Source organism: Puccinia triticina, chromosome 12A (assembly GCF_026914185.1).
Source record: "Puccinia triticina chromosome 12A, complete sequence".
NCBI lineage: Eukaryota > Fungi > Basidiomycota > Pucciniomycetes > Pucciniales > Pucciniaceae > Puccinia > Puccinia triticina.
In genome coordinates, this window is record NC_070569.1 from 4,230,716 (window position 1) to 4,370,746 (window position 140,031).

The following is a 140,031-nucleotide window of genomic DNA, read 5'->3' on the forward strand; positions in this document are numbered from 1 at the left end:
ACAATCTTCTTCGGACCTCTTCAATCAAATCAAAGATCAATTTCAACCGCCGCCGACTCTAAGCACTCAGGAGGAGCTAGATCTAGTCTCGGGGCAGGTAGTTACTTCATGTTCTTATCAAATTTATCAAAGATTGTCTATATTAATTTTTCTTTTAATTGTTACTTCAGACTAGTTTGTCGTGATAATTCCGTGTGTTTGTTGCCCTCGCCCGTTGTCCTTGTTCAAGATTTGTATTTGCACTGGTTCTTTCTTTGAGGTATTTTCTTTTATTTTATTTTAAACTATCATTCAACATTCAAAGAGATCTAACCATTGTTTTCAATTCTCAAAGTGTATTTACTTTTATTGAGTTCTCAATAAAATACTGTTTCAATAAAGTACTTGTCTACCATTTTTACAGCTGCAACAGCGGCAGACAATCAACTTCCAATAGCATATGTAAACAGAGCAATACATACTAGCTATTGATTTATTTTTTAAAAAAGAGCAGCTTCATACCTCTGCATAAGTAATGTCGATGAAAAACATGAATGTTACAAACTTGCAATCATTTCCCTGTATAGACGTTGTCTTTGGGTAAATTAATGCCTAAGTTGTAACAGAAACAACTTGGGCACTCTCAGGATTGATTTTATCATCAATTGGCTTGATTTTGCTGGAGTGTTTTAATTGACTCTTGAAAAATTTCTTTACTTTGCTTCCGCTCCCGATGGACTTCTCCTTTTCCAGTTCTTCCAGGACATGCTTAGCCAGCTTTTCTGGCATTCTTCCGTACACGATCCTTCTAGCTTGATCGTTCCTGATCTTGTTGTACGCTTTTGAGGGAGCTCTCATATAATCCAAAAAGGTTTTCTTCTTCACTCCAGCTAATTCCGCGGGTTTCACAATACCTCCTTCCCCCTTTGAAGTAGTAGTACCGGTAGCGAGAGCGTTTTTATCCTCCAAGGCACCGGAGCTCTTTGCAGCCATGGAAGCCTCCTCAGAATGACCGGCTGCTTCTGAGGTGCCGGGGGAAACCTTTGAGCTCTTGATGGACAGTTTTTCCAGAGCCCACCGACCAAATCTGTTCCAAATACGATTGGCGATTGCGTCTGCTATTTTTTTCTGCGTTTCCAGCGAAAGTGATGCCCGATCGTTCTCGTAAAGGTGTTTAACCGCCATGCTTGCTCTCCTGTTAATCAACCATTTCCAGCTAGCCTTCGCACCCTTCCGCGCTAGGCTTCTAAAGTAAGCAAACCCGTCGCCAGAAATTTTCCTCAACTGTGTCAATCGACTTGTCTCCGAACCTTTGGGGGTCTTAGCATCGGTGGGCTTGGTTTTTGGCGGATCGGCGAGTTTGTTTTCTACAGTATTGGTTTCCGCAGTATTGGTTTCCGGAATAGGAGGTTTAGTTTCTGGCGGATCGGTTGGTTTAGTTAGCGGCGGGTGCGGGTGTTCGAGTGTCTTTGCTGAATCAGGATTCCGGAGTTCTGCCAGTATATTATCAGATGAACCGTGAGTCGTGACAAGTTCAACGTCCTTTGCAGGGGTCATATGTGCGTTACTTGCGACTTCGAGCATTGAATGAGCTGCTTTTCCACCCTCCAAGCCTCCGCTAATGTGGGCACTTGCCCCAACCAATGACTGCATAGGTAAACTGAGAATATGGCTGGCAAGTAAAATAAAGCCGAAGATTGCAAAACGATTGAATCGATGAATGTTCATCCTCCACGCCAATCACCTGGAATTGACCAAGTATGCTGCAGCTGAGAGGCGTCACAAAATTGAGAATTGGTCAGTCACTGGGTGTCATGTCAAGCACTCATCTCAACCTAAAGACAAACCTTCGTCGCTTCTCAAGTAGTGTGATTTATGCGTGTGCCTTTTTGGAAATCAACGCTCTGTTGAAAATGATGACCTCTAGGTATTCGTGTTGTGAGTAAAAGGAGAGACAGTTATCGGTCCGTGAACTTGATAAAAGAATGAGAGTTCCTGAAAAGTGGAGTATAAACGATAGACAGTGGATAGCTATGGACAAAAGCCAAAGCTTATCTGAGCCAAGACAAAGAGAGATAAAGTCTTTAATAACTCAATGTTTTTCAATGAAAGACGGATCGGAAAGGAGGGTGAAGGAAATAGAATTTTCGAAGATTCTTGGTTGATGATTCACCCAAGCAGTTTGATTGGTTTGCTTGCTTAACGAGGCACAAGGTTGTACTTCAGCAGTCCTCAATCTCATCGGATGCTGCTGAAACTCACTTGACTTGTTCGTTCCCTTGAGGACTGATCCGTGTCCTCGAGTGTCGAGGGCGATTTGACTGCTAGTCTACCGTTCTTGGTCGGACTCGGGAAGTAAATCCTGATGTTCCTCCCTGATTTTAGGCACTAGAGTCATGTTTGATCCTGAACAACCATCTCTCGAACCTAGCCCGGGTGCATCCGCGGACGAAGTTCCTTCGAGCGCTCGCCTCCGAGCTCGACTTCTTCAACGAGACGCCGACGTCGACGAGCGGGGTCGGGATCCCGACGCTCGGGACGAGTCCGGTGCGGGGGCTCCACAGCCTGAACCTGATGGACGACGACCCCTTCGACGACGAGCCCTCCCACCACCACCATCATGATCATCTCGACGACGACGACCACGTCCCCCATTCGCCGCTCGATCGGCTTCTTTAAGGGAGGCCAACATGCATGGGGTAGCGGGCCACTCCCGCGGTAAATCCCAACTGGATGAGCTGCAACTCTGTTGATGACCTGAAATAAAGCCAGTCAACGATCCCATAGAGCTCCAAGCAGAGGCGGGTGGCATGGTTGGTATCTGGAATGTTTGTGTTGCAGAGGAACATCTAGAAGGTGATTTTCTCCAAAGCTGGACATTCAGGGCAAAGGGGAGCTGGAGTGTATGGGAAAGCCAAATACCAAGTACTGATGGCCAAGGAGTGGAGACCACTTGAATCCAAGCCAAGGGGGCCATCACACCCAACTGTCAGAGGGAGAGGGGTTGCTAGATAGGCGGATTGTTGGGGTTGTTTGACACCAGATTGGTGTTTGGGCGGGCTGGAAGAACTTTGATCTCATCCAGGTTGCTATTAGTATCCTCAGATGGAGGTTGACTGAAGCCAACCATGACAGAGGTGGAGGAGATCAAAGAACAGAACAATGTGACATGCTTCACGGATTTCCCAACTGCCAGTGCCAGTGTGGACTTGGAACCCCTCTTGCTTGGGGGGGTTATGTTCTTCCTTGGATTGAGAGCGCCTGAGGGGTGTTTTTGCGGAGATTTGATGTTTGATTGTCAGACAGAAAGATCCAAAGTTGGGGGGTGGTCATAGTCAACCCCCGCTTGGTTATTGACAATGGCCTGAGCCCTTGCCCACAACTTCTTGAATGGCAGGAGCATTAGGGGGTTTCAAACCACCTCCAGGAAGTCGTCCAGGTTGCACTTTCCAGGAAACAAACACCTCCTGGAACGTCTCCTGCGGACCTGGATTCCTGACCGGCAAGACCCTCCAGGAGGTCCACGAAATCAGGAAAAACCAGTCCAAAACAAAGAAACAAAACCAGCTTTGACCTTGCCCCAAACAGAACTGAACCCCCGGGATTACATTGCAGGTCTGTGAATCAAACTGTACCAAGTTATATTGTCAAGGGTGTTTGCTTTTCCCATGAACTTTGCCAAGTTCCCCTTGTTTCCACAGAGATTGCCTGGTTTGGAAGAGGTGCCAGGATAACGGATCTCCAAGGGGCCAAGAGTGGCCTTCCGGCCACCTTCATCAATTGTCTGTCTGGTTGGGCAATGTTTCAACCCTAGCTGGTTGGTGGCGGTTGATAGATGATGTTCTCAATGTAAAGCACATAGTTGATGTGGATGGGGGTAACTTGGCCATGGGGGCAGGGCCTCTTGCGTCTTGGGAATCAACTCACAGCTGGGGTTGTTGAGCATCAACATTGTTTCAGGGTCAGGAAGGTCTCCTGGGTGATGATTGAACAAAAAATCAGCTACAGGTGCAGGAGAATGAGAAAAAGGCTGCAAAATGCTTTACCCATAGTTCTCTGATTGCTGAATTGGCCAGCCAATGGTGGGAGGGGGTGGCACAAACCTGATGGGGGGAGAAAACACCAACCTTGATCTCAATATCAAAGTTGTGTGTGGGGAAGAGCTGGTCCAGAATCAGCTGGCTGGGGTGATGGTGGTGGTGCCATTGAAGAGACCCACATGTTGGGTATTGGTTGGGTTGTGGGGCCTGGCCTAGGCTTGTGGTGATGGAGGCTTCAAGAAATTTTGTTCATTGTGTGACTAGTGGAGGACTTGCTGTCAATCTGGAAAGTCAGATCTGAGCCACCAGATATCAAACTTTGCAGGGAAATCTGGGTCCCCAAAGATCCCCGAAGTGATCCAGAGTTCCAGATTCCAGATTTCCCTGCGAAATCTGAAATTCCAGATCTGTTCAAAAGTGACAGGAAGTCCTCCAGTGTACGTATGTACCATCCAAAGAAGCCAAGCATTTTTGGATGTGCTGTACATTTTGTTGCAGGTAGGATATTCAATCCTGCAAATTATCAGAAAAGCCAAAAATGGATCTTCAGAGCAATGGAATATCCTTGAGGATTCCTTTGACCTTCAGAACAGATTCCTTCAAGTTCAATCAGTTTTGAAGATTTAGCCTCAAGAATCAGGTGAGGGTGCCCATGATCAGTACCACCAAGAAAATTTTCTATTAAGATTTGTTTCTAGATATTTTGCTGATTTTTTAAATTTTGGCTTTGTGTTTTTGGGATTGAAAATCATTAGCTTGCAGATATTGTTCACAAGCATCTCCTGGACCCTCCGCTCAAGAGGCTTTTAAGCTATGTAGCATGACATCCCTGCTGCCAAATGGGGCCTTAGATCTGATGGGCATCTCCACTTTGGAAACAAGCTTTTCTGGGTTGTGTACATACATAGATTAGGGGCCGGTTCAATTGTTGAAAATCCTTTTTTTTATACAGGGCCCAAACCCGAGTTCTGGTAATAGCCAATAGAAGTGAATTTTGAAATTTCGAATTGTCGTATTGGACTGGATGGTGCATGTTCAAACGAGCCAGTGCTCTGGTGTGATGATTTGATTTTTGGGGTGATGTGGCTGTGGGCCTGGTTGCGGCGTGGGCTGTGCCTGTTCCCACCCTCCTCGAACTGGCCCACGCCACTCTTGCCCACCAACGACCATCCACACGCATCTCCCCCCACAGTCCTTTCGAGAAACCACCACACCTCACCCGACAGCCACACACAACCACCATGCCCACGCTCGAACAGGCCGCCCTCTCTGGAACATTGACTTCGAGCAGACTCCCCCTCGAGCGAGACCCAGACGGACGGGAACCCGATCGAGAGCCCGAAGAGGCCTGCATGCTCGAAGACCTCCTGGCGAGCCACGACGAGGACGAGTATGGCGACTTCGATGTCCATCCGCGCAGCCGAGTCGCCGATCCCGACCGGCACGGCTTCCTGCACCCCGGCCAGCAGCCCAGCAGCCAGTCGACCAGTCCTGCCGGATCCCAGTCCATGTCCAGGGGCTGGAGTGGCAACACCGGGCCCAAGGGCGTCCTCCTCGACTTCAAGGCCAGTCACGGTAAGAGCGGGGCCATCCTCGGCGGCGGGGAAAGCCTCCGGGCCAACTACCCCCGCCAGATATCCATGTCCTCCGCACTCGCTTCCAAGCGCTCGGCCTCCAACAGCAACAACACCCACCGAGCCTCCAGCCCAGCCATGAGCGACTCGGACTCCTCGGACTCCAGCGATCGCGACCACCACATCCGTACCAACACCGCCCTCTGCAACTCTACCAAGACCACCACAAGACTCATCTTCTCCGACAACCGTCATCCCCATCAACACCACCCCCGCCGATTCGCTTCCTCCTCCTCATCCACCTCCGCCCTCGTCAACAACCCGCGACTCGACGCCAGGGGCAAGAAGCTGTTTGGCCATCTCCGTGAGGTCGGCGTCGAGAACTTCATCCAGGCCGTCGAGGCCGAGAAGGACGACAAAGAAACCGTCGTCCTGGTCCACCTCTACGACCCCGTTAGTGTTCTCTACTTCTGTGGGGCCACACTCCAGAGCAGCGAGTCCTGATGTTCCTCCCTGATTTTAGGCACTAGAGTCATGTTTGATCCTGAACAACCATCTCTCGAACCTAGCCCGGGTGCATCCGCGGACGAAGTTCCTTCGAGCGCTCGCCTCCGAGCTCGACTTCTTCAACGAGACGCCGACGTCGACGAGCGGGATCGGGATCCCGACGCTCGGGACGAGTCCGGTGCGGGGGCTCCACAGCCTGAACCTGATGGACGACGACCCCTTCGACGACGAGCCCTCCCACCACCACCATCATGATCATCTCGACGACGACGACCACGTCCCCCATTCGCCGCTCGAAGCTCGGACCTGTAAGGCCACCGATAGCGACATCCTCCCCACTCTCATCTGGTATCGCTCCGGCGAATATGTCCAGTCTTTACCTGCACTCGAACGCGAACTTCCCCTCGGCGGGATCGTCAGAGGCGAACAAGGCTGCAGAGACTTGCAACGTTTGCTACGAAAGTTCGTCCTCCCCCGCCGCTCTCTCTCTCTCTTTTGACCCCACTAACTTGCGCGCTTGCTTGGATCAGGAACGGGATCATCAACGATCCTGAATCAGTGCCTTTGTAATCAGCTATCGGTCCTGGCTTGCTACATCCGCCAAGAACGAGCACCTCTCTCTGCGATGTTTCTTCTCCCCTTTCCCCGCCGATGGCTCCAGGTACCGCCACCCTTCTCCAGTCGTTTCCTTCAACCGCACCGGTTTTCGCGTATATAGATAAACTCTTTTTTTTAATTGCGTCAGAAGTACTGCAACAATCTCGTTCTCCGTAACGCCTTGTAGATCCTCCCTCTTACTGTTTTCTATTTCGCCTGTCCTTCAGCTCTTACACACATGAATGTGTTGGACACAGGATGATTATCACATGACTCCCATAGTTACAAGTATAAAGACATACATACTGTACATACATTCTTCCCTCCTTCCCTTTTCGTGTATATATTGATTACTTTCCGGCTATATATATTGACCTGATCCCTTCAAATGAATGGTAAATTAATCTAAATACATACAACAGTCTATCTTCCATCTCTCTCCATCATCAAAGTTGTGAAGAAACTATTAGAAAACAAATAAATACAGATCAAGTAAGATGAAAGCTGCACACTCTGTTCTCTCCTCTTTTCTGTCTGCTCGCTGATTTAAATCACATAAATATGTACCCCTTTATCTCTCCTTTATTTTACGTGTGCACACAACAGTTATATAATTTTTCAGGCACATGCACCAGCTTGAAGAACGTGTGTTGGATGTGATGATCACTTTGTGTGGACATTTCCTGCTGGCTTGGCAAGAGACAGCTGCACCGTATCCGAGATTTTTTTGTCTCCAGACTATTTATTTATACACCAGGGTTGGTTTTCTTTCGTGGATCTTGTGAGTCCACACACATCACTCAAGCAGGGTTGCGGCCCCAGACAGCCAAACTCTCTGGGAAGGAGGGAATTTGTAGCCCCGAGCCAGATCTGCAGCCTCTGCCACTGGGCCTGGTCTTGGGTGGAAAGAGAAGCATGTTTGTGCGCAACCTGGAAGGCTGGGAGGTTAAGGCTGGCACCCGAAAAGTACCACCCGGGTGGACCCCCCGGGTGGAGCCACCCGGGTGCGGGTGGTCGGGATGAGGCCAACACCCCGCCCGAACACCCGGGTGGTTTGGCAGTACATGATGGGCGGGCTTTCAAGGTCATTTGGACGGGCCTGAGCCTTGGGAAAGTCCAATGACCGGGCCTGGGAGGCCAATTGGACGGGCTTGGGAGGCTGCTTGACGGGCTTGGGAGGTTAAGTTAGGTTTCTTTGACCTCATTTCTCTGATAGGGCAAGCACATCCCCATTATGGGTCATCTGGATGGTGTCAAGGACCAATGTATTGAAGATTTCAGCCCAGAGGCGCAGTAAAAAAAATAATTGTGACCACCCGGGTGGACCCCGTTCCACCCGGGTGGTTTCGGATCTCGGGTTCGGGAAAAGGCTGACCCCCCGCCCGAACACCCGGGTGCCAGCCTTATGGGAGGTCAGAAATCGGTTGTGGACAGATCCAGATTCCAGAAGTCTCTAAACCTTGTTTGCGGGCGACGGTCCAGATAAGGTTTATGGTAAACTGCCATTTCTAGTAGACTACATTTCGATTTCTAGATTTCCAGGCTCTATGTAATCGGGGCTATTACAGATTGCAGGGCCAGCGCTAATCCTGATGAGCTTGCGACGAGGTTCTTGTGGGAAGTAGGGGCGGCTGTTTTGGGGGGGATGGACGGTGAAACGAGTGTGGGGGGATCCATGCACATCCCCCCACTTCCCAACAAAAAAAAAACAAAAAACCAGCAACATCCACCCAGAACCAACCATGGCCGGCCCACCCCGCCCCCAGCAGACCGCACCCCGAGCAGGCGTGGCCCAGTCGATCGTCAAGCTCGTCCTGCTCAGCTCCTCCGCATTCCCGCTCTTCGGCTCGCCCATCACCCCCACCACCCTGCCCAGCCCGCGCTCGTCGATCTTCCAGGGCTCCTACCTCGATGGCCTCGTCGTCCCCCTCAGCCGCCTCGACCGCTCCTCCCCCCAGTTCTGGTGGATGATGACCGTCATCGTCTTCCTCGTCCTCCTCGGCGGCTGCTTCGCCGGCCTCACCCTCGGTCCGTCTCCACCCATCCAGCTGCATCCAACCCATCTAACACCCCTGACCTCTCCATTCTCGCTGCTCTCTCGATGTAGGTCTCATGGGGCTCGATATCTTGAACTTAAGGGTCCTGAGCACCAGCGGAAGCGAGACTGAACAAGTCCAGGCGCAGAAAGTCCTCAAGCTGCTCGAGCGCGGCCGCCACTGGGTCTTGGTCGTCCTGCTCCTCAGCAACGTCGTCGTCAATGAAACCTTGCCCATCTTCCTGTCAGTCCACTCCCCTACACACCCAGATCTCGCGGGCCTCCTCGCTGACAGTCCTCCCATTTTTTCAGTGATTCCGTCTTGGGCGGCGGAGCAGCTGCCATCCTCATATCCACCGCACTAATCGTCGTGTATGTCCCAGGAGACCCTAGACCACCCCCGTGTCAAGACCTATGTATACTGATCTCCATCCGCCGACGGCACACACACACACACTAGATTCGGCGAGATCATCCCCCAATCGATATGTGTCCGATACGGCCTCTCGATCGGCGCAAAGTCCGCCCCCTTCGTCCTCGCCCTCATGTACCTCGAGTTCCCTATCGCCTACCCCATCGCCCTGCTGCTCGACTACATCCTCGGCCATGACGAGGGAACGACGTACCGGAAAGCCGAGCTCAAAACATTCGTCGGCTTACATCGTCGTCAGTCTCCTCTCCCCTTCCTCAAACCACGAATCTTTCTCTGATTTCGCTCGCTGGTTTGTCCAGATATCGGAACGGACGGATTGAACGAAGACGAAGTGACGATCATCTCAGCCGTGCTAGATCTCTCCGGAAAAAGTAAGCGGCCTATGCCCGAAACATCCCCAAAACAAGCCCAGCTCATCCCTGAATCACCCTTTTTTTTATGATAGCTATTGTGGATATCATGACGCCGATTGAGGAGACTTTTACCCTAGGAGAGGACTCGATCCTGGACGAATCGACGGTCACCGAGCTGGTCAGCCAAGGATATTCGCGCGTGCCAATCCACCAAGCCGGCCATGACCGGAACTTTATCGGCATGCTCCTGTGAGAGCTTTCACCGTCCCGCCATTCTGAGCATCATCGAATCCCAAACTGATCATCACTTGCTTCCTCCTCCTCCGGTAAACAGTGTCAAACATCTAATCAGTTATGATCCTGAGGACGCCAAACCTGTTCGCGATTTCCAATTGAGTAACTTACCGGAAGGATCGCCGGACATGACCTGTCTAGAAGCGTGAGTCCCTCTGCCATCTTCCGCAGGCCAGGCTCGTTGTTAAACCCGTCTTTTCCGCGCGAATGCAGCTTGAATTTCTTCCAACAAGGCCGCTCCCACATGTTGCTAGTCTCCTCTCAGCCTGGCGAACACGGGGGTGCATTGGGCGTCGTCAGTCTGGAAGACGTGATTGAAGAGATGATCGGCGAAGAGATCATCGACGAGACCGACCAGTACGTCGATGTCGCCCACAAGATCAAGGTCGTCCGTAAGCCGCCGGTCACAAACCGCACCTCCACCCGTGGCTTGGCCCCGCTCATCAAAGGTCCGTCTCCCTCCCCCCGCAAAAACAATGTTTGTTTTTTCATAAGGATACTGATCGTGTGCCTTTTTTTATGACACAAAGGTGTGATTGAGAAGCGGCGACAGGGAGAGCCGCGGATCAGTCGGTCGGAGTTTGGCGAGGGCGAGGACTACATGAGTGGGGAAGGGCAGACCGGCTCGGTACCGTCGACGCATCCCAAGCTTGCGCATCTGCCGGCGCCGGCAGGGACGACGGGGATAGCGGGGGGCGTCGCGAGCAGCAACCGGAGCTCGGTGGACATGCAGTCGTGGCGCTCGCCGGTGCTCGACAAGGTCAAAGTGAAGGGGGGAGAGACGCGCGCCCAGCGGGCCGAGTCCGAGTCCAGACGGCGCAAGCTGGCCGCCAAGAGCTCCTTCCAGGAGGCCCATAGCGCCATCGACGAGGACCGCTCCTCCAGCGTGCACGAGGACAGCGGGACCGAGAACACGCCCTTGCTCGACTGATCCGCTCGCCCTCTCTTGGCCCCCCCCCCCCCGCCTGAATCTCCTCGCTCTCCTCATCTCCAATCCTCCCGCTTTGGCCCCCGCACGCCCTCCTCTGGCCGCCCGCGACGAACAATCACTCCTAATTATTACCACTCCCCTCTCGGCTTCATCCTCTCCACCACCAACAAAATGCCCTTTCAAGGGGGAGGCGTGGCCGGCATGGCTGGCCCTCTCCCCCTCCTCTCCATCGCCACCCCATCATCACTCCCTCCCCTGCCCGCTCTTCTCTTGTCGTTTGTTTCTCCGTTGGTGCGCGGTGGAGCGGAAGCGGCGGCGCGATCCGCGTGCGCAGCACCCCTGGCCGCGGGTGGTTGGTCTTGGTCACTGATTTATTGATATAACTTACACAATCATTCAAAACGCCCCCATCCCGTAATTTAATTTTTATTAGTTTATAAAGTATAGAGTATGTTAGTCACAGATGCACATATGCACGTGTGGTGCTTCGATTATTCCGCGATCTCTTTCATCATCCTTTCGCCTCTGAGTAGTGTTTTAGTATCTGTGGTACCCCCTCTTATCGGCCCTTTGGGTCATTCGTAGACCGTGCTCCTTCTGTGTGTCTCTTTTTCCTTCGACCTGGTTTATGTCGTATATGTATGATTAGTCTCCCACTTTCCAAAGATAATTTATCGAGATTGTCTTCCTTGGCTGGACTGGTCGGTCTTACTGCAACCTTCAATGTCCTCTTGGTCCTTGATCAAGTTAAAACCTCTGGGACAAATCACGTTGGCAGCAGGAAGTTGAACTATTGCAAAACTCACACAGCAAGTTTCAACCTTGCTAATGAAAAAATAGCCTCTTCGTAGTGCTGAAGCGCCGCGTACATTGACTTCATTTCACATAAAAACATGGCTAAAGCAGTGGCACAGACAAAAGAAACTGAAGAGGCTGGACTATTTTAGTTATTTGAGCTTGAACTATCCACCACTGTGAGCATATACTTATTTACACCCACATCATCGGTTAAAGACTTTCTTCTTTTTATAAATTCAAACATGTTTACCGTTGATGTCGGCAAGTTGACATAACTCATTATTGTTGATGACTCTTAACACGCCAGGCGCCGCCGCGTTGCCGGTGATCTTGGCCTTGGCGATGTCCATCGTTTGGGACATTTTGCTCTTCGCGCTCCACTGTCCAAGAGAGCCAGCGGTCAGTCGCAACTCAAAGTGATGGAAGGACCGCCCGTCTCTTAAACTCACATAGCGTATCTCGGTCGGCTTCACTTGGATTGCCGCGACTCTCGGATCGTCGTAATCACCGGTGTGCTTGCCATCGCCTAAGTTGCCGAACCAAGCACTCAGAGAGGAGTTCCAAATCTTCTTGATTTCCTCGTGATCCTCGATGATTTTCGCTTGACCTGATCATGTATCATCCACCCACATTCAACCAACCGCAAATCAGTTCAACTTTCCTTTTCCCCTTCTTCGGTAAGCAGACAAATGAGGATAGGTCAGATTTGCCAACCTGAAACTGATACCCAATCCGTGCTTGAGGGGTCGTAGAAAGACACGTTACAAGAGGGGTCATTCTGGAGGTCTTCGAATTTTTCTGTCCCAAACCATCCAAATAAATTACCAGTCAGGTATTGACGGATCGCCATTTGGTCTCATTCATAAGACCCCCTCCGGGGAGGGGGAAAGCCCTGAGCTCTGAGATATTTACCAGAATGATTGTTGGCAACAAATTCGAACATCAAGCCTTTTTTGGACGCCGGTGCCATTGCACGCGAGTTCAACGCACCGCCGTTGTGTCGAGTAGTGAGCATGGCAGCTAGTAAACACAGACACACGCACACACGAAATAACCAAGCAATCATTGAGCAAACCGGCATCTGCAACTTTCGGTCATCATAATATGGCCTCACTTTTGACGTGCTCGACGATATTTCCGACTAGAAAACAAAACAGAGATGGGTTGTTCAGTTATGTGGATCATCAATACATCTGATCTCTTCTCGCAATGCGCGACTGGAGAGAGAGTGACAGAGGGGATAGATAAATACCTTCTTCGGCTTTCTGTTGGGTCGGGGCATCCTGCGATGCTTTCTGGACATAAGGGTCTGCCTCCATGTTTTAAACTGTTGACTAAATCTACACAAAAGGCAAGCGTTCCTCTCAACTTGCAGCGCAAACCAAGCAAATTAAATCATCGAAGTCTCAACGGGGGACGAACAGAGACTTAGCTGGGGACGGATCTGAGGGAAACGCAGGTTTGGGAAACGGTCAACGGGAGGGAGATGTAGGTTTTTGAGGGCGAGAGAGAAACGGGGAGGCGTTCCAGGGACAGGCGGGAGCGATAGCCACGCTGGAGAGGAGACCTGCTCCACTGCCTCCAGAGATCACGGGATGCGTGAAAGGCTTGATCGAGATAAATTGCCCCACTTCGGGCGGCTTTGAAAGCCAGCATCAACCGCTAAATGAAACCTTCTGGGCACATCGTTCGATCAGCTTGATCGGGAAACCCACAAGAACCACCTCGGCCCAGCAATCATTCGCACTCCGCGCCCGCGACCGGATCGCGCTCAGGCTTGCAAGTCCTGTGAAGTCCCAAGCCAGCATCCCAAAACCCTAAAGGTAAATATGTAAAGAAAAAAACGACAGGGCTTCCCGGCGAGGGATGGATTTAAGCCCTTCTTTAATGCAAAATTTTTAGATTCCAATCATATAAATATAATCAAGCAATTCAGCATCTTGTGGCATCCAAACTTGCGGCTTGGGGTCGAAGTCCCCCCTCCCCCTTTGGCCATGATCAGGGACTTAATTCGCCCGAACTGACCTTTGCAAGCTGTGTTATACACTGCTGTGGCTTGGTTGTAGGCCCCTTTTGGATCGGCTCTGTTCCGTTCCAAGTGTCATGGGTTGCTCCATTATAGACAACTAAGGTAACCAGGGCTCTATGAAAGAGTCCCAAGAGAACCAGGCAAATATCCTTGTATGAAACAGCAGAGTGCCCTTGGAAGAGGATTACGGGTTGCAACTGTGGTCAGCAGAGGAGACTGAAGAGAGGAATCACGCATGAGAGGTGATGAAATATGGGCTTACATTAATAACATTTATGGTGTTCAAAGTTGGTTTGCATAGTTTTATACATGCATAAATCATAACATCATAAAATATTTTTTGCAGGGGATATGACTGTCTGATTATGTAATACAAAATTTCCTCACCAAAATATTTTTATGATTTTATGAATAAAATTATGCAAACCAACTTTGAACACCATAATTGTCAATAATTGGTAAGCTGTCCAAGTTGAGTGTTTCTGAGCAATCAGACCCATGCAGCTTCTTTTTTTTTTAAAAAAAAGTGGTTGATAGACACCTTGAAATGGGCTCTAAAGTCTTGTCAATTCATATTGTGAACCACCCTATACATCCAAATGCAATGTGGAAAAACTCAAGCTAACCTTAAATTCCAAATTCCAAATGATGGAAAAGAAGAAAAGCACTGTCTATCTCTGCCTCTCTGAAATCTAATCAGGACCAGTTGAGGCGTCTCAACAACATATATACTGGTCTCTTCAGCCCATCATACTGGACGTCTTCAGAGGTCTCCAACCTGGTGCTATAGAAGGCTCAGTAGATATGTAGTAGACACTTGAAGGATCAGGATTGGATTGTGAAAGCGCACAGAGATCATAGAAGAGCGGTCCATAATGAATTATGCCAGGAGACGAAGAAAATGTTGGAATGTGTTAAGTCACACCCACGCTAGATCAATTAAAATAACATGAATAATATATAGACATACTTGTTATTCTATAACTGAATTATGAATTATTGTGATATACCCTAATCTGTTGGTTATTTTGAAGGATATAAAGTATTGGCCAAGGCCATTGCTGCCATTAAAAATGTGAATGTGGGCATTCTAGGATTGTTATTTTCTGGAGGTGTGGTCTGCAAGTTGCTATTGAAGAATGAAGAGGTGGAAAGCGCGCGAACGCTTCAAAAGAACAAACAAAACAAAAAACGGACAAATGAAATGGGAGGGATGAGGTGTAATTATGTTTGTGACAGGGGGTACTATGCGGATGATTGATGTCCTTGAGGTTTCGAATATGTAGTTTTGTGGATAGATACAATCTTTGGTACAACGACTCTTCACAGAAAAGACCGGAACTAGAACATGAATCACGTCAAGATGAGTCTAACTTTGTTCGGTGGAGAATGAAAGATTCAACAAGAAAGAGAAAAGGGGAATGCGGGATTGGGGGATATGAACCGATTCTTGAATGGAACCGCGACTGCCAGCCTCAACGGAATTCTTCCAGAAACTCTGACTGCCACAAGTCGTTGGCCTCGGCTCCGGTGAAGTCCAGGAGAGGTTTTAAGGTCTGGTCGTTTCCATTTTTTTCCGATTTAGTATGCTTCTCTTGACCAGTCTCGTTTTGACCAGGCTCCTTGTGTCCGTGATGTCTTTTTGGAACCGGTGTTGCACCCGAACCTTCGACTGTGGGTGGCCAAAGAAGATACGGAACAAGACGGTCAGTCAGTTTCTCCCTTGGAAGAAGGATCAGAAATAGGAAATAGGCAGAGTAGCGATGACTTACACAAGCCGTGACAGATGATCAGAGTGAGGAAAATCGTGGAAAGTTTCATGTTGAGTGTTCAGATTCTCACTTCAACCCTCCGCGTGGGATATCCGGTAGATAACCCGGGATATCTGTCGAGGGGCGCGGATCAAGCCAGATATCTGAAACCCGAGGTTCCGAAACCTGCGGATACCGATTTCTGGATCTGAAGCGGGGCTCTTCAGGATGGAGAGGCTCAGCGGAATAGACACGCGCACAAGATGAGAGGAAACTGGCGAATGGCCTGAATATGAAAAGGAACTGGGGGGAAAACCCTCTCCAAGAGAGAGGATGCCTTGTAAGGACAAACAACCCCAGGTTGCAGACAAACAAGCCCTGGTTGCAGACAAGCAACTACAGCCGTCAAGGCCGTGGCGCGACGACCGCTTCTTCAGCCCCCAAGACGCCACATGGACCCCGATTCGCGCCACCATGCGTACAGGTGACCCATGGCGATGTGGCGCCCCCACCGTGGCCCCCTGGGCACCACTGACTTGTTTATCACAAGTCCCTCGCTGCGGAGTGCCCGGGTACAGCCTGGGCTGGCGCGGAGCGCCCTCGCGCGAAGCGCGACCTCCGAAGGAGTGACTTGCAGGTCCACGTGGGTTTCACCCGCTTGAAACTCAGCTGTAAGTACATTTTTCGGAAGTAAGCTGTGTAGTGCTCATCTTCCTAGAGTGGCCCGAGCCCCTTCGAGGGGGATCCAGGCCACTAGATGTGTGGGGCGACTGCGTGAGGAGACTCTCTCAACTGGGGAAAGTTTTAAATTTTGTCCAGCGCGCTAGCGCGTGTAGAGCGCCTGGGCGCTGAGAGGGTTCTCCTCCGCGAGACAGCTTCAGGGCGCTAGCAGGAGGCTTCGGGGGAGCCTAATGTGACTCCTCTCTCCGTCGTCTCTACTCTCGCCCAAGAAGGGAGGGCGAGAGGTCGGAAAGTTATGTCTGGTAGATTCGTGCTTGTGCTGAAGGAATGAAGAGGGATACGGATGGATTAGCAAACCCTTGACGGACCAGTGGCTTAAATACCCGTCGAGTTCGCCTGTGGTGCTCACCAGGCTTGCGTGAGGATCGTTCCTTTGGGTTTGTCCCTTGCCTTAGGTCCAAACTGTTTGTCCTCGCTTCCCGTATCACCGAGCCAACCGTGAACGCGCGTATCTACAAATGTAGCTCTTCTCTTCTGGTGGAGTTTGGTCCTAGAGGTCGCCTCAAGGGGACCTCCTCGGCCCATTGTGGGTCTTAGCCATGGACCTTAGCCACCTTTGCTGCGCTTTGGTAACTCCCAATAAACGCAAAAGTTTGGCTTGAGAGCTTTCAGCGTTTTTGGTGGCAGTTTTTCCCCGCTGCCCTTTCTGGTGTCTTCCCCCCCTCAATATTATACACCTGTGGAACCAGGAGAAAGCCCTGCTCTGGGCGCATCTTTTGGTGTGCATCATGTGAAGATTTGTGCTCCCCACTCCCCCTTCTTTCCCATATGAAAATCAGGATTGTTGCATCCAGGCACTCTGACGGACGGAACATCTTCTGACGGATTCCATGCCGGCTTATTGCGCCTTTAAACATAACACATGCACATTAAGTGTACATCCATATCTTTTTCACAGTGGTCCAGCAACTCACAGATTATCAACTTGTGAATTATAAAGTGGCTGGTGATGTATTCACTACAGCTCCGTCAACCAAATCCCAATTAGTGATCCATGATTTCTGAGGAAGGGGAACACCTCAGCTGCTAGGCAAGCGCAAGGTTTCCCCTCTGGTGTAATTTATATATTTTGTAGAGTACAGTGGGTCATCTAATGTTTTTGGCACCACATTTTTGAATGCAGAAGCTCAGGCCACAGCCGTTAAGTCATGAGATTGGATAGAGGATTGGAAAATAAGTTCCTAAGAATGATTATGAAATAAAAAAAAGTAAAAATGAAAAAATGAAAAATGTGGAATTTTTTCAATTTCTTGCAAATTTCTCAGAATGTTCATTACTGTTCAAACCAAGGGGGGGAAATTAGAGAGCAAAGTATGGCATACAACAAGAATGATAAAAAATGAATCTTTTTGAAACCATTGCCAATGATTTTTATTGGATAAAATAAATTGAGTCAAATTAGTGGTACCTGATTTGGGCCACAGTCCCTGAGTTCAAATGAAATTGGTTGATAACCCATCCACCCAAAAAATCATTGAAAATGGTTTCAAAAATTTTCATTTTTTATCATTCTTGTTGTATGCCATACTTTGCTCTCTAATTTCCCCCCCTTGGTTTGAACAGTAATGAACATTCTGAGAAATTTGCAAGAAATTGAAAAAATTCCACATTTTTCATTTTTTTATTTTTCCTTTTGTCATTTCATAATCATTCTTAGGAACTTATTTTCCACCCCTGTAGCCAATCTAATGACTTGACGGCTGGGGCCTGAGCTTCTGCATTCAAAAATGGGGTGCCAAAAACATTAGATGACCCACTGTACATTGAATCTGAGATACTTAGCTATCCTCTGCACTTCAGCTTGCTGACTCACAATGAGTTTGCACTGTGTAATGTCAATTTGATTCAAAAAGTGGGCCAAAAGCCACAATTTTCCTGAAGCTCTCACGCTGAAAAAAGACAATAACTCATTAGCCCCCCATTGGGTCTGCACCCCTGGTCCCGGGAGGCTTATTGAAGTCAGGGGTTCCACGGTCCTCAGGGCGGCCCCAAGGCCAAAGCAAGACCCTTGAGTGACCTGGCGTCCAAGGGCTGGGCCAGGGTTGGCCCCCAGGCACCCATTGTGACCACCACATAGCAATGGTGGCAAGGCCTTGTAAGGTTAGATGCGCCCCTTGGCCACCTCTATGAAGCCCTTGGGACTAACACCTTGGGCTTCCAACAAACATCTCAAAAGGCTCCATCCCATCTGAGAGCCCGGGAAAATTACTGGGTATTTTTTTCTTTTTTGGGTGTGAAATATTCATTCTGCAAGAACATTGATCACACAGGCAAACAGGTGACATTCCAGTACGCAGCATCACCTTTGCAGTTACTGCGGCCACCAAAATTAGGTGACGCTGCATGCGGGAGCAACAGGTGTCTGCCTGTAGTGTGATTGTATATTTACCCCAACACGGACAGCCCTTTATTGATGCAGCTGTCAGAGAGCTCAACGGGTGTTGAGTACAAGGGTTGATTTCAAACCCCACTTGTGGAGTTCTTTTTGTGGGTGCCGGTGGCTGCGCCCTCCAAATATGTTATGTGACATTCAATCCGCAGTGACTTTTCCTCTGTCTGCCAAATGAATGTCATGTAACAGCTTTAGGACCATGCAACCTGATTACGTGAAATGAACCATTTTTGAACGTGGTGAGGGACACCGTGTGGAAGCTCTGATGGCAGCTGGAGCCCATGTGGATGCATCCAATGGCACCGGTAGATAGTGTAGAGGTAGTATATGTTGGTACACCTCACACCTGTGGATATAGCTCAACGGTAGAGCAACCCAGCATGCATCGGGGAGATGCGGGTTTGATTCCCCCTGTCCGCACTATTCCTTTTACTCGCTCTACAGGTTATGAGCCCAGCACTATAGGCAGCTGTGTACCTGGGATGAGCCTCTGGGAGGATTAGTGGGCTCTGTCACCGGTGTAGGTGTACAGGGGGTGTGTAGAGGTAGTATATGTTGGTACACCTCACACCTGTGGATATAGCTCAACGGTAGAGCAACCCAGCATGCATCGGGGAGATGCGGGTTCAATTCCCCCTGTCCGCACTATTCATTTTACTCGCTCTACAGATAGTGTAAGCCCTCTGCTAGTCCAGACAGTGCAGAGTGCGGACAGGGAGCGGCAGATGCTGCTCCTCCTCTGGTGTGGTAATTATTCCTGTTTTTCTATGCAGAGAAATATAAAAATTTCCTTTTCTTCTTTATACATGAGAGGTAAAGCTAACCAGGGAAATGGAATCTTCACAAAAACTAACCTACAGTCACCCATTGGAATGACCCCTCTATCTCCACTGGTTTAGGAGTTACACGGATTTCAACCTGTCATGGGGAATGTTTCTCTTGCTTATTTGTCTTCAAGCTAATTTTGCATTACATATGCATAATGAATATGCATACTTTTGCTTGTATTTATAATACCCTGCGGGGTTGTACCCTTTATGCTGTAGTTAGCACCCTGTTTCTTTAGGGTAGGTCCCTTTGAGGCTGTGCTCCTGTTAAAATATATGTTATAGGGATGTACCCCATTAGCTATTTAGCCCACCAAAGCCTGTTCCCTTGGAGCTAAAATCCCTTCAACCACAGGTATAAAAGGAGACCTCTCTCCAGCCATTTGCTCCCCATCCTGTCAATTCCCCCCACATTACACCAAATTACATACTACCTACAATTTCATATTATTACCGGCCTTAGAGCAACTCCACCGTGGGTGCTATCTGTCATTTAGCTCCAAGAATGACAAATTTGAGGGCCACCTGGGTTGCTATACAGGGTGTTAGGAGCCTTGGGAGCTCAGGTGGTGCCAAATGGGGATGGCCACTTGCACCTGGGTAACTGCCGCGGGTGTGGATGCTACCCTGAAATTTCACTCAAGTCAGATACCCGCACCCGCTGTGATGGTAAATCCTGGTTGGGGACCCAAATTTTCCGCACAGGCTTGTGGAGTTTGTGGGCTGAAGATTCCGCAAGGCTGGCGCGGAGCGGCACAGTCCGGAGGATTTCCACAAGGCGGTGCACGGGGATATGTACACGGCGCGGCGGCGGCGGAGCTGGACTTGACTTATGCAGGCCGGCGCGGACTGGCTAGTATAGGCTGTGACCGGGGGAAGCCGTGGCAGCCAAAGCGGGCTATGTCAGCCGGTGGAGGCGGCATGTGGGATCCCGGCATTAAAGGCTAGACAGAGGCGAGAGGAGTCCGACGGTGGGCAATGATGTGCGGCAATGTTGAGAGAGGAATGGACAGATGAAGTTTGTGGTTGTGGGAATGTGGTTTGGCGGATAGCGTGCATGAGAGGCGGCCAGAGGAGGATTTCTTTTATTTCTCATGCTGTTTTTTCCTTTTGTACAGAGGGGGGAGGGAGTTCCCCCCCCCCCCCCCGAGGATCTGATTATTATGTTTTAGGATTTTACTTCATGGTTGTTACTCTGGCACGGATTATTTACAGTGGAGATGTTACTTACTTGCAGAGGAGTTATTTTGACTTGCGGAGTTTTATCTTTTTGTACTTCCTGGGGATTATACGGTGTTTGCGGCTTTTCTACATGTTTTGCAGATATATTATACATTATTTTACTTGCTCTGAAATTATTGCGCCCCATACTTACGTGCAGAGCGGAGCAGAGTTTCCCCAGATCACCCAACTTTTCCCGTGAATTATCTTGGAGCGGCGGTGGTCCTGAGATTTCTATGCAGGGACCTCTTTTGCTCACCACACGGCACCCGCACCCGCCAAGGCAGGTACCCGGGTGCCAAGTGCCGGGTACCTGGGTGCAGGCGGCGGGTACCCACTGTTTTCCGCTTTTTTCATCAGAGAAACAGCTTGTCTAAGTATTAATTACAAGCTATCTACCTCATAAAAATCTTTATTCTTCCCACTTTCCTGGGGATCTGGTAAGCTTGCCAAGGGGACTCCTCCCAGGGAGCTGGATACATTTATATCCAGCTTGCCAAGAAGAATCCTCCCATGGAGCTGGATACATTTGTATCATGGTGAAAAAAACTCAAGAAACTTCTGCCACTTGACATACAATATTACAAAGGCGCCTTTGTGATATTGCATGTCAACTGGAAAGCAGTTTGTTGAGTTTTTTTCAGAATGTATCCAGCTTGCCAAGATAAATCCTCCAAGTCCCAGCAAGCTGAATCTGTCAAGCTTGCTGGGAGAACTCCCTTGCCAAGCTGGATTCACTCCTCCTGGGGTTCTGGATACATATGTATCTAGCTCACTGTAAAAAGGGGTACCCTCCAAAAGTATTGCCAGTACCCGCCAAGCAGTGCCGGGTGCAGTGTGAGGTGCTGGTTTTGGCAAAAAAAAAAACTCTGTAGCAGGTAGCCAAGTTTCAAATGCTATCTCTAAAATAGTGTGCCTTTTGGCACAACACTCCTATTACAGAGTGTGATTTGGTGCACTCCTATTACGTAGTGTGCTTTGGCACACTCCTATTACGTAGTATGCTTTGGTGCACTCCTATTACATAGTGTGCTTTGGGATAAAGGGTATCCAGTATTTCTTACTGGATATCCCACTCAGGATATATGGTAGTGGTCAAAGTGTCTTGATCCAGGGGATTGTAATGGTCATGTTCATAAGGCTTGGGGGTACCGATTAAGTACAAGCTTGCACATTAGTTTTTGGGAGAGATTACAGGGGGCAATCATGGGTGTCCGACTGATTGCAGATAGGGTTGAGAATTGGGCCGGCCCAAACCAGCCCACTTGGTTTTTGTTTGGCCCAACAAGGGTCCAAACACAATTGGATGGGCCAAGATCTGTGGGACTCTTGGAATGACCCAACTCAAAGCGGGTTGGGTTGGGCCGGGTTACTGATTTCATTGGGTCGGACTCGGGTCCGACCCACAAACAAGCACTTGTGTCAGTGACAGTGTGTGAGCTCAGCAAAGATCCAAGATTCCGACTTCGACTCCAGCCACACTGAAATTCAATGGGTGTCCACAGGCTGCCCAACACCCGCTATCCAAACTCAGGTGCCCATTGGGCAAGCCCATTTAGCTGTGGGACCTAAAAATCACAACCCGCACCAACCCAAGAGCGCTGGCGCGGGTTGCTCATGGGCTAACCCGGCCCAATTCTCAACCCTAATTGCAGATTTGGATGGACCCCTGAGTGAGGATGCAGGCCATGACGACTGTTAATGCTGAATGGGATAGTCCTGTGAGAAGTGTATGGGCCTGAACTGACTGCCAACCAGGGTTTATGAAGTTAGGTTCGCCCTGCTGGCAAGGGTGTAACCGCTGCGCTGCGCTGAAAAAAGCGGTACTTTCAGCGCAGCGCAGCGGTTTAGCGCTGACATCAAAGCCCAATCAGCGTTAGCGCAGCGCCGGAAAGAGCGCTAACGCTGACAATTAGCGCAGCGCAGCGGAAAAACCGCTGAATCGCCGCTGATGGCCGCTGACCGCTTTTTTGGTGTCAGCACCCTGATTTTGCTGCGCCCCAGTAGCAGCGCTGACTGTTGCCGGAGCGGTAGCAGGGAGGGACACGTCAACCAAACCCTCTGCCTCCCATTTGACCTCAAATTGCCTTTATCACCATGTTGGGGTGCAGCAAAATCTTTGCGCTGACGCTGAAAAAGCGGTATTTCCGCTGCGCCGCCGCTGATTTCAGCGCTTTGACGCTGATTAGCCGCTGATTTAGCGCGCTAAAATGCAAGTTTTTTTTGCCATTGAGATGAAAAAGCGTTAGCGCAGCAACCCAACCGCTGATTATCAGCGCAGCGAAGCGGCCCCAAAAACCGCTGCGCTGCGCTCTTTGCAGCGCAGCGGTTACATCCTTGCCGGCGCTGGGCTCAGAGTCGTAACGACCAAGTATATATATAGGTGGCGCTGGTTTGCAGACGACTGCTGTGAGTTACACATAACGGCCCTTGCAGCGGACCCGGTGGGCTGGACGGTGCAGGGCTCCAGGGCTGGGGTTGTGTGCGTGGCTGGCGGGAGGCGCAATGGTTGGTATTTGAGCCGTTGCCGGGCAGATTGATGGTCATAAGGGTTGCCTAGAGTAGTGAGGGTGGGGGCGGTGTAGCTTGAGGCTTGCCGCGTCCCGCAACGGTGGAGAGTGGTGGAGGGAAGGACGACATGGCAATGAATTTTTCTGAGGGTAGAATGCTTGCTTTTGGAAGGTGTTGGACGGAATCCCGTGTTGCCAGGAAATAAATACAATGTGCTCATAAAGCTGTTCATTAAGCTTTGTATATTTTTCTATACATAGTAGTGGCACAAAGACGACCAGAAGCAGCTGTGACCGCGCCTCGCAAGGGTTCAACATGCCATGGAGCCTGAAGAGCCCAACTTTGCTCCTTTTCCTGGCTTAACAATGTCCCACCCTCCCATCCGCTGAATGGTAAAACGCTGGTCGCGTTGTGCCGACCGGAGCTGTCCCGCAGGGATTGCCCCTCCTCCAAACATAGAGGGACTTGGTCACTTGGTTAGGTTACGTAGATCCACTTCCCGCCGTCTGCGCTCTGTAGCAATCATCGATAAGATTGACATGAATAATTGTGCAATCGACGGCTGCAAGCGGCGTTGGCCGTGTCTCGATGGGCATCCGGTCGAGTGGCTTGTTTCGGAAGGTGAAACCGTTACTACGGAAGCAAGGACCATGGACTGCATTGCCATGCATTGGATCCGGTCCTTTCCTCTGTGCAACGTTTGATTTTCAATCTATTGCTACAACTTATCAACATACATTGATACATAATAGAATTGGAGAGGCAGATGTAAGAAGCATTAAGCAGAGCGGCCTCAAACGCGTCAAGGATACCGCAGCCTCGGTAAGAAGCTATCCGATAATAGCCCCTCCCAGCCGGGAAGGACATCGATGCATGTGGCCCGGAATCTTGAAAAAAATCGTCTTCGGGTTGTTCATCAAACCCTTATGTAACTAAGTTTGTCCCGCGGCCCGATCAATGAACTTGAGCTACCCCCATAAGCAGATGGTTTCGAGCCCAGGGGATTGCCGGGAACGGGCTGTATGATCCGAGTGAGTTACGGACTCCATTCTGTTACAGTTTTACTTATTTATGTAGATAGTGGCTTCGAATCGGATACAATGATGCGGTGCCGCGCAGTGTGTATGGTGTTACATGCTCACAGCCGAGGGGCCGAGCTGGCCGAGACGAGCAAGAGAAGATCACCCACCGGGGGAAAGTGTGGCGGAGACCGAGGCTGGTCAGCTGTCTGTCTCTCGGTTACATACTCAGAGTTTTCCACCCCGGGGAGTTGATTCTTCGTCTTGATATCTTGATCCAAACACTCGAGAGAGCCCGAGAGACAACGCATCGCGATAACGATTTCAGAGTAGGAAGCATTGTGAGCACTTCAACAAAATGGATTTCGGACTACATTGACTGACTTTTGCGTAGGGATCAGATTGGAAATCATGGCAGACGACTGGCCGTTCCTACATCTCAACATCGTCTCACCTCCTATCGACCGCATGGGGGCTAACGAAGAGCAGGAACTGTCACTCCTACCGTTCGATTCCTCCCATCTCGAAGCCTGGACCAACATCAACTTCCAATTCGACGAGTCACCCGTCGTCCGATTCGATAACACCAACCAATCAACCAACAACTTCAGCCTCGATCCCCTTTCAAACTCATCGACAATCGACACAAGCATACCATCCTCCTCTTCCCGAACTCATTCCGAGAAGAACTTTGACAGCAATCTAGCTATCTCCAACCCATTCAGAGCCTCTAGCAAGCTCTCATTTCCGCTACCAAACGAACACAGTATCCCTCCGTTCCTGGACGATCCAAGCGTTCTGGCCAATTCCCATGAGCTTGCCTACCTCTCCCAGGCACCTCCCCTTTCAACCTCAGACCAGTCAATCGGTAATCTGACCTCAAACAACCGTCAGGCCATCATCGAGCCGACTTCTATCGACAACCACAACGGCAAACCAGCAGTCTCCCCAAACGCATCGAAATTCGCCACTCATGACCAGCACTCTTCACCACAAAAACATGACACTTCTTCCCCTGCCAACAACAATGACAGTAACGGCAGTAACATCAGCAGCAGCAATAACAACCAGAGCGCCAACGATGATGATGACGCCAACCGAGTAGCTTATGATGAGGATAAACGTCGAAGGAACACTTTAGCCTCAGGTGTGGCATCATCTCTTATCTAGATAATCTTTTTTTAAATATCCTTCAAATGACAAGGAGAGTGTACGTACCCCTTTCCAGCTAGATTCAGAATGAAGAAGAAAATGAAAGAACAGGAAATCGAGCGGACTGCGAGAGAGATGCGAGAGCGGGTCTCTGATCTTGAGAAGCAAGTTGATAGTCTTAAGCAAGAAAATAAATGTCAGCCAATAACCCTTCTTTCCTTTTAGCAGCATTTTTCTTTTTCTTTCGTCTCTCACCGACCCACCCATCTCCGCAATAGTAATGAAAATGTAGTCGCAATTCGAAGCTGATGCATTTTCTCTCTCTTTAACTTACAGGGTTGAGAGGCTTAATTGTTGATTCAACCGCTTCCAAATTAGTCTCTGCACAAGTGCAAGAGACGGCGGAACTGAGCCAACTTGACTCGACCTCTGGGAAACGACCGAGGCCGACGCTTAGCCCGACGAGCGACTCGATTAATGTGCCTGTCAATTACCAAAAGCGATCGAGGCTCAACTCCTCTTCGACGTCTGCGACTACTAACAGCAAAAGTGGTACCTCATTCTAAATTGTACCATTGCATAAAGGAAGGAAATCAATCGGTGTCAAACCACATTTGCTACAATACCTCCACTCACAGGTCTGTCATAGCCGAAGAACTTCATGCTCTTGACTCTATTTCAACCTTGTTTGTACCCGCTTCGACCTTCTTCTCCATCTGCTCCTTCGCCTCCGACTTGCAAGTCAAGGTTTGATCCAGTCTCAAGGAAAGCCTCCCGCCCAAGCATTTTTTCTCACCCATCTTATATTACTCATCTGTTATATAACCCTATCATCGGTGAATTTCAACACACGTCAGAAAAGCAAGGAAAAAATGCCGGTCTATATCATACAAATCAGTGGGAAACTCGGTCCATAGACAACTGAGTGTCCCCATATATGTCCCATTAATCCTCGTGTTATTATCCTTACACCAGCAGTCCATTTAACTTCAACAAACCAAACCAAACCAAAAAAAAAAAAAACTTGCTCTTGAAAACCCCTTTCAACAATCCCTTGTATTTGTTAACATCCCTCCTATATTATTACATATCTCGTATACGTATAGGTCTCAAATCCTGATAATTGTTGTCAATTGTCTTTTAGTTGACATCCAGCAAGGATTCTCTTACTTTTTTTTCTTTTGTTCTCCAACAGGAAGTGGAGGAGGAAGAGGGACAAGAGATTGTTTCTTTGTCGCTGTTTCCCCCTCCCGACCCTGTCGCGGGCACTCCTCATACAGGCTGTGTCCGGTCAGCTCCGCGCCCCGCTTCTAAACAGCGTGGAGTGGGACCGGTCGGACACAGGCCGTCCAGTGTCCGACGGACCAGGTTGTCCGGACGATCATTTTGGCGCTGGCGTTAAGTACTTGATTACTGGCTGGCTGGCTTCTCATGTCTGTTTTTTTTTTCTTCCTCTTTTTTTACCCCTGTAAGCCAAGTGTCTCCCATTGTTTTCTGAATCACGAGTAGCACACCGCCTCCTCGCCCTCCAAAAAAAAAAAAAAAAACCTGAGATATGCTTCATTAACAACTGTGGGCCTTTTCCAGGCTGATACTACTTATAAGCTGTGTTGTGAACGTAGATTGAATAGGAATCAATAAGAAGATATCAACATTGAGTTTGATAAAGCTGCTTGGATAAGCTCCATACTTCCTGTCACCTGAAGTCTAATGGGCGCGGCAATTCAATCTAAATCGCTGGGTGCACTAGGGTGCGCTAAGGCTGGGCTCCCTTGGTGGGGACAACTAAGGATAACAAGGAGGTAGTAGAAAAATGCAATAATTTACCGGGAGCTGATGATTCTGTTGTTGTTGAGGGAAATATGATGATAAATAAGAGTTATGATGATGAAAGAGTGTGTATTGCTGACCGCAAGGAATCAAGGTCAATGGCCTGCCAGTCAGCAATAAAATCTTTTACCGGCAGGCCCGGTCAACAAGTGTATTGCTGACCGGGAGGAATCAGAGTCCCAGGAGCTACAAGACCGCAGGCGGGGCGGCGTGCCATTCAGCCCTCCAAAGCGCACCAAGTCAGTATTTGTTTTTCAATTATAGTATGATTATTTAGGCGCTCAAGGAGAGCCCATAATAATCACATAATTCTTTGAGAGGGCAACATGAATACTGGTAGCTTGGTGTTGTTAATAGGTATCCAAGGAATCACTCAGCTTGGGTTTGTGCTTTTACCTAAAAAAAGTTAAAGGTAATCAAGAGTGGATATCATTCCTGAACTAAAAGATGGGTGAGAATGCAAAAATTGTTTAACTATAGTACAGGTTAAACTTTGCAGTAATAGTATTCTGAGGGATAAACAGTTCATGGGTGTGTGTTTATATATTGGGGAATGAGCAAGAGGGGGAATATGAGCACTCAAGAACCTGGGGGAGCTGAGGGCTCTAAGAGAAGGGTAGATACTCTGAGGGACCATCATTTGCAATGATCTGAGTAGTGCAATTGTCAACCTTAGAGAGTGTCCAAAAGGTTCCACACAGCTGTAAATAGATAAAATTCAACACAATTGGTAAGAGTATGCCAATGGTGGGCTGCTAAGCTAAACTACACTCAAAAGCCCCTGTGTGATAGTGTAGTGGCTTTTAGCTTTGACCTCTGTGTCCATAGTGTTAGCCAACTGTTAGCAGTGCTATGCTAACACTACACTACAATATTCTGCTTTTAGTGAAAAAACAGCTATAAAGCAGCATAACACAGTGTAACAGCTTTAGTTGTTGTCCACTGGTGGTTGGCACTCACTAGCTTGAATTTGCTAACATCTAACAGGGAGCCCTGTTGGTTTTAGCTGAAATCTACGCTATGCTGAGCTATTGCTCATGATAGCATAGCTGACACATTTTTATCTCCACCAAATATTTCTGCTGAACTCAGGTTTGATTACACCACAGGTGGACTTCTGGAGTTTGAATCCAGTAAAAATACTGGACAGTGGCAAAGACCAAAAGCCAATTGGAATGTGTCTGGTATGGTTGAAAAAACAAAAGCCAATCAGAATTAGGCATGGCAATTGGGTGGGTTGGCCGGCGGGCCGCCCGAGCCCGGCCGGGTTCAGGCCGGGCTTGGGTTGGCTTATTGGGGAAATTTGTGAAGTTGGCCCGACCCAACAGACTGGCGACTGAAGCCGGGCGGGTTCAGGAAGCCCGCCGGGCACCCGTTGGGCCAATCCCTGGTCAGCCCCGGCAGCCCCCGCTCAGCGTTCAGCCATGAGGGGCTGATTTTTTGACCCTGTAGCACCCTCTGGCATCCTCATTCTGAATTCAATCTCTTTGGGGGCCTGTGGACAGGACACATTCCAATGCCGGGGATATTGGCATTGGTATTAATCCTCAGATATCTGAGTTTATAGGTCATTTGGCTGCAACCCGCGGGCCGCCCGTGGGCAAATTGGGTTCAGAGGCCCGCAGGCTGCCCGCGTGTCGCCCACGGGCTGCCCGCGAGCTAAACCGGTTTGGGGCGGGCAGCAATTTGAGACAAATTGACCCAGCCCAACCCGCCCGTTTATTCTGCGGCCCAAACCCGCCTAATCGGAATGCTTCTGGTATGGTTGAAGGACCAGATTCATTCAGATTGCACTTTGGGTTAAACCCAAACCCCAAAAAAAAGGCTTTGCATTGGAACAAAGTTGAAAAGGTTTTGACTGCATTGCAGGAAATACAGACTGAAATCTCATCCCGGTGTTTTGCCTGGATTTTTCCTGGATCATTTTTGTATATGACTGATCAAACCTTGCAGATGCAGGCTCATATACACAAACTATATTATGGCTTGTCTAGCATAGTGGTCAAGGAGCTCCAGTGGGTCTGGCTTAGCAAAATGGTGCTGGTTTGAGCCAACGGTGGGTAGTTCAGCTACATTGCGTTATCCGCACTATTTGCGTAACGTAAATACCTCTGTTATCCACCGCGCCCCGTTACGTTACAAGTAACGGGCCTTTTAAGCGCCATATGGTTAGCGTAACGGGTCTTTTTCCGACGCCGTTACGCTACATTATTGCTTGGATAACACGATAACAAGCCCTTAAGGGCTGTTTTGGCGCTGAAATCAGCGCATTATCTGGCGCGCCGCGGGCCCCGATAACGTAACAAGCAGAAAAAAATGGTGCAAGCAGTGGCGCAACAACGTAGCGCACCACTGTTATGAGTAACTGTAACAATAACAGCTTAAAAACCGTTACGTTACCGTTACATTACCATTATTGGTAACGTAACTACCCACCGCTGTTTGAGCCCCCTGTTTGTCTGGGTGATTTGCTTGGTCCTCATTTTGAGCCAATCACCACCTGCCACAGCCCAGAACCATTCCAAATGTGAAGAGACTGCTACACATAGTTTTCTCTATCATTAGTTTGCCACAATAATAAAATAAATTTGTTTTGATGGCTCTTTTGTAGTATCATATATAGAGGGGCATGTCTTTCAAAACACCCATAACAGTCGTACAAGCTTCATATATACTTGACATATTATAACTGCTATTTCACCCTACACATCCCAAGGAGTTCTCACAATTCTTCTCCAGTATGTATGGATTGGTATTTGAATACAACATCAATCCAATTTATTGGGCACAAAAATCAAGCCAATACCAAGAAATGCCAATAATTATTAGAGATGGCAATTGGTACCTGGGTACCCGCCGCGTGTCTGGGTACTGCCTGCTCTTTTGGCCCAAAACAGATACCTGTACTGGTACTTGGCACCCGCGGCGGTGGTACCCGGGTCTTTCTGGCGGGTACCACCTGTACCTGCCAAGTTGTATTTTGTGGGTATGTGCCTTCCTGCCAAGAGGGATGTCTCTTGGGCCTTGTGTTGAAATGTTGTAGTCCTCAGTGGTCAAAATCAACACAGCGGGTACCCGTTTGCTATCTCTACAATAATTGTATTGAATTGGGTGCGCCATTTCCTGCATTGTCCAACAAGTGCCCCTTTATCTGAACAGTGTTCCCAGAGACCAAAATAAAGTTGCTCAGAGGTCATTCAACTAGAGATTTTTCTTTCTTTTGAAAAACAAGTTATGGGCATGGGTGTCCAAAACCCTGGAATCTCGGGTGGGTACCTGATTTTTGCATGGCATCTCTACTTTGAATCTCCCTAATACAAGACAAGTACAGAGAAGGACATGAGTGGCATTGACCCAAGAGAAATTCACTCAATAAAAAGCTCAAGCTTGACTTGATTCAGTCAAGGAGGACATGTGACAGTGTGCAGGACTGGGATCATGTTTTCCTTCCTTCTTTTCAATCTACATAGTTGTAAACCAGCTTTTTGGATGAGATTAATAAAACAAAGACCATCAAATGTCAGAGGGCCACTGTAACACCAAAGAACTTAAAACTTGACAATTCCAAAAGGGATGAGAAAGTGTGCTGTTTGTTGAATGTTGAGAAGGTGTTCTGTGTGATGAGAAACAGAAAGAAGAAATAAATCAAGGTAGAAGAATGAAAAGGCAACCCTAGAGGCAAGAGACAAAGGAAAAAGGCAATTTGAGACTGCACGCTTTTGAACAAACAAGTTTGAAGAAGAAACACCCAAAAATATTTCCAAAAGAGTGAAGCTATATACATCAAGTTAGGTTTACATCCTTGTCTATCTCACTCAGCTTGTGCTGGAGCCTGAGGCTGTGAGAACCCAGAATTTTCCAAGCATTAGTTTTAGATTTCAGACTATGGTAATCAAGTCTTCATTGGCAGCTGAGTATGCAGCTTGAAGTTACAAAAATTCATCTTTTTGGTTGGAGAGAAGTGACCAGGGAAGAATTCAGCCCGTTTTTCATCACTTTCTTTCTTTGAGGAATAGAGTTAGGAGCAATGCTTACAATAAGGTTGAGCCGGTGGGCGAGAATCGTTATTGATGGCACTGGCAGCCAAATCATCAGCCGGTTCAGTCCAGGAAGGTATTGGGGTCGGGGAGATCAGCACCTGGCTATGCTCTTTGATCGGATCGAAGGGATTGATGACGGCTTGATAAGGTGAACATTCCACACAGTAAGATGGATCGTATCCCCTGGCGGTGTCGCATGGAACCCATATTTCTAGGCCGGGCCATTCCGCACAGTTCTTGCACTTGAAATGAATTCCTAGTTGGGTGTTCTTACAATTATGTTTCTGACATTCTCTGAGAGCCGGACAGAGTCTGTCCTTGTAGGCTGGCTTGATATATTGGGTTGAGCGACAATTACCGCAGGAAGGTTTGGTTAACACTCGCTTTGAACCATGCAAGTCCTTGTAAACGAAGGTGGTAGAGCAAGAGTGGAAGGATTGTAAGAGTAGTAAGGCGAGGATCGGCTTGATGATGACCATGATCCAAGTATACAAATATATCTTCCTTAAGTATCACTTGACGAGTAATGAATTTTATTCAGATCCAGAGGCAAGTGCAAGGCGGGATGAGTTTCTATGGATGCTAATTTTATAAGGTGAAGAATTGATGGGAGAGACAGCCAGTATTAATCCAGAGTTTTATGAGAAGTCCGCAATTTGGGGGGTTCTTTTGATCCAGTTCGACCGAAGTTCGATCGCGTTTGTACAAGTTCATCCGTGCTTCAGTATTCTAAAACAGCAGTCGGCCCAGGAGATCGCCAGTGCAGACAGGTTGAGCGCAGTCGAAGGTCGTGATTGAGGGGTTAAAGGTTATATCCTTCGAGCTTATTTGGATATTTCGTTTCACCCACTTCATTACAGTTTCTATTTGAGTGTCAAAGCAAGACTTGTCGGAGATCGGATGAGTGTACTGTACCGTGGATTTGGGTGGAGACGATCTGGTGCTGCCTGCTGACTGCTGAAGCCTGAGGCCCAAGCTAACTTATGTTGTAACACCAGTCCCCCACTTTGGAGGGGCCTGGGGCCTGGTACAGCCTGGGCTGGCGCGAAGCGCGACCTTTCGCTCCTCCGAAGAGGAAAGTCCCGCCCTCCTTGGAGTAAACCACTGGTCTCTAGTGTGCCGACCCCCTGCGGGAGTACCGCGCCCCTCAAAAAACAGAGTGACTTTGCTAAGCTATCTCCGGTGTGTAAACAGGTCGAGACCATACGATATCTATCTTGCGATGTATAGTTATCCTTGTCTTTGTGCATGCCTTAATTTCCCTTTTCCCTCATCTTGAGTCTTGGCTTTGGCTCAGTGGTGATCCACTGTTGGAGATTTGAAGTGTGGACACTGGAGGGGGTGGTTATGTAAGCCTGGGTTGACGTCATTTAAGTATGTACTCACTCTTCTGAAGTTTCGATGAGGGAACGGTCAACAGCAAGCCACTCGCAACGATGAGCAGCAGCAGTCTGGCCGCACTCCTCCTCCAGGGAACACCCTCGGACTCATGCAGCAGCACCAGCAACCCACTCAGCTCGCTCAGCAAGACCATCCAGCAGAAACACCAACTAGCAGAACACAGAAAACCATACAGTAGCAGCCACAGACAACAGCCGAACCTACTCCTGCACCAGGAACTGGCCAACGAGCAGCAGCAGCAGCAGCAGCAGCAACAACAACAACACAATAACTGGTCATCTGCATTCCTACGAACAGTCCCAGTCCAATCCAGTGAGCACATAAAACATCAACAGAAGAGAGGAGCGATACTCACACCATCTCATCCAGTCCTACAGCAGTCAAACCCCCGCTGGGAATCCGAATTCACTCACCACCTTGACCAGCAGAAACCCATCCACCCTCAAACTATCATCCCAGCAACACCCCTGCCCGCCTTCACTCAACTACCACGGCTCACTCCGCACCACCACCTAAGCCACCACCACCCATATCATCCCCTCCAATCAACTCATCCGATCACCCAAGAACCTTCCATCCAGCGCTCAGCAACAGCTCCAGGTATGTAAGAAGTCTCTGCTGATACTACCATCCAAGAAGGAGCAAGATATCTTGCTGACGAAGGAGCAGTTTTAGACTGGGATTCCGCCTTTCTGAGCTATGATCACGCTACAACCGTTGCTGGGCCCATGCAAGCTCAACCAGATGAACAAAATCAAGAGTCCGCCTATCTTGCCAGGTCCCATTCTCCGATCAACTCCTCATCGCCCGATGCACTGGCCCAAACCGCCGCCTCTCTCATTGCCACCGTGGAGAGTGGACAGCAGGCCCACCACTCGATCAAGACCTCCGATCAACCGGGACTCTCATCAATTGATGGGAATTCGACCGCAGATAAATTCACCCAGAGTAGCTTCATGGAGTTCATGAGACAGCTACGCGACGGTGAAGTGAAGGTCGAGGGCGATAAAGTCGTCCAGCAAATAGCACCCGTCAGAGGAGCTAGTTCAACAATCGACCATGGCACCCAGATGAATTCGCACTCACAAACCCCTGGCCTGTCGATAAACAGCCATCCACAAAACCTAAAATCATTTGGCATCTCAGGAAACCAACCAGCAACTCAAACAACTAGTCAACTAGATAGCTCTGTAAGCCAGCTCCCTTCTGCCGATCAGGCCTTGGCAGCCTATAGAAGAAATCTGGAAAGCGGGATGCAAGAAATCAATGCATTGATGGAAGAGACTGATGCGGAACTTGAACGTGCACAGCATCAAGCTATGATGAATAGCTTCCAGGGTGATGGAGGTGGGATCTCGGAGTCGGACGACATCTTGAGTGCAGAGTTGGACGACCTCTTGAATGCAGCTAGCGAGGTGGGTCGCCCAGAGAAACAGACCTGGACGAATACCGCGACTCACGTGCCCGGAGCCACAGAATCATGGACCGAAGACTTCGATCAACACCAGACCGCCTCGAGAACCGCCCCCGCTGTAGCTGGAGACGAAGAAGATGCAGAGTTCGATGTGATGGGCATGTTTGGCCGTCCGATCCACGCCCGAGAGTTCGAGCTGGAGCGGCTCAAGCGTCTCCAACACGTGCCCTCAGCTCAGCAGCAAGAATGGGAACGGCTCCAAACCGACTGGGACACGATGGCGAGCGATCTCGCAGGTCTGTCCGTCGAAGATCCTGCGACCACCACCACCACCAGTAGCACAAGCGCGATCTCCCCCGCCACGTTCTTGGAGCGGATCCAGGCGCTCCGAGCGGAGACTGGGTACACTTTCCAACAAGCCAACCCGCAGCTCTTCCTGCGCTCAGACCACAGATCGATGCACCATTCGAGCCACCACCAGACATGGGAAGAATCGGTTTCCCCGCTCGAGTCGGTGCTCCAGAAGGAGAAGGAGGTGCTCAGTGAGCCCGAGTCGGCGAGTGCATGGTACGAACTCGGGGTCAAGCAGCAGGAGAACGAGCGCGAGGAGATGGCCATCCAGGCCCTCCAACACGCCATCCACCTCGACCCCATGCTCTCAGACGCCATCCTTGCACTCGCCATCAGCTACTCCAACGAGAACCGGAGGGCGGATGCGTTGGCGGAGATCGAGCGATGGATCGGGGTGGAGACGGGGCGGGTAGCGAAGTACCGCCAAGCTGCAGCACCCCGTCCCTCGGATCAGCTGCCGAACGATGAGGACAGGGCGGGAATGGACGAGCCGTCGAAGCTGCGAGAAAAGCATGCCGAGCTGACGAGTAGACTGATCGAGATCGCTCGTCTGGGGGGCAGGGTCCCTGACAAAGCGTCGGTCGACCCGGACGTACAGATCGCGCTCGGTGTGCTCTTCAACGCCAACGACGAGTTCGAGAAAGCTTGTGACTGCTTCGCAACCGCGCTCGCCGTCCGCCCGCTCGACCCTCTCCTATTCAATCGGCTCGGCGCGACGCTTGCGAATTCGGGCAAGCCGGACGAAGCGGTCGAGTTCAGTCCCCGCCCGCTCTTCATGACTAGCTACCTGCTAACTATGTGCGTGGTATGATGATAGGTACTATAATCGGGCGATCGAGCTGCTGCCGAGCTACATCAGGGCGCGATACAACCTCTCGATCTCGTTGATCAACATGGGCAAGTACCGGGAGTCGCTGCAGAACCTGTTCGACGCGCTGGTGATCCAGGACCAAGCCTCCTCCGCCTCCTCCTCGCTCGCCTTCCCGCCGCAAGCCACCGAGGCCGCCCATGGCCCGCTCCATCGCCTCTCGGGCAGCCAGGGCGAGCGCAGCGGAGTGACGTCGGACGTGTTATGGGAGACGCTCGGAATCAACTGCTCGTTGTCAGTCTTGTTTCCTCTCGTTGCTCGCTGATCGGACGCGCGTCGAACGCTGACGCTTTCCGGTCATCCGTCGCTTCCGACAGGTTGAAGGGCCAGGTCGGCCTCTCCCAAGCCGAGCTGGAGAGCTGTGTCTCGCGCAAAGACCTCGACCAACTCAAGCAAATCCTGCCCCACTTCCTATAACCGTCTCCCTTTCCCCCCTCTCTCGCTGCATTTTATGAATCAATATCGATCCTCCACAAAACAAAAGGAAATTAGTTTGATAGTGGAGTATGGTTGGAAAGAAGACGGGCTGCTTCGGGTTTCCCTGACCATCAGCTATGAACTCAGATATGTTGTAATGTTGTTACGCAACCCCCACTTTCCTGACACTGTTTGTAGTAGTACACTTTCCTCTCGGCCTTCTGTTCCCTCATCCTCATCCTCCTTCACCACGCACACGATGAACAACAGAATGTATGTATCGATCTCCTTACTCAGCGGGACAAGTCCCGCACAACAGATTGCAGGTGGTGAGGCGAGATGGTGAGTCGAGGTGGTGAGTTGAAGGGGAGGGGCTCCGACCGCGAGGTCAACATTGTTGGTCGGCGCATCGAGTTGTCTGGACTCAAGTGCCGGCGTGTGGGCTGGTTGAGGCTCTTGGGAGGACGGGTAGCTTGGCCAGTCATGGTTTCCAATGATTGGGCCCTGACGGCAATTGTGCCAACCAAAACACAAACTTATATTTTAAACCAAGCCCCTCCGCTGTCGATGTGTGGCTTGCCAAGCAAGCCTCCGACAGCCCTCGACAGGAGAGACTTGCGCTCTAAATTGCCCCCTTTTCGAGCCAGTCACACCATTGGCCCTACAGACTCGAGAATTTCTGGCAAACAAACACATATTTTCTTTTCAAAATGTTTTTAAAAATGTAGTTTTTAGTTTAAAAGAAATATGAGTAGACAGACTTGTAGCCTGCAATCTCAGCTTCCATTTCACAGTTTTTGTACCTAGCTGATACACATAATTACTAGCCCACTCCACCTACTGTGAAGTGGTTCTGGAGTGGTGATCCAGCAGTTTTTGGGCTCAGAATTTGAAATTCCCTGAGCGCTTGCGGGCTCAAAAAGGGGGATTGGGTACAGAAATCCACCATGTAACAACATTTACAGGACGTTTCTTACCAGGGGGGATGGGCACAGGGGAGTTTGAAGTGGGGGAAAATAAGCTAAGAAGCTGGTGATTGTAATTAGGGCTGGCCCCCATTCCCGGCCTCTCCGGGTATACCTGAGGTCTGCCCCGCGGGTATAGGGCTCCAAGACGCCTCTTTGCCTGGACCGTACCCGGCCTACCTGGCGGGTACGGTCCACGGGCAGCCTCCGAAATACCCGCAGGTATATTGGGTGGAAGGTCATGTCCAGGTGAGCTACGGCTACCAATCTGCACCCGCGTGGAGGAAGTGAGGAAGAAAAATGCACATATCAAAAGTACAAAGGTCCCTCAGCTTGGACTGGGGCCCTCATGGCTCATGGGCGCAAAGTGGGTGCAGTAGCTCTGGGCCTTACCCGCGGGAATCGGGAGCGGGTTGCAGGTATGACTGCGGGCTGGCGGGGATACCCATGGCCCAGCCGCCCTGCGGGTACCCTGTTCCTGTTCCCAATACCTGCGGGTAAGGCTTGGGCTGCTTGATTTTGGTACCCAAGTGACAGGTATACCCGCGGGACGGGTGCCAGGCTAGCTCAAAGCGGCCGGGTACCCTGCGGGATCCAGCCCTGATTGTAATGGTGCCAAAGGCAAGAAGAGAATCAGAAGTCTACAGGGTGATATTGGGGAAAATGGGGGAGCGTGGCATCCTCCCTGCCATTTGTATCAATCCTGTAGGGCCAGACATGCAACTTTAGAGGCAAGTCCCTCCTTCAGAGGTCGCTATGCTCCCCTGAGGAGGGTACGCTTGTGTTAAGTTTGCCCCCTTTTGCGGGGCCAAGATTCAGTGGCTTGGTTTTGAATCTCTACAGCTCCTTTCCCTCTTAACATAAGCTTAGCTGGTAGGCATGCATTTTCCCCCTTCCAGCCTTTAGAATTTGATGTGATGCATAAAAATCCTGCTGCCCACAGAAATTCCACAACAATTGGGCCTAACCCACTGGATTCTAAGACGTGGTTGATTTGACTGGTAGTTTGTGTACACAATATGCTGACAGAGGCTTGCTTTGAAAGTTCAGCCTACCCCCTGGGGGCCCAAAGTCTCAAGTTCAACCAGACCCATAAATCATGCCACTCTGTGTACACACACACATGTTTTCAGGACAGCAGGTTTTATCTCCAGGCCCTGGCAGGAAACCTCTAATAAGACAGGAGGCTGCCGGCAGCTGGAAACCATAACTGGGATGGTGGATGAGCAGGATGTGGCAAATCTGTGTGGAATTTGACTGTAAGTTTTGCAAACTTCTTGGCTGGTGAAGCTCCCCACCTGATTCCCCTGCAAAAGATCAGGTTTTATGGCTGTCAATCAACACCTGCAGGGGGTGTAGATTTGAGAGGAAGTCCTCTAACATAGCTATTATGAAACCATGCTCCAATATTCCAAAAAACATTTATGCACTATTTTAGAAATGTAGCTCAGTTTGAAGTGTTTGGGTGGTACATTTTTTTTGAATGGGAAGTTTATGATTTCATGGTGTAATTTTTTATGTGAGTCAACTTTGAACACCCTAATTAAACAATTATGGTGTTCAAAGTTGGTTTGCATAAATCATAAAATCATCAAAATATTTTGGTGAGGAAATTTTGCATTACATGATCAGACATTCATATCCCCTGCAAAAAAGATTTCATGATTTTATGATTTATGCATGCATAAAATTATGCAAACCAACTTTGAACACCATAAATTTATGATTTTAAATATCAAGAAATGCTTGGCTACAAAGCTTCCATGCGATGATCAATGTTGTACTTCTGGTAAAGATCTAAAGGCCCTGTATAACCAGGTCTGCAGCCTCTGAGACTCACAAAGATTGAGTAGTCTTGGGGCAGATTTGACAGGAAGTCCAAAGTTATTAGCCTTGTCAATACATTAGTCAGCTTGGCAAGCTACATATGCAAAATGCAGCCAGGAGTTCCTGAAAGTCTCTGTTATTCCTTATTTCAACTTGATTGGGGGGCACTGAGCTAGGATGGATAAGTTGCATTGATTGTAGATCACTGTTAAATATCAAACTGAAGAATTGCAATTATATCAGACAAAAAGGAAAAAGAAAGACAAAAAAGAACAAAAAGATAAAAGAAAGTACCTGAAGGCAAACACAACAAGGAGAAGAGCACGACAAAAATAGATTTGAGGAGAGAAAGACAGAAGAGCAGACTAAAAAGAAAAAGTTCAACAGGAGAGCTCAGAAGCAAAGAAAAGGGTTTTGGAACATACGACCGAGAGATGTGTTTGAGGGAGAGGTGAAGAATCTTGAGGCTTTGGCAAGTTTTGAAGACGAATGTGTGAAGGTCTTTGGGAGGAACAAACAGTCCGGACGGCAAAGTGAATAAGGCAGTTGACACTGTGAAGTGATGAATCAAAAGATAAGTTGAGTGAGTTCCCCGAGAGAAGGAAGCAAGGTGAGGGAGAAGTCAAGTTTAAATATTCAGGAGTTGTTGGAGCTTGCGGGTGAGAAGAGTTGAGTGAATCGAGTGGTCGAGATGAGCGGTTGTGTAGTTGATGATTAGCATTTGTTGGTTTGGGCGTAGGAGGCAAGCTTGGGAGTCTGAGAGACTGGAGGAATAAGAGATGATTATGTAATGGTTGAGTGGCGTCCGCGAGACCAGAGAAAAGCTTAAGCTGACGTGAGAGCTTGACTCTCAACAATCACAACCAAACACCACATGAATCAATGAGCAATGAATCCTTTGATGAAACTACTGGAGGACTTGCTGTCAGTTCAGAAAGCTGCCTATTTTCTATTTCTATTTTCTATCTTGTGGCATAGAAAAGTGCCTTTTCTCCCCTTTGAAAATAGAAAATAGCATTTCCCTAGTCTTCTAAACTGGTGGGAAGTCCTCCACTGGCACATTTCTCTCATATGGTCTATCCCACCAATGCTATGAATCTGCAAAGAGTGGCAAACCCAAGCAGGAATGTGGAGGGAAATTGTTCCTCTGCTAAGAGCATTCACATTTGTTGGGTTAAGTTGTCAATTTTGGGGAACTTAACCCAACCAGCAATCATAGTTGGTCCAGGCTTAATCCCAGGTCAACAAACCTCAGGCCTGATTTCAGGTTTAGGCTCACTGAATCTAGGTAGCCTAAACCTGAAATTGAGGCTCAGGCTAGGGCATTTCTGATGTCAGTTAGCTTGAAGCTGATCCGATAAATGTGTTTGTCCACTCAAAACAGCCTTGGTCAGCTAACCTGCCCACAAACCCGGGCTTACTTGACCTGGAAATCAAGCATACAAATGTGAATCCTCTCAGTGATGAAAAGCAACAAAAAGTTTATTTATAAACCAGGTACTCCAGTTGTATCCTCTCCCACTCGGACCAGCTGACGGCGACATATAACGTCCCTCCTGCTCTCGTCCCTTCCCTCCTCGGCTTCCCCATCCGTTCTGTGGAGTAGATGAATTCTGGGTGGCTGCGGCTTGCGCTCGCTGTTGGCCAAAGTGGGCCGCTTGAAGGCCTGCAGTCAGACCAGGATTGTTGATGAGCACTAGTCAGGGAGCGTTGAGTCCGTGTGGACGAGTGCGCCATTCTTTAATCGTTTGTAGAAGTTGCTGATTAGTGCATCTATGAATCCATCATACAACATCAAGTCGCCAGAGAAATACTCCTTTATTTTCTTGAGTCGACAACAGCGGCTTGCTTGACCGCCAAAGTGATCAGGCAGACGTTGATCCCTGTCAAATATTGAAAGATACGCCCCTTAAATGTCGCAGACACGTAGCTTCTGAAGGCCAGAGGCTCCAGAAGTTTCTATGGAAAGATTGAAACAGTGGCTAAGTTGATGATTGAGACAAGCTTACCTTGCTACAGAGTTTTAGAGACTCCTGCTGTCCAGTCGACTGCTGCAGCTCTCATTCTTTCTCCAGCTTTTCGGCCCCAAGAGCTTCAGCTTTGGCCAATCTGGCCATGGATGGGTGAACTTGGCCGGATTCCCCTTTGATTTTTCAAATGTACTTTTACTGTTACTAAACAGAAGTTCTCGCGAAATATAACCCTTCAGCCATGGCCCCTTCGTACGCAGTTTGAATTTCTCCGATTTCACGCATCTGAAGCGATCAAAGCGGTAAGCGAATCACAGTGGCTCATTCCAAGGAGTCCGGTAGATGCTAACCAGGATGGTGGTTCAGTTGTTCCCTTCGGCTTTGCTAGACGTTTTTGGGCTGCACGGATACGCCCATCACATTCTTCAACGAGACCAAGGATATTGTTTTCATATGATATCTCTCTGAGGTCCGATAATCGGCGGGCTTACATAACCCTGACGCGAGACTTGTGTCACGTCCGGCAGGGCCGTTGCTACCCACCTTCAACTGCACCCAATCCCATCCATCTCGACATCATCAGACATGACAAGTTACGCCTCACGCTTCGCAGATGGCGAAGAGTATGGCGGTGGAGGCGGGTTCATGCAAGGTAGACGGCAAAACAGTTCCAGATTTACGCGTGCATCTTCAAATTAACTTGATACTTGAATCGGCATGGATATAGGCTCCCAAAATAATAACAACACGCCGGGTGGCACGCGACGAGTCGAACAAGCTTTGCGGCCAGTTACGATCAAACAAGTGCTGGATGCTGAAGCATCAAACACCGACTCGTCAATTTCGATCCAAGATATCGATGTGACCAATGTGCGTCCTGGCTTTCCTCTAATCATCCGCCTTGTCATCCTTCTTGGATACTTGATCGCCCGTTTTCGAATGAAACCCTAATCAAATTCCCCCACCGCCAGGTTTCGTTTTGTGGGGTGGTTCGTGACATTGTTAGACACGCAACCAATGTCGTCTTGCAGGTGGAAGATGGAACTGGTGGGATCGAGGTCCGAAAGTGGATCGATTCCAGTGATGGAGAGAGCGAGGGGTTCGAGGCTGAGACGGGCATTCAGTTTCGTGAATCCGAAAGCTCCAAATACACTCCCCTTTGTTCTGATCGATGTTCTTTCTTTTTTGCTTTATTTATCTCATCAATTACTCGATAACCAAACGGTAGAATTCGTGATTGGGTACGAGTCATCGGATCAGCAAAGCTCTTCAATAATAAAAAGAGCATCGCCGGACTTCGCCTAGAGAAAATCACCGACTTCAACGAAATCAACTATCGTCTTCTGGATGCAGTCCGAGTCACGCTGGCTTACGAGCGTGGATCGACAGTGTGTATCTTCTCACTCTCCCGCTCGAGCCATCCATCGAACCTGACCTTTCTCCGTCCCCGCCACCGACCACACCCTTGCTACTACTACCCCACAGGGCGCTGGCGATAAAATGAACATCGACCAATCAACTAACCACGTCAGCCATGGGAAGATTGTCCAGCCTAAAAACCCCAACAGGACTGCCAAACAGAACAAGATCATGGAGTTCTTCGCACGCACTCAACCTCCGGATGAGGGCATCAACATCCATGAGATTGCTAGGGAGTGCCATCTTGACGTGAAAGATGTGATGTAAGTACTCGGAAGATGGCGCTCTTTTTTTTGTTGGGTATGCTGACCCTAATTAAATTGCCTGTATCTTCTGGGGCGGAATAGTGACGAAACGGCCCAGCTGATCCATGAAGGCGAGTTATTTACGACAGTGGACGATGAGCAGTTCGTGCATTTGTTTACATGTATCACTCTTATTATCCTCTTTGGATGGATCTATTCACAGCTGATAAAACAAACTGCCTAACTTTCTTTGCTGTTCTGTTTCATTTCCAAGTCTCATGACTACAACCTCGTAAAACATTCAGCTTCAAAAAAAAAACATGCATGCAGTCAACTCCCTCGGTGGACCCATTTTACTATGGGTTAACAGGGTCATGGGTAAAGGTCCAAAGTCTGTATTAACCCATGTTTATATGGGTCAATACTGACACCCTATTAACCCATGGATTTGATGGGTAAATGAGACTTGCCTCTCTTAATCTGCATGGGATAAAATATAACTTTTCCATTTTTATGAGTGCACTGATGGATAAGACGCCATTTCATATGGCTCCAGTCCACCTAGGGCTTGAAAACGTGTTTATTACTACAAATGGAGTGTCAGACACATCTTTTAAACCAGAAAACAAATAAAATAAGAAACAATATGTATTCATTTGGAATTGAAAGGTTGGAAGAATGTTGTGATTGTTGTTTGTTGTTTGTTGTTTGTGGAGCGGTTGCAGTCACAACAGGACCCTGGCAAACCCCTATAAATGGGCGGCATGAAAATGTATGAATTATTTGGCAAAATCACAAAATGGTACACATGAAAATGGTATGAATGCCTTTTTTTGCCATTAAGGGTAGGCACCTCAAATGTATGAGATTTTCCTCAGGGAAGGGAGGGTAGTAATGAAAAATGTATGAGACCAGCTAGGAGCAACCAAGTGCTCCCTCTTGACCCCCCCCCCCCCCCCCTTGGCAGCACCTATCAGGATGGTCAGAAAATGTATGGGACCAGCCGGGAGTCACCAAGTGCTCCCTCTCAACCCCCCCCCCTCCCCCCTTGGCAGCACCTGTGCATCTCCACCACTTGTTTCCAATCAGTAGCGGGTTCAACATTACTGATGTTGGGGGGAAATGTGTATCCATCCCTGGAAAATTGCAGCCACTTCTTCTTGCCACGTCTCAACCTTCATTCTTGGAACACTGGGAAAAAGAGTTCTTACATATGAAAGCTCTTGCAAAGAAAAGCTTGATTGTATTCATTCAACATTAGTACAGTAATCCAAGACATTTTCTTTCTTATTTTGTGGTTTTTTCATGTGCACTGGCGCCCTTGAAGCTAGGAAAAATGGATTGTAGCTTCAAAAAACAGGCTTGCGCCCCCTCCTGCGGAAAAAAAATGGTAGGCATGAAATAGGTATGAAATTTTTTGAAATCCTCTGAGGGTAAACATGAAACATGTATGAATGGGCTGTGAAAATGTATGAATTTTGGAAAAATTGAGGATTTTACATGCCACCCATTTATAGGGGGTTGCCAGGGTCCTGTCACAACCTGTTTCAAGCAGTTTTCCATTGATTGATTGAGTTCATTGGCAGCTTCATTGGTACTGCTCTCAATGTAGTTGTGATGTGGGGTGAACCAACTCCACATTTGGAGTGCTGAGAGTTCAAGAGGTGCCTGGGGCAGAGCAACACAGACTCAGGTTTTTTTTTCCTTTTTACTCTCAACAGATTAAGAGTACAACAGCTCTACCAACAGACAACATGTGAAGCCCCGCGCTCCTCTTGGGTTTCACAAGGTTACACTAGACTTTCCTTTGATTATATAAGCTCTCAACTATATAGTCCACACTTCCCCACTCCCCACCTAGCTCAGTAGAGACCCCGGACTGATCCCTCTCTCACTGAGCTAGGTAAGCTTCTCATTTCCTTTTCTCCTCCTTCCTCTATGATCCATCTTGTATGTAGAGAGACCCCGGACTGATCCCTCTCTCACTGAGCTAGCTCTATGAAATAAAGCCCCCCAAGATTGTTTCTAGAACCGCTCCAAGGCCTCACTGCCTTGCCCCTCCGCCTCCAAACAGTGAAGGGTCTCCCAACCCTTACACAACACCAGCAAAAACAACATTGTTTCATGGTTAACACCCATAGGGCAAAGGATCCATCACTTGGTCTACTTCCCTCTCCTCAGCAACACCCTAGAAAGGGACCAACTCTAAATGAAAGATGAAAGCTTCAGAAATATTTTGCCTTGACTAAGCTTCCCCTGTTACCTCCTTCTCCACCACCAACACCACCCCAGATCTCACATTCTCTGGCAAATCACATTCCATAGACTGTCAAACTAAAACATTCAATTGGCAACCTCCATATTCAAGATCCACAAGAACCCAAAGAGATCAATTGGCCTTCTTTGTTGTTTATCTCCCAGATCTCTTACATATTCTCAGAGTCACAATTTCTTATCCAGAATATCAGCTCACTTCCCCCAAATCAATATTCAATGACATCCAGCACACCAACCAACAGCAAATCTACCCCAAGCAAAGGTAAAACTGATGCAATACAATGCAGTATCACCCATTTATTGGCATCACCCCCAGGAAAAGAGATAGTCACTTGCTGACAAGTGACTTGATGCAGCTTTGGTTTCTGCTTGAGCTCTTCTCCAAATCTGCTCCACCAGTACATGTAGAGCTTGCAGCAACAATGTGAAGTTACTGAAATCTGGTGATATGAAATGTATTTTTTTAAAAAAAAGATTATAATACAAGTATGCCAAATTATCCTTCAAAAGTTGTTTGATGATATTGGAAACCATTTTTTGACTTGAGAATGGATAACATATTTTTAAATCCTGATTTTGTGAGCAAATTTCAGTTACTGATAGCTAAGAATCAGGAATTAAAGAAACATGTCCCATTTTAAAGTCAAAAAATGGTGTTGGATATCATGAACCAACTTTCAAAGGATAATTTGGCATTTTTAAAAAATTCTTACATGAGATCATGTCAACAGATGAAAGTTGAGCCACTTCTCAGTAACTTCCCATTGTGGCTTGCAGGACTGCACCAGAGAGCGCATCAGCTAGGAAAAGGCTGGTACAACACTTAAAATCAGCTGGGCCAAGACCTTTCCAAAGCTGATCATCAACTGATCATCAGCTGAGCCAACACTGTTCCAAATCTAAGCATTAGCTGAGCCAATGCTGTTCCAAAGCCAAGCATTTGATCCACTGTTCCAAGCCTATTTCAAATATGAGTATCAGCTGATCCAAGGCTTGTCCAAAGCTGAGCATCAGCTGGTACAGGAGTCGTTTGAAGCTGAAAATCAGCTGGGCCAAGATTGATCCAAAGCGGAACATCAGCTGGACAAATTCTGGTCCAAAGCTGAGAATTTGAGGGGCCAATACTAGTAAACATCTCAGGCTAAGCTGGTTTCAGACCTAGAGTCAGCATAGTTGACCTAAATTCTGCATTTATCAGTTATTTCTACATTGATTGTCTTATAAATTTCTTAAGCTCAAGATTTAACCTTTTTTTGAATTCATATTCTTTTTTCTCATTCATGCTTGACCCTTGTGCTCACTGGTCACTTTTCAAATTCACACTTGACCCTTGTGCTCACTGGTTTTTCAACAGATCCTCCATAGAGTTTGCTGTTTCTCAAATTGCACATACCCCTGCTACGCAGATGAAACAGAGCACACCAACCACATGTACATATCTAATTATGTGAGCCAACTGTGAATTTTTCTGAATTCAGGATCCCCCATGCAGCTGGAAGATACACAGACTTCAGACCACCAGACCTGCACCCCCAGATAACCCAGGATCACCAACCAAAGGCCACTATACTCCTCTTTCACAGGTGCCAAAGATAATGACAGTAACATAGTAACCTTTTTCACTGAACCTAGTTTATCTCAGAGTGCAACTCTGTGTCTCTCCCTTCTCTTCTTTTTCTCTCAACTCTCGGATCATCAGTTCAGGATAGAGAATGTCAACCAGTACCAGTGCCCGGCCCCTGTGGTACAAGGTACCTGTTTTTTTGCTGGAAAAGCGGTGTGGTACCTGGGTACTGCCCCAACTACTGCTTTCCCCCACCAGGGGAAGTGGCTAACCTTGATGACTGACAACAGGTCATCAAGGACAGTCCTAGTGCAATCATTTAGAGGAGTCAAAACTCCTCTTGATGAACAGTGTGTCCTGGTTGTTGAGGGGATTACCCTTGATGACCATGGCTGACCTTTTGATGACCAGAAAAGGTTGGCAATTGCTGTTCTGCTCATTGAGAGCTCCTCCCCCCAATGGCCAATCTGTTCCAGTCATCAAGGGGAGGAACTCTTGATTGCTTATCTATCCTGGTCATCAAGGCCACCTCTTGATGACCTGATTGATGAAACAAGCCAGTGGTACCCGCAAAGCGGTGCCGGGTGCGGTACCAGGTACCAACTTTGGCTGAAAAAACAGGGGGGTACCTGGGTCTACTTTGACATTCTCTAGTTAAGGACCTCAGTCTATTTCTACCAAGGATCAGATTAACCTACCACCCCTTCTTTTCCTGTGGTTTTTGTAAGAACAAAAAACCACATAGGTACCTTTCCCTCTAAAGAACATTGACAAGCATCTACATGGTCTAAAAAACAGGGCTGATTTTACATTCTTTATATCTTGGAATATAATCAGAGTTCACCTATTTTCCTTGTGTCCTGTTGTCACGCAAGAGACTCAGGCTCACAGCTGGTACAAGACTGCTTAGAATCAGCTGGGCCAGGACTGGTTTGTGTGGGGCAAAGATAAGACCAGAGCACTATACGAAAAAGTCTAGAAACTGCTAGCAGTTGACATGCAGGATACTCCAGTGTAACTACCATTGTAACCCCACACAATGGCACCATGCCCTTTCATGCACAGTCACTGTGCAATGTGCACAGCAACTGTTGAAATAGCCTTTGAGAAAGGCTTGAGTATCACCTCAAGCTTCCTTTGAGCTTCTTTTTTTGAAGTGAAGAAAGCAGAACAAACACAACAGGGAGAAGAGACAAGACGAAACAAAGCAGGGAAGGGTGCGGGGTTTTTTTTAGTAGCACAACAGGGTGCGCTCGACGCCTGCGAAGTCTTTGAGGACGCGGACGTGCGAGAGCTCGGCGGGCAAGGCGTGGAGGAGGAGGGCTTTGAGGGGCGCGGCCTGGCCGTGGCCGACTTCGAAGACGAGCTTGGGCAGGCGGGGCGTCCCGGCTGGTGGACCTGCGCGGTGGTGGAAGGAGGCATGGTCGGGTTTGAGGAGGCCAGCAGAGGCGACGAGGAGGAGGATGTGGCGGTAGAAGTCGAGTCCGTCGTGGGGGTCGCTCGAGGGGCTTATCGGCGGGCTGGCGTCGGGTCCCACCGGGTGGGGCTCGGGCAGGCTGAGGGCGGAGCGGTAGCTGGTGAAGAAGCCGTAGTCGCCGCTGGGCGTGTTCCTCCTCGACAGGAGGCGGTCGGGGGCGGCGGCGAGGCCGGGATGGCTGCGCTGGCCGACGAGCGCGAGTCTGCTCTCCCAGCCGGTGACGGAGCGGGGCAGGGCGTGGTAGTGGGCGAGGGGGATGTAGGGCGGGTTGGAGAGGAGCATGTCGAAGCCGGCCAGGCTCTGGGAGGCCTGCTTGAGGTTGGCGACGAAGGTGGGGGAGAAGAGGTCGAGGTTGAAGAACGAGGCGCGGCCCCTCCCCCGCTGGGCCGGGCCCGTCGGCTGGCTGTGGAGCGTCCGGTGCTGCGCCCCGTTCTCCCGCGCCAGTCCTACCGCCGCCTGGTCCACATCCACCCCCACCACATGCACTTCCGGATGGTGGTAGGCCAGGTAGTTCGAGATGCAGCCGCTGCCGGTGCCGATGTCCAGCACCTTGAACGCACACGGCCGGCCCGGCTTGTCGGCCACCGAGGCGCGCGCCGCTCGTGCTGCTTGGAAGTACGTACTCATCGTGCGCGAGAGCTCGGTGACCCATTGCTCCGTCTCCGGCCGCGGGATCAGAACGGGCGGCCGGATGGTGAAGGTGAGGTCGCCGAATGGGACGTCGCCTGCCAACAGGGTTTGTCAATGAGCCCGGCGGTTGGTGGTGGTCAGGAGAGCGCGAAGGAGGCCTACCAAGGATGTAAGCCAGCGGCTTCTTGTGGGACACATGCTGTTCGACCCACTCGGCGAGCAGCTGGTCGACGAGACGCTGGGTGAGGCTGGCCGGAGGATGTGATTGCGGAGCGCGACGGAGGATGTGCTTGCGAGCGCCGGTCCTGAGCCAGCCGAGTTCGGTGTGGCTGCGTGTCCAGTGGTCGGGCGTCGGCACGCTGAGGCCCTCCTCCTCGAGATACATCTCGACCAGCCGGCGCTGGAGCCCATCCTCAAACGCGCCGCTTGCGGGCGCCGGGAGACGCGGGGGACGCGGTGGCGCTGGGCGGGGCGTGGCGAGCTGCGGGCGCGCGGTGTGGGCGCTTCGAGGGGCCGGAGAATCGCCGGCAAGGGTCGGCCTGCCTGATCAAATCCCCATAGTTATTTTCCAGTCAAAAAGCGACGTGGCAGGAATCCGGTCCGACCGGAGAGCTCTTTCGTTTTCCCGATCCACAAAAAGACAGATCGGGTGGGTATCGGACCAGACCTTCAGTCTGTTTTTGTGGATTGGGCCAACGATCAAGAAGGGAGTTCTCCGGGCCGATCGGGTTCCTGTAGCATTGCAGCGAGTGAGGGTGGGAAGGGAACAGGGGATGTATTTACCTGGCGGGTTGGCTGTGCTGTGGGTGAGTTGTGAAGTAGTTCGTCTCCAGCCGGCGCTGGCGGTGTGCTTGGAGGGTGCGCGGAGTGTTTAGGGTCTGGAGGATGATGATGATGATGGCCGTTAGTAGTGGTCGGTCAGGGGGTTCAGTGTTCGACTGACCAGGGTGCTAGGCTTGGTCAATGGTTTGGACCACATCGTGGGGGTGAGGTTGCTGGAAGATGTGGGGGAAAGTTCCAAGTTAACCAAGGCCCTCGCTGCTGCGGGCGGGTGTCTCCGACAGCCCCCGGCCGGAGGGACTTGCGCAGCATCTCCAACGGTCCGGGGGGCAGTTGGCCCAAGTTTCCCGGCCCGCAACCGGATGACTTCCCGTCTCTTCCCGTGGGCTAAAAAGCCAGATCTGTCAGGCCAGGTTAAACCTTCCTGGCTGGTGAGAACTTAATCTCAATCACTTTTCACCAGCCAGTAAGGTTTAGATCTGTGAAATTTTAGTCTGTACGGGGGGCGTAGATCCTACAGGAAGTCTTCCAGTGGACCGGCAGGTAAGTTAAAGCCACAATCCAACCAAGCTCTGCATCGCCTCTGAAGATTCAAAGCAACCTCAACACCACTCAACACAAAATATACTCAAATGGATGGACAATGAAGACAATGTCCTTGCCTCCCAGCAATCAGTACTCAGCTTAATGATCAAGACAAAAGAGAAAAAAAAAACACGGCGGTTCAACACCCGGAAGAATAGAAATCAACCGGAATCAACTTCAAGGACACCAACAGCTATATGATGATTACTTCACCAAGAACCCTGCTTATCCTCTTGAAGTCTTCCGCTGTTGATTTCAAAGGCAAAGGAGCCTTTTCCTACAAATCATTGCCGATGTTGAAAAAGCCAACAATTACTTTGTACAGAAATGTGACGCAGCTGGAAGATTGGGCTTTTCACCTCTTCAGAAGGCCACTGCTGTGATACAGATGTAGTGCAGACTCTGTTGACAAGTATCTTTGTATGAGTGAGTGAAACTGTCATTATCTTTGCAATCTTATATCAAAAATCTAACCATGTATCTGAAAGGCAAAACAACTGCAATCAAAAGCTTGGAGCAGTTTTGACAGACCATTGTCAAGGTCTATGGTGAAGAATACTTGAGAAAACCAAACAAAAAAAATGCCGCTAGGCTCCTGGAAGTTGCAGAGGAGCGAGGTTTTCCCGGGATGATGGGATCAATTGATTGTATGCACTGGTGCTGGAAGAATTGTTCAGTGGCTGATCAGGGCACATATAGCGGCAAGGAGAAAGAGCCAACCATGGTCCTTAAAGCAGTGGCCTTGTACAACACTTGGATTTGCTTTGGACAGCCCAGTACCCTCAATGATATCAACATACTCAATTGATCACCAATCTTTGACCAAATTAAAGAAGGTGAAGGACTTTCAGTTTCATATAAAGTCAACAGAAATCAATACGGTCTTGGTTACTACCTTGCAGACAGCATTTATCCACCATGTGCCACATTGATCCAGACAATCTCTCAAACGCAAGGAGCAAATAAGAAACACTTTGCAAAAATGCAAGAAGCCTGTTGGAAGGGCATTGAGCAAGCTTTTGCCGCCCTGCAATCTTGATATGCAATTGTGTGATTCCCCGGTTGATTTTGGAAACATGAAGTCCTCTCCGATATCCTGTTAGCTGCGATCATTCTTCATAACATGGCTGTTGAAGATGGATCAGGAAGTGAACTCAAAGGAAACATTGAATACAAGCAAACACCACCCACTAAAGCAGAGATAACCCCCAACAGACCAAACAACTCAACATTTGAACAATTCATGTTACAATGCCAGGCTATTAGAGACCACAGATCACACACGACTCTTCAGAATGATCTCATTGATCATTTGTGGAACAAGCATGGCTCCAATGAAGCCAGCACTCATATTTAGCTTGTTATTCTCATTGGTCCTTTCTCTCTTATTTCTTGCTTTGTTTTCTTTCTTATTTCTCACTCTTGCTTGTTTTCTTTCTCTAGATCTCTTTGCAATTAACTTCTGACTCAAAAAAAAAAAAAAGTTGAAGTAATTTGACTGGACAAAGAGAAAAAAAAACAAATTATTACTCTGTATCTTTGTTGTCCTCATCTTCTTCCTCGGACTCCTCCATTCCGGCTTCTTCCATCTCTTTTTTCTCCTTTTCCTACTTTGCTTTTTTTCTCTTTTTCTCCTTCTCTTCTTGTAGTTTGTGATCCATAATCGACTTTAGCTTCTTTGCATAATAAGCCCGCCTTGTGTTGTCCGTTATGAAATCAAGATCTTGAGACATGATTGTCTCCTCAAACGCCATTTGAGTTGCCGCCTTCATTAAATTTAGACGGTCGCGCGCAATGGTAACCAGCTCTTGTTGCATGGTCATCATCTTTCCAAGTGAGATATCCTTGGCCCGTTTTTGTTTAGCCGCTTTTGAACCCTGGTCAAGTTATTCCCTCATCTTTCCGGCAAGGTACTCCATCTCAAGATGGCTCTTTGTGGGACCCAAAAGGCAAGCCGCTGTTGGTGCAAACACTTCAAGGGCCCCTTACACAGCTGGGGTTTCAAATGCAACAAGGTAGAAGAATTTCTCTATTGCTACAAAAAGAAAGATTCCGTTATCATAGTATGAATCCACGTCGACGATGGCATTGTCTTTGGCAATCATCAAGAGGATATCAAACTATTACAAGAGAATATGGAAGCGAGCCTGAGAGTGAAGTGAGACTCCCGACCCAACCAACTGGTTGGCATCCGTTTAGAATACAAAGATGATTCCATTCTATCAAGTCAACATCTATTAATCACCCAACTTGTCAGCAAGTACATGAATGAAGTTAATCCAAACTTAGTTCCGATACACAATCCTCTACCCAACAAGAATCTCACAACTTCATGGGGGGAGCCGGTATCAGCAACCCTTTACCAATCACTCATCGGCTCAATCAATGACTTGGCGCTGGGAACACGACCTGACCTCAGCTTTGCGGTGAATTATTTGGCACAGTTCAGCTCAAACCCAAACAAATCCCATTGGAATTCTTCATCTCACCTAGTCCAATATATACCTACAACTTGATTGAAGCGCCTTTGTCTACAACAAATTGGTCACCTGGACAGATGCAAACTGGGGGGGGGGGGGGATTCCAACAGTCTACCTCAGGTTTCATCATCACACTTTTTGGTAGTCCAGTGGTGTGGGGATCACACCGACAGAAGTTGGTTGCGATGTTGACTTGTGCGGCCGAATTCATATCACTTGGATCATCAGTTGATTTCCTTCTCTTCTTAATTCCTATTATCAAATCCCTTGACGTTAAGCCCAAACTCAAGATTGAATGCAACAACCGTGCGGCGGCTTTAATATCCGACAACAACGCTTCCAAGGGGCGCATGAAGAGCTTAGAGCGGAATTTCTTTTTCTTCAATGACGCTGTGCAATTTCTCTAGATTTGGTGGCAACATCAGAAATTAACTTGGCGGACTTCTTTGCCAAAACTCTCAGAGCAAATCTTGACGCGGCGTCAATGGATAAAGTCTTGGTGTATAAGTTTCTTTTGGTTCTCTTTTATCTCAGATACTTCCCACATATCCCCTCAATTTTCTTTAATGTGTTTTCTTCTTTCCCTATTTTCATTTTGTCTTCTTTATTTTCTTTGAGAATTTATTTTCTTCTGTGGAGATTGAGGGGAGGTGTAGTGGAGTGGAGCGAACTGCACATTTGGAGTATCTAGGAGTCAAGAGGCGGGCAGGGAGGAGCAATGAACCTTAAGGCATTTCCGACTACAACCCTCAGCACCTCAGTCCTACAGTTCTGTCTACAATAGAACGCAGAGGGGATCAATGGAGAGAGAATGATTTCTGCTCTTTTCTCCAGCATCTTCTGCTGAGCTTGAACGAGTCACATGGGGGTGGTGAGCTATTGAAGAAATGAAGAAAGTATTCTGGCCACGCAAGCAGCTAGGCTCGCTGCGAGTTCAGAGGCTGGGTGCGGCGCAGTCTGGGCTGGGCAGTTGAGCGAGGACCCGCGGCGTGGCTGACTCAGGCGCAGGGGCAGGATGGCGACGATCGACGAACTCAAGCAGCTGCTCAGGGAAACCCACACATCCACCACCATCAAAAAAAAAAAAAAAAAAAAAGAACAACAACAACAACAACAACAACAACAACAACAACAACAACAAGAAGAAGAAGATGAAATTCGCAAACGGACGAACGAACTGCTCCGGGCAGCAGGAAAACCAGAAACACAACCACCCACCATCGAACTGCTCGCCACCCTCAACCAGCTCATCAGACACAAACACCCCCTCACCCAACAACCAGACCACCACCACCACCACCACCCAGAACTAGGCACCCTCGACACACAGGCCATCCAGCACACCGCACTCCACATCACCCAGCACACCCCAGACAGACGCACCATACTCACTCTCGCACGCATCGTCCTGCCCGACGACCTCGCCACCCCGCCCAGCGCACTCCACCCCAGATTCGCCCTCCACCAGGCCCTCTTCCCCGCCCTGCTGGCCCCGCTCACCGCCCGCCTCATCAGCCACCCCGCAGAAGACCAGCCACTGCTCCACCGCCTCCTGGACTTGTAAGCCGCCCTCTTCCTCCCCACGCACAAAAAGCATGCTGAGCAGAAACCACCACAGCGCCTCGCCCAAGCTCGTCTTCGCAACACTCCTGCCGCTCGTCTCCCCGAAGGACGACGCCTCGGGCCGGGCACAGACGGTCTCCCGGGTCCTGTCGACCCGCTTGCTGCGGCCGTCGGGCCTCCGAGGCCTGCTGCAAGCGGTCATCAGCGAGGACTACGACGACGAGGACGAGGGCACGGGGAGCAGCACGATCACCTCCGCAACCCTCAAGCGCTTCCACTCGCTCTACCACATCCTCTCCCACCCCTCCGCAGCCATCCCCCCCACAGACTACTGGGCCACCATCCTCACCAACCTCATCCGCCTCATCCTCCCCCCCTTCTTCGACCAGTCCGCCCCCGCCAGAGAGCCCGTCAAGCCCCCAGACACCATCCGCAGGGCCGCCTGCTTCATCCTCAGCCAGATCGCCATCCGCCAGCCGGACGTCTTCAAGGCCCACCTCTCGCCCCTGCTCCATGCCGCCTTCCGGCCCACACCACCACCCTCAAACTCAGAAGACCACCAGACGCTCGTCTCGCCCGTCCAGATCGACCACGCCCTCGACCTGCTCCACCAACTCGTCCTGAACTCCGAGCCCTCGCCCATCTTCGTCGACCGACTACTCGCCCCGATCCTCCCCCAGCTGCTCTCGCTGATCGTCTTTCTTCTGCGCACGCGGGCCGAACCAGGCGTGCGCCGGGCGGCCGAGGGGCTGGTGGATGTGTGGATGGGCGTGCATCCGCCGGAGACGGTGGCACGCTGGCTCGGCCGGGCAGTCCGCGAACTCGAGGCCGGCCGCGAGCTCGCTCCTCCCCGGCCCACACTCGCCCTCGCTGCCTCTTCCTCGGGATGCGCTGCCAGCCAGTGGGCCCGAGACCCCGCGGGCAGACCATGCATCAAGGCCCGCCCCGAAGCACAGCCCGACTCGCTCGACTTCGCCCTCGACCCCGACGCGCTCGTCGGCTGGCTCAAGAGCCTCAAGTCGCCCCTCTTCCTCGGCCACCTCCTCGCGGCCTGGCTCGAGGAAGTCGTCCTCCTGCGCGCCCGGCCCGGCTTCGTCGAGGCCAAGATGTGAGCCATCCACGTTTTTTCTTATAGAGAGAGAGAGAGGGACTAAACAGTAACCCTCCGGCGCTGTGTGCAGGACCTTGTTCCGCATCCAGCTATCGCTCAAGGTGCTCGACGCCTTCGAGATCCCCCAGATCGTCGCCCAGCCGGCCCACTTCTTCCCCTTCATCCTGCACGCCCTCCGGCTTCCCCTGGCGTCGCCCGTCCCCGCTCCGCCGTCACCCAAGCCTCCAACGAAGAAGAAGGAGCAACGGGCGGATGGGCCGTTGACGCTGGACTCGCTGAAGTTCTTGGACCTCGATCGGGAGTCTCCCGTCGAGCCGGAGCGCCAACAGGGTCTGCTGGAGGAGGAGGAGGACGATGGGGACTTGGACCATGGGATCATCGTCGCGGGGCTGTCGCTCTTACTTGCGCTTCTCGAAGGTCAGCCATCCCTGCTCCTCCCTCTCCACACCTGCTCACACGTGGTTTTTTTGCTGGGCCAGGGCATCCCGAGATGGCCGAAGACAACACGCCGGGCCTGGGCGAGATCTCGGGGTTGCTGGACGGCCTGCTGTTGAGCCCGACGGTGTCGGCGGAGGTGTACGAGTTGGGGATCAAGAGTCGGCTGCTTCTGTCGGTGCGGCGGGCGCTATCGCTTGTGGACGGGGGAGAGCGCGAGGCGACGGAGGAGTCGCGGGCGGCAGCGGAGGAGCAGGAGCGGCTGGAGCGGCAGTACCGGGCGGGGCTGGGGCTCCTGAACGACGAGTGTCTGCCCCTGCGGGCGCAGGGCATCGTCCAACTGAAGACGGTCCTTCTGACGGCCCCGCGCAGTGGTCGGGCGGCGAGGATGGTGGAGGGGTGGGCGCCGGGGGTGGTGGAGCTGCTGCTCCGGGCCGTCGAGGAGGCCGACAGCTTCGTCTATCTCGCCGCCATCAACGCCCTCGCCGCCCTCGCCCACCGCTTCCAGCCCCTCGTCGGCCCCGCCCTCGCCGCCGCCTTCGCCCGCCCCGTCCACGCTCCGTCCGCGCACCCGGCTCAGGAGGAGGCCGCGATCCGCGACTTCGACCGCGCCGTCAGGGTCGCCGAGGCCATGGTCCAAGTCATCCAACGCGCCGGCACAGCACTGTCTCTGTACAGTTAAGTCCCCCCCTCCCCTTCCAGCGGAAGAATGGGCTTCTTAGTGGGCTGACACGGACACTGTGCCTCAGTCGACAGCCTCCTGCCCGCCCTCCTGCGAGTCCTCCACCACTCCCACCCCGCCGCTGTCCCGCTCAAGCCCTCAGCCTGGACGGTCCTAGCCACCTGCGTCGAACACGCTCCCACCGCGCTCGCGCCTTCCCTGTCGGGCCTCGTCCAGGCCTGTGTCTCCATCCTGAGCCTCACCGACCCCTCCGAGCCACCCTCCTCCGACGACGAGCCGCCCTCCTCCTCGGAGGAGGAGGAAGAGCAAGACCCGCCCCCCATCACCGCGCCGATCCATGCCGGCCACCACCGCACCTCGCTCCACCGGGCGGCCCTACTCTTCGTCCAAAGCCTGCTGGCCCAGACCCTGGCGCTCTGCCAGACGGCCGCGGCCTCCGGCGCCCCCGCCGCCCGTGCCCGCGTCCGCGCCCTCCGCCCCGCCCTCCTTCCCCACCTCGCCGCCCTCCACCGCGTCCTCGCCTACCGTCTCCTCCCCCAACACTCCCCGCCCAACGTCCAGCCGCTCGAGCCCCGTCGTCAGGACCCCCTCGTCGCGGCGTCGTTGACCCAGAACGCACTCGACTCGCTCGCCCTCCTCCGCTCCGTGCTGGCCTACTACTAACAGCAAGCACGGGCCAGGGCCACCTTTGTGCATGTTTTTTTTCTGAAAGCGGCGCGCGTAGCAGATGTGCCGGCGCTCGGCTCCCCCGAAATACACTGATCTCTCCCCGCGCCGTGTGGTTGTGTGTCGCGACCGGATCGCGGGCCGGGCCGCGTGGTCCACCCTTAGCCCAGCCGCCGCCGGGGCCCTCATGTGGGCCTCGCGGAGCCGGGGAAGTCTGGGCCTGGCCGACCAGTGTAAGATGAAACAAAATGCTCAGATTATTGAGCGTAGATTGTCTGCGCAGTTGCAGCGTACCACAATGCCAATGTTAAATACACTTAGTTTGCAACCTCTCACATATTATGTGTGTCATCACCTCAAACTCATTTCCATGCAATGTGTACTTAGCTCACACTACAGGCATGTAGCTGTCTCTGCAGGATGCAGCATCACCCTGTTGTTGCAAGCCCGTGTGACTGCGCAAGTAGGCGCAGTCACGGCGGCTGCAACCCCAAATGCAACATCAGGTGACGCTGCGGGCTGCAACAACAGCTATTTGTCCGTAGTGTCAATGGTTAGAGCATCACTCACACTGCGGGCATCTCGATGTCACTGTGGACCGCAGCAACATCTGACAATTCAGTGGGGATTCAAACCCCGTGCAACAAGTATTGCAGCCACACTTGGCCGGCTGTCCATCAGCCGGCCACCAGGGTATGTACACACAACGCACCTCTCGATGGCCGGCACAACAACCGGTCACCGAGAGGAGTACGCACTCCTCTCAATGGCTGGCCCAAGGACCGGCCATCAGGAGGAGTCCTTGTGCCGGCCATTGCGAGTTGTCCACACTCCTCTCAATGACCAGCATAACGACTGGTCATTGGGAGGAGGAGTCCACACTCCTCTCAATGACCAGCACAAGGACTGGTCATCGGGAGGAGGAATCCATACTCCCCTCAATGCCAACACAGGCCAGCGTTGAGAGGAGTACATGCACCTCGATGCCCGGTCTGTGCCGTCCATCAAGGGAAGTGTGTATGTACTCCTCCCAATGACCGGGCCTTGGGCCAGCCATTGAGAGGAGTGCGTACTCCTCTCAGTTACCGGTTGTTGTGCCGGCCATCAAGAGGTGTCTTTACTCCTCTTGACGCCGGTGTGTGCTGGCATCAAGAGGAGTGTGGACTCCTCCCAATGACTGGTCCATGAGCTGGTCACCAAGAGGAGTGAGAGGAGTGTGTAATCCTCTTGATGGCCGGCACAAGGACCGGTCATCAAGAGGTTGTTATGTATGTACTGCGGTGGCCGGCTGTCCAAAGGCAAATCAGCCATCCAGATGTCTCTGCAGCTGACACTGCATTCTGATATGCAGTGTCATGATGTCGCTGCGGCCCGCAGTGACAGCGAGATGCCCGCAGTGTCATGAATGCTGAGTATGTGAGTTCAACTCTCACAGTACATGAGGTTGTGGGTTCAACACCCACTTCACTTGGACCTCTCTTTTCACTTGTTCAATACAGTTGGCCTCAAACTAATCAAGTAAACTGTTTGAAGGACCACAAACACCTTGAACAATTGGCCCGGCCAGCCAGTACTCATCAGAACAGTATGGTCCAACATGACAATGGCATCAAACAACAAGTCCAATCCCATGTTGAACCACAGCTTCTCCAACGTGGCATTGGACTATTTTGTCCGGTGTTGGACGAGTCAACCAGATAGCTTTTTTTTGTGTGGTGGAGCTGAGTGATGAACAAAAGATAAACAATGATCCTGACAAAATAGAATAAAACATAGATTCTGCATACCTGCACCACACCAACAATGTAAACACTGCGCTATGTTGAAAAAAGATGCCTTTTTAGTGCAGCGCGGCGGTCAAACTGCTACGTCCTCACACCGAAGTATTGCAAACAAAGAGCATGTTGTTCACATTATGTGCAACCCTGCCTCGCTGATGATTGCCTTGGATTGTAAAAGGGGTATGAGATACCCAGGAATGAAAATAAAGTGTTATAGAAACTTGCGAGCGCTGGTTTTGATCCGGAGGTCCAGCTGGGGACTTGTGATCCTTGAATTGATCTCATAGAAAGGTGACAATTGGTGCTGTTGGACCGCGTAATCACGGGAGGGCAAGTGATGCCCGGGTGGGCCCGGGGCACATTATGCAAAGCCTTGGGTCAGTACGGACGCGCTAAGTCCTGGGAAGATAAAAGTGAGGGCGGGGGACGGGAGGACTAGACTTGACACTACTCAACTCGGACAAAGGACTCCCAGGCCTCGAGGAAAAACATCTTAATCCCGTCATCGTTGTTCTTGATCTCATGGAGCAAGACGAACCTCATCCCTAACCCAAAGTCATCAAGAAGACGGCCGCAAGTTTCTGGGAAAGGAAAAAGCGCGTACCACCGGGGGGAATCCAAGCTGAGACGGACCATTCGTGGAAGCGATCGATTTGTTTCAAGTGCCTGAGATTCGACAGAGGCGGGAAGAAAGACAGCAAAGTCGGGCCAGAGAGAAAAAATCTTGATGAGATAAGGAGAGAGCACGGTGGGGAATGAGAGGATTGCCAGACTGACATCGATTTCTCGGACCAGATGAGGGCGTCGATAGTGTCGAGTGCGGCGTGGCTGACGAGCTGAACGACGTGTCTGCCTCTCTCGGAGTCTTTGCGGGCGTAGCTGATGACCGACTGGTCCTCCTGGCTCGGCCCTTCCTTCTCCTTTTCCACCTTCTCATCCCCTACGACTCCACCCACACTCGTCGGTAATGGCCCGCTGAGCTCTTGCAATAACGAGTATGACGGATGTGCTGATAGCGGCGCTGGTGGGACCGACGATGACGCGGATGTCTTGGAGGTCGTTAGATGTGCCTCATATATCGGCTTTCGGAATATATAAAAAACCCGCAAACTGTTAGCCTTTTTGCCATTTTCATCTTGCTGTTCCCTCTTCAGCAGAATAGATTCCTCTGTGACTCAACATTATCCAAGACTCCAACGATCACCTAGCGACCCAGGTAAAGGCATGCGTTAAAAACATCCCGACGTGAGATCAGTTCTGTGCTCAATCAGTTAGTCTGAGAAGAGATGAAGAAGATGAGAGAATCGAACTTAAAACAAAGTAGTATGACATTCTGCCTTTGACCCGGTTGACCACCACCAGCCAGCTGTCACGCTGTGGGAGTTTATGATCAGGGCCGGCGGCAACGTGTGACAGGTATCTCTCCCCACCCGCGACATCGGGGCGCGAGGGGCCCGCGAAGACACAACAGGACCTTGCAGGCTGGCCCGGATGACTTCCCTTCGATTCTGGGAGCCTCCCAGATCTAAATTTACACACTCAAACTCAAACTTTTATTAAAAAGGAAAAAGAAATCCAAAGTCTGTACTTCATTGCTTCAATGTGCGCTGTTTGCTGTTTTGGTAGGTGTTTTAATTTAGGAGTGGAGTTTGAGCCCAAGGGGCAGCTATACTGTTTTTTGGGGGCTTAGGGGAGGTTATATTTTTTTTGGTGGCTTGGTTTGGGAATATCCGTGCCGGCTGTCTTTTTAGTTTAATTGGCAAAACTGTCTTGTTTTTGTAAGTATTGTTGATTGGGGTTGTTTTTGTGTTTTTGGCCATTATTTGCATGGGGGGAACCCCTGATCTTTGTTGTGACACAAATGCAATTTTAAACTGGCATGAAATATTGGAGATTGGTTTATCAAATTGCAGTGGCACAGCCGCTGATAGTGATGAAACACACAATAACTTCATGAATTTAAAGATATAGATGCAAAAGAGATCCTGTTTTTCAATAAGATGAGCTTCCTGCACAGCAGGAAATATCAATGATCACTTGTCTACAAGTGGCATCACAAACTAAAAAGGCACCTTTGCAACTTGCTATTTCACTTTCAGATAAGTGATTATTTATTTCCATAGTTGGCCTTTCTAGACACCAGTCTCCTCATCAGCTGTTCGACCTGTTTCAAGGATTACCACTCCAATTGTTGGACCCTTGCCACCTTCCTTGGTAAACCTACCACTCGTCAAGATGGTTGAATGTCAATTTCTATTTATCTGTTCATATCAAAGTCATTTGAGTTACCTGGTTCCCACATTTAGCGGTTGGACGTGCTAAATCTGATGCAGCAGCACTTCAACGGTACCAGCATCTGTCAGTTTGGGAACAAAGTAAACCAGTCAAAGACGACTTGCAGAATCCAAGCAGTTTCCCAAAAACAGGCATGCACAGCTCCTGGCATCCAACATCAAGTTAAAAACAAAGGCCCCGGTTGTTGAGCAAGCATGACAAACATTCTGAGTGCAGTGAGACCCCCGTTTTTGCGGTGAAGATTTTTAGTACATGTGACAAAAAATGCATTAATTATCACACTCTACTGTGAACGCGACAACGGGGCGGAAAAAGCTCACTACATACTTGATGTGGCATGTCAGTGGCCAGACCACATTGATTCATATAAGCATCTATCATCCTGCGGAGACCCGTCACCTTTTCTGATGAGCGTCTCTGATATGCCCGCCATGACCAGCTCCCACCCAAAGCCCCCAACGTCGTTCCAAAACAAAGCCCCCCAAACCCCAGCGTGCCCACCTAGTTATTCAGCTTGTGCTGATTGATTGTTTTTTGTTTATTGTGTTTTCATTTCAATTGTATGGAAGAAAGTAAGACAAAGCCGCAAAACCCCCCCTCACACTCAGACAATAAATCAAAGCAAGATAAATAGCAAACAAGAGGAAGGGGAAAGCGGGCGATTCTGGAGTGGTTGTCAGTGTGTGTGTGTGTGGGGTGTTTTTGGGTTACTGCTATATGTATGCATGCATGAGAAACTATAGAAAACTTCAACAACAGCAACGTCGGTTTCATTTTGTATTTTTCTTTTTTGGTTGAGTACGACGCATACACACGGAGGGGAAGACGAGAGACGGTTGGATAAGAGATATGCGCGGGTTTGAATACATGGATCATTTCTGTGTAAGTTCTGAAGTGCCCCAAGCCACCGAAAGCCGATCCTCTGGCCGGTGCGTTTTTTGAGTGTGTATCGTGATAATAAAAAGAGCCCAGGTTCTCGAAGCAACAACATAGAAGTAAGTAATAGAAATAAACTTTTCTTTTTGGGGGTGGGAGATAATCCAACGGTTCGAATGACCTTTCTTTTGATAAAAAAAAGAGACTGCTGGATGGCGAGAACGACAAAGGCCATGAGTATCCTTAATGGAAGGGAGGCATAAGTGAGACGGCTTACTCCACTACGATCATCACATATCACGCGGCGATCTCTTTGTCGGTGGCAGAATTTTCAACAGCCGGTGGCTCAGGAGTATCGGTGCAATCCATCTGTTCATCCTCATCATTGAGCTCGGAAGCGGCGGCTTTGGCAGCCGGTTGGGGCTCAACGGTTGTCGAGGCCATCTCGACATCCTGCTCGGCTTGTTCGGTCGGCTTGCTAGCCTCGTCCTCCTCCATCGGTGAAGCGTGGTCGCCGTTGACTGGTTTGGGCTCTTCGCTGACTGGTTTGGGCTCTTCGCTGACTGCTTCGGGTTCGGCGCTGGCGACGGCTTCGGGTTTATCGTCGGTTTCTTCGGTTTTCTCGTTTGCCGCTTCGGGTTCACCGTTGACAACTGGTGCTTCATCTTTGACAGCTTCGGCTTCACCGTTAACCGCTGAACCTTCGTCTTGGGCAGCTTCGTCTTCGGCAGCGGGAGCTTCATCTTGCACCGCGGGAGCTTCTTCATCTTGGACAACGGGAGCTTCATCTGGGACAGCGGGAGCTTCGTCTTGGACAGCTGAAGCTTCATCTTGGACAGCTGAAGCTTCATCTTGGACAGCTGAAGCTTCATCTTGGACAGCTGAAGCTTCATCTTGGGCAGCGGGAGCCTCATCTTGGACAGCGGGAGCTTCATCTGGGACAGCGGGAGCTTCGTCTTGGACAGCTGAAGCTTCATCTTCGTCAGCGGGAGCTTCATCTTTGGCGGGTTCGGCTTCGCCGTTGACAGCTTCGGGTTGGGTGTCGACGGCTTCGGGCCCAGCCTCGACTGGCTCGGAGTGACCGTTGACAGCGGTGTGATTGCCATTAGCTTGAGGGGGAGATGCTTCAGGGGCCTCGGATTCAGGCTCGGAGATTTTGGCTTCTTCGACTGGAGCAGGCTCGACAGCTGTGTTCGTCTCCTCATCAACTTCGGCAACCTTGACGGGCGTAGGATCGTCCTCATCCATCTTCATGTCCTCCGGATCGGACGGCTTCGTCGCTTCCTTGCCGTTGACCATCGCTTCCTCAACCTTCTTCGTGCCAGTTGGATCTGTGTTCTCTTTGCCATTGCCATTGTCGACTGAAGCATTCGCCTTGGCCGCATCGTTTCCATCGACAGTCTTCGATCGATGAGTCGGCTCCTCCCCTAATCCGAGTTGACTTCTCCATTTCTCCTGGAGAGCGCGCGCTCTTGCTCTGATGCTGTATTGAGCCTCCAATGGAATTTGCCGTTCTTCGAGGATCCCAACTCGTTTCAGGACCTTGCCCAACTTGCTCGACTGAAGTAGCAAACATATCAAAAAAGGATGTAAAAGGCGCTAGGATATGATGAAGCGACCTACAGTGAGCCACTCAGTTTTCATCTCGAACTGTTCAATGTCAGTGAAGACACCGTCAATCTCGGGCATCATCTGTGTGAACAACAAACGAAGCGGACAACAATCAGCGGCCCCACTTGCAGAATCAAGAAAGCTGTAGAGGGAGGTTACCTTTTCGGTGAGCACAGTTTTACTTAAGAACAACCGTTGCAGTCGATGACGCCATTCTCTGACGACGGACTCTCCATCAACAGGTACTACCGGTTCCTCTTTCTTCTTGCCTCGCTAAGACAACGAAGAGGTGATAAGTAAGGGTCAGTGGAACAGTTTTAGATGCGTCTGGATGGACAAATTGGGCACACCTTCTTAGCTGCTGGAGCAGCTGCAGGAGGCTCTGGAGTGGCACTAGCTTGGGCAGGGACGTTGGTGGCACGAGCGTCGACAGATTTCCGCTTCTTGGTAGACACAGCTGGCGATTTAGTTTCGGAAGGTCGCTTCCGTTTTTGTTTTGATTGTGCTGAGGTAGCTTTCTCGGCACCCTCAGCATCAACAGTCTCTAGTTCGTCGATTTCTAGGGCGTTGTAATCCTCGACATCAGCCGCGAGACGGGCTTCGAGCTCGGCTTCCCAAGCTTGGGGTGCCAGTGCAATCTGGTAGGCTGCCTTGAGGTCGGCACCTTTTTTGTTGGGGTTGTTGATGAAGGCCTGGGAAAGAAACAAATGAAGAGAGAGGAACAGATATGTGAGCGAGCTGTTCGTCGAACGGAGAAGTGAGCTGAACTAACCTGAATCTCGGTGGGTTCCAAAATACTCATTTCTTTGGCGTTCATCCAGGCACTGCAAGACATCACGACAATCAACGGCCGCAATGCTTCGACAGGTCGAAGAGAAGCTTACTAATCAGCAGTTTTGAAGAATTTGACGAGGTACGAGTTTTTCTGAGCAATCTTGCGCTCATCTCTCAAGTTCAAAGGTGAGACATAAGGGTCGACGATCTGTGCGGAGAATCGTCACCAAGGATGGTCAGCTGGACGGCAGATGGGACGCTAGTTGAGAGAGGGGGGAGGCTGGAGACTGACGCGAGCGGGCCATGCGGGGTGTCCTTTGACTTTGGCCAAGACGATATCCCCGAACGCATCTGGAAAATGCAAGATGTAGAAGACAAGAGGCGAGCGATTAGAAAGAAGCGTTTTAACAGATATATGTATGTATAATAACAGCACATGCTAGTCGGAGACCAGCGAGAGCCGAGAGAGACGAATACACGATGTAAATCGAGATGCGAGAGAAAGGTGTTCTGAGACAAGGGATGGACACGGACATGTAGGCAAGTTGGGCGTGGCCACTCCGGGAAGCGAGGCGCCGCTCTGTCTGGGAGTTTTGGGGGGCATATCGAGTGGCGCGGTAGATGGCGATGACTAGTCCGTCGAGCCGGGAAGAAATCTGTCGATTGGAGACAGATCAGCTCAGCCGCCTGGAAAAAAAGACGCGTCTCTGGGGCCCCGGAATGGTCCTCGCGGCGATTTGCCATGTATGATGGACATGCAGAGCATCCTGTTTGCAGAATTTCGAGAGAAAAAGGGGGGGATTGACGAACCCAGAGAGCAGCCGAGCCGATCGCTTGGAAACGAGGAGTGCCTGCGTGGGAGGGATGCGAGAGTCAGTAAGCAGTGTGCAGAGCAGCTGGTGTGGGTGGTGTGAAAGACTTACGGACGATCGAGGCGACTGGGCGAGCAGTGCGTTTTGAACGAGGAGAGGGGAGAGAGAAACGGCAGGTCAGGATGGATGGGATGCGAGGGGAGGGGGGGGGGATGGGATGAGGGGGGGGGAGTATACATACTGCGCGGCTAAGGGGTGTTGTTTCAGAGTCGGCTGGTGTTGGGTGGTGGTGGGTTGTGTTTGAGGGTGGGGGGGAAGGAGGAGTGGGTTTATATATCCAGTGGCTGGCTCAGTATGGTGTATGTATGTATGCATCGTGTCTGTCCGTCCAAATGGTTCCAGCAAGGTTCCAAAACACTTAACTCCATAGATATGGAAATACATAACCCTCATTCGTCTCTTGTTTGGTCTGGCTGATATCACGGATGATTATCACATCATATCATCCCATCTCCAAGCGTAGATGCCCTCAGTCTGAGCAATCCACTCTTCTTCTGTACACGCTTAATGCTCTCACATCCCAGCCCACTTCCTCAATCCGAGCTTCCGTCTGGCCGTGCTCGTCCAGGCCCCGGTGAGTGAGAGGAGCAGCCCCCAGGCCTTGTTCTTCTTCTTCCTCGTCTCCTTCCTCAGTCGTCCATGGCCGGCGGCTTTCTTCCATGTATCCGGGCGAGTCGGTTGAGTGGTGGGAGATAGAGGGGATGAGCAGAGTGGTGATATTCCTCCAATCGACCACCGGGCCCAGTTCAGTTGGCTTGGGGTCCACTGCCCGTAAGTCCATATTACTCACTTACCATAACAGCCCTATGTAAGCCTGTCTCACCACCGATCGGCTCTCTGGCTGGTGTCGGCCGGCGTTGTCTGATGGTTCAACGCCCCGCGAGTCACCGACATCTCTCCACAACCGAACGGCTCATGCTCAACGGCTTCACGAACACGGGCCAACGGGCTTCCTTGCGATAGATTGCTCGATCTAGAATGAACATGATGGAGCTCGTGTATTGACCCTGATGATGATCCTTAGGCACAAGATTGGGGGTGAAACTCAGAACCATGAAAATAATCACAGATAAAAAAAATGAATTTAAAAAAAAAAGAGTTTTCATTGCCCAGTGTATGATAGATCTACTAGATGGATGCAACACTCATCTGGCTGTCTACGCCCACACAAGTCTAGTCGAAGATATCTTTTTCGCTCTTTTTAGATCCCTCCCCTTGCTCTTCTTTCTGTTTATGATGTGTAATCCTACTACTTGAGTGCGGCCAATAATCTGTTGAGACGATCGATAATCAAAAGCAATCAATCAATCAATCGCTCTCGGAATACAAAGTGCACACTCAGGCAAGACTTACGATTCAAAGACTTCTACCTCAATGGCTGCCTCGGCCTTTTGGGCCTCAGTCCCAGCATTCAAGGCTCGTTGGGCTTCCTGGAGACCAGACCTAGCAGCCTAACAAACAGACAGATTTCGTGTTGAGTACATGATGAGCCACCCACTGTGTCTGGGCATATCGACTTACCTCTGGTGAGAAAGCGTCCAGAGGGTAGGCCTCGACGGCGTTGATGGTCAGGAGGTTGTTAGGATGGACGTTTGCGAAGCCACCAGAAACTGCAAACACAGAATAAAAACAAAGCAAAAGATCAGCAGCTAATCCGGACAGATGATAAGACACGGACAGACGCAAGACGCCATACCAAACCATTTCTTAGATTCTCCTTGACCCTCGATCACCTCGACCACCCCCGGCTTCAGGCTCTCGATGCTGGCCACGTGGTTCGCCAAGACTCCCATGTCTCCAGACTCGGCGGCGATGTTGACCTGGGTGACTCCACTGGATTGATAGATCGTCTAGAAAATACAAATGCCATCCAGTGAACCGACCATTAGGACGTGTTCCACCCAGTCGCATGGTTAGATAACGGTCCATTTGATGTAGATCGATATTGTTTTTGTTTTTAGTTTGGTTTTTGATTTGTGGTTTATTAGATAGGGTGAGGGAATGTAAAATGGAAAGATAGGCGGTCAGGTAAAGCGTCTCTCGCAGGTAAGCGATTTCCAATTAGGACACAGAGGAGAGAAGAGAGGGTGACAGGGATGACGAACCTCGTGTGGTAAGACCAAGGACAGCTGGAGCTTGCCATCTGCGCCAGGAGCAGCCTCAGTGGCGTAGGCCCTTGCGGCGCGGGCGCTGGTAGGCAAACGGGGCGCTTGGGCAGCAGCACGAGGGAGGCCGGCCCGAGAGAGGATTGATCGTGCAGAGGCGAACATTGTGTTTTGCTTGGTTTTTCCTTCCGGCGTGACTGGTCCTGGGGTCTTGTTCGGTCCGATTTCTATTCAAATCGATGCGCAATCGGGCGTTGTCTCGGTTGATGCACGCTTGGGTTGTACAAGTTCGATTATCAGTCAGAGGTCTGATGATGATATCTTTGGATGATATCTGTCCGGGTCTGGCCACTTTCCAGCTGGGGCTAAAAAAACACACTCGGCTCGGCCCGCTTCGGAAGGACGTCGACTGCACCACACATCGTCCATACAGGATACGAGATGTAAATACATATTTATGCATTTACGCGGCCTCATGGACTGCTTCTGAAAGCTTTCTTATAAATACACAAGGGGAAGCCCCCAAATTTGGGGTTCCAGGGGGTGTTAAAGTCATAGGGGTTTGTAAATTACAGCAAGGCATAGCCCCCAAATTTGGGGTTACAGGGGGTGTGAAAGTCACAGGATGTGAAAGGCCCAAAAGGGAATGGGACAGAGCAAAGGAAATGACATAAAATTTTCAAACCTTTGATGATGCAATTTCAGGGTGACTATGCATTCAGTCAAAGGAGAAACCAAATTTCAACTGAAAAATAGGCCGAAAAACAAAATTTCAAGTGAAAACTGGGTGAAATAAGGGCATTTTATTTTGGGAAAAGACACAAAATTTGTTACTGAAAAAGTAAATATTTGGAAAAATGGTGATGAGAGATACTCAAAAACTCTGAAAATGTGAGAGAAATTCCTTTTAAACAATTTTTGAAGTTTATTATGAAGGCTGGCCACTTTCAGGCTGTGGAATCACAACCTTAGTAGTTTGGCTTGACTTGCTTCTTGACAATGCAAAACACAGGTTCATGAAGTACAATACCAAAATTACCAATTTTCTGACCTTGTGATTGAAAGAATGCAAAGAACTAAGAGCAGGAATAGACCCGCTCTCTACTGGGTTAAGAAGAAGTATAGAAAACAGAAAAGATCCTGAGTTGGATCTAGGTGACGGGAAGAGACAGATTGTGTCATCAGCACTTTGTCCCAGTTTAGGTTCTCTCTTCTTTTCCTTTTTTAGTTTGTAGAGTCTTACTCGCTACGGTCTTTTGACCTGGGATAATCCTCACTTGGCGTTGGCGGAACGGCGAAGCAGTTGAGCAACGTTATCTGTTTCCAGGTACAGTTGCATCAGCTGTTGCCCTTAGTTTTGCTTGCCCTTATAACACAACACACTTACCAATAGGTCTTCCAGCTCTTAGAGTGGTATTGGTGCGGACGGTCTGGTTGTCTTTGACCATTACAAGACAGAGCGTTAGCATCTGTCTGACCAACTTCTTTTAAGAACTCAGCCACTTACCTTTGGCGCTGGCTGAGATTCTTTTGAGGAGTGGTTTTTGGCCGGGATTTTCCACGTGGCTAATCTTGCTGGCAAGTGTCAGATCTGCTTACATCAACAAGATGAATTCAGTTTCACGACACTGCTGCACAGGCTTTGGACTGCGGAAAAGGTTCACATTTGCTTACCAGATTCCGCAGCTGAAGTAGCTCCCGACATCTCACTCAATTTATGAGTTCAACACCGCTTGCCTAGACTGGAATTCTCACAGTGATTTATTGATTGTGAGGGAGGAGGCCAGATTGACAGGAAATTTCTTGTGTATGAGCTTAAAAGGCAGTCCAGACAGCTCCAGACTTATCTGGGTCAGATTGAAAGGAATTTGACTCTGAGGGATGGGTACAGAATCATTAACTCTGTTACCTGATACAACTCTTGTGTAAATCACATTTGGGCCCAACCTGGTTCCATTACAAAGTCCCATTGTCCAATCAAGGTTCCTGAGCATTATCATTGAGCAATTTGGTCACCTGTTGGGAGTTTGTAAACTCTTTGATCCACATTTTTAGCATTATCAGTAAGCCTTATTGAGTGATTTGGATTTATTTCAGATGGAACAAATTCAAACTGTTGCATGAGAGTATATTAATGGTGAAGGATTGTTTAGATTCTTTGCATAAGTCCTGGAAGTAGATCTTGACCATGAACTCTGTGGTTTTCGAACTCATTTTCTGTGTCATATATGTCCAGCTGTAAGAATTTGGGGAATTCCTGTGAAAGTGGAAGCAAACTTCCAATGTTATGGTGAATTGTACCCTTCACCTTGAATGTATGGATACCTTCACCTTGATTGTTGAGTGCATCTCTGGTTGAGGCATTGACTCCAAGAGATGTAAATGTGAAGTTGCTATTTATCAAGTGGATGGATAGAATGAGTTGATTTCCCTCAGGTATATTGGGTTGATATGTAATTTTGAAGATCTAAAGCAATTCAGGGGGTGGGGGTGGTTTTTATAAAGTGATCCTGCCTTGGTGGCAGCAAAGTTAGGTTGCTTATCCTGTGAAGATTATGGCTTGACACTTCACACAACATCTCACTGCCCTCAAAGTTTCTGGCCTGAACCCAGGAGGCTCAGTCCAACACCATGCATTTGGTCTGTTTACATGATTCTTGGAATATTTCCGAAGGAATGGTTACCTGTGAAATCATGTTCAACCAAATTTCCAGCAGGAGGATCATTTAAAAATCCTGCTCTTGAGATAAACTTGAATCAATTTGTTCCTGAATAAGGCCCAGATCAATTTCAGGTGGGTCATTCCAGTTTGCGGGTATTTGCACAGGGGATAGATTTGAAGAATATTCATAAGTTTGAAATGGACTCTGCATATTTCTTGGTGAAGCACTCTGGGAGTTGAGCAAGTTAAAAATAGACAACCTGGAGGTGTGGTTGCCATGATTGTTATTTCCATGCTGGGATGGAGATTTGTGTGAGTTGTGTTCAGATTGGTTTTGTGGTTGAGGATTGAAATTGTAAGAAGATTGGAGGACTTCCTGTCAATCTGGAAAGTCAGATCTGAGCCGCCAGATTTCAGATTTCGCAGGGAAATCTAGGTCCCCGAAGATCCCCAAAGCAATCCAGAGTCCCAAATTCCAGATTTCCCTGCAAAATCAGAAATTCCAGATTTATTCAAAAATGATGGGAAGTCCTCCATTCATGATTTAGATGATACTGTGTTTAGATTGGTTTTGTGTTTGACAATTGAAATTGTCAGGAGATTCATGATTTTGATGATACTGTGTATGCGGGGGTCTGTTGTCAATGTTGATGGAAATTTGGGGATGAAGGCCACTCATGATTTGGATTATTTGATTGTTGAGTATGAGGAAAATCTTGAGGCTGATAAATAGAATGTTGGTGCTCCTGCCACAGAGAAAAAGAACATGGGAATGTGAATATTGCTGGTAATGATGGGAGGTCAAGAATTGATGATAATGGGATTGTTGAGAATGAAGAGAGTGTGAAGGTTGATGATGATGGGATTGTCGAGCATATATGATGAGGGGAATTATGTAGGTGTTATGATTACTGAATTCATGCAGATCAATTATCAGTTTAACATTGCTTGAATGGAAATGGTGTCTGTAAGAGTCCGTTTGAGCAATCTGCTTGAACGGGCTGGATTATTGATGTGTGATAAGAGTCCATTCAAGCAATATGGTTGAGCCGACTTGGTGAAATTTGATCACCAAGTCCGCTTGATGAGTCTTCTTGAACAGACTTGACAACATGACTCTGGAGTCTGCTTCAATGGAGTCGCTGGTCTGTTCAAGCAGAAGAGCAAACTCTCTTACCAAATCCTTTCAGAGAGTCGCACCAGGAGTCCATTCAAGCGGAGTCAATTCAGAGGGAATGGACTCTGCAAGACTCTGCATTGAACGGACGCGGTTAATACAAAAAAGTATTGACGCCGGCGTTACTTGCATACCAACGCCGGCGTTACTCGCATGACAGGTATTTGTACTGGTTTGTTTGGCCCCCAGAGGCCATTTCTTTAGTTATATGTAGATGAGTACCAGAGGCCGCAGCGGCTTTGCCAAACTTAACAAAGTCCCTTGAGACTTTGGGGCTGAACTCGCAAAGCAAGCCTCTGTCAGGAGGGACTTGACCCTAGCGCCTCAAGCTCGCGTAGCAAGAATGGAATTTTGGCGTACTTTCTTGATTTTTTCTATAGCTCACCTATCACACCCACTCCCATGTGATTAGCTCAAGGTCATCAGAAGATGATGGAGAAAAGAGTAGAAGTTATTCTACCCCCATTGATCCCCTCTACATTTTATTGTGGACAAAACTGTGGAACTGAGGTGCTTGAGCACAGACCTTTTCCATGTAAAATCCACAGATCCAGTGTTCTTGATGTTTTTTTTTTTGGAGTGGAGGGAATGGATTGAGATGCCTCAAATTCTCCAGGTTGGATGGGCAGAATCCAGTCTTCAATCTCAGCAAATTTAATCTCAAGAAGGTTTTGGCAGCAAGGAATTATACACTGTTGAAAATTCCTCCCACCAAAATCTAGAATCTTGCCCCTGCAAAAAAGGGGGATAAGGCGCAAGTCCCTCCTGCCAAGGGCTGTCAGAGGCTTGCTTTGCAAGACACACTCCCGCATAGAGATGGCACTTGGCACCCGCCGGTGGGTACCCGTCACACTTCAGCACATAATTATATGCGCCTGCAGGCGCCCATGGCGGGTTCCAAGGGTTCCATTTTAGTAAAAATACATGCAGGGAGCTGCACGCGCGCAATGGGTACCTGCAAGTGCAAAGAATTATGTGCTGAAGTGTGGCGGGTACCCGCCGGCAGGTGCCAAGTGCCATCTCTACTCCCGCAGAAGCTAGGGACTTGGTTAAGTTTGCGGCTTTGCTGAAAGGGAGAACACAGCCCAATTGAAAGCAGACCCCCAGTCATGGGTGAAAATACATACTGTGATTCTGCTTAAACTTGAAAAATCTGGGTGCACAGCAAGGGTAAAGTTTGGTTTTTCTGCCCAACACACCACCAACCTTGTGATGTCACCCTATCCGGCACATCAAGCTCATGCCCTAATTAGGGCAGATGTGCTAGGCTCATAAATCCCTTTCTGCAACAACCATATTTTCTTGCAAGCACAATAGAGCATTAGAATTCAAAACAAAACTGTGTAAAGAATAGCCAGGGAGGAATGCTTCCAAGTCCATAAAAGGTTTTTTTAATACGAGTCTGAAGAAGATTTTGAGAGTTCCACTCAGATTTCCCACCAGTTGTTTAGTGTCAGATGAGTTGCAAGTGCCACAAAGTTGAAATAAATCTGCAACTAACTAAACTTTGAAATCCTTCAAGTGGATGTTCAAGTTTCCAATTGATGCTCTGAACATGGTGTTGAAAAATAGTTTGAAATTGTGGACTATCTTGCCAGTTGGTCCAAAAGCAATTTTCTTCAACTCCCCATTCTCTGAGGTCTCCCTCAAATAATATTCCAAAGCTTTCCATGTAAGATTGGGGATAGTTTGCTTATTATTCCTCTTTTTGTAAGAGCTTGAAAGAAGGGTTACAAACTTTTGAAAACTTTTCTTTGCATTTTTCAAAAGATCTTGAGTATCTCTATCAGTTGTCTCACTGGGCCCAACTTCTATGATTATGATGTCCATCATCTGCACATAAAAAAGAAACACTGGATATGTTTTCTCAACAAGAAATGACGGGAAGTCTTCATTTTCCAGTAATTTTAATTCAAGATTAAGATCAAGGTTGATATCATTCTGTCTTTCCCAGAAGGTTAACCACAGATTTTTTGTTTCCAAAAACTAGAGATGGCACTTGGCACCCGCCGGCGGGTACCTGTCACACTTCAGCACATAATTCTATGCGCTTGGAGGCGCCCATGGCGGGTGCCAGAGGTTCCATTCTAGTAAAAATACATCCAGGGAGCTGCACACGCACAATGGGTACCTGCAAGCGCAAATAATTATGTGCTGAAGTGTGGCAGGTACCCGCCGGCGGGTGCCAAGTGCCATCTCTACCAAAAACTCATCAACAGTTTTTGACTGCAAATTATCAGAATTTTTCCTGTACTCTTTCTTTAATTCTGTCACATTTTTATCATCACCACCCTCATGATCATATGGACCTAAACAGCTTTGCTTAATTTTACAAAACCATTTGTGGGCACTTTCAAAATTCAGCATGATACTTCCTGTACTTGGTCCTATTTCTATCTTTCTCAGTATGCTATTGATTTTGTTCTGGCTCTTTTCAGTTAAATCTTCAAGAGGAATGCTTTCTTGATTGAAATAAATTTTTTTCATATGAAATTTACACATAGATCTCAGGTGATTTGTCAACTGTTCAGATGATGAGATGAAAATGAGATTGAAAAAAGCCTTGAACTTTATTTTTATATCATCTCCTTTCAGAGCAATTTCTTTCAGTTCTTGTGTTCCAGAGCTCTCAATCCAGTATTTCAAAAAGCTCCAAATCCAACCAGAATGCAATGGTCTACCACTTATTTTAGAATTCCGCACATTTAATAAAGATGGGGCCCAAGCTTTGAAAACTTCTATTGCCTGTTCCATGATAACAGGGACATTCTGGATCTTCTGCTCCATGGATTCACAAGGATTCATTATGTGATCAATCATTTGAACATGGAATAGGAACAATGGAAATATCTCCTTGAGGAGTTCATTTGAGAATATTTGATTTTCCATCTCTTTTGAAAATTTAATGTTGGCCTGTTTCTCCCAAAATTTGAACCATATCTGCTTATTTTCCAGAAGGGAATCATATTTCCTTATCTGGATGCTTTTGTTAAAACTTCTCCTGCAGAATAATCCACTATTCACCATGTCATCATAAACTGTGATACTAGAAGCTGAGTATATAGCATTAGACCATACAGAAAAATTATCTGAATTCAATGAAATGCTTCCCATTTTACATGGTATCACAGAAAAGATTTGCTGAAATTTATCTTGAACATGCTTATAGGGGTCTTCAGCCACAAGACTGTCCTGGTTGAAGTACAAAATCTTCATATTTGACTTGAAAATTTTGCCAGCTGGTTGAACTTCATGTCTTTTATTGCGGAGGATTGCAATTTCAATTAATCTTGATACCTCACTGGCTGACTTGGTATTCTTGATTAAATTTTCTACCAGATTATTTTCAGAGTTTTCTCTCCTATCATGAAAAGGCATTGTATCACTGGTAATGGAATGATCTGAATACTCAAACTTCTTGGATTTTGATTTCCTGTTGGGGAATGAATTGAATTCCATTTCTCCCTCCAAAGCCCTTGATATGGAACATTGTCCAGATGAGATGTGGATATTTATGGATTTATTCTTGGATCTAATTTCTTCATTTTGTTTTGTTGGAGCAGCCATATAATTATTCACTTGTAATGTGGATTGTGAGTCATGTTTTTGGCTATCTTGGCTAATGGTTTTGTGGCTTACTGAACGAGATAAATTATTATTATCACCAGGTTTTGTTTTTAGTCTAGAGCTAGAATTAGGCTTTAATTTAGAATTCTTTGAGATCAAATGTATTTGCATATCTTGTTCTTCTCTAAAGAGACTGGAGCTCTTTCCAGGCTCTAGTGTTGTTAATCTTCCTATGGAGGAACCACTATTTATTTTGAATCCTTCTAGAGGAACTGATGATGGCTTGATTGAAGGTCTATTTGGGTTTGAAGAGCCCACTGTATCAGTTTCATGTTGTTTTAAGTCTTCATGAGAGGCATATGAAGGTTGATTGGTTTTTGTTTTCTTCAGTACTCTTTCTTCAAACTGATTATCACAATGCTTTCTATTTTTTCCCTTTCCCATAGGGGGAGGATTAAAATTGTTGTAATTCATTTGTATTGGGTGAGTTGATTGAACTACTTTGATTGAGCTGGAGCTTACTAAATCTTTCAAATTTATTGATCCCCCCGGGGAAGATTTCCTTTTGGAACTGCTAGAGTTATCAATTGAACTTTTTTCTTTCTTTGATTGTTGCAAAGCCATTTCATCAATTTTTTTTCTTTTCAATCCAAATTTTGATGAATGCAGGGTGCATTTCATCTTCTTGGCTACTGGGTAATTGATGATCTGATTTCCAGGATCTGATTTTCTAATTCTAGAATTGGCAGTCAATTTGAATTCTTTACATGTACTTTGATCTTTGTAAGAAGATGATTCATTTTTCTTTCCCTGTTCTTGACCAAATGCAGTTCCAAAGTAGGATGATGTTAAAAAATTGCCTGCTAGGTCCACTTCATTCTGGGACTGAGTCTTAGTGTTCATTGTGACTAGAGGATAAAGCGGCTGCGCCGCTGCAGAGCCCAGGTCAACCGTTTTGCTCTGTGGCAGTAGCTCATGTGTGTACCTTTTTAATTCTGAATATACAGAATGTTTTTAGATAAGGGAGCAAGACTTTGTTGTTGTGGAGCAAAGATTCAGAAGGCGCTTGCGGTGAATTTATATTGGTGAGGCTGAGCTGCTGCCTGCGCCCTTTGTTATTTCTGCATAGGGGCTCAGCAGTTTGGTCTTGGGCCCATCAACACTGACTTGAGGCCGTCTCGGCGCACCATGTACACGCTCACCTTCAAGTGATCACATTACGCAATTCCTGGATCTTAAAAGAGGAAGAGAGAGGGGCACGCACGAAGATCCCGGTGATGCAGATCAGCACGACCACCAGCGAGTTGTCTCCCCCCGTCGCAACGATGAACTGGATCCCAAACGGCGTCGACATGAGCCGCGACGCAAACGTGATCGCCCGGTCGCCCGCGATGCCCATCTGGGAGGCCACCCAGGGCCACAGCAGCAGCGAGAGCGCACAGTTGGGGAGGACGACGACGAAGAGCCGGAAGAAGTTCTTGTACAGGTCGGCGCGGTAGCGGAACATCGGGAAGGCCAGCGCCACCTGTGCTCCCCGCGTCAGCCCTGCGATCGGCGACTACTCTCTGGGGAAACACACTCACGATTCCGCCGACGAGAAGGCTCGAGAGAAGGTCCCCTGCGCTCGGCGGACTGCCGTCCCAGCCCTCGCTCCTCCGGAAGAGGATGAGGTAGTTGGCGCCGGTCGAGTAATGGTTGAGAGCTACAAAAACACAGACAAGCGAGGGGGTGAGGAGGGGTGAGGGAAGGAGAGAGGAAGGGCGAGGGTACCTTGGGTGAGGGTGAGGCCCTTGATCTTGCCGAAGCCCCAGACGACGAAGACGGTGATGAAGCTGGTGACGAGGATGGGGTGGAGCAGTTTCTGAACGCCGGGCGAGACGGCGCGTCTGCTGAACAGCCAGGCCAGCGCCACGACGCCCGTGAACAGGGGCATCGTGCGGTGCTCGCCGCCGGGCGCGAAGAACAGCGGGATGCCGAGGAGCAGGACGAGCAGGTAGACGGCGGGGTCGAAGCAGGCCTGCAGTCTGCGCGCCAGCCGGGCCTCCCGCGTCTCCGCCGGCCCATCCGGCCGCGTCTGGCGCCGCAGCTTGTCCTTCAGCTTGGCCAGACTGCGCTCCGGCCACGCCTTCTCGTCCTCCCCGAGGCTCTTCTTGTCGTCGTCGACGGGCTCGGTGGCGATCAAGGTGAGGGTGTTGTGGAGCGCCAAGCGCGGGTTTCCGGGCGGCGCGGGGGGCTCGCGGATCTCGATGGCGCTGTGGGTGGAGGCGGGGGCGGAGCGGCCGGCCTCGGCGGACGCCAGGCCGGCGTCCTCGGCCTGCTCGTGGTGCTGGGAGCCGGAGTGGCGGCTGTGCGGCTTGCGCGGCCGCGCGCTGGCATCGCTCGCCCGGCTCGACCCGCCGTCCGACGACAGCACGTCCGCGTTGTTGTCCTCCTCCGGCGCATCCACCGGGGCCTGCGGCCACACGAACGCCAGCGCCTTCACCAACACCACCGTGGCCGCCCAGGTGACCAGCAGACTCGGCAGCAACAGGGCCGCGATCAGCCCGATCTCTCTCCCCGGCATCACGTCCCGCCGCGGGATCCTGCCACACACACTTCAGTACTCTTTTTTTCGAAGGCTATGGGGGGAAGGGGGGCTCACAGGATGAAGGAGGAGGTGAAGAAGAGGCCCATGCATGCGAGCAGGAAGTCGGCTGCGGGGTGGAGGAAGGAGTGGACGTGGTGGAACAGGAAGTGGGGCGAGAACCTGTGGAGGAGGAGGAGGAGGAAGAGCAGGATCACCTGGGTTATAAGTCAACGGCGATAACCCACGTGATTGTTGATTGTGGTGCCTTACGGGTGGTGCCGTTTTCACAAGAGCAAACGCTCACACATTAGACACATGCTCTAGTGTCTAGTGAGCTCGAAGGTTACCAAGCTATTGGGTGATGATTAGGTGGTTAGGAATGCTGAGAGAGAAGTGAGCGTGGATATTTTGACAATAGAATGCTTGCCATCAGTGTCGTATAATTTGCATACGGAAGACAGCAATTGGGATTCCGATGAGTTCCTTCTCCACTTCGATCTGATATGATGGCGCGGAAGTGTGCCAGAGGAATGTGAGGATCTGAATCGAACATGTAGATGGGGCGGAAGGACAATCCACAAATCACAAAAAAAAGATGGATGATGGATGGAGGAACGATATCTATCGGGTGGTTTGGGCCGGTCGAGAGGGCAAATGAGAGCTGATAAAAATAGGGCACATACGGACGGGCTCGATGCAAATTTCTCTTTTCCACAACATGGGTGACGTCACGCAGCGTCCGCGAGGGGGAGAAGGTCCTTAGGCAACCAAGACTTGAATGGAGAGCAGTAAAAGATTGACCCATTCGACATCGCCAGCAGCGCGGGAATCGGGGGTCTGACCGGTAGAGTGGTCCGACGAGCCTTTGGACGAAGTAGGGGAAAGGCCGCCGGAGGTTTTCTCGAGGGTTTTCTGGCGAAGGCGCTGGATCCGACGGACCTCTTGGGCCATCTCGTGAGCAACCTCGGGAAGCCAGCGCTCGGCGGCGACGAAGCCCTTCAACTCTTCTTGGCAATCCGCCCAGCTGATGCCCCATACTTCGTGAGGCAGTCTGAAGCCAGCTTCCTTGGAGATCCGCGAGCCGACAAGATGCAACAGGATGAACGGCGGAAGCTCTTTCAATGCTAGCGTTAAGGTCGGACAAGCGGGCTGAGTGTCACCCGCCTTGCGAGTAGCCAGGGACGAGCTCAGGGTCGTCGAAGCGTCTGTGCATGCAATCAAGCTGCTGCGTAAGCGGTCTGGAAGAAGAAGAGCCGAGGCGACGAGCTGGAGTGCCGAGAGAGCCTCCAAGGCTTCGTTCATGGCCTCTCGAACCAAGTCACCGTCATCTCCCGGGTTGACCGAAAAGCCTTGAGCACACAGCTCACACTGGCCGGTGCAGCTCGAGGGACTGTTGCCGGAACGCGGATCGAGCCCGGCAATATCCTTCACAAAGTCGCTAATCGCCACTGCAAACACCTTGAGGTTCTGAACCAGTTCCTGATGCAGGGTAACATCGGACTTCAATGGTGGTGATGGCGAACGTTTGACGGGGTGCAATATGTGTCTAGCACCTCTGAGGCCCAGTGCTGAGGAATAGCTGTCGATGAGATGGGCGGACGGGGTAACAGGTGATACACGAGAGTGTTGCGAGTTCGGAGTCGGGAGAGGAAATGCGCAAGTGGCGAAGACGAGCATGCCTTTCCATACCGCCTGGGTAGCGACACTGACCATCCAACGATGACTTTCAGCTCCACAAGCCAATTTGATCATCAAAACTTTCCGGACGCCTTCCAACAAATTGATCAGCTCGCGCAGAGGCTCGTGCGGATGGGCAGTCGTCATCCAAGTCCCGTAACCGCCGAGCGATGGAATTGTACGGCTGAGAGAGAGATGGCCTTTGGCCGCTGGGACGGTACTGGATTCCACTGATTGATACTTTAAGATGCAGCTGGTAACTTGCTTCTTGATCTCTAGAACGTACGGGCCCATGAATTGCTGAATGATGGCGTCCATCTTCGATAAAAACGGCGCCAAGCCATCGCGCAGCACTTTCTTGACCTCAGGGCCCCATTCATTTGTTTTCAAGATCCCGCGAATCAACGAGTATGCTGCCCAGGCGCACCGTACAACTTCAATGTTATAGCGCAATGCGACCGGCAACGAATGATCCGCATCTTTGATCGACTTGGGAACATACAGGGCAGAGCTGTCACTGGCTGGCAATATGAGAAGAGAGCCGAGTCTTCCAGCGAAAACCGTAAGGGCAGGAATGGCGGCGGTCCGAAAGAGCGAGCGAAAAATGTACGAATCACAACTACAAACTTCCAACTCACTGTTGATTCGGTCAGCAAATGAGCAGCACAGTTAAGCTGGCTGTAAAACACTTACTGCCTCAAGGCCTCGACGACTTCAACAGCAGCACTTGGTTTCGGTGCCCCCCTGCCGTTCCAAACAGGACTATCTTCATTAGATGAAGGAAAGACTTTGCAAGGCGATCGGATTGGCAGGTGCAGGAACTAAGCCGCTGGGGCAAACGGTTGGGGGACTTTGGGGCACAGAGCTGAGGGGAGTCGGATTGCGGGAGAGGGCTGCGCTCTGTTTGCCAGAGACGGTACGTAGGCTCGAGATCAAATGCTTGTGCGTAGTGGGCTGAGGGCCGACTGGAGTGGTGTGACCATTGGTAAGTGACGCCGTTGGGGTTGAGGACGCCAAAGCTTGAACCTTAGAAGGTAAGGTAAGTTTGTTGGAGCTGAACGTAGATGCTTTCGTGACTGGCTGACCCAATGTTGGGTTTTCATTGTTACCGTTCCACGACACTTTGAGGTTGATGGGATGGGCCGAGTTGAACTTTGCGTCAGCTGGAGGAAGGGGGGAGCCGTAAGGCTTTGAGCGACTTGAGTGCTTGGAAAGGAAAAGCTGGTCATCCGATAAATAATAGTCTTCATTGCAGGTCGGTCGTCGGAAGTCCGTCTGGCAAGCCTCCTGCATTGGGCCGTGGGGCTGGGCTGGCTGGAGGCCGAACACGTTACGGACTGGGGAGGGGCAGCCCTGGCCTGCTCGGGATGGGCGCCCGCCGCTGATGCCGGGCTCACGGGAAAGAGAGAAGGGCTCACCAGACGTGATCCGACACAGGCCAGAAAATTACATTACATTAGCGGTGGCGGTAAGGGTTGAGGTGGGTTGCGCGTATTGCCTAGGGGAAGGATGTATGAGCGTCGACGTACGTTTCAGGTGCCCAGCAGGGAAATACCGCGGTAGTTGCATAGGGTTGGGGTTGCGTGGCGTTGGTTTGAGGTGGTGTTGGTGGCTTCAGGCGAAGCTATGAGCATGTGGGCGTGGCCTGTAGTTGTTGGGCGGCGGGTTGAGACGAGTATAAGTAGGGGGGGGGGGGGGTTGGAGGCCAGGTTGATTCCTCAGGCGACTCTTGGGCTGTAATTCCAGCTTGAGAGTCGTCTCACCCCCGTCCGCTGTTGCATTTGCGCAGTCCGGCGGGGGATATTCGGGGGCCCCCCTGTGCTTTCGGGCTGGGGGTCCTCTTCCCAACGCTTTTTAACCCTGCTAGACAGGGATGGGCGTTGGGCCACGGTGCGTCAGCTTGCTGCGCTGGGTGGCTGGGAGTGGGTTTTTTTTTGTCATTTTTTATGTAGGATGTGCTTCTTTTCTTTATTTTTTTGGAATTGTAGGATGGTTTTGGCCCTCTGATTGCTTGTTTTGTAAAGGGGGAACCCTTGAATTTTTTTTTTGTATTTTTGCATTTTGTAAGGGGGAACCCTTGAATTTTTTTTCTGTAAACCTGAGGCTTTAATATACTTGGATTTTAGCGGATGCTGGGGGTTTGGTGTTAGTGCACTGTCTTTCTGGAGACCTGCTTCCACTGGCTACTGCAAATGATGAAGTAAACTTAGCAAGGCCAGATCCTTGCTTAGGTGCTGTCTCTTGAACTCTGCAGTCTGCAAACATGTTATCCTTTTTAGCCCAGTACTGTTCTTTTGAAGCAAATCCTAAATTGCCACCACTATTTCTGAGATCTGTCTGTGCAGAAACAGTGCTATCGTGATCTAACTGGGCCAATGAATTTTGAAATATATCTTCTTGGTTAGAAATACAATCTTTGGGTTTGGACTGTTGAAGTTTAGTTTCATGACTGGATAAATGGCTAGTATCACCAGGCTCATAAATATGATGCATTGCATGACAGGAAATAAGGACCATCAAAATGAACAGGAGGTGATGGGTCTTCTTCATTGGTATTGTTCCTGTGAGTAGAGTAAATTTTGATGAGATGAAAAGCCTCAATGTTTGTGAAACCAGTTTTCATTTAATTTTCTTTGGTGATGAATATCAACAATGAGAAGCTGGTAAAATTCAGGATGTGTTCGTTTTTCAAGGAAGGATGAATTCTCAGGACGCTCTCATAAGGATCCTTTGGCGCATCAGGCTTCCCAATCTGAATTTTAATGAATGTTTCAGCATTGAAACAGACAGCCCAAAGTAAAATAAAGAAAAAAACTTACTTTCAGAAAGAAAGCCCCTTCCTTGGGGTTTTTTACAATCTCAGATTTTAGTTTTTTCTTTGCAAGTTTGTCAGGCTTCTTTGCCTTGGGCCATGGATGCTTGTGGGTGCCAAAATGGTGAAGTATTGCCCACTTGCTTTCTGTATTCTCGTTGAACCGTATGATTGTTTTCTTGCATGTGATGTGCCTCACATTTCCCGGGCACTTCCCAGCTAGACCTTGGCAATTTGGGTGTCTGAATATAATTTGAACAATTTTTGAAAGCAAGGAAATTCAGAATCCAACGAAGAAATAAGCCAAGGGAGTAATAACTGAGCAAATCTGGTTGAGACTTACTTCTGAAAATATTCCTTCATGGATATTTTGCCAGTTGGAGGCGACCCTGCCCACCAACACTCAGGGTGGTCACAACAGAGGACACCAAGGCAGTGTAATCTTCTCTGCTTCCAGAGGCCATCCGAATGGTACTCCGTTCCAACTGTCTTTGTAAATCCAACCTCACCCCAATTGGTGATGTTGAGTCCAGGCGGCTTGACAAAGACGGTATTGCCATTTGGGAGGAGGGGGGTAGCCTTCTGAGTCCAACGTTCAGCCATTGTTAATGAATGTTACCTTGTTGCCAGTTGGCAAGAAAAAAACTTTCTTGTTGGTCCTATCATCATTGCTTTCCTCCTTGTCCTCGTTGGCTTTGTTGACAATATTTTCCTTTGGCTTGGGTTTACCCCGCGACTTCCGAGTTGGAACTACCGCCTCCTCTGGCGAGTCAGAGACTGCCTCCTCTTCTGAGCCAGAGTAATTTGCTTCTTGATAATCATGATCATAGTCACTATCTAGCTGGGATTCCGCGCTCAACATATTCAAATGTAGGAATATCAAGAGTTGAGTGGATAGGCCTGATATTCCGGGCAAGAGGGATTTTGATGTGGGTTGCAAAAGTGGGCCAGATGAATTGGAAATTTCTCACCCACAAGTTCAACGTGCATTTTCACTATGGTCTCTAAAACAAATGGTCAGTCGTCTCTAAAACAAATGGTCAGTCAGCCTTGTATTGCTGATCCATTGTATCTTTCAATTAACAAAGGGGGTTGTGCTATATTCCTCTGTTGTGTTACAAAGGATCTAAATACAGCCAAGTGAAACTGTACATTTTTGGTCTTCAGGGGGAAAATTCCGCGGGATTATTTATAAGGCTTTTGTTTCCAAGGCCTACCTTGTAAGGAAAGCCTTGTAAAATTAGTAACTGGCTGATTGTAATGTATTTTTACAAGGCATTGGAATTGCAAAGCTTATACCTTGCAAAATGTACTTTGGAAAATTCTCCTGCCCAGTTAAAAAGCGGTGAGAGGAAGACCCCCAGCCGTTAAGCACAAGGGGGGCCGACGAGTAGCGCCCCATCAAACTGCGCAAATGCAACAGCGGACGGGGGTGAGACAAATCCCCGGCTGGAATTCAGCCCCGAAATTTGCCTCAGGAAACATCATTCACAGTGACCCACTACTTATAGGCACCCCACCCAGCAGTGCCCTTCCCAAATTCGCGCACACCATCGCCACGGCCCACAGCTTGCCCGAACGGGCTGGACCCTCCGCAACATTTGGATGAATTTATGGTATGCACAACTTGTAACCATACACCACAGCGCCCCGAACCTGATGACATGCCTATATCCATTTCGACAGGCACCCAACCTCCACCAGTGCCCTTCCCAACCTCGAATGACCCGCACGCCTTTGGCTTTGCGTTGGACTTGCGACCGGGTTCAGAAAGCAAACACCACGGCAACAACGCTACCAACACCGCCATGGAACCAAGACATACCACTGGCATCAAAAAAATGTCGCCACTGCAGATAACTAACAACACCGCACACCACTGGCGCGGCGGTGCTGATGACATGCATGGCGATTCAAACACAAGCCCCGCTAGGTCAATAGTAAGCTTCATGGCCATCCAGGGCCCCTTAAACTTGGGCTGATACTCCAGTGAGCAGCACTGCTCAGGCCTACCTCCTCTCCTCACTCACTCCTCCAATTGCCAATATACAGCACACTCACCGTTAGCCAATCTTCCTAGACGGGTTTGTCGCCCTTGCCAGAACGGTACGGCTGATCAACAAGTAGCTCTACTCCGAGGCGCTGGGCAATATGTCAGTCCCTTGTTTATCGAACCACCGCTGATCAAATTGGTCTGATTCTTAAGCTGGCACTCCGCTGCTCTTTCTGCCAACCATCTGTTTTCTTCCTCTCGGTCTCTACTCCGATTGCCGATAGACAGTAACTCGTCGTCGGAAGGTCTTCCTGAGTGCATTCTTTGCCTTTGCTGGGATGGGACGGTCAATTGAATATTATCTCTACTCTAAGGTACTGGGGAGGATGCTGCGACCAGCTTACAGAATGTGAGTCCCTTGTCCATCCCTCCATCCCGCCCTGATTAACAAGCTGAAAATCTGCTCTCTGCAGCCTCACAATCCTGGGGAAAGCTACAATCAAGCCTGGGCAGCTCTTCTAACGCAAAAAAGGCTGAGGCTGAGGAAGCCAAAGGCCGCGCTCGCGCCAGGTGTTGAGTATTGTCTTTTGCTCAAAGAGAACCTCCTGCTCAGACCAGAAATGTCACCCAGACCTCAAATGAATCAGCTCATCGCTGCGGACGGAACATCAATATTCTCTCTTGGTCCTAATCCCCCGGTTGGTTGAAATGCCAATTTCATGTCAAGACAATCATGAAACATTTGGCAAGACCCAAATGAAAGGCATCAAAAAAACTTGCTTGTAAGATATGCCTTACATAGTTTTAGTAATAAACTGATTGTGGAGCATTGGTTGAATCACATGGAAAGCTGGTGAGAATATGCTTATTTAACAGCTCACCAAACAGCGGCAGATTATTTTTCGAGGATTAATCAACATTGAACATGGCATTTGGTTGAGAATCTGTGTGGACAAGTGAGAGTAATATTGAAAAATTTCAGGTATTACTACGCGCGTTGCACTGATTTGATAAGTTAGCTGTAATTGTAGTACACCAGCCGCTACAATTTAGCTTAGGGAAGAAGTGCTAAAAAAACACTAAATTAAGGGTTTACATGCCAACCACAGTGCAATAGTTGCATTTTTGATAACACTACTATCTTTGGGTGAAGGAATTGCAGCGGCAAAGCTGCCTTGGCCTCTAGTAATAATTACAATATCAACCTGACATATCTGTTTGTTGACACAATTCATGGCATCAAATTCTTGAGTATCCAAAATACAATACTCTACATGCTATCACCAATAACTTTCTTGGATTGGATTGGTTGAAGTGTTGCTCCTGGTGGTGTAAGTGCTTCACCCATCTGACACTGAAACTGTTATGAGTCCCAGCACAGGCTCTCATGTACATAGCTATCTTAAATTTCATGGACTGCACACCCATGGCTCGAGAATCTGGAGATCCAAGCTCCTTCTTCATTCTGAAATCTACCGTATTGGATTCAGAACCACCACAACCTCAGACCCCAAAATATCTCTTCCTCTCCACAGATCAGAATTGTGTTGTTGTGGAAGGAAATAGAAACTACCATTGTCATACCTTCTGATGCTGGTGTGATAATAACTCCTTTGGGACAGGAGTTCTTTGAGGGGTCAATACAAGTTATAATATGGTGTTCAAAGTTGGTTTGCATAATTTTATGCATGCATAAATCATAAAATCATTTTTGCAGGGGATATGACTGTCTGATTATGTAATACAAAATTTCCTCACAAAAACATTTTTATGATTTTATGATTTAGGCATGCATAAAATTATGCAAACCAACTTTGAACACCATAATTTTAGGAATGCAAGAAGCTATCATACCTGTTATGGATTTTTATTATTGTTTTGAGGCAATCATGATTTGTTAATGTGAGACTACTGGTTGAGATCACAAATGAATTGCGTGTTTTAGTTACAATTGCCTGGTTGACATGCAAGGTTGATAAAAATTCCTCCTTCTGTCAGAGGACTTGAGGTATTTTTACTCGTGAGGAAATCATTTCGGGGATTTACGCTGTTGATCTGATTTGTTTTTGACCTCGAAGGCCCAACGCGCCGTGGTGTGAGCGCATCGATTGCTGCGGATGCTCTGACCCAAATGATGTACCCCCCCCCCCCGTCGTCTTCAAGGAACTCCACATCTGTACACAAACAAATACATCAGTCATCATGGCCATCAACAGCCCCTCGAGCTCATCCATGTTGGAGGCGATCACGAGTTACAACAAGAAGACTGGAAAATTAGTGCTGACGAATTCTGCGTTGAAGTGGATCCCCAAGGGTGGCGCTGGAAGTGGCGCAGAAATCGTCTCGATCGACCGGGGTCGTCTCCATTGTTAGTACACCACTTTCGTAAAATTCTTCATCGGTTTCTTGCTACATTGTGCTTCTTAGGCTGACGGTGCGTTGATTGTGATGCTTCGCTTACTGTGCATCAAAAACAAACCCGCTCCTGTTCACCTTGGTCGAACGGTTCTAACTTCTACCGATGTGTAATATCACTTCGCAGCACTATTCGCGTCGAGAGAAGGTGGTCCAAAAGCGATCCTCAAGATTGTAGCCAATGCAATTACCACCGAACCCACCTCAACGGATGGCAAAAACGCACCGAGTGCAGCCGATGAGACCTATAAATTTTCCTTCACCAGTTCTGATCCACTCAGCGATCGAGAAACCTTCAAGAGCCAAATCTCCGAGATTATCCTCCAGAATCGGGGACTGGGTCAAGCCTCTCAAGCGCCAACACAGCTCGCCGGTAGAAAGGACGGCCCGGAGAACCCATCTACCGAGGCAGTAGACAAAGGCAAAGCAGTGAACCCACTGGAGGACTGGCGTCTGAAGAAACGCGTCCTTCAGAACCATCCCGACCTGCGACAACTCCACAAAGAGATGGTCATCGGGGGGCAGATCTCCGAAGGCGAATTCTGGGATGGGCGAGAGGAGTTGCTCTACCATGAGGCTCGACGCGATACCCAGAAAACCGGCAGGTCTGCCCAGATGGTCGATCCCCGTCCTGAGACGACCGAATCCGGCGATATTAGGATTAGCATCACTCCCCAGATGATTCGGGATATTTTTGAACAGTACCCGATCGTTCAAAGAGCTTACAACGAAAACGTCCCACCCGTTGGTATTTCATTATATTCATCACAATATACATCTTCATGGCTTACCGAAAACTGTTTTTTCCTCTTTTTCTTTCTACGGTGTCCCTTCTCAGTTGAATGACCAAACATTCTGGACACGTTATTTCCGATCCAAACTGTTTGACCGACACCGCTCCTCAGCCAGACAGTCAGGTGATGCGGTGAAAGAGGATGAAATATTCGATAAATATCTGGGAGATGATGATGACGGAATAGAGCCCAAGCAGATCAACACACGAGAGATCTTCAAACTATTGGATTTGGCAGCCACCCAGGAAGATCACGCAGAGGTTCGCGAATCTTGTCTCACCAGAGACAGCCATTTCTTTTCTTACAATCTCACATTCCTAATAATAGCAAAAACCAAACTGGAGAGTTGAATATTCACATTTCTGTATTCCATTAATTGCGTCTTCTAGACGGGGAATTCCAGCGATTGGACCATGCGGGCTGGTACTCAAAGATCTTCACTTCCATTGATGAGAAGGTTCAATGAACATTCACAAAGATTACTGGATTCGACACTGTTCGTGGGAATGCTTTTATATTATGTTTGAATAAGCCGCCAAAAGACCGGATCAACTAATTGCCCATGGGAGAAAATTGGTTATAGTGGTAAAATACCCGACCGGCGCTGCGGTGGAGTGATTGATGGGGGTGATGCGGGTTCAAGGAACTACTATGGGGAGACAGATTTAGAAGACCTGAATGCACCTACAGAGCCGGAAAGGGTCATTCTGGACATGCGAGAACAGGAGCGATACTTCGAAGGCAGCGCAAGTGCCAGTCAGAGCTCGAAAAGAAAGCGATCTGCCGAGGAGGATGAGCAGATTGTGGACCAGATGGCCGATCGGCTCACCAAAGCCTGGAGGCTCGAGCTCGGAAAGTTCAAAATCCCTAAGGAACAAGTTAACCAATCCACCCGTCTCATGCTCGATAATATATCCATTCGCTGCGAGCAACAGCGTGGATTTAATGAAAGTAGGCTATCTATATTTCCAGAGGTTCTTTGTGAGATGAGTTCGAGGGACAATCTTGTTGATCTATTTACTTACTTGGTGGGTTTGGGATGCATCTGGATATCGTCCAGATTCAATGCCTAAGGATTTCCTCGACCAAATGGTTTCAGCATATACGACGACAAATGAATTTCTGCGCCAATTCTGGACTGCAATCCTACCGAATCCGATCGCCGTCAGCCCACCAATGGCCATGTCGACCTCGGCAGGAGGAAGCACTATGTCCAAAGAGGATGAGCAGAAGGCCTTGATGATGATGACTAAACCGGCGTTGACGGCTGAACAGAAGGCGCTCAAAGCCCAGAGAATGATTGGCTTCTTGTCCAAAACTAACGACCGCATTCAGGGTTTGATTCAGACTGCTCACCGCATCGACGGTTTTAATAAAAGTAACGTCTTAATCGCCTTTCAAGGCCTCCTCAGATCGGTCGACGTGGCACGGAAATATTACCAAGATCGGACCTCATGAACATTTCCTTCACTCGTTCCAGTTTTTTTTTCTTATGATCTCCTCTCCTGATTTATCAGATAAATGTGCATGTGTTGTGATAGTCAGGTGTACTGAAAGAGTAGGCAGGAGAAGACAAATGAAATTGGGCGATAAGAAGTTGTCGGCACTGGTTGCTCAGATTTTCACTCTGTTCGAAATCACCATTGTTGAGAATCTTTTTTGATACTTGCTAGCATGAACTTGCAGGACTTCATCTGTGATCAGCGGAGAGCACCCCCTCACATCTTGGAGAGGCAGTTAAGTTTGCTCATACACTGCCATCATTCTACATTACTACAAGTGAGCGGGATAGGTGTCAGGCAAACGTAACTCCAGCCATTATTTGAATCCAACAATACACTAGTGTAATGTAGTGAGTCAAAGGGGTTGTCAGTGAATAATGGAGTTTCAACACATGTTAAACATCCAAACTCAATTATTTCTTTTTGAATTAAAATGTCTGCCAATCTCAATCTGTAATAGAACATCAAAGATATTAGAACCATTCGATGAGGTATGCAATTAATAGTAATAGCCATGCCAAGGGTGTTCTTTTTTCCTTGTCCATGATGTGCAGCGGTATTGGTTACGTGTAAGCAAAATAGGTTTTTGGATGACCGTGATGTTGAATTTTAACAGCGTCGTCTTTCAGGATTTTTACTTTCAGCTTGGCCAAGAACACTGCGCTTATATACGAATATGAAAGAAAAGGATGGGGGGGATGCTTTTGCTGAGTGCGTTTATTTATTCTTGTTTGAACACGTATATAATATTGTCAGAGCACTGATTCTTCTGTGAAAAAAACACCAAGTCCGTCAACTTGGATCGGTAGAAAAGAAGTTATATTCAAGAGCCAAGTCGAGCTCAATTCTGAGAAAACCTAGCAAGTCGTCTTTGACGCAGCTCTTCGGGAGTCGGTTCGTCAATGAATTCATCCGAGACGGGAGGGAAAGAATTTGCTGGGAGTGGGTCTGTTGGATTTGGCTCAGAAGGATTTTCTGCGAGGCTTTCCGAGATCGCTGCAGCCAGTTCTTTGTCTTCAAGACTACGTAACTGGTCCAAGAGATCAGAATCGGCGGATAACTCGGCGTTGTTCTGCGTCTGAGCAGGGGAATTATTATTGTCCGACTGTGTATTGCGAGGGTATGCTTTCGAGTTGGATGGGGCGAGAGTTGTCGAAGCCTTCTGGTCCTTTGTCTGATTGAGTTCGTCAGTGGGCTGAGACAGACTGGCCTCGATGGCTAGCCGGATCTGCTCTTCATACGGCAGCTCATCCACCCCGCTCGTCTCCGTGTTCATCCGCATTCGTGTTCGGGAGGTCTCATCTGTCCCTTCTTCTCGCGGACGTCTCAGCGTCGAAGAAGTCTCCCCAGTAGACCTTGACTCTCTTCCCCCTGACGAGTAATTCAGTTGGTCTAAAATATGTGCTTGTTCATCGGCCTCGCATGCAAGTATACTACCCGGTTGCGGCGCAGACGGTTCTGATGATGGCGGCACCGGTATCACTACAAATATCGAGTATCCTGTTTTCACGCTTCAATACTAATGTCTAGCGCTTCGTGATTGTTGGTTTATTGTTGTCATGATGTGGGAAAGGTGCATTTATTTACCTTCAGCTTCTGCTTGTGCAATCGCCATACTTAGGAAAGTGGGCCCAATCCATTTGGGCGAGTCTTCGTCCATAGAATTCAAATTATACCTGGACGATCACCATTAGGGCAAATGTTAGTTTTTTTTTGTTTTCTTCCAATCAAACCAACAAAAAAAGACCACAGCAAAAGTTTGCTTTGCATTCTGCATCCAAATAACCGATGAAAGAAAAGAAAGCGTACCATCGATCAACACTGTGGCCAAATCTTCGAAGCGTGAACCAATGTAAATCGTGGTTTAATATAAAAGCTTCTTGGTTTCTAAGCCCAGCCGATCGACGTGGATCGGATGATTGACAAAGGTCAAGTAAGCATCTAAATTGATAACCCAGGAAAACGAGGTCATGGCAAGAGATTGAACCGACTCTGGATAATCATGCATCGGTTTCATTTCTTCACTTCTCCACCTGATGATCCGCAAACCTAGTCTATGAAGTGCATCGTCGATGACTTGGACTGAGAAAAAACCTGATGAGATATCCAGCACATAAGTATGATTGCCAACAAAAACCGGATCAGAGAAAAGTCGTAATTTTGGACAACAGAGAAATTCACAATCTCATCAACTCACCACTGTCGTCATAGTTGGAGTTTTTCTCCAGCCTAGAATTACCCTCATTGCTATTATCACGCGTACTACCACCATCCTGTTGTAAATGAGAACGTTCGAGCGAATCTAACGTCCGGGCGATTTCAGCCAAGTCCTGTGGAGACCTGCGCAGAAGAGCAGTATTGAATATGGTGAGTATATAATCGTGATCATCAGCCGACTGCATAGATTTGGTCATTATGCTGAAATCTTCTGACATACCAAAGGGGAGATTGCATCAGATTGTTGAGCGCATGCTGGGCACATAACATCGAGCCTTGTTCTTGCTTCTCGCAGTAGATGTAAGGCACTAGATCCATCTCAGGCCGACGCGAATAATGGTAGCTTTGTTTGCCAGGTATGTGCGGTTTCGGTGATGACCAACTTGACTACGAGAGTCAGTCCCTCTTCTGAGGGGCGGGCCGGCGGCCCTCGCGCGAAGCGCGGGCCCGGAGGAGGGACTTGGGATCGGCCAATGTTGGTGTGGAAGCTGGAACCCATTTGGCTGGTGTCAAACTTTGACACCACACCACCACAGCACCCGGTGAGTAAAATTGGCTTCCCACATGGACCACTTTTCTTTAATCCAAGCGGTCTTGAAGCTAGCAAGCTTGTAAGATCATGTCTCCAAGATTCTTGGATTGATCATACATTGGTACATCTGTGGCTGAAAGTTCAATATACATATTTCAATCAATTGCAATTGTATCCCAAGGAACATGGGATCTTTGAGTGGGGAGAATCTATAACCAGTTTTGCAAAATTGGCCAGAAGTAAAAACTTGGCTACACTGAGCATGCTCAGCAAAAGAAAATCATAAACTGAGCAGGATTTATTTTCATTCATTCTGGCAAGTTTTGGAGTGGTGCTGAGCATGCTCAGTTTGGCTCATTTTTAACTCAATTTCTACTACTGTGCCATTTTGTTAAAAAAATGACATATTCCCCAATATAATTAACCCAAATGGCAATTTTTTCTTGGGGCAAAAGTGCAGATGATTGTAGTGATATATATAAACATGCCAAATTTCATATTATTTACATGCTGTATTTGAAAAATATTGGCTTCTATACTATGTGTTTGTCATGGTACAGGATCAAAGGATACAGCTGTACAGGAGAACAAAAAATGGCAATTCAAGTTTTTGAAAGAGCTCATTGTGTTTTTTGAAAGGATATCCAGCAGAGATATGGGGTGATGGATGCAGGATGGATGGATTAATGGATGGAGAAGAAGCCAGGCTACGAGGCCATACCACTTTTAAACAAACCAGATGAATGATTGATATGTAATCAATGCTTTAGGGAAAATTGAGTGTTGACCGGGCCTAAGGCCCATCAGCTTCCACACCAGAACCTGCGGCTTGGGGCAAGCCTCTCTTTGAGACAGAGCCCATTTGGAAATCTCCTCCAGATAGGCTGTGTTAAGCTTGTATTGCAAAAGGATCATTGGAAATATAGCCTCTTTCAGCTGACCAACAATGGGAAGTTACGTTATCCGTAACAAAAAGTAACGGATAACGTAACTAAATTGGTGCTGTTATCCTTGTGCTAACGGCAGCATTGTTTTAGTTACGTTATTTTTTGATTTTTTTTTCTGTTTTATTGGACCTGTTACGTTATCCCCTGCAATCTGAGGAGGATAACGTGCGGATAACGCGGGTTTTTTGCCTATTTTACGGTGCTTTTACGCCAGATAACGCGGTTAGCGCGTTATCGGCGTTATTTTTTGCGGCATCAAGGCGGAAATTCGCCTCTGTTACGTTATCCAAAATAGCGCAGGAATATTTCACCAGATAACGATAACGCGTTATCTGGTAACGGTGGGAAGTTACGTTACGAAAATCACACTGGATAACGTAACGTAAGTAACTTCCCATTGTTGAGCTGACAAACTTCCCACATTGGGGCATATTGTGATACAAATCAGGCTGTAACTCTTCTTCTGTGAGCATTTCACGCAGTCAATTTCCCCAAAAGCATGTGTAATAGGGTGCTTTAAGTATACCTGAAAAGGAGATCAGGCACTTTTCAGTATTGCTATGAGGTTGCTTGGGAAAATTTCTTGCTTGAATGGCAGGCAAAATTTTGTCACCCATAAGTAAGAAGATTTTGTGCCACAGGAAGCAAGAATTCTTACTATGATACTCCCTAATTCTTGCTGATCTTCTGCTCAAGATTCCTAATTCAAATCTTTTAAACTATTTTATGTATCTGAGTATGGGTGGCATCATAAAATCAAGCGCCTCAACTCTTCCCTCTCTCCTAAGCTTTGATTGATACCTTCTCCAACTTCCTCCCCAACATTCAATATCCTCTTTAAAAACCCTGTCCATTCATCTCAGCACAACAAGGGCATTTTTAATTCTCTACTTATATGATTTATCTTTAACAATCTTTTGCTACTTCATATTGGAATTATCATGCTAAACATGATTTTCAATTCAATTGTGTGGTAATGAACCACTGCAAAAAAAACTCAAGAAACTTCTGCCAGTTGAAATGCAATATTATAAAAGCGCCTTTGTAATATTGCATGTCAACTGGCCACTGTCAAAATAAAAGTGTGTTGTGTGATAAGAAGTGGTGCACCACCTCCTTTCTAGATAACTCTGGGTTTGTGTGTTTATTGGTGCTGGGTCTCCAAAACATTTGAGCCTCTTCAGTGCTCTGCTTTGAGCCTGATATGGTCTGTCTGGTCTACGTAAGAGTCAGCCTCTCCGCTTGCACACATTAAACTCCGCAATCAACTAAGAATGTTGGGTGGTAAAAACTCTCTGTGGTGTAGCAATCACAAAATCTCCGCAAGTATATCTCTAACTACATTAATGCCGTAAGATGAGTAGTATGTAGAATGATAGATGAAGAAGTGAGAGAAAAGCTCCCCTAAAAGATCCCTGTCCCTCCACTCCCTCCACCCACATAACTCCGCTCCCAGCCAATGTCACCCACATCCTTCCTTTCCCGCACTCGCCAAACTCCGCATGCATCACTTCCCAGCCTAGCACCTCTCCAACGCCTGTTCTCCCGCACCCTCTGACTAGCCACCGACCCCAGTCTCTACCTGGCACTTCCACCCCAATGTCATCCGCTTCTGCTTCCCCAGTTCACCTGGTGCTGGTCCGCACTATTCAGTCCATCCGTGAGTCCCGCCAAAGTACTACTCCAACCATTCCGCTGATTCCGCGCATCCGGAGCATGGCTTGAGCCCCGGTTCCCTTGTCCCTGTGATAAGTCCCCGGTCCCGCAGCTTCCCCGTTTGCCGACTTTCCGCGTGCTTTCTTAGCTGTACATTGAAGGTTTTCCCTCAGCCTAAATATGAGACGCGTCAGCACACATGCTTATCATTTGTTTAGATATGTAGACTGAGCATTTGCTCAGCCATCCCACTGCATTTCTGCTTGTGCTGGGGTGAGAGGACATTATACGCCGCTAGCCTGTATAAATCACCACACCGCACACAGTTTCTTGAGTTTTTTTTTTCAGTGTTAACACCTCTCCAAATCAAAGGGATGTGGGCTGATATTTTTGAAAATTTGGGTTTCATGAAACTGTAAGGTGAGATGCAATGCACACAACAGCTGGATCTCAATTATTTATCTAATTAATATTCAACCTGTCCAAGCTTACACTCCAAGAAGAAGTCAAGCAACTGCTAGCAGTTGACATGCAGGTTACTGCTGTGGAACTGCTGTTCTAGCTCCACCCCAACACACATAAGCTTGTTTTGCACAGTGACTTTACATTGAAGCTTGGTCAACAGTAAGCCTTGACAAAGGCTTGTGTAATACCACAAGCTTGCTTGGAGTTCTTTCATGCCCACTGCTTGCAGATGCTTGGATTTGTTTTGCAGTGTTAATGGCTATATTTTCTCTTGATCCATGGGCAAGAACATTAAACAGATGATCATCTCCCTCAATCCACAATCACAAAAAAACAAGAGGCTTGTAGCCATATTTTCTCATCCTCTTTTTTGGGAAAACTGAAAAAGAAAATGACGGGTCCAACAATCTGACCTAGATCAACCCAAGCCCCTTGTTTCAGAGTGAGGTGGGTGAAAACCTGCTGGGTGCCTCTTGCAGAGCAAGCCTCTGAAAGAGGGGCTTGTGGGGTATTACCAACTTTTTGTGCTGTTTTCCACCTATCTTCCAGTTGAAAATTTACATGGCCTGTTACTCCAAGTGTGGATTACAATGGTCAAACCAGTAAAATTCCAGGCCAAGTTGAAGATTCAATTTTGACACCTATACACAGCTGAAATTGACCATCACATTAGACACATTGACCCTATGTCACAAGTGACAAGAGATAAAAATAGAAACTCACAGCAATTATCAGCAAGAAAACACCTTTGAGGCGGCCAATTTCTGTCCCTATTCCGCTGTGGTTGTAGAGGTACTTCAACCAGAAGTTACAACATCATTTGCCACAAAATGGTTTACCCAACCACTTGGGTTGATCAAGGCTTTAAGAATATTGCCAAACCATCAGGAAGAACCTTTGTAAAATTGGGCGGCCCAGCACCATCAAGAAAAGGTATTTGTCCCATTTTTTGAACAGGCCTCTCATCTCAGTAAATGGTCTGGCTTCCCAGAGGGTGTCTTTTCTGGTTCATGTTTTCAAAAGCCCAATTGGTGCAAACAGAGCCCGCAGGTGGCCTATGGGAAAACCCACCCAATTACCATTGCTCTGACTCAAGAGCAATAGTGTTTGTGGCAAATATATTGTGTAATTTGTCCGTCCTTTCATTCCATGTGCCATGGCTGTCCATTGTCTCCACATATTAAGCACTCTTCCAATATCTCTGGCTCACATCACACATTCACATTCACCTACTGATACAAAATCTTGTAAACAAAGGACAGTGTTCTTGAGTCCTGTTTCAGAAGTTGATGAAGCACTACAAAGTGCTGTGGGTTCAAAAAAAAAAATGTAGCACTTTCAACAATGTCCAGGAGTCTCTCCAATGAGTCATGACATCTTGACTGTTTCTTTGGGCAGAAAGGCTTTTGGCCACTCCCCACAAATCTCTGTGCACCATGCAAATGGTTGGATGGACTTTTTGGAAGAGTAGCTTATATACCATCCCAATCCCTCCTAGGATACAGTAATCAAGAAGATTTGTATTTTGTGACAGCCTCCATGACTGACAAGAGTTTAACCACTCGCCATCTTTCCTCACCAAACCAACACAGAGCAAACAGATGGTGGATGTTTATACCAGTCTTGAACAATATAAACAAGTGTCTGGGAAAGTACACATGTTGTGCATGTGTACTCTGGTTGAATGCCACCGAAAGAAGATTGCATTGGTTGTGAATGACAAAATATAAGTGAATGGGGGTGAAGGAAAACAAACACAACCAAAGTTGAATCTCAATGTCTTTGAAAGGAAGTATGTGCTTCTCTACGCAAGGAGAAGGTGGATCGATGAAGCGGAACGTCTTTGTAAATGGATGATTGCACAGTAACTACATACACAGACACAATTCATGAGAAGAAAGCAGAAATTGCTGTGGATGTAGTAGCGCCAAATCAACTGATTGATCAAATTTTTTGAGCGGTGTTATAAGCTTGATCTACCAAATATATGAAAGCAACGAAATACAGAAAAAGACAAAAACAGATGAGATCATGTGAGAGAGACCAAAACGAACTCTCTATGACTGCTCTTTTTGTACTTTTGATGTGTGAGGATCATGAGGGGTGAGAGAGAAGATGAGAAAAGAGAAAGGAATGGTAAGAGTAGAAAGGACAGGGAAAAAAAGTGACGAGACAAACACATCTCGACGCAAGAAAGACAGACGAAAGAAAGACAAAGTGAAGCATGTGATTGAGAATGATGGCTGGATGGAAGTAACGAGTGACGAGGTTGTATGAGGACACGAATGGTAAAATGATTTGAAAACCAAACCAAGAATGAATGGGAGAAAAAAAAGGTGACGACTTGCGGAACATATTTGTTGATATTGATGTGTATATGTATGCATGTATCTATGACAAAAGGAATGATCAGCAATGAACCAACGTTCGATGTTATTTTTATTTTAGCATGATAGTTTTTAGTTCCACATATTTCCAGGGTGTTCTTCGATGGATTTGAGGACTGATGTAGAAGCCCTACGGCCATAGCCTTGCGACATGCACCCATTAGAGACATTGGTAGTGGGCACGATGGCGGGGGAGTTATGGGAGTCGAAGGAAGACAAGTGCTTGGCCGGATACCCGACTGGTCCCCAAGGGAAGAGCGACGAGAGACCATTTTGGGACGGGGTGAGGGAGTCGGTGGGGATGGGTCGGTTGGAGTGGAAGTCTTGCACCCCCAGTGGACTCCCGATGGTCGCCAGAGAGTGTCGCCTCTGGATCCCTTCGCGACTCGTCTCGGTCTTCCAGCATTCAGCTTGAGCTTCCCATCCTCCGTTCTGATCTTCCAGAATCGTGAATGGAGCAGAAGGGTTAGGCGCGAGAGATAGCTTGGATGGGAGATGCTCGCCGGTTTGGCTCGTCGTCGGCGTAAAAGAGGCATCCAAGCCGATCTGGGCATTCGTCACATCTGTCAATTGACCATTTGCTAATCCGAAATGACCAAAGGATTGAATGAATTCGGCAGGACAGGATGATCGTCTTCGGGGATCAAACCCATCAGGTAATCCGGTGCCATTATCCTCAGTACTAAATTCTGTGGTTGTGGGAGTACGGATAAGATTGGAGTCGGTAGCCGTGGCGGTGGATGAAGCGATAGAGGTGTTACTGCTCCTGCGACAGATCAGGGATTGGTCATCGGCGCTAGGATCGCCAAACTGTTGCTGATGCTGCTGGGAGAGTGTACCATTTCCGATCGCCAAGGGGGTAAGAGCGTTGCCAGCCTGGCCAGAGAAGAGATTCGAAGGAGGGAGATAATAAGGGTGATGATGTAAGGAGTGAGAACGATGTCGACGATCGGTGTTGGTATCAAATCGATATTGCAGTCCTTCTTCCACCTCTTCACTCTCGCCGTTAGCATGTGCCGTGCTAGTCAAGCTTGGGTGAGATACGCCGATGCGAGGTTGATCTGGATTATCATTGAGACCGGCGGGTAAGACGAGGGCTCGCATCGAGGGGGGACTAAGATAGATCGATCCAGGGGGGCTTGCTTCGGGTCGAGATGAATTGCCGTTCGGCTCGGACTCGACACTCTTGCTAGACTCTTGCTCGGCTCTTTTCTCTAGCTTCTTGGTTTTAGCTCGGCGATTTTGAAACTTTGGAGAAGGACGAACAACAAGATATGCAGGAGAAATCAACCACCGTACATGCAAACAGGAGATTGAGGAACAATTGACAGGCCTGAAGGCGTCAACAACCTTCAGCACAGGAGATCAGGGTGAAATCACTCACCCAAACCTGAACCTCCCTTGGGGTCATGTCGAGTCGATCGGCAAGCTGCTTTCGCAGCGCGACATCGGGCTTGCAATTCGCCTGGAATTGCGCTTCTAATATACCAAGCTGGGCAGGAGTAGTTCGGCGACGGTGTTTGATCCTACAAAGTGGCGTATGTTGTAGTGGCAGGATAGACAGTGTTGATGGATGGGCATAGATATATATGCAAGGGTGCATGTAGGAGCGGAGATATCGAGTTGTGCATTGTAGATAAATGTATTGAAAATAGCAATATACAGAAGGACGAGTTTCGGGGTGCGGCGAATGTTGCAGATGTGGTGTTCAGTTTTGGTAAGTCGGAAGCGGGAAGATTAGTACATTAATAAGGTAGAGTGAAGGGCAGGGAAGAAAGAAGCTTGTCAGTTTATCTAGGCCATTTAAATATATATACCACCGAGAGATCACATCTCGACTTGCAGCGATCAAAAGTCTGTTGTACGGATGAACTTCTCACGGATCTACAAGCTCAGCGGAGCGATTTGCAAGGGCGAACAGAGTTTGGTACGCGCCAACAGGCAGTACTCGATACACGCATATAATATGCTTGTATGTACATAGACAGATGTTCACAATCGAGAGAGAAGGAGGAAGAAACGGAAAACGGATGTGATACTGACTGGAACGGGTCATAAAACGTGGTCGGGTGAACGATATCGACGGGGGCATTCCACGGGTTGTGTGGATGTGGCTGGTGAGGGTGATGGGGGTACGGTTGAATCTGGACGGCTTGGACGAATGATGGATGGTCGATCGGGCTCGAGATTGAGTTATGGCGGTTGTAGGGATGCTGGTAGAGGGGATGGTGGTTGAGAGGATGAAAGTGATGTTGGGCGAGGAGGGTGGAGGGGGATGGCGGCGAGGGGAGGAAGTCGTGAGTGGATAGATCGGAAGGCTGAGTGCCGAAGACAAACTCGGTCGACGGATCGAGCAGCATCTGGCCGGGTTGAGATCGTGGTTGAGGTTGAGCCAGCGGGGGAATCAGGTTGGAGTGTGAGGAGGGTGAGGAGGAAGAGGAGGAGCCGGAGGGCTGCTGTTGCTGATGGGTCTGGATAAAAGGCTGCTGCTGCTGTTGAGCTTGCTGGGGTTGTTGCGGTAGATGGAATAATCTGAATGGGTCATTGAATTCCGCGGGTAGATGGGCGGCCGTGGTGGGCGTGGGCCAGATGGAGGCCGGGGAAGCCGCCGAGGTGGCCGGTTTGGAGCCGAGTATAGGATTGCCGTTGATCGAGCCGGGCGAGTGGTCGAGGGCGGAGGATGAGGAGGCAGCTGATGAGGAGCAGGAGGGGGGCAAGTTGAGGGTGGAGACGAGCAGGGGCGGCTCCGCTTGGCGGTGGCTGGTGGAGTGATGGTGGTGATTATTGGGAATGTGATCGGCTGCGGTATCATCCTTCCGCGTGGCAGGCGGGCTCAGTCCCGGAATGGCTGCTTGTTGGGAATTGAGAAAATCGGGGAGCATGCCGATGCTGGTGTCGGCGAGGGAGCTTGCGGAGTTGAAGATGCTCTGGCTGCTGCTGCTGGCGGCAGAGGATGGTGGAGGGATGCTGTTGTTCAAGGACTCGGAGGAGGAGGAGCTCTTGATGGCTTGTGCTGAGCCCGCTGCCGATGGGGGCGTGGGGGTGGAGAGTGGGCCCGCGTAGCTGAAGAGCTGGTGGGGCTGGTGGGGATGGTGTTCGGCTGAGGAGGATGAGTTGGTGGAAGTCTGCGAGGATGGGTTGGAGTTGATAGACTCGGCCGGATTGTGAGCACGCAGCTGGAAGAGCATCTTCGAAAGCCCGACGCACACAGATGTGAAATTCACTTCTTGTCGAAATCAACAGCTTCTCTCGCGGAATGATGGATGGGCGGGCGGAGAGAGATTAGAAGAGGGTGTCTTTGGATAATAATAACAATAAGTAAAAATAAAATGAAAAAAAAAAAAAATATGTAACAGCTAGGAAGGTGCAAGCTGAATGTGATCGTTGAGCTGATGGGCCAGTCGAATGCTGGAGTAGAGGCAGAAGAGAAAAAACAACTCAGTCTATCTGCATCAGCGATTGCTTAAGTGTAAAATCATGGCACGGTATCATCAATTTATCATTATCTTTTGATCATCATCATCGCTGTCATCAGGGGCTGAGGGGGGAAGTGTCGAGAAGGAAGAGCACACTGGAGATGAAGATGCTGAGGGGGCGTAAGTAGAGAAGGAGCAGTGGGTGTGGGTGAAGCGGGTGAGAGAAGGAGAGAGCGACAGCGCTGGAGAGAAAGGAAAGGAACGAAGATTGTAAAAAGAGCCTCGAAAGAATTTGTCATTATGCATTTGAATACATATTTGGACGATGGCAAGACCATAAACACATACCATACACCACTTATTTGTGTAACGGGTACACGCTACAGATTTACTCAAAGCCGAGATTTGAACAGAGGGAGGCGGCAAGCATACAAGGCCGAAGGGGCGGGAGGGAGTGGAGTCCGGCTGGGCGGAGTGGGATGGAGGAGAGAGGCGGATTGAATGGCAAAGTGATGAAAGCGGCTCGAGAGAATACTGCCTCCCCTTGCGGCTCGAGCTGTGTAGCGCCCGGGTTGATTGTATCTGGGGATGTGGAGCAGAATACAGGCTCGTAAAGGACAGCGTGGATTGGCTCGGAGAGGCACACATGTACTTGTCCCTTTACGTACACACATCGGCTACTGCCACCATCTTTCAAGGGGTGGGTCAGGATGTGGGAGCCTGACTGGGACGGGGATGTATGCAGTCCTTGGGAGGGGGTTGCAAGGAAAGAGAACGGCCGACAGTAATTGGAGGGAGGGGGGAGTCGGCGTGACCGGAGTCTGATGACAGAGTCTGACTCGGCTGAGATCAAAAGCATTGCAGCTGATCACGCACCGGCCGGCTGTCAGCCAGCTCATGAAGCTGTTCTGACTGGTGAGGGAACCAACCAACAGCGATCTGCACTGCTGATTTCCAACAAAAATTCAAATCGACCATGAGGGTGGGACCCAAGGGCAAAGAGCAGGTTGGAGGGAACTTGAAGAGAAGGGGAAGGATCTGCAGCATGTTGAGGATGATTTTACAGACATCTTCTTTGGATTGTTTACATAATCCATCATGATGCCGATGGGATTCCTTCTGTCCAAAGACTCAAGAAAGGCTGCACCCCCCCGACCTCTGGACCCCCCTGGTCGATCAGATGGAAAGATGATTGCGTTTACATAATCTTTGACTCATCTCATCTCATCTGACGGGCGCGTTGGTCGACGTGGGTTTGGCGGGTGGTGCTACGAGATCGGAGAATGCTGTTTGGACAACATGGTGGGCCCGGGTGGGCAGGGCATCGATGTGAGAGTGGATGATGACAGCCAAGATGATACTACGATGTCTTGATGATGACGACGACGATGATGATAGGAGAAAGGAAAGGCTGGAAAGAGACCGCGTGAACAGAAGACTTACAGATTTATCTGGGTACCTGGGTAGCCGGAATAGAGCTCTGTGGAGATCCGGGCCAGGTTCCGGGCGGCGGTCGATATTCGAAGTCTCCCGAGATTCAGGGTTCAGGCTCAGCAACGATATGGTGAAAGGGATCGGCTGAGAGACAACTCGGGATGCCTGCCGGCGTGGAGATATTCGTTTTTGAACAATGGAGAGTCGATGGCGTTGGAACTCAGGACTGTGTGGCCCCAAAGCATGCGATCAGCGATCCGTCCAGCTGGGATTGGAGAAAGGACTGCTCAACTCACTTGTCCCCTTGACTTGATTATAAAGAGGCAAACGTGCTGCTGAGAAGCTGATGACCGGATTGGATGAACTTATGATTAAAAAAAATTGATAAATTAATTAAAGATCGCAAAATCGTCGAGCGGATAATGATATGATGATTAGATCGTCTTGCGCGTTTCTTCTTCAAGGCTCTTCATTCGGAACGTGGACTGCACTCTCTGGTCAAGACGGTAAGAAGTCGAGCTCACCGGATCGGAGCACTAATCGTCGGTATCTTTTGGACGAGGCTTTTTCGTTTGACTCTTTTTGATGTACTATTAGAGAGAGCTTTGATGGGGGAGCCGGAGGGATATGCGAAAGCCTTGGTTGTGGTTCTCTCTATGCTGAGATATCTGGGGTAAGGAGGAGGGGGGTTATGTAATATTATTTGGTGCCCGGGAGAGGAGATTGCAATTATTGAATCAAGAATCAGAGTCGATTGTCACGTAAAATGCTCGTGGTGGAGAGAGATGTCTGAGGCCGACAGGTCGGAGGGCGTCAAGATAGTGAGAGAGATCTGCAAATGGATTGATAATTTATAAATGAATCAAGAAATGCTGTTGTGGGGTTTAACTTTCTCTACTGATGCTCTTTGAGATGGTTATGTTTTCTTGGGATAGATGGAAAAGGGTGATGTGAGGAGGGGGGGATATTATTGTGAGTGAATCTGTGTGACGAGAAGACGGTAGCCAATGCAGAGGAGTGGTAGTATTATTCTTGCGACTCTAATGGATTAAGAGGGAGAGGGCGAAGGAAGTCGGGAGTCAGAATCAAGGGAAAAGATCAGAAAGTGATCGACCTCGAAGAAATCCAGCGAGGGCGATAATATGTAGCCAGCGAGAGCGAGGGAGAGACAGTAACGATCAGCGAGTAGGCTGAGAGTATGTGTGAATATTTATTTAATTAATGGGGGTGGAAAGAAGCGACGAGGCAGGCTCGCAAACGTCCTTCAAAAGCCACCTCTTTAGTCTCTCACTGGCGGCTGCCTTTTGTGCCTCGGCTGTCTTTCTCCCCAGTAACAAATACGCACTTCTTGCTTCCTTCACCCCCGCTGTCTCGACTCAATAGCAACGGTTGAGATTCCGTCGAGTGTCCGCTACCAATCCTTGTCGACTTTCTCTTCTTTCGATAGTGATGTAGCTATAGGAATCGTTTTACCAAGTGACCAACTTTAAAGGACAGTTGAAAAACAGCTATAGAGGATAAAACTGCTTGAAAAAAAGAGGCAAAGTTGATCCAGGTTGTTGGCCAGTATCGAGTGACAACGAAAAGCCGATCACGACGCAATATTATTTGACTGCACGTCACGTTCTTGGTTGTGAACGGAGATATTCCGTGATGATGGATGCAAGACTCTCCCGGGGTGGTTTGTGGTCAAGGAGCTGCTCTAGTGTGGAGTCGCGTTCTCAATGATTCAATTGTCAACTTTAGACTGTCGTCGTCAGCAAGAACTCCAGTGCCCGGCTATCGGGCCATGTATCGACCCTGTCCTACCCTGTCTGGACTTTGCGATCTGCCCGGCTAAGGTGCCAGAAAGAATGCACGGCAGAGTTCTCAGCAGAACCCGGCTGAGTTATTTTTTGTTGCTTATCTTCCGAGGGCCTGAGATCATTGTAAGTCTGTCGACGATCCAAGGGGGAACTCAAAACCAGCGAGAGCTGGTTGGTTGCAAGAGAGAAACGAAAAGCGGGCGCCCGAGCCGGTGTGGAGCAAGCCTATGAAGAAGTATAGTCAGACTTCTTGGCTCGGTACGTGTGATTGTGAAAAAGAAGGAATGTTTGCCGAACAAGAAGTGCAGCGCCAGTACAGCTATATATGCCCTGTGGATGGACCGCTAAGCTAAACGGTTCTGGAAAGCGATGCCGATGGGATCGCAACTGCTCTATTGGCGTCGAGGTCGGAGTCGCTACGCTCGCTCTCGCTTGAGTTTTTTTAGACCCCGGGTTATCAAGTTTTTCCACACTGGCCACTGCCGGCTCGAGCGTCAGCTGAGTCTGACTCTCGCTGGGCTTGGTGTTTAGCTTCAGTTCCAGCGCCTGAAAGATTTGGTCTGCAGACATCATCACGTCTAGACTTAGTGCTGGATAGCTGGGGTGAATCCCAGGGAGGTGGGTCCCTCAAACTAAACTGGCTTCAGAAATCAGCCTGTCAGTGAGGAATGCCCGCTACCGCTAAACTCCAGCGAGGGGAAATAGTCAAAATTCATGGCACTGAATTAGATATGCATCCCTTCAGAATGATTGATCTGTGTGTAATTATTACATGGTCGGTAGTGCTTAGAGGTGGAAACGCCCCCAAGTCTAGTTCAATCGCTCCGGAGTCCAAGGCTCCTTGTATGCTTGGGATTTTGTTTTCTTTCCATTCGGTCTGAATTTGATCTTGCTAGTGTCTCTTTCCAAGTCAAGCGCGAAAACTTATTTACCCTTGAACCCCATTGCCCTCTTGATCCACTGCTGTGAACCCAACTGTGAGATGCCCAAGGCAAGTTCGGCAGAGTCCTGTCGCGGTAAGCTTAATGCTAGCTCATGTCTCCGTCAAGACCCCCCGTTAGGCCGGTACCAGGTCATTTTCCTCCGCCTGGACAAGTCGAGTGCAACTTTCCAGGCAGCCACGAAACCCTTCGGTCTTAAGCAAGGCTGCATAGCGCATGTGGGCTTCAAATTGTACACTTATAGAGACTACGCTAAGAGTAGATTGTACATAAAATGCGGAAACGTGTGATGCACTACGGTAGATCCTTTCCGCGACTGCTGTCTTCTATCGTGCGGTGGCTTAACAGAAAGAGCCACTGATTGTGCAATCCGTGTGGCCGTTTGTTTGGCCTTCAAGCCGCCTGCGCCGGCCCGGTTCTCCGCCCACGTGAACACCGACCGGATAACCACGTTTGATCGTTTGATCACTCTGCAAGCCACCATCACCAGCCTTGACCAGCAAGCCTATCATCAGCCCGTGGCGTCGAAGTGCATAGTGGCATCTCTATCGACGGCGCACATGTGCGAATTGATGCTGGCATAACGTAATTTTGGACGGCTCCGAGCAGGGTCCGGGTTATTAGGATTTGGAGGCTCAAGAGGAGAGCGGATTTCCTGCATTTTAATCAAGACCATTTTCGTGACAACATGTAAGTATTCGGAACGGTTCTGTCGGCTCTAGCCTCCGACACTCCCCGGGTTTGGACTTTGGTCTAGAATTAATTCAAGGGGCTGCCCGCCTCTGCCCGCTCGGTTTGGCCTGGTGTGAATCCGATGACTTGGAAGTTTGTAGGGTTTCTGTAAAATTATGTAGGTGTAAATCATGTTCTTGTCATCAAACCAGGTCTAGAAAGCTCTAGCCTCCAGACTTGTCATCATTTGCGGGGTCTGAATTGGAAGATCGACGGGGAGTCTTCTATGCTCGCAGGCCCTGGCCAAAATTTGGACTTGCGTCATAAGACTCCGTTTTCTGGGCCGGCCTCTCTCTGTTTCTCCGTATATCCCAGCCCCCTGTGGTGACCTCAATTAATGGGAAGCCTTTCAAAGCTGAAGCGCAATGAAATGAGGCAAGGGAAGTGAAGGCAGGATTATTATGAGAGGAGTGTGAAATTTCAATGCAGGTAGATCGAGAATCACCTGGGAAGAAAGGTGGTCTTACTGCAATGGTGAAAGTGCTACGCTATGCTACTGCAAAAAGTGTGCTTTTTGAGTAGTTTAGATAGCGGGACCATAGCACACAGCGTAATGCTAGCGCTAAATTTAGCGCGGCCGCGCTTTTCCCAGGCCATTAGCAAAAGTGCAGCGCACAGCCCGCGCTATGGCTAAACAATAGCGCAGCAAAAGTCCGCAGCGGCTGAAATGCGCTGCTTGTGCGCTACATGCTACCAGCGCAACTTCAAACCTGCGCTAGGGTATTGATGATCAACTGGGTACACATTGTTGCGACATCACACAGTCACACCATTTTGCCTTGCCTGTCCTCCACCCACATCCATCATCAGCAAAATAATCTTTGTTTTTTGCTATATCCATAATTTGATGGCAGTAATCCAAGAGGTTGAAGATGAAGTACCCTCCACCCCTCCCAATACCCACGACACCAGTAATCCAGCCCCAGAATCTTCACGCCGTGAATCATCCCGTCTGCGCACACCAAGATCCCATGCTGAATGGAACATTATATTTAATAAGTATAAAACTGTACCTGTCTAAAAGTGCAACACTTCTAGAAAATTATGATAGTCTTTTTATTTCTCATTATCTGGGTGCTCTCATGCCTTGTTTAGTTTTTCTCTGCTTATAGTTTTGCAGTTATTTTGATGTTTCCTTTCTCCCCCCTGCTCGTAATTAATAGCGCGCTATTCTGCGCTACAGCCGCGCCAATATAGCGCCCTACGCGCTTTTTGAGCTAAAAGTAGCGCGCTTGCGCTACCAGTGCTATTTTAGTGCGCTAATTTATTGCTAGAAGGCAAGTAGTGGTAGCTGCAGCGCATTTGCGCTTCCAAAAAGCGTAGCGCCGCGCTGTCCAATTCCGCTATGCTACGCTACCAGTAGCATAGTACTTTCATTGTTGGTCTTAGCATTCTTTCAGTTTTGGGGGCAGATAGAGCAAAAGCATAGGGGAAGAATATAGGTTTGGGGAACACATATTTGAGGATTCAGGCCTAATGTCCAGCTCGTCTTACTGAGTTCAGCAAAACAAAATGATTCCCACACAAGAGATACAATTGAAAGGCTTTTCGAACTAAAGAGATGGAAGGCCAGAAATGCTTACCAAGAGAAAGAGTCGATATCTTTGCTGTACTTACTAACTAACAATAATAAAAGCAACGAGAGGATTAAATAATTTAAATTGACGAGTTAGAACGACAGAAAAGATGCACAGAATGGGTTAGAAGATGAACGATTATGCAAGAAGTGGAATACAAGGGTAATCAAGAATATGAAAAACTTGGGCTTTACAAAATAACCATAAGATATCTGAAATGAGGTCGAGGCGAAAGATAAAGCAAGAAGATAACAGGGAAACATAGACAAATGGTGATTGGTACGGTCATTATGTTTGGCAAACACGGAAGGTGTTTTTAGGATTTTCGGATTTCTTCTCTTCAGCATGTAGTGGTTGTTGAGCATTCACTGGAAGACATTCTTCCTCCTTTTGTTGCGAATATTTGCCTCTGCGACTTAGTGCTATAGACGACGACTTTCGATCCAAGGATTTTCTGGCGAGGGTCGGGATGGATGGAACGGCCGATACTGATTCCGAAGAGCTGGGCCGAACGGCTCTTTTGGAAGTGTTCGTGATTGAGGATAACATTGTGCGGTTTTCTAAGATCGACTTCCTGGGATTATGATGCTCTGGCTTTAGAATTGGGTGTCCAGATTTCTCTAAATTGATTGTTCCCTCTGTGACAGTGCGCGACCCCAGATGAATGCTTGTTCGATTGCTTCTTGTTCTGGTACTCGTTGCAAGACTTGATGAAGTGAGGCCCGCTTCGCGCACGTGCCGGTCACGTTTTAGCTGTTAATTTTCAAATTTAGTGTTTGGGGAAAGATGCAAGGAAGGGCGTGAAGTTAAGCTTAAATATTTACAGTCCCTAGATAAAATGAAGGATGTCCTTACATAAGAGTTTTCATGTTGTTTGGCTTCCAGTGCAATGTTCAAGCCCTCAATATCGCTCTTCAGCTCTTTGCGAATCTTTCGTAATCGGTCAATTTGCACTGTGTAGAAGGGAAAAAACGGGTCAGGGCGCATAGAACATTTGACTTTGGGAAGCCGATACAAGAGCTCCAGTAATCACCTTCTTTATCAGCTGCTTGAGCTCTGCAATCATCCAACTGTGTCTGCAAACTGTTTCGCTCTTCTTGCAATACTGTTGTCCGGATCTCTTTAGCCTCACAGGCCTTGCAAGTTTCAGATTTTGATCTCTCAAGCTCGACTCGTAATTGCTCGGCTTCCTGGAAGCTGGCTTTGAGTTTCGACATTAGCTCCGACAGGTCTGCATTGAATCCATTTCGGCTCTCGGTTAGCTTGACCAGATTTGCCTGAGATTCGGACAGACGTTCTTGGCTGATTGAATCCAGCCTCTGCTGCAGTCGATTGATTTGCTCTAGTGCATCAGCTTGGCCATCTTCGGCGGATTTGAGTGCTTTCTTGGTCAATTTCAATTCGTGTTGTAAGCTATGAGACTCAGCGCGCAACTTGGCCATAACTTCCATTCTAGTTTTGGCATCTTCTTCTAACGTCCGTACGTTCTTTTTGACGTGCTTCAAGTCTTGATCTTTGACTGATACCATAGCAAGCTGTTTAGAAAGACTCTCGATCTCGATCTTCATTCGACTAACCTCGCGCTCATGTACGACCTTAGATTCTCTATCGTTAGCCCGGCTATCTTTAGACGTCGGCGATAATCGACCAGTTGTACTTCGTTCTGTGACGGCCAGTTGCGGGCTGCTAGTCACCTGTCTTTGGAGTTGCTGGACCTGTTGGCGAAGCATGGCGATTTCTTTTTCATCGGTGCCAATTTTCTCAGCTTGTTCTAAATTTAGAAGCTGAAGTTCAGCAACAGAGGTTTTGAAGTTGCCCGGAAGTTGCTGTATTTCTTGCATTGCAATTTTGCTAGATTGGAGTTGAGTTTGAAATTGATGAACGTCCTCACGAGAAAACATTTTGGTGTTTTCTGCAGAATTGATTTCGCACTTCATCCTCAAATTCTCGATTTCAGATGACAAGTTCTCCACGATCGATGCTATTCGCTGGGCCTGTTGGTCTTGTTTCGTTTTCTGTTGCATGACCGCCTCCTGCAATTTGTCTGTCATTTCCTTCATCTTTCGTTCTGATTCATCGCGATCCTTGTATGCTTGATCCCGATCAGTTTTCAATACCCGAATCACTTGGTCTTTGATCGATAGGTCCTGCTTCAAATTCTCGGCAAGCCTGCAAGTACATAGTCGAGTAATCAGAACCTATGTCATTTTTTGATTGATACAGCGAGGTGCAGCAAGAGACGAACGAAAGGAGAATCCGATAACGAGACGACAAGTTTGCTTCCCAGGCTGATGACGAAGTAGGAATCACCGCCGAACAGCTTTTATCATCATCGAAATCTTGGCTTAATTGATGATCATGAGAGACAAGTGTTTGGGCCTTGGACTCGATATCCACAGGCTGCCCTGGATTGTCCACAATTAGTGATGCCTCAGGGGTCAAATAGACGGAATCATCATGGAAACGGTTAGTAAAAGGACTTTTTGCGACAGGGGTGCCTATGGCGCGCGTCTCGCTCCGGGCTGGACCAGAGGGTGTACAGGTTCTACTTTGGGTGATAGCATGTCGACGATTCTCGGGGGCCGTAGGGTAATGTTGAGGAGATGAATCTGATCGCTCATCCGAAGCCTCCAATGATGTTTCTTCTTGGCCGGTTTGAGATCCATCGGTCACATGTGTTGCTTGACGGTCGTTGGAGTGGATGGCACCAGTAATAGAGTAAAAAGTTCGATTGGTATCACCTTGAGGAGCATGCACAGTACTACAGTCATCTTCATCGGAAGAGCCTTGAAAATCGAGAGCGGTAGGATATAGATTGTTGCTGAGTTCAGACCTGCGGAGTTCTTCACTTGTCTCCTCGTGTAATGTGATTGGAACACCTTCTCTGGGGATATGCATCCTCATAGAGGACATTGCAGTGTGACTTTCAAAGGTCGATGAGTTGATTGTACTGTGAGAGACGCGTTCTACATGAGCTTTCACTGCGGCAGGAGATGGGATTAAATCGTTGAGTTGACGGAGATGACCGGTATGATCTTGATTGGTGTGTAGAAAAGTATCATAGGCCCCAGTTCGTTCCAACGTGTGGCCTTCAACCGAACCTGACTGAATGATCGAATTGGAAGTGCTGGGAACCAATGAAGTCACATCAAACGAGTCTTCTTCTTCGTCAGATTGATCCGGTTCGAAATCGGGGTGGGCATCTGGATCAGGAGATGCATTTTGATGGACGTTTGGGTGGTATGAGCTCTGCTGAGGATGTTCCTGGTTTCGTTGGTGGGCTCGGGAAGTTTGACGGCTTGAATCCATCACCCGCGATTGAAACAGTTTACTGAGCGGAAAAGAACCTGCAATCGTTCAGAAATGGAGATAACTTTCAGAAGAAAAGGAATGAGATATGAATGGCTGGGAGCGGTACTCACGCGGGTAATAAAAGTGTGGGTTGAGCTTGAGCCAAGAGCCGCTGAACTGCCCAGCTGGTTTCTGGGATGAATTCAAATCAACTCACAAGATTCCTTGGTTGTCTTCAGAAGTCCAAGCTGACGAACGGCCATCTGTCAACAACAGGCGACAACAGCAAACACAGCAAAAAAAACATATTAGGGGGGTTCACAATAGGATTTTAATAAAACTTTAGAGCCCATTTTAAGGACTTTGTGAACCAATTTTCAGAAAACGTAGAAGTTGCTCTGATTGCCAAGGAACACCCAAATGTGAACAGCTTAAAAAAATTCCAAAACATTGTTCATAAAGGCCTTAAAATGAGCTTTGAAATTTTATTAAAATCCTATTGTGAACCCCCCTGTTTACTTTCATTATTCTAAGACTTATGTTGGTGATTTAGGACTGAGAGCAAAGGCCAAAACCACCAATTTTGACAAATGTTCCATTCCAACATCTTTTTTGGATCAGATGAAAATCAACATCTTGTCTAATTTTTAATGCACTGATCCAAGTTTATTAAAGCCTCTGAAGTACAAAACAAAAATTCAAGGGTTTCCCCTACAAATATCCAAAAATTACAAAAAAAAAAAATCAAGGGTTTCCCCTCTACAACATCCAGAAAAAAAAACATGAAGGGTTTTCCCTCCACAAATTCCAAAATCAACAAAAAAACATAATTTTACAACAACAAAAAAACACAACTATAACCTGCAACCAGCCACCTAACACCAGCAAGCTGATGCACCGTGGCCCACTGTCCACACCTGTCTAGCAGGGTTAAAAAACAGTGAGAGGATGACCCCCAGCGCGCCGCATTGAAGGCATTATGCAAAGGGGGGCCAACAAGTTTAGCCCCTCAAACTGCGCAAGTGCAACAGCGGAGGGGGATGTTTATTTTTACAATTCCCCTTTTGCAATGTGGGTACATTGCAAAAATGAGAAATTGTAAAACTGCATAATCAGCCCAGAACATACAAATTTTCAATTTCAGAGAACATTTAGGGCAATGCAAAGCAAGAATATGTAAAAATCAAATTGTAAATCTGCTCACAAGATCCACTCAAGTGCTCATTTACTGTGCTGATGTAAACACTGGTAATTTAAATTACCAAACTTGTTACGTGGCAAAAATGGCCACTACAAGGGTTTTAACACTCTGTAACAGAGGAGGGATTTAATTATGTAATTAATAATATGTAATTATTAATTACAGGGAATTAATTTGGTGTAAAAGTAGGTGGTAAGCGCTTAAACTGATTGGCTGCTTGACAGAGGCGGTGGGCTTACGGCACCTACTTATAAGGATAAAGCTTTAAATATGCTAATACAAGATTTTCAATGATTTAAAGGGTTTAATCCAGTGATTTTGCGTGCAGGGGTTGGTTTTATAAGGAAAAGGGGCTACAGTAGTAGCAGAAGAGAATATTCACGGCAAACTTACGGTTTATGGGCGGTGAATGGTCTGGGGGATCTTTTCCTGAGGGCCAGATAGGCCTCTATTTATAGAGGGGACTTCAGTGGGTGCAACCACTAAGTCCTTTTCTCCCTATGGGAGTATCCTGAGGTGTAGCCGTGAACAGGGCTTGGCTGTGGGCAAATTATTTGTATTATAATAGACTAATTTCCCTGACTCTGTCACATGACATGTTTATAACCAATTGTCATGTGAAAGAGCTTCAGTAGAAGTCTACATAATAATTTAACGGGGTATTTTTACACGAGTAATATTACTCATTAATGTAAAAAAGTTTATTTTTATGTACTTTGTGTATTTTACTAATTTTTTGTATGTAATACTATTTTTGGGCGCTTTCTGGGGCCAATTCTTATTTATACAATTAGTACATGAAGGAATAGGAATAAGGGGTTACTTTGAGTGGGTGACCCCCCTTAATTTATGATGAGGAATCTGATTCTGCAATAATAATTTAATAATAATTATTATTTGCTAAGTTATTGCAGTCTTTTGGATACTTGATGTATCTCTAAGGCTGACAAATGAGGTGTGTATTTTTGCAATGCCTTGTTAAAAAAAAGGCCCAAAGGCCTGAAAAAAAAACAAGGGGACACACTACGTTGGAGAAACAAGCAGAGGAACCAGCAGGCAGGTAATTTTCAAGAGATATAGGAAAGAAACAAGCAAGAGGAAAATGTGGTGCCGGGGGGATTCAATGAGAAAAAATAGAGACCACAAGCAATCAAACCCAACGGGTTTGCGCGGACCTGCGCATCCCCATGCCCTTGGCCACATCTTTCTGAGGGGCAACCGCCGTCTTGGCGGCGACGGAATTCAGGATGGCCTGGTGCTTAGCGGCGGCCAGAGTGGTGGCAGCGGCCCTCTTAGTAACCGCTGCTTTCTGAATCGCAATGGCCTTCTGACTTGCTGCAACTTCCTTGTGGCAGAATTTTGAGGGGAGCCAACGTTAAGAGAGGAAACCGGATTATTTGGGGGCCTTCCCACCTCTATTTGTAGAGCTCGGCCACCATTTGGATTCAGTCTCTGATACCTCTCATTCTCCGCGTTCCAATGAGAAGTAAAGTTGGCCGCCAAGCAGGCGGCAATGCGCTACCAGTCTGCATCAGTGAGAGGGGTCAACTTGATTTTGGCCGCATTGTGTTTCTTCTTCCTGGGACGACCACGTTTTTTGGCCGGCTTGGCGGATGCTTGTTGTATCACCGTTACCTCAGCACTGGCTTCTGACAATTGACTGGAATCTAGAGGTGCGTGATTTTCCGGAGGAATATCGGGAGTGGGAGCCTTTTGAGGTGCCCTTGCATGGCGTCCCCGCCTGGCAGACGGCTTGGTGAGTGACTTGACAACGGTGTGGTAGACGGAAAAGTGGAAAAATAAAAAGTTTTTTCTCATACATATATTTACTCGTAATACGCATCAAGATACCATCAAACAGACCTCAGAAATGGATTCTACGGCCAATTTTACCCCTAGTCACCACTGGAAGCGTCACTGAAGCCCCTCTGGATTGGAACCTACACGCCTTTGGACACTGGACACCCATCACACGTTCAACATACCAAATCACCAACCTGTCACAAGCCTCAAGTCAAGGATCACAGAAGTATGCTTATACACATCACAGGATACAAACATACATCTCCCCATCAGACTACAGTCATTACATATTATCAAGTACTCTTCTATTTCCATATTATGATGTCATCACGCACTGATTCTGCAGCCTCAGACTTCATTTATGCACCCCCTGCATCCACCTGTCAACTCATGCAGTCTACTGTCACTTTACGCAGCCTTCATGCGGCCCTACTGCATTCTTATGACATCATTTATGTACCCCTGACACATTATGACATCATTTGTATCTATTCCCACCAGCTAAAATCCCTCACAATGCTGTCTAGATTAGTCAAAACCCTAACCCACAAGCCCTCTGGGGCTCCACTTTTGTCTATATAAGGAGCTCTCTCCTCCCAAGTTGTCAGCTCCTCAGCTCAGTACTCACCAGTTATTTACATACCACCCTTCACACTTACCATCACCACCACACATCACTACATCCCGTATATTTGCAAATAACTACTGAACTCACTCTCAAAAATCTCACATACCTGTCATCAAAAAACTTCATCTGGAATTAGACCAGACCTATCACTTGATTAAAACCTGCCAAGCATAGCTTGGTGGGTCTTGTTGACTGATAGCATAGAAGGGCAGAGTTTGCACCTCCATCATCCCCTTCTCCATTCAGCAAAAGGGTTTCACAACCACTTTTGAGTCTTAAAACGGTTGGTTTGGAATGGAGTGATTTTGGTGAGGTTTTGCTTGAGGGAGTGGGCTGTGTCTTGTTCATCCAAAGTCTAATCTTGATTGGTTGGATACATGGGATAGGGGCACTCAATGCAGGACCACGAGCTTTGTATTTGGATCCATCATTGCTCGGATCATCCTTGGAGTGGTTGCCACTGTAATCACTATCACTGGAACCACCCGAGCTTGATTCATTGGAGATATTGTCTCCAATGTTGCCGTGATATGTATGTCTCTGGTTACTTGCCAATTTCAAATCGGTTTCTGGTTTCAATGTTTCCAGATTCACATTGCCGTTGTAAGATAAATTCAAAAGACTTTTCATGTGAGCAAAAGGCATCGCCGAGGTGATTTTGGGGTTATCGCAGCGGATTTGATCAATACTTTGTTCCACAAAGCAACGGTGGGCCTTTACTATACTGTACTATAACCAGGCCCTTCCAGTAGAGTATAGATGTTTTTATCATCTCCGTTAATTGACTGGTTACAGTAAAGGAATTTTTTCCAATGGGCTGATGTAGTAGAGAGCCCTATTAAACATGTTTCAACCCTAGTTATATCAATAACCAGGAGTAAAAGCGGGTTTAAATTTACTTTTACCCCTGCTTATTGAAATACAAAGGGGCAAAACTAGGTGCAAATGTCATTTTTGTGGTTATAATAAGCATTTTGTAAGCTTCCATCAACAAAACAAAACAAATTACTTTAACTGATACTGTACCTGTATAAAAAATTAAAAAATCAAATATGTGTTATAGTAAAGAAAAATTCCTTACTGATTGGAGAGCTATCTGTTATAGTATTGAGCCAAAAACATTTACTATATCTTTACTTTACCAATAACTGTAAAGTAAAGGCCCATTGTTGCACAAAGGTTGCTTCATCTTGGGTCCAGCTTCGCGAATAGATTAACCAACTTGTATGAAAATGCAGTCCACTGATACTGCCGGGAAGCGGGTTGACCATCTGGGCAAATCCGGCATTGATTCAATCATTGTGGAGCCATACACCAGTCACTCCTCAAACGTTCCGCAAGACTTTACCCCAGTAGTGTTTGGCTCCCCAGAAGCCACGCAAGATCAATTTGTAAACCTCGCCAGAGACGGTCAGCTTGAATGGCCAGTTCATCTGGTCCATGAAAGCTTGCTGTTCTTCTTCATCTGAGATGGTCAATATGTCAATGTGAAAATATAGATGAGGGGGAGCTTTTGCATCAGGGAAGGATATGTGGGAGACCTCATCAAGGAAACTACCAGTACTTGTCAGTTCTTCATGATCAGTGGGCTGAGATCGACGGGTTTTCTTGGGCTGGCTAGTGTTACAACCCCGGCATTGTAGAGAAGAGGTTCCAGCAAGGCCCACAGACGACCACTGCACAATCAGTTTATCTGGTTCCGTTGGGCTGATCCCGTTGTTAGCAAACATGGACGGGGTGACGGCGAGGACAAACAAGTGGCAATTGCCCCAGGGGTGAACAATTTTCTTGTTGTGGATCTTGTGGGGGCAGGTGAAATTTTGGGTCTCTTGGACTGAGAACAGGGTTTCCAGAACCTTTGACCAGTTTGTTTTTGGATCAAGGACGATTTCCATGAAGAAATCACAAGATGCATACTCCCCAGGGACAAATGAATGCAAAAGAAGCTTGCAAGCTTCATCAAAGAGCTTGTGAGATCTGCGAGTGAGGGTGGACTTGAGATTCTTATTCTCAATTAGCTCCTTCGTCGTTCAAGCCGTAAAATGAGAGACAAGTACGTGGAATAGGTCGGTTTGTTTGCCCCTGGGGGATCGGAGCCACAGCGGGCTGTATACTGCGTAGAGAGATTCCAACACCGCCGCCAACCAACATCAATTTTTCAAATTTTCCTCCTTCTCGGCGGCGTAAGACATGAACGTGGTGTGAGTTGCGCGGTTGATGTTGATGGATTTGGGGGGCCTGCCCCCTTTGGATCATTTGTTGGGATGGTCAAGGAGAGCTTCCGTTTTGTCAGGAGGGCGACCATTGTTCATTGCAGACCTCTGTCGTTTGGTCGGTTTCACCCACGCAATGGAGTGGGCCACATCTTCCTGTGGCTGTCCATTCCAACCATATCAAATTGGCACCCCACGCATGGTGAGGGAGTAGTCAAACTCCAAGGCCTTGACAAAGGCAAACAGTTTGGAAAATCCTCCGAGCATGGTTTTCTTACCTGTACTAAATAATTAGTTGAGGTTGATCAGCTGGCAAATCAAACCCAAAAATAAATATAATCCATAGAAAGACATACCTGAACATGTAGTATACCCGGTGCATGCTCTCCTGAGCATTGGTTGTGCTTGGGAGCCTATCATCGCCGTCAGAGGACGTCCCAACTAGCATCTTGCGCCGGCTTGGAAACAACATGGCCTTGACATCGGCCATTGTCCACCAGTCAAGCCAAGCCTTGATTTTGGGAAACCTACGGCGCATCTTGTCTATCTTTTTGTCATGAGTAGGTCCCTCAGGTTTATCTGGTTGTAACAGTTCCAAGCACTTGGATTCAAATAAAGACTAAGGAGCGGATGTTAGCTGTGATTCTGCCCGTTTTAATCTGGAACCACAAGGTGAAACAGAAATTTGACCAACCTGCTCATCGGGCATGATAACTGCGCGATTCCTCTTGACCCGAGTTACCAATTGTCGGAAATGTTCCCGACAGCCTTTTAGTTTTTGCATTGCCTTGTTCAAGTTTGTTTCGCCAAAGACATCCATGTAAGCCGCAATGAAACCTTTTTGCTGGGCTTTGGAAAAGTCAACCACACTCATGGCCATGCTTTCGCGCTTGTGTGGCAGGAGGGAAGGGATCATAAACTGGCGGAAAAGTATGGTGAAGTGGATTGTGTAATAAGACTCGCCAAGCCCTCGTATCCAGCTCAGCTGGACGGGAATCCATTGATTGATGTCATCGCAGTACATTGATTTTGTGAGCAGATATCCGGTGGCGAAGAACCAATACGTGACGTCGGAGATTAAGCCGCCAGAGTACAACTTGCTACCCTGTTCGCCGCAATCCAGAAGCCGCTGAGACACCCAGTCTGTCTGGAATGTGATATGCTCTTGACCTTGGTTGCAGGCCATTGAGATGACATCCAAACCATTCCTGCATTGCAAAATGCATACATCATATGTCAGTCATTGTAAAGATACATAATAACATATTATTAAGAATGGAGATCATCAGAAATGCTCAACTGTTGCCATTCAAAAAATTCTAGCATGAACTTGTTGTTGTCTCCGCTGGATCCTGAACTGAAATTAATCTGCTGAAGTATTTGACGTTGAAGATGCCGGAGCCGGTCCGAGTTGCCAAGTGATTCATGAATATTTACCACGCTGCTGCTTGGCTGGCCAGGACCGCTGGATTGACCAATCTAAACCCGGAGGAATTCAAAGATCAGTGAGTAAGGATAATCTAATGTGGACCGGTCACAGAAATGAAGGAAATCACAATTACCTTCAGCTGGAGGGCGCTGGCCTTTGGATTTGCTTGTATCCGTTCCATCAAGTCCTTCTTGGCCAGTCGATCAGGTTTCTTGGAGGATGGCCATTGGTGGTCGTGGAAACCTTGGTGTTGGAGGAGACCCCAGCCGCTCTTCTTATGAAAGTCAAATCGACACAGCGTGTCAGGACAGCTCTGCCAGTAAAGTTTCCCGGGGCATCGACAGGCCAGCCCTTTACAGGATGGGTTACTATCATCAACACTGGGTCGCTACGCTAACCATAGCGGTTAGCGTGGTGTAGCGCAGCGCAAATGCGCTATTTTTTAGCGTAGCGTTAGCGCAATTGCACGCATATGCGCTAACGCTACGCGCATGCGGTGCGCAGCTATTTTAGCTGATAGCGTAGCGTTAGCGCAGATGCGCGCAATTGCGCTAACGCTACACATGCAGGGCGCAAAAGAGCGCGCTACGCTGCGCTACAGCGCCTTTAGCGGGAAAAAAGGGCTTTTTTTCCGCTAAAAGCGCTGTAGCGCAGCGCAGCGTAGCGTAGCGACTGTTGCGGCGCGCTAACGCTAACAAAGAATTGGCGCGCTGTTAGCGCCGCTGAAAATTAGCGCAGCGTAGCGGCGCTAACAGCGCGCTAACGCTATGCAAAATAGATGGGCGCTTTTTGCCGCTACGCTAACGCGTAGCGCTGAAATAGCGTAGCGTAGCGTAGTGACCCAGTGTTGCTATCATTCACAAAAGAGAAACACATGTTTGTTAAATTTAGAAAAGGGACCAGGTAAATGGAGCCGCACTTACCTGATGAGGAACTCCTCAATTTTCCCATGGCCAGTTGGCGGGGGGCCTGCATAGTCACACCCATCTTGATCACACCGTAAAACACTGAGGCAGTATAATTGGACAACTCGCCACTCGTCCGACTTTGCACCGTTACTGGATCTTTTGGTGAAACCAACCGCTCCAAAGTTTTTGATGTCGGCGCCAACGGTGAGAACGTACGTCGTGGATCCGTTAGGGTAATTGCAATGTCAGGGTTGACAGCGGTTTTTGTCTTCAACTTGTTGGGATTCGTGGTGGATATTGAGTCCGTGGTGGATTAAGTGGTGGATATCGTGGGTATTGTGGGGGTGGAGGCAATTGTGGGAGGACAGGCTTGAGGGTTGAGGTGAGAGGTGGGATTCGTGGTGGTAATTTTCTTGCGCATCCTGCAGTATGTATTATTAGATATTGAAGCTTATTTGCAAATGGTATAAGGTAACCAATTGAGTTGGTAAATCCTGGATTGTCTAATAAGTTTGCTGGATAAGCTTGTGAGAATATGGATATAGATTCAGTGGAGAAACAAGCATTGATTGGGCACTTTACAGCAGCAAACGACATAGAAATGGCCGACTGGTGGGACGGAGTTTTCTTGCAGCCCTAAGTAGTCCAGTGTGTCACTTCTAGCCCTACCTGGGTCTGCTCCAACGCTTGCGGAGGGCAATGAGCGGCTTGGTCTTGGTGTTTTGAGCAGCAAGGGAGGGACATTGTAAGTTAAGTGGTTGTAAATGTAATTGTTTGGTGGGGTATGTACATATTTACATGCATTGTAACTTACATTGTAACCTGGCAAGTTGTAAATGTACAGGTTGCAGGTCACAGGGTTGAAAATTCCAATTGGTGATTTACATAGAGTTAGTTTACAATGAGTGGTTTAACCCAATAAATTGTAAAAATAATTCAATAACACATTATATGAAATTTTACAATGTCCCTCCTTTGCAATGGAGGGGCATTGTAAAACACCAATTGTAAAAATAACCCACCCCACAGCAGAGGCGGTGAGGACAAACCGCACGCTGGGAGTACAGCGGCAGAGGACACCCTGGGGGTATAGCACTCACAACCCCTTGTTTATATACCCATTGGACTCAACCATCCAGCTGTTGCCTCCTCTCGCCCACTCTTGCCCAACCCCACCCTCAATGCTACAGCCTGGTCAACAACACCATCCCTGCCTCACATCTGATCAAGAAATCCGGCCATTTAATCCCTGCGCCATGCTAGACACTGGTAATGACCAACAAAACATATCTGTTGTTACTGGTTACTCCATCCCCTGCGCCACTCTCAACAGTATAAAGCAGTAAGTTAAATCACCCCCTCATTGCTTGGCCATCCCGCACTGACCACTGCTGTACATTTGTTCAGATTGGCCTGTTGGATTGCCTCAGCCTTTAGATTCAACTCTGCTCTCTTGGGACTCAAACGCTTTGCCAAACACTTCAACAATCCCTTGATGCACGTCTGGTTTGGGGGCTTATTGCTGACTGATACTCCTACAAACACCAGATTTTCAATCAACTACTGTTAGTTTGCTCCTTTCATCTCCCTTCTTGTTTTTGACCCATGCTGATTGGTTCTGAGTTGTTCCTTAGTCACCAGCATTGGACTTGGAGTGCGGATGGAATAAATGTGTGAACATGTCAAACAAGCACCACAGTGATCTCAGATATCAAAGATCTCAATCCATGCTTGTAACATACTGAACTTTGCGTCTTATTGACTTTTTACAGATTGATAATGGCTAAGCTACGCGAGTTGGACGCCACGGACTCTTTGGACGATGACGATTCAAGCTCGGACATCTCATAGATCTCGTCGACTGACTCGAGTGACTTGGACTCAGATTCGAGCAGCTCTGGCCGCTCAAGGAGTTCTCGAGACCGGCGGGGCGGTGGGAATGGACAGCGCCGTGGGAGGGATTCTTTGTCTTCTTCATCTGGTCACGGCGGGGCTCGCCTGAAAGACGCCATGACTCGCCATCGCCTGTCAGACGCCGCGACTCGCGATTGCCTGTGAGACGCCGTAACTCTTACTCTCCTCCTAGGAGAGGGCGAGACTCAAGATCTCCTCCTGGGAGAGGCTGGGACTCTAGGTCTCCTCCGGTCAGACGCCGCGACTCTTGATCACCGGGTAGACACCGCGGTTTACTGTTGCCTGTCAGACGCAGAGGCTCACCGTCTCCTGTTAGACGCCATAGATCCCCTCCCCTTGTCCCTCGTCAGACGCCGTAGATCACCTTCCCCCATCATGTGTCCAGGCTCCCCTTCTCCTGTCAGACGCCGCGGCTCCCCACCCCCCGGTAGACACTGCGTTTCACCTTCCCCTGGTAGACACTGCGATTCACCTTCTCCCGTCAGACGCCGGGCTTCACCCGTACTCATAGTTGCTTGTTCCTATTTCTGAAGTCTCATTCTTCATTTCCACTTTTCATTTACTCTTGATTTGCTTCTTCCAAAGACTCTTTAGTGTTATCGCCCTTGCTCTTAGGTAAGAGCAATGATTGTTTCTCAGTTACTTTTCTTAATTACTTGTTCAAGAATCTAATGAAATCAATGCTCTTAGTTTGTTGAATTCTCACAATCCTCACCCAAGCCTTGCGGCCCAATGCCCTACTCACCGGCCCTTTCTCAAGGAACAAGTTGTTCAAGATTATCCTTGGCCAGGCCTTCAAGCCCTGGTGAAGACTTGCGCGCAATGGTCTCATGAGTTTGGGTGTGACAAGGGGGGTTGAGCTTTGGATGGCGGTTGCTGTTTGCACGGTGGAGGATGCAGAATTGCGGGATGGCATCCATAAATTTGAAAAGGGCGGAGAGGATAAGGGCTGATGGTAAGTTCTAATATATATATATATATATATGTATATTTTTATTCTTTATTGAGGATTCTTGCTTAATGTTATTTTTATGTCTTTAATTTTATTTCTAGATAAAGAGAAGGGAAAATAGAAGGAGAAGGAGGGAGATGAAAGAGAAGTGGAAGAGGGAGATGTAGTGATAAAAGAAGAAGAGGTGAGATTGATTTTTGTTTTATTTGAAGAATTTGAAAGCTGATTTATATTGATTTTGTTTCTGATTTATTTGTAGATTTGATTTTTATTTGATTTATATTTATTTTGTAGGAAATAGAGAGAGAGAAGAGAAAAGAAAAGAAAAGGATTGATTATTCTTTTTATTTTATTTTTTACCTGGAGTGGTATTCCTTGACATGAGTTGCAGCAAACCTTCTAGCCAATTCTATGCCATCTAGTTCTTCCAAGATATAAGATCCTCCTGGGTTTTGAGCTTTAATTCTGTAAGGACCATTCCATTTATTTTCAAAGAGCTTGCCAAATTGTGAGTCCAAAGATTTATTCTACACTACTACTAATTGACATTTATTTAGTGGTTGCCTTGATGTTTTCTTTCTGTTCCAGTAATCCACAGAGTTCTTCCTAGAGTCCATAAGCTTCTGGTGTGCTTGCTGCAAGATGGTATCCCTGTTTTCAAGCTGCTGAGTCCTGGCCAACAAAAGATCCTGAGTTGTTTCTACATTAGACCAATCCACTCCAAAGAAGGTTTCCAATTCCAGGTCAATGGGTAAGATGGGGGGCTGTCCAAGAACTAGTTCATAAGGTGAGTAACCAGTTGATCTTTTGGTGGAAATTCTATCTGCAAATAAAACAAAAGGTAAATAATTCCTCCACTTCTAGCCTTCTTTTCCACAGAGTTTGACTAAAGTATCCTTAATTGACTGATGTCCTCTTTCTACCATTCCATTTGCTTCAGGATAATAAGGAGTGGTGACTTTGACTTTGATTCCAGATTCCAGAAGGGATTTTTGAAATTGTTGTCCAAATTCAGAGCCTCCATCCACTGTGACTGACCAAGGAGCTCCATACCTGTAGATCCAATTGTCCAAGAACCACTGAAATATTTTCTTTGCCTGAATCTTTTCTTGTCCAATTGCTTCTACCCATCCAGAAAGGTCATCTCTTGCAATTACCAGGTATTTCCATTTGCCAGCTTTGATGTGAACTGTATCCAAACTGACTCTTCCAAAGATGGTTGCTGCTCCTGTAGGCTTCTTGGGTTCCATTGGAAATTTTGAACTCCTTTTCTGGCAAGCTTCACAAGACTGGACCCATTTGGTTACCCCTCTCTTGAGACCTGGCCACCAAAATCTGAGTTTAATCCTTCTGTAAGTTTCAGCAATACCTCTGTGGCCTAAGGATTCATGAAGGGAATTAAGGATGGAATTTTGAGCTGAAGGTGAGGTGACCACTATTTGGGAAAATGGTTTGTTGATCCTGTGCAAGACTCCATTGGAAAGGAAAAAGTTGGCTGATTTGTGTAAAATTTGCTTGAATTCCAGGCTGCTGCATCCTGGAGGTTTTATCATGGTTGAAAGGTATTCCTGCCGGAGGTGCTTCCAAATTACTTGCTGCAAGTTAATTACCCCCTCCCTCAGCTGAGCTGATGTCCCCAGAAGCAGGCCAAAAGAAGAATGTTTAGTTCCAAATCCAGGGTGAGGTTTGATCCAGGTTTCATCTTCATCAAAGCTAGGGCAATCATCTTCATCAGAATCAGGAGGCCTTCTTGACAGTCCATCAGGTAAGGTGAAAGTTTTTCCAGGAGTGTGAACCAGATCATAGGAGAATAACTGAATAAATCCAATCCATCTGTTCATAGGGGCATTGGGGAGTGAAGGTTTGTTTATCATTCCAATAAGGCACTGGGCATCCACTCTGAGTTGAAAATGTTGGCCCCAAAGTTTGGTTTGAAGTTTATTGAGGATCTTGGCAACACCACAAAGCTCTAATTTGGATTGTGAGTAATTTGATTCCCTGGGTGAAAAGACTACTGACTCATATAACACAGGCCTATCCAGTCCATCAGAATCCTGTTGGGTAAGTACAGCACCTGCAGCAATAACACTGGAATCCACCAAGAGTTTTATTAAGCCAGCATCAGGTCCATAGTCCAATTTCTTCAAGGTGATATCAGTTCCAACAATCCTCTTGAGGTCCTCAAAGGCATCCTGGCAGTTTTCAGTCCAATCCCAAGAGGAGTCCTTCCTGGTGAGCTTTCTGAGAGGAGCAGTGATGGTTGAGTAATTTTTAATAAACATTCTGACATATACACAGATACCTAGGAATCCTCTGACATCTGAAGGAGTGGTGGGAGTTGGCCAGGTTTCAATCTTGTTGAGCTTCTTGGTGGATATTCTTCTTCCTTCTTTACAAACCACATGGCCAACCAGATCCAAAGCAGGTACACAGCAAGCAAATTTCTTTCCAGAGATGGTGAGTCCAGCTTCTTCAATCCTGAAAAGAATCCTTTCCAGAGTAATGGAATATTCATAGATAAATCTTCTGATCTGGGGTTTGTCCTTTAGAGTTTCTTCATTGTAGTCAGAGGTTGGTCCTTTTATACCTCCATCATCCACAAAGATTCCCATATGTTGAGGTAATTCATCCTGGAGTATCCACATCATCTGGGCCTGGTAAACTGCAACTGAATTGGTGGCTCCTTGGGGTAATCTGGTGAGTTGAAATCTTCCCAGAGGTGTTTCAAAAGTGGTCAAAGGTCTGGATGCTGGAGCTAATTCTCTTTCATCATATCCTCCCATAATATCACCTGGTCCATAGCCAGCCCTTCCAGTGAATGATTCAATGAGTTCCTCTGTCTTTGGTGGTAGTCCTGCATCCTTTATGGTGACTTTGTTGAGTTTCTGAAGGTCATGTACAATTCTGAGCTTACCATCCTGCTTCTTTACAGAAAATATAGGGCTGGAATAACTGGAAAAGGATTGCTCATAGAGGCCAGTGCTGAGTCTTTCCCTTACCAATTCTATAACCTGGTCTTTGATGGGTTCAGGGATCGGAATTGGTTTCTGTTGCCAAGTTTCATGGGGAATGACTGGGATGATATAAGGTTGTCCATACACCAGGGATGCTTGGGGGGCACTCCCCAGGGAGTGCCTTACCTTGAATTTTTTTCATAACTCAGCGCAATGTCTACTACATCATATGTGTAATCAAACATGAAATGATATACAAGTATATATGAAGTATCCATAACTCAGCTGGAACTCTTCTGTAAATCAGTAGTAACTAAACTGGACCACAGAACACAAATTGTCTGTAACCAAACTTTAACTCAAGTGCAAAGCACCAATCACACATTGTTTTGACCCAAGGGTGAAGTCAATCTGAATAGTGTTGGAACCATTTCATCATCCTGTACGCATTGCTGTGGCCTCAACAGAATTTGATTGGTGTGTGATTTGTCACCCTATTGTGCACGCGTACAATAGGGTGACAAATCATATTCCATCAGGGCAGTTACACTAATTTTTTTGTTAAATTTTACCCTCATTTACTCGGCAGAAGTCCCCCTCTGGTCTGAAAAGTGCCTGATTTTTCACCCTATTGTACGCGCGTACAATAGGGTGAAAAATCACACACTTTTCAGACCAAAGGTGAATTTTTGCCATTTAAATGAGGGTGACACAGTTTGGAAACAATTCAGCTGGAAATGTCCCTCCGGTCTGAAAAGTGTGTGACTTCGATCCCGGCTCGGGGGACCAAATGTGGAACTCCGCCCGGTGCAGGCCGGCGGCAGTTACTTGAAGGGATGAGTGCGCCTAAACGCTGCCTTCACGGTGGTCCGGGAAGATCCTAGGATGCGAGGTTGATAGCGGAAGTGGGGGGGGATTTATTGAGGGGCGATGAGGGGTAGATCCTCGTCAGCGGGAGTGTAAAGGTTTTTGTTGATTTAAGGAAAGGGAAAAACTAAGAAGGTTTGGCGAACTACGCCAGGGATAGTGATCTCAAAGAGTTTTCGAAGGAAGGTTCGGCGATGGGCTGAGAAATAACGTTCAGAAGCCTCCCGAAGATGTCAGATTTCTAGATATAAGATTATGGAATTCGAGCCGTAAGAATTTGATGGAAACAACCCCGATGAATAATATGGTTCAGACCGGGTCCATGCCGCCCCCTTCGCCTGAGTTTGAGTCGAACTCAAACTCAAACTCCGGGGTTTGTGACATGCTGCGGACGAGTCATCACACACCTGCGCGCCCTACAACCGGGAAACAAAACCAAAAGAAAACAGAACAAAACACCCAAAAGACCAAACAAGACCAACCCCACACATAACCAACCATCCAAACGCGCGCCAGAAGAAATGTAAAAGACAGAATAAAAAAGAAGAAAGCACCAAACAAATCACGCAACAAACCCACAGAAATTCTGTGTTAGGACCAAGAAAAAAGAAGAAAGGAAAAAGAGAATAATTCAGAAAAAAAAAGAAAAGGGGGTGGAATTCTTGAGGATGAACTTGAGGACTTGAATCTTGAGGGAGGTTTGAATTGAGTTGAAATCCTAATGCGCGCACGGCGCCACCAAAATGTTCACCACATCTCCTCCACGAATGCAGTCTGTCCCTAGACTGCTCCTCCTCCTTAAAAAAAAAGAATCCGGAGGAAGAATCCAGGAAAGAGGGAAGGATCCTAAAAAAAAAAAAGCGCTCCCGCGGTGCTCACGAGTGTGGCATAAAGTAGGGTTTTTGACGAAAGGCGGTAGTAGCTACCCGGGAAGTGCATACCAGGAGAGGAACTTACTTTTGGTCAGAAATGTCCCCACAAGGATAAAACCTCTTCACTTGATCCGCCGCGAACCGCCGCTTCAATTCGGTACCATCAAGCTCAGCAAGAACATAGGAGCCTCCAAAAACCTGCTTCACGACGCGGTAGGGGCCGTTCCACCGATGAGCAAACAACTGCCCCCACTGCGTCTCGAGAGACCGATTGAAAACAAGAACTTGATCGCCGGGCTTGAGGGGATCGCGGATTCTTGATGAATGTTTCTCTTCCCAATAGCGCAAGGAATCGCCCCGCGCGTCCATCAATTTCCTGTAAGCAATACCACGTGTCTCTTTGCTGCGCTCCAATTGGCGGGAGCGCGCGACAAGAAGGTCCGAAGTGTCCTCGACTGAGTCCCAGTCCACGCCCAGATATGATTCAATCTTGAGATCCAGGGGTAGCACCGCGCGCTGGCCGAAAACCAGCTTGTAAGGGGAGTAGCCGGTTGTTCTTTTAGTGGAAATGCGATCAGAAAACAGGACAAGCGGCAAATACTTGCGGCAATTTTTGCCACTTTCACCAGCCAGCTTTACCAGGGCAGATTTGAGAGGACCGTGGCCGCGCTCCACCATCCCTTGACCTTCCGGATAGTATGGGGTAGAAACTCTGTGCTGGCCAGGCAACGCACGAAGCATCTCCGCCAACGCGCCGCCAAACTCGGATCCGCCATCTGTTGAGTAGGAATGTGCGAGTCCGTAGCGCATTGTCCAGTGCTCTTGAAGGAATGACGCGACCGCCTCCGATGTGAGATTATTAAGAATCTTCGCTTCCACCCAACCTGAAAAATCATCACGAGCCACAATCAAATACTTTGCACCACTTGCCTTGAGGTGCACCGCGTCCATCGCGACGCGACCAAACACTGTAGATTCGCCGGTTGGATAACATAGCTCCTGAGGGCGCCTTAAATCCTTTTTCTGGCACGCCTCACAACTTTGGCACCAACGCGCCACCGAATTCTTGAGGGAGGGCCACCAAAAGCGCTCTGAAACCCTCCGGTAGGTCTCTGCGGTACCACGGTGCCCCAACGCTTTGTGTAGCTCCCGGAGAATTTCCTCTTGCTTGGACGCAATGGTTACAACAATGCGGGAACATGGACTACCGCGCTTCATTAGACGGCCGGCTTGCAGAAAGAATTCGACGGATCTGCGCTTGAGCGCCTGAAACTCCCGAGCATCAGAACCAGTGGGCCGAGTCAAAGTTGCCAGGAAGATCTCCATTCGCCGCCAAAAACCCTCTTGATATCCCAAATAGCCTGATTCAGCGTTGACAGAGAAAGAATGCACAGGTCGAATAGAAGGAGCCTCCTCGTCAAAATCAGAGGATGGCGAATCAGAGTCTTCGTCGCCTTGCGGGCGGCGAGACAATCCGTCGGGCATCGTAAAAGATTTGCCGGATTTGTGGACAATATCGAACGAAAAGAGCTGAATGAAAGCCACCCAGCGCGTCATGGGAGCATTGGGTAGGCTTGGGGCGTTGATCATCTGAATAAGCGATTGCGCGTCCACTTGCAACTCGAACTGTTGTCCCCACAAAATAGTCTGGAGCTTCTTGAGGATACGAGCCACGCCGCAAAGCTCCAATTTAGACTGAGAGTAGCGAGATTCGACATCTGAGAACAACAATGATTTGTAAAGAGCGGGTCGATCGAGCCCGTTCAAATCTTCCTGCATAAGAACTGCGCCAGCTGCGTGAGAACTCGAATCAACTGCGAGCTTGATTTTACCCGCGTCAGGTCCGTAGTTGATCTTAACAAGAACGATATCCTTCCAAATAATGAGCTTCAGCTCCTCAAAAGAATCCTCACAGTCCGCCGTCCAAACAAAATCCATGTCCTTACGCGTCAGACGCCTGAGAGGGAGAGAAATCTGGGAGAGGTTGGGGATAAAGACTCGGACATACACTACCACGCCTAGAAAGCCCCGCACTTCCGTCGCGTTCACCGGAGTCGGCCAGGAAAGGATTTTGTTGACTTTTGTCTTCGCCATCCGTCGTCCCTCCTTGCAGACGACGTGTCCCACGATTTCAAGGGCAGGCACACAGGCCGCCAACTTCGACGCTGAGACCGTAAGTCCTGATTCTTCAATGAGGAAGAGGATGCGCTCAAGGGTCTCCGCGTATTCCCAAATGAATCGCCTTATTCCTGAGTGCCATTCTAACTTCTCATTATCATAGTCGGAGGCTGGACCTTTTATTCCCCCATTGTCAATGAAGATCCCGGCGTGATCGGGAATCTCGTCCTGCAAGATCCAGACCATTTGCGCCTGGTAAACCGCAACGGAATTAGTCGCCCCCTGAGGGAGCCGGGTAAGCTGAAACCTGCCGAGAGGAGTGTCGAATGTTGTCAGGGGCCAAGAAATAGGATTCAAGGCGCGCTCATCGTAGCCGCCCATGATATCTCCGAGTCCGTAACATGCACGGCCGGAGAAAGACTCCACGAACTCCTCTGTGGCTGGCGGAATGCCGGCGTCCCGGATGGTGACCTTATTCAAGGGCTGCAGGTCATGAACCACTTGAATCCTGCCATTACTTTTCAACACACAGAAAACGGGGCTGGTGTAACTCGACGTCGACTGCTCATACAGGCCAGTACGCACTCGCTCTCGTATGATCCGAATGTATTCGTCCATCTTAGCTGCTGGGATGGGAATTTTCTTCTTCTGCCAGGGTTCGTGCTCGATGACCGGAATGATGTAGGGAAGGCCATAAGATTCTTTGAGGAGGCCGCGCTGGGACTCGTCGAATGCTATCGAAAGATTTCTCTCCGCCAATACATTCTTGATGACGTTCAACTCATCCGGAGATAACCATCCAGGCGGCCCAAAGTTCACTACTTGCAGACTTTCTTCCGTGACTTGGCCGCGCGGGACGAAAGGCCCGGCACAGGAGCGCGAAAGCCCCTGATAGGGATCGCGTGATAATGGAGGTCGTCGCAGCGGTGGATTTAGGCTTTGAGGCATTGGCTGATTAACGGGTTTAATCTTCCTCGACACCGGCTTATATTTTGCTGCAAAAGAGAGGAAAGCGCCCTCCTTCCAATGATCCACAAGCGCCAGCTGCGCACGATAACCAAGGCCGTGCTCGAGTAGCCGCCAAGTCCGGTGCTCTGCATGGTCTTCGAAAACCGCCTTCTCTGAAAAAGGAAAGCCAGACGGAAATTCTGGGCTCACAGGCGTGGCTAAAGTAATGCTTTGACGACGCGTAGAGAGAGCCCTCGGAGGTGCACAATTGGGAGGACTTACTTCTTCCCTTAAGTGCCTCCGCCGTAACCCAAAATAAACTTTGCCACCTTCACAATCCAAACTGCACAGTTCTAGTTTATCCTCGTTGCGGAGACCGCCGTCCATCGCCATCACGCCACCTATAAAGAAGGCAGGATCCAAATTTGGGGGGCGGCTCACGGCAGTGGCATGTAATGCTTTTGATGACGAAGGAGCATCGAGCCCGGAGGTGCATAATCGGGAGGAACTTAATTTTAGTTCTCCCAACCTCCGCGAGCTACCAATATCCTCCTCATACGCCTGGGCCTGTGACCCCTGGTAAACACAATAATTCGAATCTTGATGGTTGTCTTGAGAAAGCCGCTCTCGAGCCGCGGGTTCTTGATCCTGAAACGGGTCCTCAAGCGAAGAGAAGAGATGATAACACGACGAGGGGAGTTTATTCTCGTCGCGGAGACGTTCCAAATGGGATGACGGTCCTTCTGGAATCGGAGAAAAGAGCGGGGAGGATTCTTGGCTCACAAGTGTGGCGCGCGGTAGAGTTTTTGACATGGAGGGAGCATCAAGCCCGGAGGTGCATAATCGGGAGGAACTTACTTTTAGTTCTCCCAACCTCCGTGGTATAACATTTTCCTCCTGCTCGCCCTCTTCCTGGGAAAGTTCAGCGAAAGCACAAAACCGAGAATCCAAGCCGTAAAGAGGGAGAGAGTTGGGGCGAGTCAAAGGGAACACGGACGGAGAATGGATGACAGACTGTACGGATAGAGGGGAGGTGAAATCGGAACCGAAAGGAATATTTTTATGATTTGAGATTGTTTTACCGGTTTTTTTGGTTTTTAATTTTTTGTCTATATCGAAAGGGGACTGATCTTGAAAAGGAAAAGAGAAATAGCGCCCGTGAGACTCTTGATGATGCAGAGTTGACCCTGCGGAAGGACAGCGAGACTCCTTATTAAATCCTCCGCTTTCTGGGTCAACCCCATCTACAAAAAATGCCGGCCCTCGATCAGGTCATCACAAGCCTTATTCTTGTGTGTCAGGATTGTCTTACGCCCAGGGCCTGGGAAATCACGCTCCCAGCGTCCCGCGTCCGTAGCGCAGAGAGAAACTTCGATTCTTCTTCCTGTCGAATCCGGAAGCAAAATCCGCTTGCCAGCTTGTCCAGAGAACGTCAACGTGGCCTCGAAATCCATGAGGAAGGGACGGCCAAGAATAATGGGTCCTTCCATCCGAGTGATCCAGAAATGGCAAGTTCCCAAAATTGTCTTTCCAACCTTGATGGGAACATCCTCGGCCACGCCAACAAGCTCACAAGCCTGATTGCCGATCCCATAGACTGCTGATCGAAAATTCACTCGGGGACTGAGGTTGAGTTTAGTCGCCTGCGCATCGGATATCAAATTCAACTGAGAACCAGAGTCGACCAAAGGCGCCGCGTTCCCCTCTTCCTCGCCAATCAAACAGGGGAGATACCCTAGCGGGCACGAGTACAGCCGGTTGTCGTCCGCCTGTCGAGGCGAGTCCTCCACAAGCGTGCCAGATGAAACCCTCAACTCGCCATCTCCCACGTCTACACGCCTTCTGGAGACCCACTTCTTCATCCCATCCGCAACCGCCGGGGAAATCGCCAGAATCTCCGAAACCGTCAGGTTAGTAACAGGAAGATCCGAAATCTTCTTAATCACGCCTTCGACCGCATGGGGATGGTCCTTTGCAATCCCTCTCTCAAAGCGCACCCTGGGCTGTGTAGATTCTGGCTTGCTGGCTGGCGTCGATGGAACCGGCTCCGTAGGTTCTGCACTCGAAGACGGCCTGGCTGGAGATCTCTCAAACAACTCGGGCTCTGCGCCCATTTCTTCGCCCTCGGAGTCGGAGCCCGAAGTAGATTTCTTCTTGACCGGCCTCTTCGCCACGGACGGTGGGACTGCCGGCGCCTTGAATGGTTTCGGCGCTTCGTGCCTCTTGCGCGCCGGATCCGACTGATAAACCCCACTGAAAGACTGCGAAGAGACTGCTGGAGGACTCCACGGGTCCAAGGAGCCGCAAGTGGTCCGGAATTCAGCCGCTGCCGCACTCGGATTTGGTAAGTACGACGCCACGACATGTCTGATTGGGAGAGAATTGTCTCGAGGGATTAGGGCACCGTTGGGGAGGAAGAAATCATTTCCCCTCTGCTCCACCAATTTTTCCTCTTTGTCCTTCTTTAGCTCAAAGCAACGCGCCGTGCCATGACCTTCACGGTGACAATAAAAGCAAAACAAAGGAGGGCGCGACCCAGATGGAGCCTCCGACGCAGGTGCAGATCCCAGAAGTTCCTTCTTCAGTCGCTGCTTGAAAGACTGGAGCATGCGTGAGAGGTCATCGACGGTAGCCGGCGTCTGTGTTTGAACTGGCGCGTCTTTGGGCCGTCGATCCGCCTCCATCTTAAGCATGGTGTCATTGGCCGCTTTGAAAGGACCCGGAACCGGATTTGATATTCTTGAATCCTCGAAAGTCAACGCTGTTTGGGTCTCCATGACTGCCGTAACCGCCGATTTAAGAACCTCAAAAGAAGGAAGTCGAAAGCGCTTGTCGAGGGTAGTCACCATGGCCTTCTCCTTGATCAAATGAGCTCAAATTCTCTCCTGGAAGCCTGATGAGAACGCCTGATAGTACTTCCTCTTCAGCTCTTCCTCGGAGTCGATGTGTTGCTTCGATACCAAATAAGATTGGATAGGCTCCCACGATTTCCGGAAGGCCTGATACTCCGAAACTGACGACACGCCGCCCTTCGCCACCCATAGGTCCACGAGTGCGTCCAAGTCTCGCTCGGTGAAAAGGGCCTTGTCCACGTCTCCCCAGTATGCAATCATTGCAGCCCGCAACTTCGGCCAGTTCGGAGGCTTATATCCCTCCAACGTGGCTAAGATTGTCAGGATTTCTCCCTCCTGGATGAAACAGCCGAGCTGACGCGCCATATCGTATTCCGACGCACCATCCAGCTGCGCTGCTAACTTGTAGAAGTCAAGAAACTGCTCCACTCCGGTGCCGTCGAATCAGAGACCCTTCTTCTGGGGTTTTATCTTAACCATCCGGACGCCTTGTGCTGCGGGTCCTTCGGCCATCACGAGAAGAAAAGCACGGAAAAACCTGGGTTTGAATGAAGAGGGAAGGGTCCGGTGCGGCTCACGTATGTGGCAGATGTAATGCTTCGATGACGCGTAGAGAGTACCCTTGGAGGTGCAACTTTGGGAGGAACTTACTTTTAGTTCTCCCTGCCTCCACGACAAGAATGCCCAAGCTGATTGAGAATTTTCGGAAAAAAAAAAAAAGCACCTCGACCGCCAGTCGTCCCAAAAAAAAAAAAAAAAAATCCTTGAGACAAGACTGTAAATCTTGAGGTCGCTGGTTCGATCCCGGCTCGGGGGACCAAATGTGGAACTCCTACCGTGCCAGGCGGTAGGCAGTGCTTGGAAGGGAAAGTGGTGATGAGCCTGCCTTCCTGTGAGGTCCTAGGATGAATGAGATCTGAGAAAACCAGAGAAAAGGGGGTTGAACAACAAGGTCAGTGAGACTTGTTGGCGGGTTTGGGGGTTGAGAATCTGGAAAAGGATGCTGATGAGGATCTTGAGGGTTGATAAGGATCTGATGAGGTGATGAGGATAAGGATCTGAGAATCTTGATGGTGTATTTCGTGGATCAGAAGACTGCCATGCCTTCCCATCATCTGAGTTCGAACTTTGAACTCAGACTCCAGGAAGTGAACATGTCACAGACATGTTCATCACATCCCTAACTACAAACAAGCTCTGCACAACACAAACAAAACAAAACACACACAAAGAAAAGATCAACCACATACATAGAAAAATGAGGAGAGTAACATAAGAGGATGGGTGCAATGGATCAAAAAGAACAGAGAGAAAAATCAACAATAATCATCAATATCAATCATAATATCTTGAATCTTGAGCTTGAAATTTGAGATGGATAATCTTGAGGGCTTGATCTTGATAACTGGTCACTTGAATCTTGAGTCTTCATCTGGATCTTGAACCATGGACCGTCTGTACCATTTTGCTCACCACATCGGCCCAGTCCAAATCCGAGTACCCTGACAACACGAGATCGCCCCCAAGACGGAGGCGCAGATCTTTTGTTGTGACGAGATAGTTAAGGATCCTGAGACCTGCGTACCAGTGAGCATCCGAGGGATCCCGGAGAAATTGAGATAGGCGGTTCACCGCGAACGATATGTCCGGTCTTGTGCATTGGGAAACCCAGAGCAGGGATCCAATCAGTTGAGGGTATGGTCCTGGAGAGGACAGGTTGGAGGGCGAGCAGTGCTTGAGGTTCTTGAAGTTGATGTCCGTGGGGGTTGAGACAGATGTGTGCTTGCCGTTCAGGAATCTTTTGCAGACTTCGGTGATGTAATGAGCTTGATTGAGAAAGATGAATCTGTTTGGGATGTCACGAGAAATCTTCAGGGAGAGAAAGTGGCTCAACTCTTTGTCGGCTCCTATTTTGAAGCGTTTGCCCACCGCAGCAATGGTAGAATCAACGAAGGATGGTTCACCAACTATAGCTAGGTCATCGACATGGGTCATCAACGCCCCCACTAGGGCACCCGAATTCAGCTTGAAATATAAGGTTGGGTCGTACTTTGAGTTGGTGAGGCCGAGTTCAAGGAGTGCCTTGTGGAGTTCGATGTTCCACTGGCGGGGAGACTGTTTGAGACCATAGAGGGAACGATTGACCTCGCAAACCCAGTCGGGGTGTTGAGTATCCTCAAATCCAGGCGGTTGTTCCATGAATACAGGTTTGTCCAGATGCCCATTGAGGAAAGCTGTCTTGAAGTCCACTTGACGGCCTTTCCAGCCTTGAGACGCAAGTAGTGAAAAGATGAGTCAAAGAGTTTCTAGTCTCAGAGTCGGCGATAATACCTCGTCATAGTCAAGACCCTGTATTTGAGAATATCCCATGGCCACTAGGCGGGCTTTGAGTTTCTGAATAGTGTGGTTGGGGCGGCGCTTAACTTTAAAAACCCATTTTGATCTAATTATACGCCTCTTCTTGGGTCTTGGCACGAGTCTCCAAGTTTGCATGCCAAGGAGGGAGGCAAATTCCTCTTCTGCCGCCCTGAGCCAACAATGTTTGTTTGGTGACTTTAGCAACTGACACCAAGTTTTTGGTGTGTCAACGTCCGAGTCGGTGGACGCATTTTTGGCCCAGTTACCATAGCGATCAGGGGCTTTGCGCTCCCTTCCGGAGCGGCGTCGGGGAGGCGTAGCGGCTTTCGGAGACGGCGGCGCGGGCGGCGGTGGAGTGGGAGCTTTCACCGGTGGGGTGGGGCACCTGGGAGGGCGGGGAGGAGGCGAAGGAGGAAGGGGGGGAAGAGCAATTATAGACATATCTGGAGTGGATAGAGCTGGGGAAGGGTCTGACGGGGAGCTCAGCGGGGAACTCACGCCGGAATCCGAGTCTGAGCATATCGGTTTCAGGTCCCGGGGAGCGTTCCCAGGAGCGTGGATTGATGCAGTGAGTCTCCAATCGAAGCGGGGACGGAGGGGAATGTTGAGTAGAGGTAGATCTGGGGTGGGGGGACGGTCTTGTGTCGTTGACGGTTCCCCAGCTTTAGGTTTGGAGTGATTTTTGGGTCGCTGAGGGAGAGCTGGAGACCTTTCTGACTGGTCTGAGGGGGGAGGTGAAGGTCTCGGAGACACAGGTGGGGGTTGAAGACTTGATGCGAGCCAGGGAGTGTCTCTCAGTGGTTCTTGAGGCCACTTGACTTCTACCAGTACCGGCCCTGTTGTGGCCGTGAGCTTTGAGCCGTATGGGAAGGAGAGATCCTCGAAGATGACATCACGTGACTTTAGGACGGACCTCGATTCTAGATCCCATAGTCAAACACCATTGCCCTCCGAGAGGTATGACAGAAGAATCGATGCCCAACCTTTCTTGTCCAATTTCTTGCGGTTCGCTTCTGGGACCTTGTACCAGACCAGGCATCCGAATGGGTGAAGGTTCTTGAGATCGACCGGCGGTATGTTTAGGATTGAGGTCGGAGATTTGAAACCCTGCGGAGTATAACAGGGAAAGGAGTTGAACGCGAAAAGAGCATGTCGAAGAGCATCTACCCAAAACGATTTAGGTAGATGGGCGCTCAGAAGGGAGGACCTCACGATGTTGCTTATTGTCCTGTTAGTCCGCTCAGCCACTCCATTGAGTTCAGGGGAGTGGGGAGGACCCGGCTTGTGTTTAATCCCAGCTTGAGTAAGGTACGATGAGAACTCATTCGAAATGTACTCGCCACCGTTGTCAGTTCTCAGGGCGAGTATTTTGTGCATGTCACTCTTCTCAAAGAATGCACGGAAGACCTTAAAACACGCAAAGGAATCACTTTTTGATTTCATAGGATAGACAGTAAGGAACTTGGAGCAGTCGTTGACAAAGGTAATGAAATATTTATATCCTTCTCTTGAAAGGACTTTGTAGGAACCCACATCCGAGTGAATTAGCTGGCCCAGAGAAGAGGACCTGTGAGCTGAGCAAGATTTGAAAGCCTTCCTTGGCATCTTAGATTGAACGCACGTCAGGCACCGTTGGACATCAATCTTGTTCATGACTGACAGGGTAATGTGATGTGTTCTCAGCAGGAGTTTGAGGGGTTTCAGCCCAATATGGGAGAAACGAAGATGATATGCCATGAGGGAATTCTCAGGGGGCTTGGAGAGTAGATGAGTAGAGGAGTTAGAGCTCACAGGTGCTGAAGGCAGGTAATAGAGGTTTCCGCGCCTATATACTCTTCCAAGGAGGTCGCCTGTGATCTTGACGGATGTGGAGTCAAGGAAATCGCAGGATGATTTCGTGAAGACCACGGTTAGGCCCTTGTCGCACATCGCCGCTACTGATAAGAGTGGTTCATGGAGTGCGGGGACCACGAGCGTCTTGACAGACAAGTCGGCTGAGAGAGGGAGCTTAGCCAGACCCTTGTGAGAGGCCTCAACAACCGAGTGGTCCGCTAAACAAACTGGAATGCTATCAGTCTTTGGCTGCTCCACGGCTGAGATGTCAGGTGTCATTGACATCGAGCATCCGGAGTCAATTTTTGCATTGCCGGTACCAAGCAACCCAGATGAGGCAGAGAGGGATGCCACGGCATTGCCTGCGGTGACTTCCAGCTCGGAACCCGGATAATCGGACTCGTCTTCCGCGTAGGTATGGGAGGCTTGACCGAGGGTTGCTGCCGACGTTCTGCCGGCCCGGGCCGCTGGTTTTGTTTGGCCACCGTGACGTTTCTCTTGGTCATTCGGGTTTGACCGAGAGCGCTGATTGGCTTTGTGCTCATCCAGGATCCGGCGAGTGTTGTTACAGCTGTTGAGGTCATGGCCGTCCACGTTGCAGAAGTCACAGTGACGGGTATTGGTGCAAGGAGGGCAATCATTACGACCGCAAGATTTAGCCGGAGGCTTGCTGTCTGAGGGCTTGGGCTTGGCTGAAGAGACTGAGATTGGCTCCTCGCCGTCGTGGGTTTTCCTGTGAAGATGTTCGCCTTTTAGAGCCATGGTTATTTGCTCGGCGAATACGTGTGGCTGGTTCATGAGTGACGACACGCAGTTGATCCAGTCCTTTGGGAGTGAGTTGATCAGAGCTGTAGCGTGGATTTCATCTACGGTGAGTGGTTTATCCGGGGTAATGAGGGAGCTGAGACGATCAGCGACTTTGGCGACCTCGTCAATGTGCGCGAGTACATCATCGCCCTCCATCTTAGAGGTGGAAATCTTTCGAAGCCAGTACATTCTGCCTCCAGCCGAGCAGTCGTGGTGAGCTACTTTAAGGGCCTCCCAGGCTTTGGCTGCGTCCTTCCTGTTCAGCTTGGTGTAGCGGAAGTTGGGAGGTTCGACAATTTGAGAGAACAGAGTGCATACGGCCTTATTGTCTCGTTCCCACGTTGCGGGGCGAAGCTCTGGCTTAGTGGGTTTAGGGACGTAGTCAATATTGTAGTTTTCGAGAAGGGTTAGTACCTGGTATTCCCAGTCAGAGTAGTTGGAATCCGAGTCCGGAGCTGTGAGGGGTAGAATTTTTGCGCCCATTATTTTGTTGACGGACTGTTCATTGTTGAGGCCGACTCCAAAGTTGAGAGTAGTCGGGGTAGGTTTAGAACCGGATGGCGAAAACATATTGAGAGACAGATCCCAAAATCAAGAGTTGGTGTTGATCCTTCAGAGAATTCACCAGTATTCCACTCGATAGACCGACTTATTTAACGTGCCTGGTAGCTGGAGCCTAGCGCGGGCTCATAAGCTGATGAGCTAGACAAGGGGGACTGAGGGCAGCGAGCACGATGCCGGGTGGGTGACGAAGAGGTGTGGAAGGATTAGATATCATTTCACACAGAGAGAGAGAAAAAAAAAGAAATGACAAAGAAGAGAAAGAAGAGAAAGAAAAGAAGAAAAGAACAGATGACGGTACCTGAGGGCAGCAAGCACAATGCCAGGCAAGTGACGAAGAGGTGTGGAAGGATGAGGAAAGAGAATGCTTCCACGCCCGCTGCCTCAGGTGTACAAGAGGAGTGTGTGACATGAGGAGAACAGGCTGTGACATGTGAAAAGCAGGGAAAAGAAACATGAGAAAGGAATACAAAGATGACTAACTCAACAAGTACCAGTCCAAGTTTATGGGCAAGAACTTCAGGAATAATGTTGAACATTGATCCAGTGTCCAAGAGTGCTTGATGTTTCTCTCCTCCAATAATGATGGTGATGTATCCAAGGGGGCAGGAATAGTGAGTAGTAGGTGGCTCCTGTGCTGGTTCTTCTTCATCCTCCATGTCTGTGAAATTTGCGGATTTAACACCATCAAATGGAACCCTTCTGTTGGTGATTTTGTTCCTGATACAGTCAGTAACTCCTGGAGATATAGCAAAGATTTCCCCAAAGGCCAAATCCATCTTTCCTGCAGTCAAAATCCTACTGGCCACTTCTTCTTCAATTCCTGGGTATTCCTTGGCCAATGTCTTCTCCAAATAGGTCTTCTTAGCTGGTTTATCCTTAGGTGCAGTGGTTGAATCCTTCTTGTCTTTATCCTGGAATCTGACTTGAGGGGAGCCTTTAGAAGTAGGAGTTTTGGAAGTACCAGGAGTAGGGGGCTGGGCCATTTGGAGTAAGTCATCTGTATCCATGTCCATGAGGTCCTGTTTTTCCTTTCTGATCCTCTTGTCTGACTTGGCTGGTTCCTCTTCATCCTGATCCTTAGAGTTGCTTCTGGTCCTCTTTCCAAGGCCTGCCTCATAACTGTGGGATTGATAATAGGTTGGGTCTTCCTCTAGTTGGCCAAAAGAAGATGTAAGCTTAGTGACAGTCTTAGAGTACGCCTCCACTGGGGTTCTGATTGGTCTGCTTGGAATCCATGGAATAACTGATTTGTCTGGAAGTTTGTAGGCCCTTCCATCTCTGGTAACAGCACCACTAGAAATGTCCTGAGCCAGTTGAGAGCAGCTGTTGGTTCCATGGGTTTCCTGGTGACAATAATAACATTTGAAAGGCCAAGTCCTAGTAGCAGGTTTGTCCATGTGGGGAGGTAGTCCTTTTCCAGCAGTGAGGGATGCAAACTGTTTGGTAAGGAGTTCCACTTGTTTGTCCAAAGAAGTAGAGGCAGTTGTGTTGGAATACAAATAACCCTCTAAAGAGGAGTCCCCCAGGTGAGTAGTACGCATGTAAACTCACCACAAATCTCATATTGAATACTTATATTCATTATGTTAAAAACCAAAAACTGTGACAGGTCCACTGTACAGTGTAAATAGCAAGAAGCTCTGCGCTGTTGCATCGGGTAATGACACAATCAAGGTCATTACTCAGAACTCAAACAATTCATCATTGTTAAACTCCTTGTGGGTTGCAGATCTTCGCAACCCATTTGGTCAAAGAGCGTACTAACTCTTTCTCCTTCTACAGACAAAACAACTCCAAAGATCGAGCAGAACAACTCAAACAAAGCAGTCATATACTTGCGATATCATCGTAAGTACTTTGACGCTTCTTCACTCTAGACTAACGGAACGATCAACTGATTGTTCTTGTTCTTATAAACAGTCCTACGAGTCTTGCCAACCGTATTACCTTGCCGCGCACCTGACTAAGTCAGAGTCAAACAAGAAAAGGATAACTTATCCCTAATGTTCTTTCCTTACAAAACAAACTTCTATTGATACATTTGATGAACTTTAAACTGACAATCAAATGATTGATCTTCCTGTTTACATTTACAAACAGATAAAAATCTTATCAAAAGGAATACTCTCTTAGCTCAAAACAGTTTTAAAGTCTTAATTGTTGTTTGCAGGTTTAGTTACTGCCTTCAGGTAAAGATCAATCACCCTTATTATTATTGTATTTACAAACTACATACTTATTAAGAAAAATAATACCTTCAGTTTTATCAACTCTCACAAGTTGGAGCAGTTCCCTGAGTAACAGGTGTGGGCTTGGTGGTCCTAGGTGAGTTGTCCAAAGTGAATTTCTCTTCTGCCCTCCATTCAGTCCTTCTGTTGACCACTGATCTTGAGTAAACCTCCTGGTGAATGTAAGTAAGCAGGGTTTCAGTGTCTGGCAAGATATCACCTCCATCCTTTGAGGCTAGCATTTGGTTGTCCTTCATCAGGCTCCTAGTAACACGTTGGTCCAAATCCTTGTGGAGGGTTTCCAAGAGAAGATGTCTGAATTCCTCCAAGCTGGTACTATACCCCATTCTTACCAAATAGTGAGTGATGGTTTCAAACTTGTTTCTGAATGTGTTGAAGGTTTCCAAGGTGCTGATTCCTCCATCCTGAGCAGATTTGTAGACTAGTTTCCTGAGGTCCTCCCTGGTGTATCTGACCAATGGCTGAGAAGTTCCAAACCTGGTGAGTAGCTGTTTCTTCAAGGTTTCCCAATCCAAGTTTTCATGGCCTGAAATGTCTTCCACTTCATCATTAAGGTGCAATCCTTTGATAAAAGCAATGATTTGTCCAGCCAGTTCCTTAGAGTTAGCACCATCATCTCTTCCAGCACTTTCATACCTTTTAATGAACTTCTCCACAGGCATGTTGGTTCTATCAAAGAAGAGCTCCTTGTCCATGGGTTTAATCTTGACTCCTCTGCTGACTGGATCCTGGTACCTTGGCATGGCTGGTTCTCTGTTTAAGAAGTGAGTGTTGGACCTGTTGGAGTTTGTTGAATGGTCCCTCTGACGCTGAAATCTGGGAAAGCGGGGTGGTGCACCTAGATCTTCTGAATCATCTGATGGCTGATTGTTGTCCCTTTATCCAGTAAATCTAGGAGCACTGGAACAAGCCTGAGGTCTTGGAGGAGCAGTAGAAGAAGCCTGGGGCCTGAAAGAAGTGGAGGTGGCCTGAGGACCTGGAACAGAAGAAGAAACCTGGGGTCCTGGAGCAGTGGAAGTAACCTGAGGTCCTGGGGCAGTGGAAGAATCTTGGGTCTGGCCAACATTGGAAGGTAAGGGGTCCTGGTTTGCAGCATTACTGGAAGGATCCGCTGGTTGAAGACTGGGAGCAGCATTGGAACTGGGGCTTCCTTGGGCAGACATAGTTGAAATAGGTGTGTTGAATTTAAAGATGAATTGTTGAAAGGTGATAATGATTGTGCTGATAGTTTTTACTGATGGCTTGTAATGAATTCTAAGAGCAGGAAGTTGGTTTATAAGGAAGAGGTAGGAGGAGTGTAGGTAGAGTAGTTTGTGAAGCTGATGGTAAAATTGTTACTAAGGCTGAAGATATCTGAAGTATAGAAAGGCCACTGTTGGGACACCACTTGTGGAACTACTCAAAGGGGAGAATAGAGCTTGGAAGGGAAATGGATAGCAACACTAGTACTAATGTAAGCTATGCAAGGGTGCTGATGAGGCTGCCTTCCTGACTAATGCTG

General features: G+C 48.4%; 22 protein-coding genes across 22 annotated transcripts; 9 read left to right on the forward strand and 13 right to left on the reverse strand.

Annotated features, from left to right (window-relative positions):
• Positions 1-591: 591 nt before the first annotated feature.
• PtA15_12A402 (uncharacterized protein) lies at positions 592-1,707 on the reverse strand (the record flags this gene model as incomplete). The annotated part of the gene is made up of 1 exon (XM_053162008.1): positions 592-1,707. One exon carries the CDS (start codon positions 1,705-1,707, stop codon positions 592-594), a length of 1,116 nt encoding a protein of 371 aa, XP_053025968.1.
• Positions 1,708-2,406: 699 nt separating this feature from the next.
• On the reverse strand, positions 2,407-2,634 carry PtA15_12A403 (uncharacterized protein; the record flags this gene model as incomplete). The annotated part of the gene is made up of 1 exon (XM_053162009.1): positions 2,407-2,634. One exon carries the CDS (start codon positions 2,632-2,634, stop codon positions 2,407-2,409), a length of 228 nt encoding a protein of 75 aa, XP_053025969.1.
• Positions 2,635-5,260: 2,626 nt separating this feature from the next.
• Positions 5,261-6,670, forward strand: PtA15_12A404 (uncharacterized protein; the record flags this gene model as incomplete). Its single annotated transcript, XM_053162010.1, has 3 exons — positions 5,261-6,046; positions 6,117-6,562; positions 6,631-6,670. 3 exons carry the CDS (start codon positions 5,261-5,263, stop codon positions 6,668-6,670), a joined length of 1,272 nt encoding a protein of 423 aa, XP_053025970.1.
• A 1,769-nt stretch (positions 6,671-8,439) lies between these two features.
• PtA15_12A405 (uncharacterized protein) lies at positions 8,440-10,743 on the forward strand (the record flags this gene model as incomplete). Its single annotated transcript, XM_053162011.1, has 9 exons — positions 8,440-8,725; positions 8,805-8,976; positions 9,045-9,104; positions 9,193-9,398; positions 9,465-9,536; positions 9,611-9,767; positions 9,853-9,957; positions 10,026-10,261; positions 10,343-10,743. 9 exons carry the CDS (start codon positions 8,440-8,442, stop codon positions 10,741-10,743), a joined length of 1,695 nt encoding a protein of 564 aa, XP_053025971.1.
• A 1,034-nt stretch (positions 10,744-11,777) lies between these two features.
• Positions 11,778-12,860, reverse strand: PtA15_12A406 (uncharacterized protein; the record flags this gene model as incomplete). Its single annotated transcript, XM_053162012.1, has 6 exons — positions 11,778-11,921; positions 11,991-12,148; positions 12,256-12,339; positions 12,454-12,561; positions 12,656-12,682; positions 12,794-12,860. 6 exons carry the CDS (start codon positions 12,858-12,860, stop codon positions 11,778-11,780), a joined length of 588 nt encoding a protein of 195 aa, XP_053025972.1.
• A 2,185-nt stretch (positions 12,861-15,045) lies between these two features.
• On the reverse strand, positions 15,046-15,391 carry PtA15_12A407 (uncharacterized protein; the record flags this gene model as incomplete). The annotated part of the gene is made up of 2 exons (XM_053162013.1): positions 15,046-15,242; positions 15,343-15,391. The coding sequence occupies 2 exons, from the start codon at positions 15,389-15,391 to the stop codon at positions 15,046-15,048; spliced, it is 246 nt and encodes an 81-aa protein (XP_053025973.1).
• Positions 15,392-24,443: 9,052 nt separating this feature from the next.
• Positions 24,444-25,750, forward strand: PtA15_12A408 (uncharacterized protein; the record flags this gene model as incomplete). The annotated part of the gene is made up of 3 exons (XM_053162014.1): positions 24,444-25,179; positions 25,261-25,380; positions 25,521-25,750. 3 exons carry the CDS (start codon positions 24,444-24,446, stop codon positions 25,748-25,750), a joined length of 1,086 nt encoding a protein of 361 aa, XP_053025974.1.
• A 5,282-nt stretch (positions 25,751-31,032) lies between these two features.
• PtA15_12A409 (uncharacterized protein) lies at positions 31,033-31,533 on the reverse strand (the record flags this gene model as incomplete). The annotated part of the gene is made up of 1 exon (XM_053162015.1): positions 31,033-31,533. The coding sequence occupies one exon, from the start codon at positions 31,531-31,533 to the stop codon at positions 31,033-31,035; it is 501 nt and encodes a 166-aa protein (XP_053025975.1).
• A 957-nt stretch (positions 31,534-32,490) lies between these two features.
• On the forward strand, positions 32,491-35,505 carry PtA15_12A410 (uncharacterized protein; the record flags this gene model as incomplete). The annotated part of the gene is made up of 7 exons (XM_053162017.1): positions 32,491-32,676; positions 32,753-32,767; positions 32,833-33,055; positions 33,125-33,645; positions 33,766-34,973; positions 35,038-35,322; positions 35,406-35,505. 7 exons carry the CDS (start codon positions 32,491-32,493, stop codon positions 35,503-35,505), a joined length of 2,538 nt encoding a protein of 845 aa, XP_053025976.1.
• A 5,347-nt stretch (positions 35,506-40,852) lies between these two features.
• PtA15_12A411 (uncharacterized protein) lies at positions 40,853-42,227 on the forward strand (the record flags this gene model as incomplete). The annotated part of the gene is made up of 7 exons (XM_053162018.1): positions 40,853-40,919; positions 40,995-41,137; positions 41,239-41,390; positions 41,496-41,655; positions 41,753-41,949; positions 42,034-42,093; positions 42,206-42,227. 7 exons carry the CDS (start codon positions 40,853-40,855, stop codon positions 42,225-42,227), a joined length of 801 nt encoding a protein of 266 aa, XP_053025977.1.
• Positions 42,228-47,003: 4,776 nt separating this feature from the next.
• On the reverse strand, positions 47,004-48,858 carry PtA15_12A412 (uncharacterized protein; the record flags this gene model as incomplete). Its single annotated transcript, XM_053162019.1, has 4 exons — positions 47,004-47,974; positions 48,042-48,418; positions 48,663-48,757; positions 48,823-48,858. The coding sequence occupies 4 exons, from the start codon at positions 48,856-48,858 to the stop codon at positions 47,004-47,006; spliced, it is 1,479 nt and encodes a 492-aa protein (XP_053025978.1).
• Positions 48,859-52,875: 4,017 nt separating this feature from the next.
• On the forward strand, positions 52,876-56,178 carry PtA15_12A413 (uncharacterized protein; the record flags this gene model as incomplete). Its single annotated transcript, XM_053162020.1, has 9 exons — positions 52,876-52,969; positions 53,032-53,284; positions 53,343-53,484; positions 53,557-54,395; positions 54,469-54,815; positions 54,878-55,290; positions 55,414-55,510; positions 55,583-55,926; positions 56,077-56,178. 9 exons carry the CDS (start codon positions 52,876-52,878, stop codon positions 56,176-56,178), a joined length of 2,631 nt encoding a protein of 876 aa, XP_053025979.1.
• Positions 56,179-58,173: 1,995 nt separating this feature from the next.
• Positions 58,174-59,294, reverse strand: PtA15_12A414 (uncharacterized protein; the record flags this gene model as incomplete). Its single annotated transcript, XM_053162021.1, has 6 exons — positions 58,174-58,266; positions 58,419-58,507; positions 58,567-58,628; positions 58,740-59,044; positions 59,143-59,166; positions 59,280-59,294. 6 exons carry the CDS (start codon positions 59,292-59,294, stop codon positions 58,174-58,176), a joined length of 588 nt encoding a protein of 195 aa, XP_053025980.1.
• A 2,136-nt stretch (positions 59,295-61,430) lies between these two features.
• On the reverse strand, positions 61,431-64,122 carry PtA15_12A415 (uncharacterized protein; the record flags this gene model as incomplete). The annotated part of the gene is made up of 8 exons (XM_053162022.1): positions 61,431-62,693; positions 62,757-62,825; positions 62,904-63,017; positions 63,095-63,436; positions 63,517-63,568; positions 63,629-63,726; positions 63,811-63,869; positions 64,053-64,122. 8 exons carry the CDS (start codon positions 64,120-64,122, stop codon positions 61,431-61,433), a joined length of 2,067 nt encoding a protein of 688 aa, XP_053025981.1.
• A 1,517-nt stretch (positions 64,123-65,639) lies between these two features.
• PtA15_12A416 (uncharacterized protein) lies at positions 65,640-66,660 on the reverse strand (the record flags this gene model as incomplete). Its single annotated transcript, XM_053162023.1, has 5 exons — positions 65,640-65,661; positions 65,744-65,841; positions 65,912-66,000; positions 66,087-66,240; positions 66,496-66,660. The coding sequence occupies 5 exons, from the start codon at positions 66,658-66,660 to the stop codon at positions 65,640-65,642; spliced, it is 528 nt and encodes a 175-aa protein (XP_053025982.1).
• Positions 66,661-75,105: 8,445 nt separating this feature from the next.
• On the reverse strand, positions 75,106-79,437 carry PtA15_12A417 (uncharacterized protein; the record flags this gene model as incomplete). Its single annotated transcript, XM_053162024.1, has 7 exons — positions 75,106-75,426; positions 75,485-75,603; positions 75,702-76,483; positions 76,543-76,682; positions 77,236-78,781; positions 78,838-78,856; positions 78,933-79,437. The coding sequence occupies 7 exons, from the start codon at positions 79,435-79,437 to the stop codon at positions 75,106-75,108; spliced, it is 3,432 nt and encodes a 1,143-aa protein (XP_053025983.1).
• A 5,714-nt stretch (positions 79,438-85,151) lies between these two features.
• On the forward strand, positions 85,152-87,616 carry PtA15_12A418 (uncharacterized protein; the record flags this gene model as incomplete). Its single annotated transcript, XM_053162025.1, has 6 exons — positions 85,152-85,317; positions 85,492-86,108; positions 86,203-86,418; positions 86,548-86,654; positions 86,742-87,109; positions 87,219-87,616. 6 exons carry the CDS (start codon positions 85,152-85,154, stop codon positions 87,614-87,616), a joined length of 1,872 nt encoding a protein of 623 aa, XP_053025984.1.
• An 885-nt stretch (positions 87,617-88,501) lies between these two features.
• On the reverse strand, positions 88,502-90,195 carry PtA15_12A419 (uncharacterized protein; the record flags this gene model as incomplete). Its single annotated transcript, XM_053162026.1, has 6 exons — positions 88,502-89,160; positions 89,248-89,336; positions 89,470-89,547; positions 89,652-89,754; positions 89,858-90,000; positions 90,098-90,195. The coding sequence occupies 6 exons, from the start codon at positions 90,193-90,195 to the stop codon at positions 88,502-88,504; spliced, it is 1,170 nt and encodes a 389-aa protein (XP_053025985.1).
• A 5,741-nt stretch (positions 90,196-95,936) lies between these two features.
• PtA15_12A420 (uncharacterized protein) lies at positions 95,937-99,052 on the reverse strand (the record flags this gene model as incomplete). Its single annotated transcript, XM_053162028.1, has 3 exons — positions 95,937-97,112; positions 97,249-97,390; positions 97,908-99,052. The coding sequence occupies 3 exons, from the start codon at positions 99,050-99,052 to the stop codon at positions 95,937-95,939; spliced, it is 2,463 nt and encodes an 820-aa protein (XP_053025986.1).
• Positions 99,053-101,499: 2,447 nt separating this feature from the next.
• On the forward strand, positions 101,500-104,044 carry PtA15_12A421 (uncharacterized protein; the record flags this gene model as incomplete). The annotated part of the gene is made up of 2 exons (XM_053162029.1): positions 101,500-101,535; positions 103,859-104,044. 2 exons carry the CDS (start codon positions 101,500-101,502, stop codon positions 104,042-104,044), a joined length of 222 nt encoding a protein of 73 aa, XP_053025987.1.
• Positions 104,045-106,057: 2,013 nt separating this feature from the next.
• Positions 106,058-109,323, reverse strand: PtA15_12A422 (uncharacterized protein; the record flags this gene model as incomplete). Its single annotated transcript, XM_053162030.1, has 5 exons — positions 106,058-106,522; positions 106,625-106,722; positions 106,803-107,540; positions 108,511-109,116; positions 109,278-109,323. The coding sequence occupies 5 exons, from the start codon at positions 109,321-109,323 to the stop codon at positions 106,058-106,060; spliced, it is 1,953 nt and encodes a 650-aa protein (XP_053025988.1).
• Positions 109,324-118,498: 9,175 nt separating this feature from the next.
• PtA15_12A423 (uncharacterized protein) lies at positions 118,499-119,093 on the forward strand (the record flags this gene model as incomplete). The annotated part of the gene is made up of 4 exons (XM_053162031.1): positions 118,499-118,584; positions 118,650-118,807; positions 118,884-118,923; positions 119,015-119,093. 4 exons carry the CDS (start codon positions 118,499-118,501, stop codon positions 119,091-119,093), a joined length of 363 nt encoding a protein of 120 aa, XP_053025989.1.
• Positions 119,094-140,031: the final 20,938 nt, after the last annotated feature.